Genomic DNA, 109,242 nt, shown 5'->3' with positions numbered 1-109,242 from the left:
ATTTACTACATGAAGTGTGCCTTTGATTAAGGAGAAGCCCAACAAATCAACAGAAAAATGGGCAAAGGACAAGAAGCAGCCCCAGGAAAATAATCAAAAATGGCTCATGGGGCCGGCGCTGTGGCGTAGCAGGTAAAGCCGTTGCTTGCACTGCCGTTACCCCATATGGGTACCGGTTCGAATCCCGACTGCTCCACTTCTGATCCAGCACTCTGCTATGGCCTGAGAAAGCAGTCTCCTTGCACCGGTGTGGGAGAACAAGAAGCAGCTCCTGGCTCCCGGCTTTGGATGGGTCCTGCTCAGGCCATTGCAAACACCTGAGGAGTGAACCAGCAGATGGAAGACCTCCTCTCTCTCTCTCTGCCTCTGCCTCTCTCTAACTCTACCCTTCAAGTAAATAAAGAAATCTTTTTAAAAAATCGCGCATGATGTCTACTAAAGAAAATAGCTTGTGAAGGCTTATGGAAAGGAAAGAAATCCCTATTCATTTTTCCATGTGTCAGAATGGCAGCAGGCGTGGGGAGAGAGATGATCACATTTTGACTTTCTGGACAAAGTGCTGACCTGGGGCTCCAGGACGGGACAGGAGGTCATCCTCGTGCCATTCTTCCCACTGAGAGAGCAGGGGAAGTTACAGTGGGGCAGAAGGAAGACAACTGCGATGCCTGATGAATGGAGGAGGCTTTGTGGCAGCAGGACTTAGAGGTGGGCCTGAGAAGGTGGAGAGCTTGCTGGGTAGCAGGGCTGGGGGACCCTGCAGTATGAAACAACATCCAACCTAACGTCTACATTTTCATCAACAGAGGCAAGCTTGGTGCTGAAAAGGCCTTCAACCAAACAGATTAGGAAAACAAGCCCAGAACATTCTGGAAATTCACCAGTCTTGGTTTTTGGATCTAAGTTGTACCAGTGGCCAAAAAGCAACTCTGCAGACTTACCCATTAGAAGTTCCAGGGCAATTCTCAGTGTGTTCAGTTCCACTGCGCTAGCCTTGGTTCCTCGGGCTGTGGTGGAAAAACTCATTAACCATCAGATCTGCTGCCATTTCGCCCAGGCTGTGCCAGCAGAGGCGCCGCAGGCACGTCACCAACTTCCTCTTGTGTAAACCGAGGGCACTGTAACATCTGAGTGCTGTCCCTCCCCACTGCAGCGTGACCCTGGTGGATCCTTGTCACCTATTGTCAGAGCAGTGAGTGTGGTCTACCTGAGGCGACAGCAGGGGGGAGTGGCCCCCGCCTGCGGTTAGTTCAGCACGGATTTCTCTCCTGCGTCCATCCAGGCCTTTCCCCTAACTTCCTGGACGTGGCACAATCACGTTGCCAGGTGTGCACCCGGAAACTCGCCTGGGCGCTAAGGAGCCATGCCTCTTTCATCTTCCCGAACAAGAGAGTCTGCAATTCTTGTAACCTGTGGCAATCTGCAAGGGTGTGTGCGTGGGTCACCACTCGGAAAGAATTGAGTGGGATTTTCTTGAATTTCCCTTGAGAATGCGAACTTACAGGGGTGGGCATCTGCCTCAGGGGCTTGGACGCCACTTGCGATGCCCACATCTCGGACCAGAGGGCCTAGGTTTGCCTTTGGCCTTGCTGCGCCGTCCAGCTTCCTGCCAGTGCGCACCTGTGACACAGCAGGCGAGGGCTTCAGCGGTTGGGTCTCTGCCACCCACATGGGAGACCAGAGAGTTGCAGGTTTCCCCCTGGCCTATCCACCACAGATAGAAGAGCTCACTTGCTCGCTCTCTTTCTCTCTCCCTCTCTTCTCTCTGTTCTCCTCTGTCTGCCTTCCAAATAAAATAAACACACACAAACTGCCAGTGACTACCCTTTGAGAAGTCTCTTGCATTCAAAGTGACCACAGTAGGCTTTCAACACCGATTCTGTCAAGGGCTTCATCTTTGCCGACTTAATTTCTCTCTCCAGACAAGAGGCTTGGAATCGAATCCGCAGCTGCCTCTCTGCGCTCCTTGACACCCCTGGGCCTCCGTCCAACAGCGGCCCTTGAAGGGTGGTCTGCTTTTTCCCATCTGTTGGCAGCGCGTGGAATCTCACGTCTGGGCTCCACCACCGAGACAGGGGCTGGGATGAAAAGCGCTCCCCGCCCCCTCCCGGGGGGCGCCGCAAGGGAGCCGGACAGCGGCTGGAGGCCCTCGGTCCCGTGAGGCAGAAATAAGGCTCTAAACAGTGCCACAGCCACACGCTGGTCCCAGCTGTCTTGAGGGTTCGCGTCACCCAACGTCAGCCCGCGGCTCTGAGGCGCTGAGGCGAACGCCAAAGCCACCTGACGTCAATGAAGACAAGCACTGCCGCTGTAAAGTTGTAACATTTCCCACACACGGACAAACACAAGCCGTTTTCTTTCGTTCATTTTTTAAAAGCGGTCCCTCTCGCAAGCAGTAGGCAGCAGGCGGGGAAGGCGCGCTGGCTTTCGCGCGCGTTTCTCCTGCTTCTGGGTTTGCGTCGCAGTGGCAAGCTGAGCGCCCTTGAACGAGGAATGTCGCAAGCAAGATTGCCGCCTAGCGGCAGAAATGATCATCGCACATAAACGCCGCAGGGGCGTTGAAGTGGCCGGAAGGAGAATGAGCAGCCAGGGAAGGCGTGGCGAACCCCTAAGTGTGTGAATGAGTGAACAAGTGCCTGCACCGAGGCGAGCTACGCCCGTGCCTTGAAGTGTTCTCCCATCCACCTCGCTTGCCCGGGGCTCTCATGGCCGCCACTCTGAAGGGTCCCTTTGGGAGCGGGACTTGGGTTCTTCCTACGGGCTTATTCCTGCAAACCTGAGCAGCCGGCAGGGAAAGGCAATTGCAGGCTCAGCGATGGCAATCACCTGGCGAGCTTCAACGCCTTGCCTCCCGGCAGCCTCTGAGTGGATTGTCCTGGGGAGCCCCCGGGGCCTGGCTCTTTCCCAAAGCCCCCACGTGGTTCCAAAGCAGCCCAGGACCTCAGCTGACCCTATGGGTCTCTGCACACAAACAGAAGTGGGCTTGGTGCAACCGTGGGGGACACCTTGCATTGCTCTGGGACAAGTGCTGGTGCCGTCAGGACCCGACAGCCCCGGGAGAGATGATTGCCCTCCCCATCTAGTGTCAGGAGGAGGCAGGGGGTGAGAGGCAGGGACTGGCAGCTACCCCCAGAGCGACAGCTCCTCTACCGTGTGGTGTAGAGTGTAGCCTCAGAGTGAGAAGTTTTCAGCGGGGAGGGTGCAGTGTGGAAGATGTCTGTGGTTTTCAGTCCCCCCTCTGCTTCCAATCCAGCCTCCTGCAGAAGAGAGCCCTGGGAGGCAGCAGGTGATGGTTCCAGTGCTTGGGACCCTGCAACCCACGTGGGAGACCCGGATGGAGTTCTTTGTTCTTGGCTTCAGCCTGGCCCAGCACTAGCTGTTGCAGGCATTTGGGGGAATGAACAATGGAAGGAAGATTTCTTCTCTCTCTCTCTCTCTCATGCTTTATATAAATAAAACTTTTAAAAAAGGGTCTGGCATTGTGGCACAGTGGCTTGAGCTGCCACCTGTGACTGCCGCATCCCATGGCAGAGCACTGGTTTGAGTCCCAGCTACTCCACTTCCCATCCAGCTCCCTGCTGATGAGGCTGGGATAGAAGCAAATGATGGCCCAGGTGCTTGAGCCCCTGCACCCACATGGGAGACCCAGATGGAGTTCCTGGCCCAGCCTGGGCTGTAACGGCCATTTGAAGGGTGCACCAGTGAATAAAAGATCTCTTTCTGTTACTCTGCTTTCAAATAAATAAAATAAGTCTTAAAAACAATTTTTGTAGGTATTTGAAAAAGCTGGCAGGTCATCTTTCTTTCCTAGTCTGTAAATAACCAGAGAGAGTGAGGGGAGGCCAAGAGCATAACCTGGTGTCCCCAGCCTACTCAGTTGCTCAGATAATAGCCTATTCAAGTACAACGATGCATTTCCTGTTCATAGTTGAGACAGTTTTAACTCCATATGTTTGTTTTGTTGAAACCATACCTTGCTGTTGAAGAAACATGATGCTGAATCTCCTTGTTTTGGCAAAATAAGCTTAAATGTTTACTGTTTAGGGGAATATTTTGCCTGTTATGTTTGTTGTTTCTTTTAAAATCTGCTTAAATATTCCTAATTCTTAAATTGCATATCGACCTGCCCAATGACTTCACAATTATGGGTTTCCCTTACTTTGGATTTTAAAATTGTTATGGTAAAATAGAATAATTTAGAATCAACGATGTTAATAATTTTATTTATATATTTTTTAAAGATTTATTTGAAAGGAAGAGTTACAGAGGAAAGAGAGAGAGATCTTTCATCCTCTGATTCACTCCCCAATAGTTTGCAATGGCCAGGGCTGTCTGGGTCAGGCCCAAGACAGAAGGTTGAAACTCCATCCTGGTCTCCCATATGGGAGGTGGCAGGGGCCCAAGTACTCTGACCAACTTTTGCTGCTTTCCCAGGCACATTAGCAGGGAGCTGGATTGGAAGCAGAGCAGCTGGGATTTGAACCAGTGCTCCAACATAGGCTGTCAGTGCTGCGTGTGGATTAATCTGCTGAATCACGATGCTTACCCCAGAGAGTGTTTTGTTTTGTTTTGTTTTAAGATTTATTTATCTGAAAGCAGAGTTACAGAGAGGCAAAGAGAAAGAGGTCTTGGATTCTCTGGTTCACTCAGCAATGGTCAGAGCTGGGCAGATTCAAAGGCAGGAACCAGGAGCTTCTTCCGGGTCTCCCATGCAGGTGCAGGGGCCCAAGGACTTGGGCCATCTTCTACTGCTTTCCCAGGCCATAGTAGAGAGCTGGATGGGAAGTGGAGCAGTTGGGACTTGAACTGGCTCCCAAATGGGATGCTGACACTGCAGGTGGCAGCTTTACCTGCTATTCCACTGTGCTGGTCCCCAGAGAGTGGTTTTTTAAAGTGGTATTAGAAATGCTCTAAAAATGATGATGGTGATAGGTGCATGAATCTGTGAATATAGTAGAAACTGCTGAACTGTACACCGCACGGATGTGAATCATGTAGTACATGAATTATAGCTCAATATATGTTTTTAAAGACACCAACAAAACAATGTCTAAGTGACTGAGCTCTGGCTAAGCCTCGGAATTGTCACATTTATTGTTTTGCAAGTGTTTTACCTAACTGAAGTGGTTGACTCTTGGGACTTAATAATCAGGAAGTCCCTAAAGGAAAGACAATATTCCTCATTCCTGCTTCTTGGACAAACTTGGAAGACGAGAACTGTTGGATCAGGTTGAAGCTGGGAGCCAGGAACTCAACCCAGGTCTCCCACGTGGACGGCAGGGCCCCAGCGTCTAAGCATCAGCTGCTGTCTTCCAGGGTGAGCATCAGCAGGGAGCTGCGATCAGGAGCAGAGCGGGCACCTGAGCCCTGGCCCTGAGATGTGAGCACAGACGACTTAAACTGGTGTCTACTGCACTACCAAACTCCTGCCCCTGGATCATCATATTTGTGATGAGAAAAGATGTTATTTATTTATTTATTTATTTATTTTGACAGGCAGAGTGGACAGTGAGAGAGAGAGACAGAGAGAAAGGTCTTCCTTTGCCATTGGTTCACCCTCCAATGGCCGCCGTGGCTGGCATGCTGCCGCCCGCGCACCGCGCTGATGCGATGGCAGGAGCCAGGTGCTTCTTCTGGTCTCCCATGGGGTGCAGGGCCCAAGGACTTGGGCCATCCTCCACTGCACTCCCGGGCCACAGCAGAGAGCTGGCCTGGAAGAGGGGCAACCGGGACAGAATCCGGCGCCCCGCCCGGGACTAGAACCCGGTGTGCCGGCGCCGCTAGGCGGAGGATTAGCCTAGTGAGCCGCGGCGCCGGCCAAAAGATGTTATTTTTTTAAAAGATCATTCAGATACCCAAGTAATCGCCTTATTTTGCTGCATTTGCCTTGCACCCTATGGATAAAAAGCAAAAGTGAAAAGCAACTGATTTGGGATCAGTCTTCCTCCCCCCAGGGCCCTCCATGGGGTGGGGCTGTCCCTGGCCTCATTAGCAGGCAGTCTCAGCAGCGGCTTCTGTTGCTCGTTTTCCCAGTAAATGCTGTGGTTTCCCTAAAGGATGTGTGATGTGTGCCTAATATGCCCTTGTATATTTGTTATGGCTCGTGCTGGGACGAACTCAACAGCTCTGGTTTCATGTTTAATCACAGCTCAAAAAGCCGGTTGCCAGGGGCCTGTGTTATGGCCCAGCAGGTTAAGCTGCCGCTTGGCATCTCATATCTGAGTGCCAGTGCAGCACCCAGCTGCTCCACTTCCTATCCAGCTCCCTGCTAATGTGCCTGGAAGAGCAGTGGGAGATGGACCAAGGACTTGGGCCCCTGCCACCCCAATGGGAGTCCTGGTTCCTGGCTTTACCATGGCCTAGCCTTGGCTGTTGCAGCTATGTGGGGGAGTGAACTGGCAGATGGAAGATATCTCTCTCACTCTCTCTCTCTCTCTTTCTCTTTCACTCTGTCTTTCAAATACATAAAATTAAATTAAAAAGAAATTCAGTTGATGGGGCCAGCGCTGTGGAGCAATGGGTTAAAGCCCTGGCCTGAAGAGCCGGCATCCCATATGGGCACCAGTTTGAGTCCCAGCTACTCCTCTTCCCATCCAGCTCTCTGCTATGGCCTGGGAAAGCAGTGGAGGATGGCCCAAGTCCTTGGGCCCCTGCACCCGCGTGGGAGACCTGGAAGAAGCTCCTGGCTCCTGACTTTGGATCAGCGTAGCTCCAACCGTTGCGGCCATCTGGGGAGTGAACCAACGGATGGAAGATCTCTCTCTCTGTCTCTACCTCTCTCTGTAACTCTGTCTTTCAAATAAATAAAATAAATCTTAAAAAAAAAAAAAGAAATTCAGTTGCCATAGATACAGAGGACTAGGATGATATTACTGTTCCCATTTGCCTCATGAGCTCGTCAGAAGTGACCTTTAAATGCAGACTTAATTATCTTTACTCCCCAAACAGGGCCGCAGGGACCAGGCTGATGACTTCGCACTTTGAGATTATTTCTTCCTTTCTCCATCATTAAAACTTATTTTTCTGGAGCTGCCTTTCTATGCACACTGCACATTTTCCAAATCCACCCAAGACACCAAATCATATTTGCACCCTGCCTTCTCCCAGGGGAGGAGGGAACAAAAGGCGCTTCCAGGAAGAGGGTGGCCTAATTCCTTCCCTCTGCCCGTCAATCGCTCTCTCCCTCCCTGGGCTCACGGGTCAGGGGCAGAAACCGTGCAGTTGGAGCACGGGTGGTAACGATCCTGGGCGCTTCCCGGTTCTTCTTCCTCTACACAGCAATCTCTTGGAGGAGCTCTGGCGAACAACCTATCATACCCTCTGCCGCAGTGGAAGATGCTGGGGAACCTCAGAGATCACGTGGGGTGCCAGCCACCCCTCCGCCCATTGCCGCCCGTCCCACAGTGTCGGCTGGTCCCCCGCGGTGGGGTGCTTGTCTTCACTCACCAGTCTCCAAACAAATGTCCGGGGAGCGAGGCGCGGAAGCACGGCTTCGTGGACCGACTGTTGAAGCAGGGTGGCTGAGCTGCCACAGGTACTCCCGGGAGGAACCCCACAACCCACCCTGGTGTTAGGAGCCATGAGGGACCAGGCAGGGCGCCAGAGGGGCCTGTGTCTGATCCAGGGAGAGAGGGACGGGGTGGGTGTCAGCAAAGTCTCCCCAGGGGAGGGCTATTTAAACTGAGACCTGAAACATAGCACTCCAGATTTTCTGTATGGAAATGATCTGGGAGCCACCAGGTTTGGAGAGAGGTGGGTGTGAGGCCGTATGTCTGTGAAAACAATTGTGCAGGGGGTTGGTGTTGTGGCGCAGTGGGTAAAGCTGCAGCCTGAAACGCTGACATCCCATAATGGGAACTGGATCGAGTTCTGGCTGCTCCACTTCCAATCCAGCTCCCTGCTAATGGCCTGGGTAAATCCTTGGAAGATGGCTCAAGGGTTTGGGTCCCTGTACTCACATGGGAGACCTGGATGAAGCTCCTGGCTCCTGGTGTCAGCCAGTCCCAGCCCTGGCCCTTGTGGCTGTCTGGAGGTGTGAACCAGTGGAGGAGATTCTCTCTATATCTCCCTCTCTCCCTGTAACTCTTTCAAATAAATAAATCTTCTTTTTTAAAGTCTGGGTTTGTAACTTTTTTTAAAGATTTATTTGTTTATTTGAAAGGCAAAGTTACAGAGGGGCAGAGGCAGAGAGAGAAAGAGGTCTTCCATCTGCTGGTTCACTCCCCAGATGGCTGCAACAGCCGGAGCTGCGCTGATCCGAAGCCAGTAGCCAGGTGCTTTCTCCTGGTCTCCCATGCAGGTGCAGGGGCCCAAGCACTTGGGCCATCCTCCACTGCCCTCCCGGGCCACAGCAGAGAGCTGGACTGGAAGAGGAGCAACCAGGACTAGAACCCAGCACCCATATGGATTAGCCAAGAGAGCCATGGCCCCACCTATCAGTCTTTCTGACCAGTGAGAATGATGTTCCTTGACAAAGAGGGCTGGAGGCACAGGCAACTCAATCACAAATACTTTCCACCCAAGAACCAGCAACTTTTGGCTTCCTTCCCATTTAATCACACCGAATATTTTTAAAAATCATATACAAGGACACCTTGCAGAAAATAAGATTTAGGGGCCAGTGCTTTGACACGGTGGGTTGATCCTCTGCCTGCGGCGCCAGCATCCCATATAGGCTCTGGTCCTGGCTGCTCCTCTTCTGATCCAGCTCTCTGCTGGAGGGCAGTGGGAGATGAATCAAGTGCGTGGGTCCCTGCACCGGTGTGGGGGACCTGGAGGAGGCTCCTGGATCCTGGCCTGATCAGCCCGGCTCTGGCTATTGCAGCCATTTGGGGAGTGAACCAGCAAATGGAAGACCTTTCTTTCTCTCCCTCTCACTGTTTGTAACTCTACTTCTCAAATAAATAATAAAATCTTAAAAAAAAAAAAAAGAATAGGATTAAAAGGGGCTGTGCTGTGGTACAGTGGGCTAAGCCTCAGCCTGCGGTGACAGCATCCCATATGGGTACCAGTTCTAGTCCCAGCTGCTCCACTTCTGATCCAGCTCTCTACTATGGCCAGGGAGAGCAGTGGAAGATGGCCCAAGTCCTTGGTCCCCTGCACCCGCATGGGAGACCTGGAGGAAGCTCCTTGATCTTGGCTTTGGATCAGTGCAGCTCTGGCCATTGAGGCCAATTGGGGAGTGAACCAGTGGATGGAAGACTTTTCTCTTTCTGTAACTCTGTCTTAAAAAAATAAATAAAATCTTTAAAAAAAAAAAAAGAAAGAAAATAGGATTAAAAGATAAGCTCGGTACAAAAACATTTTGAAATCCCTGCATAGTTTCATAATACATATTTTCCATGAACTTTTTGAACACTCTTTATACTCAAAAGTCAAGATTTTAATAGAATCCATAATTGGAATGGCTTCATCAAGGACATTGAGCAACAATGGCTTTCCCTTTCTGTGAGTGTAGAGTGATGAAGAACCAGCCAGTTCTGTCTTCAGATGCCTGTCTTGGTTATGTTCAAAATCTATCTCAAATTCAGTCACTTCCTACCAAGACCCACTGTATCTCACTGGTCTGAGCCTCTGCCATCCTCCAGGGCTTGCTGCAGAAGCTTCCAGTCTGTTCTCCCTACAGCTCCTACTTCCTAACCACTCTAGCCAAAAAGAACACACCGGCCCTGTCCCTGGCTTGCCTTTATTTTTTCTCCCTAGAACTTTTTGTGGACATTATATTCTGTCCCTGTCTCTGTCTCTGTCTCTCTCCCTGTATGTGTGCATTTGTATGAATGTGCATAAGTGTTTAGATTTTTTTAGAAAAAGATTTATTTATTTATTTGAAGTCAGAGTTACATAGAGAGAGGAGAGGCAGAGAGAGAGAGAGAGGTCTTCTATCCGATGGTTCACCCCCAAATTGGCCACAACTGCTGGAGCTGCACCGATCCAGGAACCAGGAGCCAGGAGCTTCCTCTGGGTCTCCCACATGGATGCAGGGCTCCAAGGACTTGGGTCATCTTCTACTGCTTTCCCAGGCCACAGCAGAGAGCTGGATCAGAAGTGGAGCACCCGGTTCTCGAATCGGCACCCATATGGGATGCCGGCACTTCAGGTCAGGGCATTAACCCGCTATGCCACAGCACTGGCCTCATGTGTTTAGTTTGTCTTTGCTATTGGATAAGCTCCCTGGCACAAGGACTGTTTTTGGTCCACACATCTTGAGCCATTTTATTGCATAACAGTTGCTTAATAAACATTTGTTGAATGAATAAATGAGTGAATGCTAAGGGGTGGCTGTGCTCAACTAAACTTTCCCTAAATTCAGAAAAGACTGCCCTCTGTTGCTCCCCCTTCCCACCTCTCTCCATCCCTTTTTTGTGCTGTGGTCAGGCCCTGGGCCTCACCTCGGGAACATCAAGGCTAATCAGACACACAGCCCTCCTGCGGGAACCTCCCATCTCAGTGCAGAGGCCAGGATGACTGGCAGCCAGCGGGAGGAGTTAGGGAGACCAGTGAGGGGCAGGACCCGCAGGACGTCCTGGGGGTGGAGCGAGGCAGAGGGAGGAGGATGCTGGGGAAGGAGCCCCCACGGGGGAGGAACTCAGGTGCCCTGCTGAGATCTGGGGCATCAAGGATGACGATGACACTCTTCTTGCTTTTCCCCTGGTTTTTGCAAATGTCAGTTGAGGTACTTTGTCTCCCGAATTTCCTGCCCCACCTATCTGAGTAAGGTGAGGGTAACCCAGGCTGCCTGTTTCTGCAGCGAGGCAGAGTGGGACAGCGAGCCAGCGGGACAGATGGGTCCTCGGTCTCTCACATCGCTTCATTCTGCCCCTAGTTAGGGGGCGGGTCTAGAAACATCACACTTCAGTCCAAAAAAAGATCTTCTCATTCTAACTCTTATCCAGTAAGTGCTTATTGGCTGATAAATGTTACAGATAGCGTGTATTTTCTGAAACACGATCATCTTTCTGACTAATTATTTATAGTAGAGTGTTCTTAAAATGCACTGTGCTCCTTTGAGCACTGGCAGAAAGTCTGGAGGGCCGGCAGCCTGCATCCGGCACACGTTCTCTCCTATATGAATGTAACACATGCTTGTTAAGGAAAAAGTGCAAGAGTGAATGAAGTCACAAGGAAGATTCCTATCTCTTCCCCGCCACCCCCACATTCCTCACCCACTCCTCGGAGCTGTGGATGTAGCCTGCCAGGCATTGCTGCATGTATCTTTTTATAGTGTGCTTTTTAAAAAATCAGAATTAAGCTCCCACACCACATGCTGTTTTGTGGCTTGCTTTCCTTTTCAGCGGATGGCCTCTTGAGGGTTCAGGCATTGAACCGTGTGTGCTGCTCCCTGTGGTTGGGCTGCAGAGTCCTGTCTACACAGCATTTGTTCTTGCCGGGATCCGTAGCTGTGAGTCTGGCCCTCTGTAGAACAAAAGGTAGACCTGGAAGCCACCCACCTAATTTGCAAAGGGGCTCCTTGGAAAAGGGACAGGTTTCATCCTTCGTCAAGCACAAGACTGAGGCTGGATGCTGTGTGCCTTGCATTCATGGAAACTCTAAGCTTCCCCAGGCAGCAACGGGGTCCCAGCCTGAACTGGGCTGTGGCCAGCCCTGGGGAGCAGGACCTGGGGGTTGGGGCTGGATCAGATGGTTGCTGTAGGGGAGCCCCAGGACCCCAGTGGAGCATGGTCCCACACATCTTCCATTTCCTTCAGAACTTTGGTCATGACATTGAGAAATATAATAGTTACTTGACTTAATTTAGGTCAAGGAAAGGTTCCCACCAGGAGAACTAATTGTAGCGTTCATTTAGCATGGTCTAACAATGATGGTTCTTTCGTGTAATGGGTTAGTTCCATGCAACACAAAGAAAATCTTTTATACTTTACTTGCATATAGAGACCTGGAAAAAAAAAAAAAAGATGTTGTCCTGCAGGACTATTTATTAATATTTTAAAATTGGGGACCAGCATTGTGGTACAGTGGGTTAAGCCACCAGCATCCCATATGAGTGATGGCTCAAGTCCCAGCTGCTCCACTTCCAATCCAGCTCCATGCTAAAGCACCCGACAAAGCAGCAGGAGATGGCCCAAGTACTTGGGCCCCTGTAGCCATGAGGGAGACCTGATGAAATTCCAGCTTCCTGGCTTCAGTCTGGCCCAGCCGTGGCTATTTAGGGAGTAAACCAGTGGATGGAAGAGATCTCTCTGTGTGTCTCTCCCTCTCTCTGTAACTGCCTTCCAACAAATAAATATTTTAAAAGCTGGTAACAATTCCAATGTCCATTGGCAGAGGAAGGAATAGGTAAATTGGAGTGTATTCACTTGACAACAGCTGTAACAAATGGGCTAGATCTTAACATGGAGCGAAGGAGCAAGTAGCAGAATGTCGTGTACAGTGTGAGACCATTTGGAAACCACACAGTGCTGCATAGGCATACATGAAAATGCTAGAGCCGTGGGAGGGAGGGGTATGACCTCGGTGAGGGGGAGGGGAAAACATTGTCCCTCTGGGCCACCCCGGGACTTCACCTTTACCTGTGCTGTTAATTTCTTTCTTCTTTGTCTTCTTTTTTTAATTTCAGAGGAATTTATGGGAGTCTTCCTTTTTTGGCTCTATTTTTCCCCCAGCTTTATTGATGCATAATTGACAAATAAAGATTGGATCTCCTCCTTACTTATGGCATACAACATGCTTTTGATAAATGTATAGGTTGTAAAATGATTTCTACAGTCAAGCTGGCTGACACATCTGTAGCCTCACATAGTTATCCTTTGTGTGTGTGTGTGTGATGAGAACTAAGATCTACCATCTCATAATACCCCAGTGTGGTGGAATGAGGTGAAAAGGTCATGCCAAGATGGCCGCTGACAACAGAAACTACCTGGCAACAGGCCGTGATTGGATGGCTTCGGAAACCACATGACAACAGAGGAAACCACATGACAACAAAGCATGACTGACGGCAGGCCGTAATTGGATGGTTTCAGAAACTGCCTGGCAACAGACTGTGATTGGTTGGGGCATAGACAGCCCCTTGACCGAATTGGCTGGTCTTGACTATATAAACTGTTGTACTAACTGAAATAAATGAGTCTGCCGGCTGCTTGCCTCAAGCCCGCTTTCACCTGACTCCGGGGGTCTGTGTGGTGACTCCAGGCCTCTTGCCCCTACCACACTCCTCCTTTCAGAAAGGAATCCACTGCAACATTGTTGAGAAATCAACTGCAACACCCCAGTATACAAGACTGGTAACTCCAGCCACTCTGCTCTCTGACAGATCTGAGAAGTGTATTCATCCCGCCAAGATGCTGTTCCCTTTGAGTCACATTTCTCCTCGATTCCATTTTCTGCTAATGTGCGTTCATTCTTTTAAGATTCCATATGTAACTGAGAGCATGCAATACTTGATTTGCTGTGCCTGGTTTAATTTACTTAGTATCATGTCCTAGAGGTTCCTCCATGTTGTCACAAATGACAGGATTTTCTTCCTTTTTTTTTTTTTTTTTAAAAAAAAGATGTATTTATTTATTCGAAAGTCAGAGTTACACAGAGAGAGGAGAGGCAGAAAGAGAGAGAGGTCTTCCATCTGCTGGTTCACTCCCCAGATGGCTGCAACAGCCAGAGCTGCACTGATCTGAAGCCAGGAGCCAGGAGCTTCTTCTGGGTCTCCCACAGGGTGCAGGGGCCCAAGGACTTGGGCCATCTTCTACTGCTTTTCCAGGCCATAGCAGAGAGCTGGATTGGAAGTGGAGCTGCTGGGTCTCGAACCGGCGCCCATATGGCATGCTGGCGCTTCAGGCCAGGGTGTTAGCCTGCTGCACCACAGCGCCGGCCCCAGGATTTTCTTCCTTTTTAAGGCGAAATTCCATAATTTCTTTAACAATTGACTGCTGGGTCCTCCCCGCCCCCAACCCTTGCACGTAACTCTCCAACCATCTTTTCCTTAACAACCAAGTTCTGTTTTGATTTGCTTTTACTGTGGAGGATGTAGTTTTCAGATTAGCAGAAACTCACAATATAAATTACTTACATTTTGTCTCAGAAAATCTCAAAGTATCCCTTTTACTAAAAATTCCAATCTAAATGAATAATAAATCAAGTTCCTCAACTTGATTAAGCATATCTATTTAGAAATCTATATCATACATTATTTTATTAAAAGTTTTTATTTAAAAAGCAGAGAGAGAGAGAGAGAGATAGAAGTTTCATTCGGTGGTTTACTCCCCAAATGTCTGCGACAGCTAAGGATGAAACCAAGAGCCCAGAACTCAGCCAGGCCTTCCTACATGGGCGGCAGGACCCAACTACTTGAGCTGTCATCTGCTGTCTCCCAGGGGGCCTGTTAACAGAAAGCTGCAATTGAGAGCAGAGCGGGGACTTGTACCTGGGCACTGTCATGGGACGCAAGGATCCTAAGTGGCATCTTAGCTGCTGTGCCAAATGCTTACTCCCCTTACATTATTTAAAATGAGGTAGCATTAGAAGCCTTTCCTTTGGCCAAGACTATGGCAAGGACACCCACTATTACTGATTCTATTCAGCCTCGTTCTAGAGGTCCTGCAGCAATAAGACAAGAAAAATAAATGGAACACATAATAATTAAAATCAACAAACAAAATCTTCATCATTTGCAGTGGTAACATTCTTTACATGAAAAACCCAAAAGGAGCTAAAGAAAAAAATTTTTAAATAATCTATTTTAGTGGCCGGCATTGTGGCGTAGAAGGTAAAAATCCCATATGGGTGCCGGTTCATGTCCCAGCTACTCTGCTTCCCATTCAGGCCCTTGCTAATGGCCCGAGAAGAGCAGTGGAAAATGGTCCAAGTGATTAAGTTCCTGCTAGTTAGATTGGAAACCTGGAAGAAGCGCCTGGCTCTTGGCTTCAGCCTGGCTCAATCCCAGCTGTTGTGGCCATCAGGGGAGTGAATGAGTGGATGGAAGATATCTCTCCCTCTGTCTCTGAAACTCTGACTTTCAAATAAATAAATAAATATTTGTAAAAATAATAAAATATTGTAGTATTAATTTGCTATAGGTTATTGTAGATTAATTATGATATAGATATTATGATATAGATATAGATATTAATTATTATATAGTAATTAAAGAATATGATGAGATGAAATCATTTAATTGCAACCATAAAGTAAAAGATACCTAGGAGTAAATTCTATTAAAGAATGTATGAGATCCTTACAGAAAATCATAAAATGTTATTTAAAAATCTTAAAGAAGCTTAATTAAATTGATAGTTATTTTGTGCTCATGGATAACAAGATTCAATATTATAAAGACATTAATTTATCCCAAATTGACCCATAGGTCCAATGTAATTCTAATCTAAATCTAAAAGCAGGTGTGTATGTGTGTGTATGAGAGAGAGAGATGCCAAGTTGTCTCTAAAATAAAAGAGAGAACAAAGAGCAAGAACAGTTAAGATACTCCTAAAGGAAAAGAATTAGGTCAATGAGGTAGGAGCACTTGCCTTAGTAGATATTAAGGCTTATGTATAGGTATAACACTTAAGATTGCATGGATTTGCTCATACACACGACCTCTGTAACAAAAGTCAGATCTCAGAGACAGTCCCAGGCACACAGGAACTTTGCTGTAAGCTGGAGTCACACTGCAGGCCTTGGACAAGGATGCTGGCACAACTGGGAATCCGTGTGGGGAAAAGTGGATTCATACCTTGCACAAAGAAAATGAATCCAGACAAGCTGAGGACTTGGTGTGCAGACCAAAACTTTACAGCTCTAGAAGACATAGTGGAACTGACCTCTGATGTGGAGCTACAGACATGTTTCTTAAGCGAGATGCAAAGAGCCCTAAGATGAACACATCTGACTTCATTAGAATTAAGACCTTGGGACAGTGATCTGGCATAGCAGCTAATCCACTGCTTAGGCTGCTCGCATCGTATAACAGATTGCCCGGGAGTCCTGGCTGTGCTTATTCCAACTTCCTGCTGACGCACACCCTGGGAGGCAGCTCAAGTCTCTGGGTCCCTGCTGCCCACGTGGGGACCTGAACTGAGTTCCAGGCTCCTGGTTCCAGCCTGACCCACCCCTGGCTATGGTGGATAGTCGGGAAGTAAATCAGCTAATGGGAGGTCTCTGTCTGTCTGTGTATCTCTGTCTCTCTCTGCCTTTCAAACAAATAGATAAATATTAAAAAAGTAAGACCACTTTATTCAAAACATCCACAAAGAAACTGGATCAGAAGTGTATAAAAAGCATATATTATATAAAAGTGGGCAGAAGATATTCACAGTACATATTGTGATCAATATTCAGGATGTATTAAGAATTCCTACACATCAATAAGAAAAAGCAACCCCATAGGGAGAAGGCCAAATGATACAAATACTAATTAGTATAGACAAGAAACTGCTGAGAAAATACAACCAACGTTATTAGTGATCAGGGAAAAGCAAATTGGCTATGGGATATCATTTCATACCCATCTGGCAGAAAATTAAGGCTGACAGAAGCAAGAAATGAATCAAAGAAACCCACATGCATTGCTGGCGTGCCTGTAAACTGGAACAACTGGCTTAAAAAACAATTTAGCAGGATCTCGTAAAGTTAGGCACAGCCTAATATTCTCTGACCTAGATATGCAACCCAGAGAAACTCTTGCAGTACTCTTGATGTACTCACAGCTTAGAAATACACCCATGTGGATAACCCTATGGAACAGCAAGGGACTGAGAGACACATTCCCTCCCTGGGAGCAGGAGGAGAGACAGGGAGAGAGGGAGGGTGGGGGAGACAGAGAGGGAGAAAGAGAGAATGGAATTTGTAGGCACCTATAAGACAATGGTAATGGTTTCTAGCACCATCACTGTGTGGTAAGTTCAGTGACACAGAAAAAATTAAATGTTCTTTTAGGGGCCAGCGCTGTGTTGTAGCGGGTAAAGCCGCCGGCTGCAGTGCCGGCATCACGGGTTTGAGTCCCAGCTGCTCCACTTTCAATTCAGCTCTCTGCTATGGCCTGGGAAAGCAGTACAAGATGGCCCAAGTCCTTGGGCCCCTGCACCCTTGTGGGAGACCCAGAAGAAGTTCCTGGCTCCTGGCTTCAGATCAGTGTAGCTCTGGCTGTTGTGGCCAGTTGGGGAGTGAACCAGCGGATGGAAGACCTCTCTCTCCCTCTCTCTCTCTCTCTCTCTCTCTCTCTCTTTCTCTCTCTCTCTCTCCTTCTCTCTCTGTCTGTCTCTCCTTCTCTCTCTGTGTAACTCTGACTTTCAAATAAATAAATCTTTTTTAAAAAATGTTGTTTTAAGGTCAAATAACAAAAGTCTAAAATTTCTGTCAGATTAAAATGTGGATTCACAGACATGGCTATATGTGAAAAAAAGTGTTCATTATTTGCCAGGGAACAGTGACTATCGAAACACATTTCCTTTTGATTAAAAAAAAAGTTGAAAAACTCTTGCACACAAGCTCTTCTATTAGGAGTTTAAAATATGGTATACATGACATTCCATATTAAACATTTTTAGGAAGTTAAAAACATTCTATGGATAATCTATTTGACTAAGTACTTGTAAATCCAAATCAGATCTCTGAAAATAAAATAAAATAAAACTTCCAAATGATGGCGCAAAAGCATTTTTTGTTGTTATTTCCAAACAAGCACAATGATCTCTATGGTAAATTACAGATTTTTTTTTCCACAATGAGAACATTGTAGTGATTCCCTCAAAATTCTTGATGAGTATTATTATTAATTTTTCAGTAAGCCAAGAAGATATCTAAGGCTAAAAACCAAAGTCAGAGATTCACAGTGCACATCACACCTTGGCTGGGAGCTTGCAGTGAGCATCAACATTAATTTACTCTTTCTCTGTGTCACTCTGCCTATCAAACAAACAAACAAATAAATTTATCTTAAAACAGAGCAAAGCTATTTTTTGAAACTACAGCAGAATATGATGAAGAACTCTCTTCCAGAAGGAAAAGCCACCAAGTGGACTAGACATCTGTCCATCACCGTTTCCCGGGGTGAAACACTCAGCTTCCCAGAAGACGTGTTTGCTCTCTGGCTGAAGCATGGCGGGCACGCCCATGAGCACCCCGGGCAGTCACTAGTGAGAAGTTCTCTCCATGATCTGGAATCCACGCTCAACGTGCACACCCAGAGCTGTCTGAGTGGGCGTCCAGGCGTCGCTGCGGTTTCCCTCGCATTTTCTAACTCAGTGAAAACAGGCAGCAAGGCTGGGGGGTGATGGGTTGAGAAACCACACACGTTTCGTGCTGTCCATCACGCTTGGGGCTCTAGAGCCCTGGATAACAGGCTGCACATGCATTTCCTCTCAAAGGTGCAAAACTATTCTTGTTGCTGTTATTGCTAACCTCAAAGAAGGGAATCAATATTTTACAAACTGTGGGGAATATTGTTTATTCCTATGTGAAGTCGGTGGTGTGTGGTAAGCAAGCACAGAGACTGAAAATGCAAACCCGCTCTGCGTAGCTCCCTGTAGAGTCTCCGCCTCCCTCCTTGTGGACTGTGTTGGATCACTTCTGTGAGGAGACAGAACTCTTTGCACAGCCTGCCTGGGGTTGCTTCACACGGGGGAATTTCAGGACGAGTCTGGAGGGAGTTGGGGTCTTGTGAGCTAACCTTGGCATCACCGCTCTTTAAGAGCAGCCCCTAGCGTTGCCCCAGTGGTCACCCGGGTCTCCATTCTCCATCAGGTGGCAGCATGTGGCCCAGGCTAAGAAAGGCAGACTTGGAGACCCCCCTGTGACTGTGAGGATCTGCTTGGACCCCGTCCCTGCCACTTTCTGGGTGCGTGACTCTAGGCAAGTGCCTTCCCCACTTGGAACCCCCTTCTCATCTGGAAAAAGGGCCTGCGGGGTGGTTGTGGATCATGAATGAGAAGATGGACATGAAAGCTCCCTGAGACCTGCAACGTGGAACATAACAGAAGGTTCCGCTCCCACTTCTGCCACCGCCCACAGTGGTTCCCGTTCTGTCCTCCCAGCAGCAGCCCGCCCCTGCCTGGGACAATCGGGAGACGTGGAGGGCCTCGGAAGCACCATGTGGGGAAGGAGACGGCGGCCCTTTTCTGGCCTGCCCTTCATCCACTCGTCCAGTACATGCTTCTGCAGCTCCTGGGCCAGCAGCCTGTGAGTCCTCTGTGACTCCACGGACGTACCTCCTACCATGATGATGTCCACCCTTTTTCTGGAGTCCTGGCATCTGGCCTCCGGTCTGGGCCTTGGACTCCCAAGCCAAGAGGTTCAATAAAACTGGGCTGAGTCTCAAAGTAACCACACTGGGAGTGTAATCGGCTGGCGGTGAGCAGAAAGCCCAAGCCCACGCTAACTGCGGGCTTCCAGAGTCAAGTCTGAGGAACTTGTGTAGACACAGGGCGGATGCTGGGTGGGTGGAGACTGACCGTGACCGCGACGAGAGAGGACTCTGTGATCTGGCGAAAGGGAGCTCATCTCAGCCAGACCTGGGGAGGGCTGCCAAGCTTAGGTAGCAAGCAGGCTTTTCATCCTGACTCCTCCTAAGTCCCCATGTCCAGATGTTTGCGTGGAGATGCCATGGCAACCACGATGCCACAATGGAACATTCTTCTCAAGGCGGCAGAAGCATTCCCTCTGTTGAGCTCTGCTGTGTAAGGCCCACGTAAGGTCGTTTCTCCTTTAGTAGAAGTTCATGGAAGAACTGTGAGGACCACCCTGGGGACGAGAAACATCCAGTGTCATGAACGGAGCACGGTGACTTGAAACGAGAGTTCCTTAGGCCAGGGTGCTTTTGGAGAGAATGGTGTCAGCCTGGTGGTACGGCGGGTGGGGAAGCGCCTGGGGGTTTTGGATTCAGGCAGACCTGAGCTCCAATGCCAGCTGCTCAACTTGGTAGCTGTGTGACCCTGCGCTGGCTCCTCCATGCCTCTGAGAGTCAGTTTCTGATCTATAAAATGGGGATAATGGGAGCGGGCTACCTCCCAGCATGGCTGTGTAGACGAACTGAGCTAAATGCTGGGGCTGTTAGTAGCGCAAAGAAAGCCCAGCAGCATTTAGGCCGTCAGTTTAACAGGTGGGGTAAAACATTAAGACATTAAGCCCAGGGTAGACTTCCATTTAAGCTCTGCCTTTCCTCTCAACAGCAGTTTATGGCCACAGAATTAAGGCAAGGGTTGAATTCCACGTGTCAAACACCAACCCTTTTCAGAAACCCAACTCTCTGGGACACCCAGGGACCCAGACTGGATTGAGAAGAAAACACAGTTGCAGGCTTCCTTCTCTCCCTGGGCTATCTGGGAAGTTGCTAACGGAGTATTGGTGCTGGACAGCTGCTTCCCTCCACTCCACTGCACGGAACCAAGCCCTAGGGATGTGACAGGTGGGCTCCCCGTGGCTTTCTCCTTGGAGAGCAGCAGGGCCTCCAATGTTGTGGGCAGCAGGATCGCCGCTTTGGGGGAGAGAGGGGAAATCCTGCGTGTGTGTGTGTAGAGGATGGAATCACTGGGTTTTCTGTCTTCACAGCTGCCCATGGTGTCTGCTGCGGCTCCCCTTGGGGATGGCGGAGTTGCGAGGGATGCTCTTGCTGCTGCTCTGTGTCTCCCACTCTTCTGCCAGTAAGCGCGCTGTTTCCCTCTGCGCAGCATTAGCTGACCGGGTAGCACAGCGGTGGGGGGGGGGGGTGTCAGCCAGAAAAGTGAAGTGGTCCCTGATGCCCAGAGAGGGACCCAAGAGGGGATGACTTGAGGCCCTCTGCCCTGGGCAGAATGGTTCAAATCCGTGAACCGCTGGGCGTACACATAGGAAACTGGCTTTGGAAGCCCAAGGTCAGGGCTAATCCCTAGGGCAGGAGTGTGGTTAGGGAAACAATCCAGAGGTGATGGAAAGGCCAGCTGGACAGAGGGGACAGCTCAAGGACAGACTCCCTCTGTCCCCAATCCCCACCTGCCCTTCCTGCGGTATGTGGCTCTTTGGCTAAGCACAAGCCTCCACCACAGAGCTGGTCCCTGGAGCAGCAGGGGCCTTGACTGCTGAGGGCGACTTGCAGGCTGCCAGAGCCTCAGAGGGCAGAATGGGCAGCGTCTCCCCTGAACTCTAAGTGGTTCAGAATGGTGAATTGCAGCCTAATAGCGGCCAGTGGGCTCTGCCCCGCCGCACTGTCATCCCTGCTGAATCTGGTGTCAGACGGGAGACATGGGACAACCCCCAACCCCCTGTAAAGGCCCTGCACGTTCCTCAGCCTCCTCCTCCTCCTCTGCTTCCTTGCAGCCCCAAAGAGGCCAGGGAACTACCAGAAAACACAGAAAGGGCCTCCACCCCTGCTCACCACCACTCCAGTTAGAAAGCTAGAATTAAGTGATCCTGGGCAAACAGTTTTTTTTCTGGGTCGTATTTCCCCATTAAATGCCGACCTTCCGCGGGTTTTCTAAGGTCAACCGAGCTAGCCAGCTAGAACTTTGCAAAAGTGAAGGTGATTGTCACACATGGGTGGGTTCTTGTTGGGTTAGGAAAAGATGGGTTAATGTCTTGTACCACAGATGGCCAAAGTCCCAAGAGAAAATCAGACCAGAGACAAGGAGTCTTGTCTCTGGTGGTTTGGAAGCACTTTAGTGACCTTACAAACATCGTGTTGATAACCACGTCTGTCATTGTTCCAGCAAAGTCTCCAGATGTCCATTAATGGAGATGTTGGGTCACACGATGCCCCACACTGTGGTCCTTTAATGATGGTTCTGTATGTTACAATCAGTGCTAGAGCCATGCTTTGGAAACTCACTGTTTTTGGTGCTCACCTTAAAGCCTCCCCAGACTTCATGCCTGGGGCAGAACCCACGCCTCTTCCTGTGAATACTCTGGGTGAGGCTCTCTTGTGCCCCATGCCTCCCTGTACGGCCATCACTCTGCAGCACGCCACTGAGACAGGCTCCTGAAATCCATCCCTGTAAGCCCAATCTCTGGCTGCACGGTGTGCTGAAAAAACAGTCACTCATCACCCGACACAAACAGTCTGCAGGTGGAACCCATCGTGTGACATCCATGGTTCATGGACACCGATTTGGAAGTGAGCAATGGGTACTCGTGGTTTGGGATGTGCAAACAGCCACCAGAGCGGTGACTTACATCCTTAGGAATGGAACTGTTAGTTCTGCCATTGGTTTAGCATTATTGGTTGTGGGGATACAGTAAGCAAAGTGCTTTCCCCAAACCTCAGCTCATGTCATCTCTGCACCCCAAGGGGAGTGTAGGTCCAGGACTACTACTCCACAATTCAAAAGAAGAAACTGAAGCCCTGGGAAGGAAAGTGGCTCAGGCCATACTAGGGGTCGACTTGACCTTGGATTCTGCACCCAGGCCCTCCCTGAATACACATTCAAATTGACCAGAAAATGCAACATGCAGTCAGGGCTGAGTCCCTGCTTAGGCGGGCAGAAGAGAGCCGCCCTGGGTCCTATAGGGAGGTCAGGGACAGAGCAGGGCATACGGACAGGGAAGGAGGACACGGGTCAGTGGAGCGAGGCAGCAGCTGGACGAGCAAAGTGGTGCACGTGGATGCCATCCTGTAATGGTGCCTGGAAAGGAGGAGGCTCCTCTTGGCCAGCCCAGGGCTCTGAAGCAGTCCCTTTAGGACCAGAAAAGTTTCCTGTTCTAAACTCCTAAACCTTGTAGAACATTTTTTTGTTTTGTTTTAATACAGGGCAGTATAGGCCTACTGGACCAACCTGGGGCTGGCAGGAGGCGCAAGCAGACCACTTAAAACAATCACCAACATTTAACTGTCATTGGAAACAAACTGTCCAGTTGGAGGTGGCCCTCTGAGGGCTCAGGAAGGCCAAAGCCAAGCAGGCCTGGGTGTGGCCAGAAATAGCCCCACCAGCCAGGACCTTTCAGCACCTTGACCACAGGGAGAGAGGGAGTGCTGGGTTGGTAGAGTCCCTCTGCCCATGCCCCAGGTCATTTACTGGGCAGTGATAGGTGCCAGGCACCATGCTAGCTCTTAGGGACACACTGGCAAGCCAGACAGACGTGGGGAGGAGAGCCAGGTGTGCCAACGGCCTGTGAGCAACAGTAGGGGCCAACTAAAGGCTATGAAATGTGGCTGGGATGTGGATGGTGAGGGGCTGAAAGAATAGAGTTTGGATCCATCTGCCGGCCCTATAGCCTACCAGCCATGTCACTTGGCCAAGTGCTCACTCGCTCTCACCTACAAACTGAGAATGGTGGTGCCCAGCACCCACCTGCAGTGTTGCTGGGGGAACTGTCTGAAGTAGTGGACATGAGGGCAGTTCCCCAGGGTTTCAGGACCTTTTCATACTTGTAAAAATTATTAGGAATTCTAGCCTGCGCCGCGGCTCACTAGGCTAATCCTCCACCTAGAGGCGCCGGCACACCGGGTTCTAGTCCCGGTCAGGGCGCCGCATTCTGTCCCGGTTGCCCCTCTTCCAGGCCAGCTCTCTGCTGTGGCCCAAGAGTGCAGTGGAGGATGGCCCAAGTACTTGGGCCCTGTACCCCATGGGAGACCAGGATAAGTACCTGGCTCCTGCCATTGGATCAGCGCGGTGCACCGGCCGCAGCGTGCCAGCCGTGGCGGCCATTGGAGGGTGAACCAAAGGCAAAAGGAAGACCTTTCTCTCTGTCTCTCTCTCTCACTGTCCACTCTGCCTGTCAAAAAAAAAAATTATTAGGAATTCTAAAAGGGTTCTTGGCTTATGGGGCTATATCTTTCTGTGTTTAGCCGTACTAGAAATTAAAACTTGGAAAAATGTAGGTTCACACATTCAGGAGCTCTCAGGGTCATGACATCACTTAGTCTCTGGGACACCCATGCCAGGACAAGAAGGCAAAGAGCAAGTAAAGGCTTAGTGTTCCTACGGGAACAGCGGCTACCTTACAGAGGCCTCGCGGAGGCCCCGGACGACGCTGTGAGAGCTGCCATGTATACAGAAGGGGTCAGTTTCTGCCTGCGGTGTGCTGCTAAGTGCTCAATGGCTAAGCTTTCATTTCAATAGTGTAACATGGTTCTCAGGTCCAGGTTCAAAGGTCAACAGTCTAATGTGGTTGTCAGGTTCAAAGATGCCACCATCCATCTTTCAGGTGACGACCGTGCAGAATAGTAAGAACCCTCCCCGCCCCAGGTCGAGTTATGACAAGCAAGCTGGGGGTCCTGAGGGCTAGTGGGGTGCTGGTGCTCACAGGCAACCACCGGAAGTGAGGCTCTGCACCCACTTCAGCAGACTGTGGCATCCAGAGATCCTCCAGTGTGGACGAGTCCGAGGAGAACGTGGTCAGCAGCACGGAGTTCCCGTGGGTGGTGTCGGTGCAGGACTCGCAGTACGTCCACCTGGCTTTCGGCTGCATCCTCAGCGAGTTCTGGATCCTCAGCATCGCATCCGCCTTTCAGAACAGGCCAGTGCCCGCAGGCAGGGCTGGGGTCCACCCTGTTGCCTGCTTGGGCTGAGAGGAGGGACAGAGAGGGAGAGAGGGAAGGAGGAAGGGAAGGAGGGAGGGGGGAGGGAGGAGAGGAGGAAGGGGGGAAGGAGGAGGGGGAGGGAGGGAGGGAGAGAGAGAGAGAGAGAGAGAGAGAGAGAGAATCTTCCATCTATTGGTTCAGTCCCCAAATGCCCGCAACAGCCGGGTCTGGGCCAGGCCAAAGCCAGGAGCCAGAAACTCCACTGTCTCCCACATACGGGTGACAAGGGCCCAGGCATTTGGGGCATCTTCCTTTGCCTTCAAAGGCCCATCAGCAGGGAGCTGTATTGGAAGTAGAGCAGCCAGGACTTGAACAAGCACTCACATGGGATGCTGGCTTCGCAGGTGGCACCACAATGCCAGCTCTTCACATTTGTCTTTCTCACAGCTCCAATGCAGTCTAGTTTTTTTTCCCTAGGCTGTGCCTCAAAACTCCTCCAGCCTCTACTCGTTATCCAGTTCCAAAGCCACTTCCACCGTCTTTTGGCATCTGATACAATAGCAACCCACTTTTCAGAGCCAAAATCTGTGTCAGTCTGCTAAGGGTGACAATAGAAATTATTTCTCCTAATTCTGAAGGGCAGAAGTCCAATCCATGGGCAGGGCTGGTGTCCCTGAGAATTCTTTCTTGGGCTTGCAGATGGCTGCCTTCTTGCTGTGTCCTCTCACGGCCTGGTCTCTCTGTGTGCTCATCCCTTGACCTCTTCCTCTTCTTATAAGGACAACAGCCCTGTTGTATCTTCATTCTGCTTTCCACTGTAGAGTTATACTTCAAGTAAACACCAAAATCCTCTGCTTCTTTCTGGAAAATTCTCTCTAGACTCTCTACTGTGGCCCACGGAAGAATTCCTACCTGTTCCCTTCTTTTCTTCTTTTAATTAAATATTTTGGCATTCACCTGAATTCATTTACATATTTGTACATCCCTATGACATCACATTAGCTGTAACCATGTTTCAACTCCTACAAAAGATGAGAAAATTGGTCTACACATCTGTCTCTTTCTTTCCAACTTCAGTTATATTATGCAGTTGTTGCCAGGGTTTACATTTTTACTCTATAACTTAAAAGCTGTCTTTTGTTTTTAGTCCACTATTATAATGAATTTTACACTTTCTGACAGTTCTGTTTGGATTTTCTCCATTCAACACTAGGTTTAGCTAAAATTTGTCTTCAAGTAATTTCTTTTTTTAGGATTTATTTTATTTATTTGATAGACAGTTACAGAGAGAGGCAGAGCCAGAGAGAGTGAGCGAGGTCTTCCATTCGCTGGTTCACTCCCCAAATGACCAATGGCGAAAGCTGGGCTGATCCGAAGCCAGGAGCCAGGAGCTTCTTTCGGGTCTCCCATATGGGTTCGGGGGCCCAAGAACTTGGGCCATCCTCCACTGCTTTCCCAGGCCATAGCAGAGACCTGGATCGGAAGTGGAGCATCCAGGACTCAAACCAATGACCATATGGGATGCCAGCACTGTAGGCTGCAGCTTTAACCCTCTGCACCACTGTGCTGCCCCTCAACTAGTTTCTTAAAAGGCTCCCAAGAACTGTTATTCCCTTGGCCTTTGCATATTCAGAAATGTTGTACTGCCCTTAAGCCTGAATGGCCTGACTTGGGTACAGAATTCATGGCCTACAACTTGGCTCTTTTTGAGGACTTTATTATCACCCCACCTCGCCAGCACCCTGGCTTCTGGTATCAGACCTTGCTGTGGGGAAGTCTGAGGCCACTCTGGTTTCTTCTCTGTAAGAAGGGTGATCTTGCATCCTATATGCCTGGGTGAAGCCTGGTTTACACCTGTTATCCCAGCATCCTGCTGTTAGCACCTTCTTTCATTTTCACAAGTTCCCAGGGTTAGACAATAAACTATATGGCTAATTTAAGATGACTTCATCTTCATTAGTCTAGATGCTCAAGGAGTCTTTCTTAATCATTCAAGTCTAGCAACCCTACTGGCAATGCCAGGTCTTTCCCATTTGCCCCTTCAGATCCACTTTCTACTCTTTTCCATCCTGCCTTAGCAGGATGGAAACCCTAACCCTAACCCTAACCCTGGGACCTTATCCCAGGAAACTGAACAGTGGGGGTCCCACTAATGGTCTCTCTTGCCTTTTGGGTTCTAGTTGGGTTTGAACAAGGAGATTGCAGACAAGAGTGGAGTGAGGAGAGTATGGTCCAGGTCCTTATTCCCTTGAGGGGTTCAAGCAGACTGGCTGCCTCCTCCACTAAGGGACCACTCCCTGTCATGCAGAGCCTCCAGGCGGCACCAGCCCCGTGTTGTGATCCCAGCCCATGCCGTAGTACCCAGAAGACTGCACCGTTCCTGTGCTTTCTCCACATCCTCCCCACATCTCTGTGACAAGTCCCTTTACTAAACTCTCTGCTCTGCACCTCATTGGAGTGTGCCAGGATACATCTCCACGCTCATTATTCTGCACCATCCTCCCCCCACCCTGCTTGGGACAGAATACTCTTCCAACTCTACATTCAAGTCTTATTTCTGGAAAACTTTCTTTCCTTCAAAGAGTTATCCATGTATGTGAAAGAGTTACAGAGGGCCACATACACAGAGATATCTTCCTGGTTCACTCCCCAGATGGCTCCAACAGCCAGGGCTGGGCCAGGCCGAATGCAAGAGCCAGGAACTCCATCCAGATCTCTCACATGGGTGGCAGGGGTCCAAACACTTGGGCTATCTCCCATTGCTTTTCCCAAGCAATTAACAGGGAGCTGGATCAGAAATGGAATACTCTAGACATCAACTAGCATCTATGTGGGATGCTGACATCACAGGTGGTGACTTAACCCATGGCACCACAAGACTGGGCCCTAGAAAAATTTTTTAAGTTATGTCTTCAACATTTTCTCTTCCATTGTTTTGGTTACCTTCATTGTGCTATGTTGGCTCTGCCTGAACTGCCGTATGTGTCATTTTCCTCTCTAGCCTTCAAAAGTTCTTCATTTCATTTCACCTTGGTTGCTTTTCTCAGCCTACCTACTTTGCCCCTCATCACATTTTCTGGGGTTCCTCTTCTCCTTTATGCGGTTTCCAATCTGGCCTTCATTTCGGCGGCAGTTTTCTTCCCATGTCTTTGCTGAGAACCTTCTGAACCCGGTATTTCTGAGCTGTCATCAGTAACTCACTGCACCCCCGCCATCCTTCACGGCTGCCAGCAGCCCTTCCTCTGACTCTAAGGTTTGGACTGTCCGGTGTCTCTTGGTTTCATGGTGTTTGCATTTATTTCTCATTCTTGTGGTCCTTGGGTGAATCCTGAGAGAAGAAAGGGCAACGTCCAGCTTAACTCCACTGCTGTTAAAACTGGAACTTCTTCCAAAGTGTATTTACAGAGCATGTAATGTAGCAAGATGCTTGTATTAAAATGCTAAGTGTTAAAGCATGAGTGCGAATTACCACCTTGGTATAACTACACCCACATTTAAACACAAACAAATAAAAAAGAAAACCTGTCTATGCACAGAAAAAAGTTAATCAGTGATACCATGCTAACAGATGAATTACCTGTGGGTGGTGAGATACATGCAGTTAAACTGGGCTCACAAGGGAGAGCACAAGCCTAGGGATTGAGAACAATTTCCTGGAGACTAAGTACAAAAGGAGGGTAATTGAATGAGCACGAAAAAACAAAAACCATGAAGCTCCCTTGGTTCCTTGACTTCTCGAGATTCTCTTGCTGTCTCTCCAGGAAGGACGCTATCATTGTGGTTGGCATAGCTAACATGGATCCCAGGAAGACTGCTCGCACAGAGTATCCGGTCAATACAATCATCATCCACGAGGACTTCGATAACCACTCAATGAACAACAACATAGCCCTGCTGAAGACAGACTCAGCAATATATTTCAACGAACTGGTCCAGTCCATCTGCTTCCTCGGCAGAAGGCTGCACATGCCACCAGCCTTGCGGAACTGCTGGGTGTCGGGATGGAACCCCACGTCTGCAGTTAATGCATTCCTTCTCCTAGAGCAGGCTGTGTGTGTGCTAGCAGTGACGGGGGTGGGAGAGACTTGGATGAACTGCTCTGGGGTTAGCTTAATAACTCAGGTTACTTGAGGTTCTAGAGTTGGGCTGGAACCTTTACCTAACCAATCAGTCGAAATTCCCAGCACTTGCCCTTTCTGTGACCATTCTTACATCATTCAAGGTCAAAGCAAAGTAGTTTGCATAAAGATTAGACACAGAAAAGGGAGTCAGAAGAACACCTTCTGCTCCCATTTGGAATGTGAATGGCAGGTATGTCGCTTAGGGACGACCTTCTTGTTCATTCTTGGGCTCTCTGTTGCATGGTCCAGACAGGAAATCAAATGACGATGAGCATCCTGAGGAAAATCTCCGTGACAGACATCAACCTGTGTTCCTCACACAAACTCAAGAAAACGGGATGTGGCCACCACCTAGAGCAGGAAACTGAGGCTGTCTGCTTGGTAAGAACATGACGGAGCAGAAACCAAATGCTGAGAGGACGTATTGGTCACATCAAGGGGGAGCCTCAGGACTGCCTCTTGCTGGAGGGGAGGGGCTATGACTTGGATTCCTGACTGTCTCTGGGGTGCGCAGCCCTTGGCAGATAGCAAGTGCTCAGTGAAAGCCTGCCGAGTGGACTAACCAGACACCACACTCGGTGGGACCTGAGTCAGCCCTGGGAGTCCCAGGCAGATATACCGCACGCAGCCCTCACAGCGGGGGCCATTCGTGTTCACCTTCTCGGGAGCCTCACTCCCCTCCGATGATATTGCTTATCAGATAACGGGTTTTCCTTCCGTAAGCCCTGCCCTGCGCCCACCCACACGAGGCCCTCCTACTGTCTCAGGAAACTCTGCAGACTTCACAAACACCTGGTTCAGGCCCCCCGCTGTGTCCAAACCCAGGAAAAGTGTGGCTCGCCAGGATCACCTAGTTACCAAGTGCTGGTGTAAAGACGGGAGCCTGGGTCTAGCAGATCTCCAGGCAGAGTTTCTCTCCTCTACTCTAAAATTGTCTTTGTAAGACGCTGATCCCCACTCTCTTCTAAATCAGGACTCTGGTCAGGAAATCTTTTTTTCCCAGAGGATCTATAAAGGTATTTTTAGAGTAAGGGAAAGAAATGCATATATACAGATAATTCTTTCTAAATTTCATTTCATTGTGAAAGCATGGGCCACCTCTCATTAAGCAGTGTGTCCTTGCAGAGTTGGTTCAACATTTATTGAGTGCCTACTTTGTACGAGTCTGTCTGCCAAGTGGAGGACCTCAGTGACTTTTTAACTAGATGGTATGTTAAAATACAGTAGAAGACCTAGCTAATTAATAAAATCCTGTCATTAACCAATTCATCAGTCCAGCACTATATTTCATTAGATTCAAGATGCCACCAATGGTAGAAAACACCACTGTTTTATATAATAACAAGAAAGAAAAAGATGCTGTCCGTTAAACACCAACATCACCTGATTCTAGGTGCAAAGTTGTTAACTCAATGGAACATGGTAAACTGTGCTCTAAGCGACTGCCATTTTACCTGCAAAGTTCAGATGGGTTTTTCACTGTGGCACACTTATAAACGGTCGTTTGTGTTTGAATAGAATCGTCCTTGCAAACTGTCTGGTAGTGACTTGTCAACCTAGAATCCTTCCTGTCTTAGTGTCCTGCGTTCTAGTGTCCAGAGGGCCACCAAGTCACACTGCTCATATGTAGAATAAACCATCAGGTTCAGTATCACCTAATGCAGTTCCCCCAGAAATCTAACAAAAGCAGAGTCACTCTGAATGCATCTCCCACTCCAAAACAAACCAGCCAATGCATGAACATTAGGCCTTTTGCTGAATGTCAAGGAAAGGGTTAGCAAATGGAGGTGGCCCTTGGAGCCTGGCTCCCCTGGGAGATGAGGTAGGGCTGCTCCAGAGGGGCACTTGGTATTTTTTTGTCTCAGCTCCTTTTGCTCCAGAAGTCAGAGCCCTGCAAGAGGATGGGGAAGAGAAAAAGCAGCATATTCTGCCCCCGGTAGAACAGCACCCTACAAAATCATGGCCTATGGCTGGGGACTTGGATCAAACTATTATTCATCAAACCACCCTCAGTTGAGTTCTATTCTTCCTCAAGTTAAAAAACCATAGTTAAGACAAACTGGAAATGAGACTGAAGGAAGGAGGGGAGACCACACCAGTCTTGGCCAGGGGGCCTCCACGTACCGGGTGGACTTCACAGGGTATAGACAAGGGATTGTTCTCCACACCCTTCCCGAGTCCCAGAGGACTGCTCCCTTGGGAACAGGGAAGGCTTCAGCATGGAGAGGGCTGGTAAGCAGGTGCAGTGATGGGCAACTGCCTTGTGGAAAAGCTGGGAAACTTGCTAGTTCCCTGGGAAGTTGGGACTGCAGGTGGGAGAGAGGAGCATAAACCAAGGATGGGAACGGGAATGAAAAGAGAAGGGAAAGTGTGAGCATTCCAGACAAGAAAGGAAGAAATACCAACCTGAGAGGGAGGAGAAGCCAAGAGAGGAGGATTTAGTCAAAGTCCTGGAAAGGGACAAGAAAATATGAACCAGGAAGTTCCAGGCCATCTGCAGAAGCCCACAGATAATTTGCATAATAAAAGGAAAAGTCATCTTGTTGGAATGTATCCTGGTAGCTTCCTAGATTTGAAATGATATCCTCTAGTTTGCCCCATTTCCAGGGAGAACTAATATAAAACATTTCTAGAACAAAGAGTAAATTGCCCAAGGATGTATTGAAAAAGAAAACACATTTTCCTGAGACCTGAAGCCTTTTGTCCTTTGTCACAGGGAGAACCAGGAAACCCGATTATGTGCCAGCTACAGCAGTCGGATCTGTGGGTCCTGAGGGGAGTCCTGACCGAAGGTGGCGAGCCGTGCCCTGGCCTGTTTCTATACACCAAGGTGGAAGACTACAGCGACTGGATCATGTCCAAGACGAGGAGGGCCAGTCCTCCCCTGTCTTCACTCCACCACTGGGAGGAGCTGATGTCTTTCCCCAAGGACGAGTCGCAGCGTCACGGTGTCGTGACACAGAGTGTGCGCATTCAGCTGGACTATGTCCCATGGTCCCAAAGAAAGACCACCATGCATCCATGGCCAGCAAACAGCTCTAGAGACAGTCTAGACTTCAGGGGAAAGAGCCTGGGGGAGTCGCGCAGCTCCTCTGAGCAGGCCATACAACCTGCGTACTATGACTATTACGGAGGGGAGGCTGGGCAGGGTGGGTCTATCGCAGGCCAGAACAGGTTGCATCAGCCCCAAGAAATTTTCTCTGTTTTCTTTGTGCTCGCTTTCTTTTGTAGCGGTGTCTAGTCTAGGTGCTAACTCACCACGCAGAAGAGTAAGCTCAGAATGTTGAGTGCCAGGCATTCACCATGCTGTTTGGGTGTCTGTTTTTGATAGTTGCACACCTGGGTGCCACAGATAGGCCCACAGCACACACGGGGCCGGCTCTCCCTCCTCTGTCCCACTCCCACCTGCGGGAAGGTCACTTTCAAAATTTGTGCTTGTGAACTAAATGTGGGCTTACAAGTGCCAAACTATTAGAGTGCCCTGTGGTTCTTTCAGTGTTAATGGTTCCAGGGGCCAGGCTGTGAAAACACTCCCTGTGGTCAGATGTGGCCCGGGACATGATGGTCAGCCTGGCTGGGGAGTCGGGGACACCAGCCAGCACAGGGAGCAGTGAGAAGACCCCGTGACTAGAAAAGAGCTGGTTGCTTTAATGGATCACTTCTTGGTCTGCCAGCCAGGACCTGCCTCTGGCTGCTTCCCAGAGGCCAAATTGCCTGCAATTACTCATTGGTTGTTTTCATTTTATTCCAAGATTTGCGGTAGCCTTTTAAGGACATCTGCAAAGAGGAAAAAGGGGGAGAGGGGAAAAGGTCACTTGGGAAAAACTGAATGTGGCTATTCAGAATGCAACCCTCCTCCAGCCCTGCTGATGGTCACAGACAACCCTGTGGGGACAGCGCCACCAAGGGGCAGGGCCCACTGGCAGCTTCCTGCTGCGACCCCCTGCTGCTTCTCAGCTCCAGACCTGATGGCCCAAGTGTGGATTGTCACTTACTCCAGGCCACCAAGTGGTCCCAGGAAAGGCGGGAGAAACTAGCATGGGAAATGCAGCCTGGGTCCAGAGGAGAAAGCATCGAGCTCCGGGTTTCCCAAGTGTCCTGCCTGGCTTTTCAAGGCACTCTCACCACGTCTGTCTAAGTGACCCCGGTTTGCAGCCACCATGGCAGCTGCAGTCCTCAGCATCCCAGTTCCGTGTCAACCACATTCCTCCAGCAGCTCACAAGGAGCAAGGATGCTTCCCATGAACACTGTACCATATCCAGAGGCATGGCAACTGTGTAAGAGCTTGGAATTGGGTTCTGAGTGATATTAAAAATCCGCTATCATTTTTTAAAAAATTGGTTTCTCCATGTATAAAACAGCAATCACTGAATTATCCATGGCGTGGAGGGGTTCATTAAGGAAACAAGCAGCTATAAAACACTATTCCCACAGGCTCCCTCCCTGACCCCTGAAAAGACCCCGTCCCTAACAATGAAAAGGGAGCTTTTCAAAAGCAATCGTTTGGGGTTAACACCCGAGGCAGTGGCTGAGGTCTGTTCACAGGTGCTGCCCGTGCAAATATCTGCATTCCTGAGCAAAAGTGTCGAGGGTATAAAGGCCCAATCCTCCATCCCATCGCCAGTGCCGTCAGCGAGACTGAACACCACCTGGGGCTCCCGGGACCCACCTCTGCGATCTCCACTTTCCTCTCCCACATCTTGATGCTCTTCTCCAGGTCCCCATTGAGGATCTTCTCCCGGACGTACACCATCACCCGGGGCGCTCGGAACTCCGCCAGCTGCCTCCGCAACTTCTTGTTCGCAGCCTCAGCTTTGGCCCGGTCCTGGGTGGAGAAAGATAGGTTATGCACAGGGAATCCTGGCGGCACCTGCCTTGTGGACTCCCCGGCTCTGACACCTCTCCTCAGAGTTTCAATGCAGTTCAAAAATAGTAGCTACATTTTCAAAGGGGTGGGGAATCAGAAGATTCCAATTTTTTATAGATCCTGATGTCTGAATCCAGTTCACAAACACCAGTCTAAACCAGTCCTTTCTTTTCCCACCCCTTGATAAAGGAACATTTTTCCTTATTTGGACTTCTTAAATTTTTTCTGTATGTGAAAATGGTATATTTAAGCTTTGATCAGTTTCAATTCACTTTTCTGTCTTCTTTTATTGTAAAATACAATTATAAGGAATGCTGCCATAAATATGGATGTTCAGAGTCCCTGGTTTTTGCTTTGTTTTGTTTTAGATTTATTTATTTATTTGAAAGGCAGAGTTACAGAGAGGCAGAGGCAGAAAGAGAGATTTCCATACACTGGTTTACTCCTCAAATGGCCACAATGGCTGAAGCTGGACTGCTCTGAAGCCAGGAGCCAGGAGTTTCTTCCTGGTCTCCCACATGGATACAGGAGTCCAAGGACCTGGACCATCTTTCGTTGCTTTCCCAGAAGTGGAACAGTTGGGTCTCGAACCAGTGCTCTTAATGGGATGCTGGCACTTCAGGCAGTGGCTTTACCTGCTACTCCACAGTTCTGTTCCCCCACCCCTTGTTTTAAATTCTTTTGGGTTTATACCTCAGAGTAGAATTGCTGGAACCTACAGGAATTTAATTTTTGAGGAAGCCCTATCTTAAATTTTTTTAAATTTACAGTACAATTAACCAGAACACTTCTTCTAATTGAGTGGACTTTTCTGAATTAACACAGTCTTAAATTTTACTTTACCAATTGTTTTGTGCAACCAACACATTCACTTCAAGTGGTCTAACAGTACACAGCGACAAGCTCGCATCACTTTGTTCCCCCATCATGAAGATCTCTTTCCCAGAAATGGAAACAACACCTCTTTTTAGGTATTATGCATTTGTCTAGAGATCTATGACTTTATAAATATTAAACATGCTTCCTTTTTTGACACAGACAATAGCATCTTCTATTCACTTTTACTTACCTGGCTTTTTTTTCACTCAATAAATCCTGAGGACCCTTTAATCAGCACATAAAGGATTTCATCATTCTTTTTGACAGCTGCCTATTTTTCCATATGGATGTACGGTAATTCAGTGAGTCTCCCATAAACAGTCACTTAGCTTTCAGTACTCTGCTATCATAACAAACAGTGGCATGAATACTAATCTTCTGGGTATATATCATATGGTAAATATGCAAGTATAAGTTTACAATTAGTGAACTAAATGTAGTTTATCCTAAATTTCACTAATTGTGAAATTGCTTGTTCTAAGGCTGTGGTTCTCACCTGGAGGCAATTTTGCCCCCCAGAACATTTGGCAACATCTGGACACATTTTTGTCACAGCTCGGGGAGGTGTGCTACTGGCACCTAACAGGTTGGCTAAGGTATTTTGGTCAAGAATGTTACTGAACATGCTACACTACACAGGACAACCTCCACAAGAAAGGATTATCCAGTCTAAAATATCAGAAGCACCAATCAATGGTGGGGAACCCTACCCTAAGCACGTATGCATCTTTTTTTTAAAGATTTATTTATTTGTTTGAAAGTCAAGAGTTACACAGAGAGAGGAAAGGCGGAGGTGGTGGTGGTTTCCATCCAATGGTTCACTCCCCAGATGGCCATAATGGCCGGAGTTGCACCGATCCAAAGCCAGGAGCCAGGAGCTTCTTCTGGGTCTCCCACTTGGGTGCAGAGGCCCAAGGACTTGGGCCATCTTCTACTGCTTTCCCAGGCCATAGCAGAGAGTCGGATTGGAAGCGGAGCAGCCAGGTTATGAACAGGCGCCCATATGGGATGCCGGTGCTTCAGGCCAGGGCATTAACCCCACTGTCCCTTCTATAGTTAGCTTTTTGTTGGCAGGAGAAAGTACCTGAAACTTACTCTTTTCACATTTTTTTCAGTATGTAAAATTATTAGCCATATTATAATTCCTTATATATTTAGACTTAATCATCCTACCTTACTGTAGAGTTGTACCCTTTAATCCACATCCCACCTTTCCTTGTTTTCTCTCCCTCCGTGACCTTGGTAATCCCCATTCTACCAACCTGGGGCAAGCATCTGGCAGAGCAGTTAAGACTTCACTTAGGGAGGCCAGTGCTGCGGCAAAGCAGGGTAAAAGCCCTGGTCTGCAGTGCTGGTGTTCGGTATGGGCGAGGTTTCGGGTACCAGGGGCTCCACTTCCAATCCAGCTCTCTGCTATAACCTGGGAAGCCAGTGGAGGATGGCCCAAGTCCTTGCACCCCTGCACCCACGTGGGAGACCTGGAGGAAGCTCCTGGCTCCTGGCTTCAGATTGGCACAGCTCTGGCCATTGCAGTCATCTGGGGAGTGAATCAGCAGATAGAAGACCTCTCTCTGTGTCTGCTTCTGCTTCTCTGTAACTCTGCCTTTCAAATAAATAAATAAATCTTTAAACAAAAACATACAAAAAAAAAAACCCACTTCACTTGGGCCTGCACCCCATGTAAGAGTGCTTCTCTGAGTCCTGCCTCTGCTTCTTTCCAGCTCCTGGCTAATCTGCACCCTGGAAGGCAGAGTGATGACTCAAGTACTGAGGCCACTGCTCCCCATGTGGGAGACCCAGGCTGAGTTCTTAGCTCCTGGCTTTGGCCTAGCCAAGCTCTGGCTATTGTGGGCATTTGGGGAGTGAACCAGAGGAGAAGAGATCGCTCTCTCTCTCTCTGTTCATCTGTTTTTTTCTTCCTTTGCCTCTCAATTTTTTTTTTTTTAAATCTAAACAAGATAAAACTCCATAGTGTTCTGTCGCTCCCCCTCTTCGTGGAGGAACGACACAGGACCCTGCGCTGTTCTTTCGTCTGCTCGGCCCTCCCCGGGTTTGCTGCTGGTTCTTCCCGGGTTGGCTACTATCCCTTCCACCTCCGTGGAAGGGCAGTTCCCCCTGGCCACATTCCCCACTTCCGCAGGGGAGCGGCACACCGCCGGCCGGCTCTCTCGGGGGCTGCACAGGTGTTCCTTCAGATAGATGTTCCCCTTAGATGTTCCTCGGTGCATGCCGTCTCTCTCCTCCTTTATAGTCCTCCTCTGCCAATCCCAACTCGGCTGCCCACACGCCGAGTACGCTGCTCTCCTCCAATCAGGAGCAAGTCCTACAGTTTATTGGTTGAACTGGAGGCAGCTGTGCAGAAGCTGTTTACTTCTCTCCCAGCGCCATATTGTGGGAGAGCAGATGCATAGAATAAGTCTTAATTCCAGTAACTCAGTCTAGTCCGGGTTGCTCCCCACAGTGTTCTAATTGGAATACCATCATTTCACAGATTAATTGAAGGAGAAGCAACATTTTTAAGATGTTGAATTATCCTAACATAGCTTTGCCTTTTGATTCCTTTGCTTCACAAAGTACAGTCTGGGAGAGAGATGGGACTTAGACTCCCAGCCCAGCCCAGACCGACCCAGAGTCTGCACTTTAACAAGGTGCCCAGGTAGTTGGTTTTCAGCTTCCAGTTTGAGAAGCACTGTTTTAGTTTACCAAGATGCAATCCAACAGAATTAACAGCTTTCAGAATGCAATAAAAACTTGTCATGTGTTCAGTTCTAGCACAGACAGCCAACTGTGGAGATGCCTAAAGATGCACTGAGAATCACCACTGTTATTCTTTTCAGGATGATCAGAGAATATCTAAGATGAAATAAAGTAGCAAGAACTAAGGCATTAAAACAAAAGTACTACAGCTGTACGGGGCAGGCAGCAAAGACCAGGGACTTCAATCCCATCCAGCGCCTCATCTCTGGGTAGAACAGAGGGATCACCGCCAGAAAGGCGGCCCACCGTTCCCACTCCCAGCTCCAGTGCAGGGGTGCACACATTACGTCCGGGGCAGAGGCTACCAGAGCACTCTGGAATGCTGCTAAAGGGGAGTGACTTTATTTGGAGTAGAGTGTGGGAATTCATACCCAAGAATTTTGTGGGAAACAATGGGTATATATTTGGGGTGAACAATTTGGGGGAAGTTAGTGGTTCCATGATATTAGTAGGAATACTCAAAACAGCAGACCAGCAAGATGTTTAACAGAACCAGAGAAAGACACTACTAAGAAGAGCCTAGGGGGCAGCGCTGTGGCACAGCGGGTAAAGCCGCTGCCTGCAGTGCCAGCATCCCATATGGGCGCCAATACGAGTCCTTGGCTGCTCCACTTCTGATCCAGCTCTCTGCTATGGCCTGAGAAAGCAGTAGAAGATGGCCCAAGGGCTTGGGCCCCTGCACCTGCATGGGAGACCCGGAGGAAGCTCCTGGCTCTGACTGGCACAGCTCCGGCCGTTGCGGTCATCTGGAGAGTGAACCAGCAGATGGAAGACCTCTCTCTCTCTCTCTCTCTCTCTCTCTGCCTCTCCTTCTCTTTCTGTGTAACTCTGACATTCAAATAAATTAAAAATCTTTAAAAACTAATAATAATAAAATAAAAAGGGCCTCAAAGACTGGAAACACCTTGCCCCTGCAAAGGGGTCTGACCATACGTGTATCAGAATGTGGAATAATTAATACTTCAGGGTGCTGTTGAAAGCAAAAGAACAATCAGTGAGCGATTAGTAGAGTCTAATAGCTAGGTGTGGTACTGGTAGAGAGAGACCAGCCAGAAACAGGAGGATGGAAAGTCAAAGAGAGCTCATCTGAAATGCCACCATCCAGAGCTGTTACAGAGTTTGTGTGCAAACCAAGGCTGCCCTTGCTGAGGAGCAACGCTGGAGCCTACCAACGACAGGGAAAGCCAACCTTACTGATCCAGTGCAGCCAAGTCACTAAACAAGCAACAAGCAAAAATAGCCAAAAAGGGGTTGGGGAGACATCAAAATCAAGAGTTATCATATGGGGGGGCGGGGGCTAGTGCTATGTCACAGCAGGTTAAAGCCCTGGCCTGCAGCGCTGGTATCCCATGTGGGCTCCAGTTTGAATCCTGGCTGCTCCACTTCCAGTCCAGCTCTCTGCTATGGCCTGAGAAAGCAGTAGAAGATGGACCAGGTGCTTGGGCCCCTGCACCCACGTGGGAGACCTGGAGGAAGCTCCTGGCTCCTGGATTCAGATTGGCCTGGCTCCAGCCATTGTGGACATTTGGGAAATGAACCAGCAGATGGAAGACCCCTTTCTCTCTCTCTGCCTCTGTGTAACTCTTTCAAATAAATAAATAAATCTTTAAAAAAATAATTTCTACCTCTTCATTGTATTCTCTACCTAATGAGACATTATCATCATGTATTCCTTTAATTCTTGTAAACATATCTTCCTTTGGTTCTTTGAAAATCTGGACCCCCTCAAAGGCAGTTTGTTTTGTTTTTCCCTAAGGTGCATTTTCCTGTTCGTTTCTTATCTCATAATTTTTGTTGAAAGCTGAATATTTTAGATAATATAGTAGCTCTTTTTGTTTTTAAAGACTTTATTGCTGTTGCTATGGCATAGCGGGTAAAGCTGGAGCATGTGGGCACTAGTTCCAGTCCCGGCTGCTCCACTTCCTATCCTGCCCTCTGCTGTGGCCTGGGAAAGCAGTGGAAGAGCCCCAAGTCCTTGGGCCCCTGTACCTGTGTGGAGACCCGGAAGAAGCTCCTGGCTTCTGGTTTTGGATCAGCCCACTCTGGCCATTGAGGCTACTTGAGGCATGAACCAGCAGGGGAAGACCTCTCTCTCTCTTTGCCTCTGCCTCTCTGTAACTCTGCCTTTCAAGTAAATAAATCAAATCTTTTTTTTGGAAAAAGAAAGAGAGAGAGAGAGAGAGAGAGAGAGACAGAGATATCTTCCCTCCGCTTGTCCACTCCCCAAATGGCTGCAACGGCCAGGGCTGGGCCAGGTTAAAGCCAGGATCTTCTTGCAGGTCTCCCACGTGTGTGTAGGGGCCCAAGCATTTGGGCCATTTTCCACATTAGCAAGGAGCTGGATCAGCAACAAAGTAGCTGGGATTCAAACTGGCGCCCATATGGGGTGTTTTAACTCACTGTGCCACAGTGCCAGCCTTAATATAGCAACTCTTGTGTTGTTTTTTAAAAAGATTCATTTGTATTTATTTGAAAGTTATGGAGAGAGGTAGAGGTACACCCACAAGAGGAAAGAGAAGAGAGAGATCTTCCATCTGCTGGTTCACTCCCCAAATGGTCACAATGATAGGAGCCTCTTCCTGGTCTCCTATGTGGGTGCAGGGGCCATACGAGTGGCCATATGAGATGCTGGCACCACAGGCGATGGATTTACCCACTATGTCACAGTGCTGGCCCCAAAATGTATTTTTTAAATAAAGAACCAAATGCGGGTCAGCGCTGTGGCACAGCGGGTTAAAACCCCAGCCTGAAGCACTGGCATCACATATGGGTGCCAGGTCAAGTCCTGCTTGCTCCACTTCTGATCTAGCTCCCTGCTAATGTGTCTGGGAAAGCAGTGGAGGATAGTCCAATTCTTTGGACCCCTGAACCCACAAAGGAGACCCAGAGCAAACTCCTGGCTCTTGGCTTCAAACTGGCCCAGCTCCAGCTGTTGTAGCCAGTTGGGGAGTGAATTAGTGGAGGGAAGATTTCTCTCTGTTTCTCCCTCTCTCTCTAACTCTGACTTTCAAATAAATCAATAAGGGGCTGGCACTGTGGCACAGATTAAGCCTCCACCTGCAGTGTCAGCATCCCATATGGGTGCCAGTTTGAGACTTGACTGCTCTATTTTCTATCCAGCTCCCTGCAAATGCGCCTGGAAAGCAGCAGAAGATGACCCAAGTGCTTGGGCCCCTGAACCCATGTTGGAGACCTGGATGAAGCTCTAGGCTCCTTGCTTCGGCCTGGCCTAGCCTGGGACTTTGTGACCATTTGAGAATGAACCAGCACGTAGAAGATCTTTCTCTGTCTCTCCTTCTCTCCCTGTATCTCTGCCTGTCAAATAAATAAATAAATCTTTAAACTAAATAATAAATCTTAAATAAAAAAAGAAAAATGAAGGTAATTATCTAGGTAATTCTAAAAGACAATAGAATTGCATATTTCTTCTCTTAACTGATTTTAAAAAGCAAGTGCATGAAACAACCAATACATATTAGGAATCTACAACATTTAAACATATATCTGACAGTTACAGTACAAAGGAGGCAGGTTAATATAGAATTGTGTTTGAATAATAAAGCAACCCCTGTTGGTAATTCAAATCCACAGGAAGAAATGGAATCACAAATGGTAAATAATAAGGCTGATAGAACAAACTGAAAGCATTCACACATACTCATCTCCTTTCTTCTTATAACTCTTGGCCCCCTTCCCCCACACCATTTTAAAAAAATTAACTTAAAATGGTTCATAAGCCTAAATGTAAGAGCTAAAAATATAAAACTCTTTAAAACGAGACAGGAGCAAATCTCCATGACATTGGGTTAGGCAATGGTTTCTCAAATATGACACCAAAAGCACAACCTCAAAAGATAAATCAGATTTCATCAAAAAACTTTTGTACTGCAAATAACACCATAAAGAAAGTAAAAGAAAATAAAGAATGGGAGAATGGAGGGTGAACCAACGGCAAAAGGAAGACCTTTCTGTCTCTCTCTCTCTCACTATCTACTCTGCCTGTCAAAAAAAAAAAAAAGAATGGGAGAAAATATTTTCAGTCATTTATCTGCTAAGAGATTGAATCAAGAATATATAAAGAATTATTGGGGCCATTGTTGAGGTGCAGTGGGTTAAGACACCACTTGCAATGCCAATATCCCAAATTAGAGTGCCAGTTTGAGTCCCAGATGCTCTGCTTCTGACCCAGCTCCCTGATAATGCATCTGGGAAAGCAGTGGAAGATGGTCCAAGTCCCTGGGCCCCTGCCATCCATGTTGGAGAATCAGATGGAGTTCTTGGCTCCTGGCTTTGGCTTGGCCCAACCCTGATTGTTGCGGGCATTTGGGGAGTAAACTAGTGGATAGAAGATATCTCTGTCTCTCTGTGTCCCTCTGTCTTTGTCTCTATCTCTCTCTCTCTCTGTGTATCTCTACTTTTCAAATAAATAAATCTTTCAAAAACAAAAAGAATTCTTACATTTCAATTATAAAAATATAAATAACTCAAGTAAAAGCTGAACAAAGCACCTGCATAGGCATTTCTCAAAAAAAAGGGGGGATGGGGGCTGGCGCTGTGGAACAAAGATTAAGCTTCCACGTGCTGTGCCAGCATCCCAAACGGGTGCTGGATCAAGTCCCAGTTGCTCTACTTCTGATACAGCTCTCTGCTATAGCCTGGGAAAGCAGTAGAAGATGGACCAGGTGCTTGGGCCCCTGCACCCATGTGGGAGACCTGGAGGAAGCTCCTGGTTCCTGGCTTCAGATCAGCGCAGCTCCTGACATTGTGGCCATTTGGGTAGATTTGGGTAGAAAAGCAGCAGATGAAGATCTCTCTCTGTCTCTCTGCCTCTCTATAACTCTGCCTTTCAAATAAATAAATAAATCTTTAAAACACACACACACACACACACACATACAAGTAGACAATAAGCACATGAAAAGCTGCTCAATAACATTAGTCATCAGGGAAATTCAAGTGCAGACCACAGAGATACCATTTCATACAACTAGGATGGTCATTGTCCTAAAAGCTGAAATAAGTGTTGGTGAAAATGCACAGAAAAGAGAACCCTCACACATTGCTGAATGAACTGGAAAACGGTGCAGACACTATGCAAAAACAGTTTGACAGTTTCTCTAAATGTCAAACATAGAGTTACACCATGTAACTCAGCAACCCACTTTTAAGTGCATGTCCAAAAGAAAACACATCTACATAACAGCTTCTGTAAGAGGAGAGGCGCTGTGGCACCACAACAGGTCAAGCCACTGCTCGGGATGCCCGCATTCCCTAACAAGTCCCAGCTAACCTGAGCTTCCCATCCAGCTTCCTGCAAATGCACCTGGGAGGCAGCAAACGATGGCCCAAGCACCTGGGTTCCTGCCACCCACATGGGAGACTTGGATGGAGTTCCTGCCTTCTGACTTTGGCTTGGCCTACCCTGGATGTTGCAGGCATCTGGGAAGTGAACCAACAGATGGAAGATATCTACCTCACCCTCTCTGTCACTCTGCTCATTTCAAACAAATAAATAAATCTTAAAAAAAAAAAACCTCAAACTTCTATAAGAATATTAGCATTACTCATAATAGCCAAAAAGTGAAAACCCAAACACCCATGAACTGATGAACAGATACATGAAATGTAGTCTATATATACAATGGGATATTATTCAGGCATAAAAAGAAACAAGGTATTGATAAATACTATAAAACAAACTCTGTATGGTATTCCAAGTTAAGGAAGCAAGTCATAAGATTAGGTGTTTAGTGGTTGAAATGCTCGTATCCCACTTTGGAGAGCCAGGGTTGAATTCCCAGCTCCTGACTCCAAGGTCCCACCAATTAAGAATAAAGAATTCTTGAGTGCTGTTGGACTCCATGAGAGTTTTATTTTGTATGCTGACTCTAGAATATAACCCAGAAGTAAAATGCAGCACTGCAGGTCTTAAGTCTTCAAGTGCCACTTTCTGCTTTGGTGGCCCAGAGCTATTTTGATTTTTATGATCTAGGCTTTCCTAGATAAACAACCAAGGTACGTTGGATCATTGTGGACATGGACTTGAGCCCTTGCAGACAGGAGACAAACATCAGAAATGGTACATTTTGCCCACTCCTACCTCCTCCACTTGTAGGGTTTCTTTTTGAATTTTGTCAAGTAGCTCACTTCTCAGCAAGATCTCTTTGTCCAAATTGACATATATTTCCATTGCTCGATGAAGCTTGCTCTGAAATACAACACGACAAGCGTTGAGCTAAGATGACCTCTCAGAATGGGGAGAAGGATGGCTAACCCTCTGTTAAGTAGGAGATATGCATGACCATTCTGGTCCTGGGGCCTGTCTAGAGTTTCAGAATCCTGGTGTCTGGGGAACTGGCAGGGCGGAGGACCTAGGGGTCTTGTCCTTAGCTGGAGAGGCCAACTGCTCAGTGCCCAAATCCTGCCCCAGTGTTTTCTAAGAGAAACGTTGGGCAAGTCCTGGAACCTCCCTAAATGTGGCCCGGTCCCCTTGCGGAGTTGTGGAGAGGCTTAAAGGAGACTCCCACAGGGGATGCTGAGCTCAGTGCTGAGTGCGTGCGGAACCTCAACAATCAGCTGCCCTGGCTACCTCACAGGGATGCAGAGGCAGGACCACCTCAGTTGCCAGTACCATGCTTGCTCTCAAGCGAGGAAACTGACCCTCAGGGAGATGAAGCAATTTGTCCATAGTCACAGACAGGATCTGAACCCAGGCAGCGTGATTCCATGGCCCACGGGCTCCACCACTGTCCCCATTAGTGAATATGGCTGGGCCTGCTGGTATGAGAGGCTTCCTGCAGGAGTTTCCTGGCAGACTTCCCTTGCATCACTATCCCTTCACCAGTGCCCCAAGGCCCTTGCTTCTTAGACGGGCCCCTTTTGGGGCACTCTCTCTCCCAGAGATGAAGCTAGCCAAAGGAGTTGGGATATGCTCCATTTCACTGAAGACTGGGCAAGGGAAGGAGCCAGTGGTTTCAGGGGGTTCACTCAACACACCCTAAGACCCAGCCGCCCTGTCCCAGGCACTGGTCAGTTAAACCACCTACCCCCTTCCCAGGAGGCTAGCTCACAGCTGGGACATAGGTAGGGAGCAAAATCTTTGCATGAAGAAATGTCAAACTCCAATGATGCCAGGCTGTAGGAATACCAGGACAGGGGCCAGGAAATGCAGGTTTTCCTGCAGAAGGATGCTGGGAAGAGAGCTGAAAAGTTGAGTCAGATATGTCTTGGGGAAGAGGGAAGAGAATGTTCCAAGCTAAGGAATGAGCCTAGGAGAGGAAAGTCTAAAAGGAGCTGAGAGAGCAGGCCCTCCAGTGTCACAATTAAATGGAGAAAAAGAGCCTGGAGCCACCTGGCTGGGTGTGGGAGCACCTGAGAGGACATTCTTCTTCCCATTCCTCCAGGTCCCCCCTTTTTAAAAGATTTATTTATTTGAAAGTCAGAGTTACAGAGAGAGGGAGAGACAGAAATATCTTCCATCTGCTGGTTCACTCCCTAGATGGCAACAACAGCTAGGGCTGAACCAGGCTGCAGCCAGGAACCAGGAGCTTCATCTGGGCCTCCCACAAGGGTGGCAGGGACCCAAACACATGGGCCATCTTCAGCTGCTTTCCCAAGTTGTTAGCAGGAAGCTGGATCAGAAGTGTGGCAGCTGGGATACAAATCGGCACCAGAGGCTACACAATACTGGCCCCACCCCTCACTTCTTTGAGGCACTATAATAATAATGAGAGCCAGCTCAGGGGGTTCAGCTGCCAGGTAGGGAGGCAGGGGCAGGACTCTGCTGCAAACCAGCTGTTCAAAGGGAAGGAAAGGAGGGTGGAGAGATGTTCGCCCAACAACTTGGAGAGGCAGGGTTATGGCAAAGCACTCAGGGGCTCTGCTGGGGCGGAGTCTTCCCGCAGCTGTGATGGGAGCTAAATCGGTGACGCCGAGTCAAGATGTCAGCCACTTAAGGAGGCTGCTTCTAAAAAGGCAAGCACTGGCTTTCCATGGCTTTGTCACAAGTGACCACAGGCTCAGTGCCCACAGCAACCCCTAGTCACTGTCTCACAGTTTCTGGCGGTCCCAGGCCCCAGCACAGTGTGGCTGCACTCCCTCTCCCCCTGGTCCTGCAGGGCTGAAATCAGGGCAATAGGTCCTCCTCTAGGGCTTGGTGCCACCTGGCTGCCGGAAGAATGCATTTCCCCGGAGCTGTGGGACTGAGGTCCCGTGTTCTTTCTATTGCTGGCAGGAGTTTGCTCTCAGCTCCTAGAGGCCACTCTGCACCCAGCAGCGGGGAATTATCTGACCTAGAGAACTGCCCTGTACTTCACACCTCTGACCACCTTTTCCACAGCAGTGCTGCTTGCAAGGGGCTCATGTGATTGGGTAAGGCCCACCTGGACGACCTCCCTGGCTTTCGTTCAACTGTGCCACAAAATAAAACCTAGTCACATAGCAGAAGAGGGCCTAATGAGAGAATCCACCCTATTCACAGTCCTGGCTGGGGATTACACAGGGTGGATACACCAGGGGGCGAGCCTGGGGGACACCCTGGAATTGTACCTACAAGGTATTTGGTCACTGGTTTACAGTCAGCCACGAGGGACTCCCCTCAGCTGTAAACGAGCCACACTTTAATTCTACCACACTCCAGCAGGCAGGGCCTGAGGGCACAAAGTCGGAGAAAACGGTGCCATCTCAACTCCAGCTCACTCAGGAAACTCACCGAGAAGAAAAGACCGTGTCTGTCTTGTGCTAGGTGCTGTTCCCTTAGCACGTAGCCCCGTGCCTGGCCTACTGCAGGGAAGCTGCTTTGGTAATAAAGTTATTCTGTACCTTTTTAACGAGGTCTCACACTTGGGGGTCTGATGGTTAAGTCTAAGTGGCCGCTGCTGTCACTGCAGCCAAACACACCTGAACTGCGAGCAGGTCACGCCACTCTGCTGGCAGGGCGCTGTGTCCAGTGCTGGGGGATAGGAGGACTTCACCCCGAGAGGTGAAGCGTTACCCCCAGGACAACCCCCATTCAAACCCACAATGCACAGCTGTTCTGCCTCCCTTTCCCCTGGGACACCTGAGGACTGAGACCCAGAGCTGAGGAAGCAAGGCTGCTTCTCCCTCCACCCCTTGTCTGTCCACCTCCGCACGCCTGTGGGGTGTCTGCTTAAACACTGCCATCTGTTTAGCATCGAATGCAACAGGCTTCTAGGCACGAGGGCCGCTGGGAGCAGGACTCCAGTGTCCTGCCCGCTGTGGCCTGTGTCACCGTTGTCCAGGTGCTGCCAGCAATCCACACCCCTGTGTTTAGAAGCATCCTGAAGAGCTCAGGCCCTGCGACTGGCAGTTTCATTGTATAAACTGGTATCTCCACCTCCCAAACCCCACAAGACCAGGCAGACAGATCTCATGCAGCATAAGCTCAAGGTCCAGGATGATCTAAGCATGGCTGCCCCAGCTCTCCAGGCAGTGAGGGACTAGGAGTCGGGGGTTAGCTTCTTCCTGAAACAACTGGTTGGGTAAACTGAAGACGGATGCAATGAGCTGAAAGCCGGTGATCCGCGGGATGTGTCTCATGCACAAATTGCAGAATGCCAGTCTGATTTTTCCGCTTATTTATGCCAGGGATGGCAGTTGGGTGGGACACACACTGGAACAGGAGCCCCAGCTCTGTCATTAACGTGTTGCTTCAATCTGGCAAATACCCTGCATCTTTGAGCCTCAGTTTTTTTCAATTTCTAAAAAAAGAAAGAAAGAAAAACACAAGCCTGCTCTAAATACATTCAAATTCACAATTTTTTTTTGACAGGCAGAGCTAGACAGTGAGAGAGAGAGAGAGAGAGAGGAGAGAGAGAGAAAGGTCTTCCTTCTGTTGGTTCACCCCCCAAATGGTTGCTACAGCCGGTGCGCTGCGCTGATCCAAAGCCAGGAGCCAGGTGCTTCCTCCTGGTCTCCCATGCTGGTGCAGGGCCCAAGCACTTGGGCCATCCTCTACTGCCTTCCCGGGCCACAGCAGAGAGCTGGCCTGGAAGAGCAGCAACCAGGACAGAATCTGGCGCCCCAACCGAGACTAGAACCCAGGGTACCAGTGCCACAGGTGGAGGATTAGCCAAATGAGCCGTGGCGCTGGCCCTCAAATTCACATTTTTAAAATGACACTGTACGGGATTAGCACTGTGGCCATATGGGTGCCGGTTCAAGTCCCAGCTGCTGCATTTCTGGCTAGTCCTCTGCTAATGGTCTAGGAGAGCAGTGGAAGATGGCTCAAGTGCTTGGTTCCCTGTACCCGTATGGGAGACCTGGAGAAGCTCTTAGCTCCCTCCTGGCTCCTGGTTTCAGATAGGCCCAGCTCCAGTTGTTGTGGCCATTTGGGGAATGAATCAGCAGATGGAAGATCTTTCTCTGTCTCTCCCTCTCTGTAACTCTGCCTCTCAAATAAATAAATAAAATATTTTTTAAATATTTAAAAATAGAATAAAATTACACTGTATGGGTCAAATAAGCCTACCTGTGAGCTACCTAAGCTCACAGCCACCACTACCACCTAGGCAGTAGGCCTGAGTGGGTAAACCTCTGTGAAGTAATATGTAGTAAACACTTTATGCTTTGCAGACTCAGAGACAAAATTGTAGATATTATGTAGTAACTTATGTTAATAAGAGGGAAAAAAAAACCTCCTTCAAAGGTTTTTATTGAATTTCAAATTATAATAACTGAGTATAATATTTTGGAGTTACAAGTCTACAATGAAAAGAATGGAATTTCAGGGGGAGAAATCAGTTTTGCTTAATTGGGTTTCAAAGTTGTTAGTCTTTCTCATCCAATTGGTTGCAAATGTTCTGTAAAAGCCAGTCTTAGCTGGTGCCACAGCTCACTAGGCTAATCCTCTGCCTGCGGCGCCGGCACCCTGGGTTCTAGTCCTGGTCGGGGCGCCGGATTCTGTCCTGGTTGCTCCTCTTCCTGTCCAGCTCTCTGCTGTGGCCCGGGAGTGCAGTGGAGGATGGCCCAAGTGCTTGGGCCCTGCACCAGCATGGGAGACCAGGATAAGCACCTGTGACAGAGTGGCACAGTGACAGACTCTAAGTGACTGGCTTTGGATTGGCACAGCACGCTGGCCATAGCGGCCATTTGGGGGGTGAACCAACGGAAAAAGGAAGACCTTTCTCTCTCTCTCTCACTGTCTAACTCTACCTGTCCAAAAAAAAAAAGAAGCCAGTCTTAGCTCAAAGTTACTACTGCAATCAGAGGGACACTACCACAGTGACCAGATGGCATGGGCTGCTGGGGACGGACTCCATTCATGCCCGTAGTCCCTGCTTAATTAATGGTGCCTGTTTTCCCTCCCCAAAGGGTTGTATTTGGTTGGTAAGTTTTTCAGTAGTTTTCTGATTTATAGCTAAACCTGTTTTCCTGTACAGGGTTTTAAGTGGTGAAGTGCTTACTACAAGCCTAAATGAAGCCCTAAATGTGGTTAGCTCTCAAAACACCCTGCATAAAAATCACCTGGGGAGTTAAAAACAAAACAGAGTGCACAACTCTCACTCCTTAATCCATTGAAGGTGGGACTACAGCATTGCTATTTTTTTTAAAGTAAAAGCTCCCAGGTGGCTCTCATGGGCATCAGGGTTGTGGAAGCATCCAGGGAATTTTAGGAGCTATGGCTTTGTTGAGTCAAGAGAAACCAAGGGGCAGCGGCACAGTGACAGACTCTAAGTGACTGTGGCGTGCCCAGCGCCCTCTCTGTGGATGGAACGCCGGGGCGGGAAGCCCCTGGGGCAGGTCTTACTTTGTACGTGTTGAGCATCTGCAGGGTGTTTCCAGAGGCCATCTTTAGCCGGATCAGTTCTTGATTCCTTGCTTCAACTGTCTCTAAAAACTGAGCATTCTCGATCTTCAGCTGCTGAAAATCAACATTGTGGAGGGCCTCGCCCACCTCTTCCTTCTACAGCTCAGAAAGAGGAAAAGATGGCACATTCAGTTGTGGCTTCCGAAGGCATGGCTCACATTTTGCACATTTTCGTGGTGAGATCTGGGAGCTCAGTCATGCTCAGTCATTCAACAAATGTATTGGCAGCTGCTTGGTGCCAGGAGTGATGCTGGGCACTGGGGATAGAGGTGTGAGTAAATATAGTGTCCTCACCCTCAAGGAGCACACACTGGGAGGGGAGGGAGGGGGATGCCTAAACAGGGCTGCAAAGGAAGAGTAGGAATGGGCCCTTTAAAGGTTTTTAAGCCTGAAGACCCCAGAAAAAGCAGCACAAAAATCCCCCTCCTTTGATTATGTGATATTTCTGCCCTGTGGGTAGGTCAGTGACCTTGCCTGGCCCCCGCTCCATTCATCTGCCTGCCAGGTCTATGCCATCTTTCATCTGTGGTAGGCCCTGCGTTCTACTCATGCTGCACTAGCTCCACGATGGATCTGCCTTCCCTTCCCCAAACAACACAGCAATTACTTTAAGCCCTGGTATGCCCGCCCTCCAGCTCCAGTGCTCTGCCTGTTGCCAAATCTGCAGGCCATCCCTCTCTGCTGAGCTTCTGGATGCTTTAGCTACAGGGTCCTGGTTCCTGCTGCCTCTGTATAGCAGTTCTGATCCTCGCCTTCTCTCACAACACCACTCCCTACCAGTCTATGAGCTCGTGAGGGCAGCCATGTCCCCGTCATCCCTGTGCAGCAGTGACTTTTGGTTAAAGGTCATCCATCCAGTCTCTATCTCAGCCTAAAGCCCCTCTTCCAGACCCCCAAGTTTGGGTAAACCCCTGAGGACCAGGAACCCATGATGTGTGGGTAGTTCCACAAGGGCAATGTTTTCTCTTACACTGAACTCAAATCTCCTTGTGGGGCATCTCCATCCCTACCTCCCCTCACCCCTCCTCTGCCCTCCACACCCTTCCAATCTGTGTGTTGTCTCTTCCCTCAGCAGCCTTGAGTGCTTGACAGTGGCCGTGAGCCTCCTGAGCCCATAGTCCTTGGTCCTCCAAGGCAGTTTCTAGTTTCCTTTCCAATGGGCTTGCTCTCCATGTGAGCTCCAGTTTACCGGCTCTTTCAAGGGTAGAGTTCACACTGGGCACAACACTGCAGATCAGGACTACCCAGAACAGAAGAGAGCAAGGCCAGCCCTTTCTTGGTCTGGGCACCGTGTTTTTTTGAGGGCAGCCTCAGCCACAGCACCACCTCCAGCTGAGCTGACTTTATCAGGTCCTCTGTGTCTAAGTCACCCTACACCTGTGGATATTTGGGGGGATCCAAGTGGAGAGTCCGATCTTTGCCCCTAGTCACTTCATGTCATTAAAGCATCCCTGCTTGTTGAGGCCTCTCTGGATTGCAAGTCAATCAAGCAACAGTCCCCTAACATGTCAGTTCTCCTAATGGATCTTGCATCGCTGTCAGTGGCCACGTCTGATATGCATGTCATCAGTGCTCATTTTTCAGTTTGTATCCATAACACAAACAATATTGAACTAGGAAAGGATAGAACCTCATCTCACATTCTAGTGACCTGGAGCCATCCTTGCATTACTGCCTTTCATCAGGATCCTGTTCAAAGGTGTAACTGTACTGCCCTGTCCAGCTCCTCAAAGGGGTCAACAAGTATGCCCTGAGGGCCTGTTAAGCTCATGCCAATGCTGTCCACAGATTTGCCTGCACACAACTGTATTAGTTTCTTATTGCTGCTGAGCAAACTAAACACAGTACTAAAACAATGCAAATTCATTATCCTATAGTTCTGGCAGTCAGAAGTTTGAAGTGGGTTTGAGGGCTAAAACAAGGATGTTGGCAGGAGTGCTTTCCTTCCAGAGGCACTAGGAGAGAATCTGGCCACTGGCTGTTTCCAGCTCCTAGAAGATGCCCATATTCCTTGGCTCATGGCCCTTCCTCCATTGTAAGGGCTTATCACTCTGATCTCTGCTTCCATTATCAAATCTTCTCTCACCCTCTTGCCTCTATCTCATAAGAAGAGCAAGTACATGGGGCCCACCTAATCCAGGATCCACCCTCCATCTGAAGATCATTAAATTAATCACACCTGCAATATCCTTCTGCCATGTAAAGTAGCCATATTCACAGATTCCAGGGATTATAACATGGACATCTTTGGGGACCCAGTATTCAGCCTACCACAGTAACCTTAAAAGAGTGAGAAAGAGGGGCTGGTGCTGTGGCATAGTGGGTAAAGCCACCACCTGCAGTGCCAGCATCCCATATGGGCACCAGTTCGAGTCCTGCCTGCTCCACTTCTGATCCAGCTCTCTGCTATGGCCTGGGAAAGCAGTAGAGGATGGCCCAACTTCTTGGGCCCCTACACCCACATGGGAGACCCGGAAGAAGCTCCTGGCTCCTGGCTTCAGATCAGTGCAGCTCCAGCCAGTTGGGGAGTGGGCCAGCGGATGGAAGACTTTTCTCTCTCTCTCTCTCTCTCTCTCTCTCTCTCTCTCTCTCTCTCCTTCTCTCTGTGTGTAACTCTAACTTTCCAATAAATAAATATTTTAAAAAAAAACAGAAAGAGAATCACGTACCTGCTTCAATTGCAAAAGCATTTTTTTCCTTTGAACTTTGAGAGAAACATTTTTCAAACGTAATTTATCCTTCATATTATCCTAAAAAAGAAAAACGTTATTTTAATCCATTTCTGTTCTTCTTCCCTGTAGGTTTGAAATGTTGTTGGCCTGGGGCTGCAGTCCAAACCTCGAGGCCTAACATACAGTCACTTATTTTCAGGTCCTTTTCCTTCTACCAAAGCTGGTGTTGCAATGGAGTTTCATTCATGACCAAGGAGCAGAAATCAGATCTACTCCATGAAAATCTTTTACTGCTTTTAAAGTCAAACAATTTGGGGTATAGGACTACTGTGGGAGCCTTTCCTGGCAAAGTGATCTAATAGTCCTTTGGTCTTTTATTCTCAAGGCAGTTTAAGGGTTAGTAACCCTATGTAATTACGTAAATTATGTAACCCTACATGAATATTTCTGGAATCCAAAGCTTGACGTTCCATAAAACCTCTGGAAATGAAGAAGCACCTTCCTCCTCCAAATTCTCCTCACTTCCTTTTGCCAGACAAAAGTCCATCTCCTTATAATAATGGAACTCAAAGGGCATGAGATTTTCCTGCCTTGCTCCTTGAACCAGCCTAGCCTCACACCTGTCTCAAGAAAATACTTCAGATCTTGAGACAACAGCAATAAAAAGAGGAAGTCCATCTGAGATATTATTACTATTCATCCTGTCGGGTTCATTTTAGCCATGATAAACATGCACTGAAAACACATGTACACATGCGCACACACCTTGGGGGATGTGAGGAACCTGCACCTCCAGGGGACCACGTGGAGTCAGCTTGCTTCACATGGATCACGTCTGTGCCGTCGCTGTAGGCATCTATTCTCTCTTTCTAAGCCCTCAGCACTGACCAACTTACCCTCCGGCGGTTCATGTCATCAAGGTACTTCATCACTTTCTGAGTGGCCAGAATACTCCCCTTCTTCTTGGATATGGTTTTTAGAATATCTTTTTCAAAGTCATGTATTGCTTTCTGGACTTCAGCCCCTCGAATTTCAGCTTCCTCGATGATAGCCTAGAGGAATCAACACAAAGGGAGAAAAGTTTCCAGAGTTTCTCAAGGACACATCCTCGAAGGATATATAAGTTCCCATGCTTCCTTGTGTCTTAAAATTTTTTAAAAAAGATTTATTTATTTACTTAATAGGAAGAGTTAGAAAGAGAGGGGGAGACAGAGAGAGAGAGATCTTTCATCTGCTGTTTCACTCCCAAATGGATGCAACAGCTGAGACTGCTCCATCCAGGTTTCCCATGCGGGTGCAAGGGCTTAAGTACTTGGGCCATCTTCCACTGTTTTGCCAGTTGCATCAGCAGGGAGCAGAATCAGAAGTGGAGCAGGTTGGACTGGAACTAGCTCCCATGTGGTATGCCAGCATCTCAGGCTACAGCTTAACCCACTGCACCACAACGCTGGCCTTGCCTCCTTGTGTCTTAACACATAACATAATGCTCCTTTTTAGTTTTAGAAAGATATCTCTGTCTCTACCTCTCTCTGTAACTCTGTCTTTCAAATAAATAAAACAAATCTTCAAAAAAAAAAGGAAGAGGAGCAGCTGGGACTAGAACCAGCACCCATATGGAATGTCAGCACTTCGGGCCAGGGCTTTTACCCGCTACACCATAGCACCAGCCCATGCTCTATTTCTAATCCAGCTCTCTGCTATGGCCTGGGAAAGCAGTAGAAGATGGTCCAAGTCCTTGGGCCCCTTCACCCATGTGGGAGACCCAGAGGAGATTCCTGGATCCTGGCTTCCGATTGGTGTAGCTCCAGCCATTGCAGCCAATTGGGGAGTGAACCAGCAGATGGAAGACCTCTCTCTCTTTCTCTCTGCCTCTCCTCTCTGTGTAATACTGACTAAAATCCTCAAAAAAGTTATAGTATTCATAAAAAGGGAGAAAAAACAAAAACAGGATCTTGGCTATCTCAATAATTATGTATTCCTATATCTGAAATATTTTATCCATTAAGAATTATTTTATATAAAAATGTGAAATGACATACATTAACAATGAATCATAGCTGTGCAGAAAAAAATTAATATGGGAGACAAAGCAGCATGCTTATATACTTCTAGAACTTGAAAAAGATGTCATAAATGAGTATGTACACTATATATTGATACAGAACGACATTGTTATACCAAAGAAAATAGTTTACAAAATAACAGACTTTTGAAATCTGAAATTCGGGGGAGAGCCTGGCATTGTGGCACTGTAAGCTAAGCTGCCACCAGTGATCCTGGCATCCCATATCAGAGCAATGGTTTGAGTCCCATCTACTCAGCTTCCAGTCCAGCTCCCTGCTAATGCCCCTGGGAAGGCAGAAGATGGCTCAAAAAAAAAAAAAAAAATACCATAATCCTTTGAGGTCATGCTAAGTCCCATGTAAAGCTCCAACTCTTCACAAATTCCTCTTTGACCACTATTGCCCATAATGACCTCTCTTTGCACTTGAAATTTACTTCACACAATGTATCAAGCCAGAACAAGGCTACCAACAGGAACAGACCATGGTGGTACATGCTATGTATGAAGGGTAACTTAAGGATTTTCCACCCAATTTACTGACTTAAATCTCAAACTTCTGGTGGTAATAAATAATTATTGTAAATGTGTAAGGGTATTTCTTGGGGCCGGCGCCATGGCATAGGAGGTTAATCCTCCGCCTGAGGCACCGGCATCCCATATGGACACCTGTTCTAGTCCCAGTTGCTCCTCTTCCAGTCCTGCTCTCTGCTATGGCCCGGGAGGGCAGTGGAGGATGGCTCAAATGCTTGGGCCCCTGCACCTGCATGGAAGACCAGGAAGAAGCACCTGGCTCCTGGCTTTGGATTGGCGCAGCTCCAGCTGTTGTGGCCATCTGGGGGGTGAACCAACGGAGGAGAGACCTTTCTCTCTGTCTCTCCCTCTCACTGTCTGTAACTCTACCTCTCAAATAAATAAATAAAGGGATATTTCTCATTATTGTGGTTACGTTTTTTTAAAAAAGCCATCTTAGAAACATACTGAAACATTTAGAGATAAGTGATATGTCCAGGACGCATTTCATAATAACTCAATGGGGTGAGGGGAAAACTGGTTGAGACATCGATGAAACAGGAGTGGCTACACATATCTTGGGGCTGAATACTCGGGTTTATTGAATTCATCTCTACATTTGTGTATTTTAGAAAATTTTCCATTAAAAAACAAGTTTGAAATCTGTTGTCTCCCCAAGCAGGTGGTAAGTTCCTTAAAGGCAGGCCCTCAATTTATCTAGTCCTGCTCATGTTTCTTCCGAAGTGTCAACAATGTCATGGCCATACTTCAGGCACTTCTTGATGAGGTGGCAGTGGTAGCCCAGGTGGTAGAGCCTACGTCGAGAGAAAGGAATACCTCATGATGTTGCAGGTCCCGTTCTGCGTTTGCCCTCATGTGACTTATTTCATCCTTTGTGTCTTCCAGTTCCTTTTGCACAAGCTCAAGTTTTTGGTCGACACTGAGGCCTACCACTCGGTCTATACCAGTGCGGGTCCTGGATCTTCGCCTGCCCCGTAACTGCAACCCCCAAGAAAAACAAAGCCATTGTCAAAGCAGAATCAGTAATAAAGCATTCCAGGCTAGGCTTCAGAATGATACCTTGGGCCTAGCAATTACCCCAATGACTGTCAGAGGGCATAAACTCATGACAAATGGGTACTGGGTATTAGGCCTGAGGTGACATGCATTTTACAAGTCATTGTCAGGCTCTGCAAGGGCCTGCGTTTGACAATGAACTGAAAATAAATAAGGGAAGCATGCCTCAAGGGAGGAATGACCATGAAGCCACTGTGGACAAGCATCCAAGTCAAAGTCAGTGGAAGCCCAGAGCTGGGTGCTTCCTGAGCTGAGCACAGAGGAGAAACTGCATCTAGGGGTACAGTGTTCAACAAAACAGACAGACAGGAATCTTGGATTTCCTATGTTTTTAAGGCAAAAGTGACCTGTGGGAGGTCCCGGGAATGTATGGGCCTCAAGGAGAATTTGTCTAATCCTCAGAGGATAGATCCACACAGCAAGGTCATTTGAGACAAACGCCCACACCAAGCCCACTTTTCCCCTTTACACGACTGGCTGGGTGTTGTGAACTGCTGAGTCTCCTAATTTAGGGGAGCTTTCAAATAAACCGAGATATTCAGGGGAGAATTTATGATGAACTGGACCCAATTCCCTTCACACTCACGTGAAAGAGAAACTTTGAAAGAGAAGGAAGAATCAAAAATAGATCAGGGAGAGAGTGCTGTGGCCACTGGGCCAACGAGGGTGCACCAATGGCAGATACACAAATAGCACTTGCATTTAAGGGCACAAACAATAAAATCACCATCTTCATTGTGTACCTGTGCAAATTCTGCTGCAGATAATTTAATATCTGATAAGCGTGGGGGGTGTTGATCCCTGGGCTCCAGTTTAGTGTAATATTTCTCAAACATCTCTGTCTCAGTTTTGAGAGCAGAGTTTCCATAGCTGCAAGACAGAGGGATACTTGGGTAAGTTCTCCGGGTAGGAGTTCAAATCTCAAATACCTCATATTCAACACTTATTAGCCACATATGATCTTCTGCAAGAGACATGATCTCTTGGTACTTTAGTGTCTTCATCCATAAAATGGGAAGAACAATAGCACCTACTTTTAGGATTGCAACAAGAGATGTAAAGCCTACTGGACCACACCTGGCACAGAGTAATTTTTACTTACATATTGACATTTTTCTTAAATATTTAATGAGCCACCTAGTTCAAATCACTGACATTATATTGAAAATTGTTGTTGGCCAGCGCCATGGTTCACTAGGCTAATCCTCCGCCTGCGGCGCCAGCACCCCGGGTTCTAGTCCCGGTTGGGGCGCCGGTCCTGTCCTGGCTGCTCCTTTCCAGTCCAGCTCTCTGCTTGGGCCCTGCACCCGCACAGGAGCCAGGAGGAAGCACCTGGCTCCTGGCTTCAGATCAGCGCAGCGCGCCGGCCGTAGCGGCCATTAGGGGGGTGAACCAACGGAAAGGAAGACCTTTCTCTCTCTCTCTCTCTCTCTCTCTCTCTCTCTCTCACTGTCTAACTCTGCCTGTCGAAAAAAAAAAAAAAAAGAAAAGAAAAGAAAAAGAAAATTGTTGTTACCAGTTTTATCTTCAAGCACCATCTAACCATCTGGAAATTCCTCCTGAATTGTCACATTCTTGAAGTGACGGACACACAATTTCCAGGTGTTTTCCTTAGTTTCCGTTTCTCACTCTTTGATTTCCGGCACCCCTTACATGAAAGTCTCCACAGGGAGTTTATCACAACCTGTGGAAAACTTTGCATGATGGTTTTTAAACTAGAGATGACCCACTAATTTATCCTACACACACCAACATGATGACCTCTTTAACTTCTCACATATATAACATACATGTTATGCATGCGTGTGTATATACACATGTGTATGTAAATGTGGACGTGTGTGACCAGCTTTGATGTTTTCATTTGGTACTGAGCTTACTCCTGTTGACTGACTTTTCAGATTAGTGGGAATGGCTCAACAGAAAGCACAGCACATGACAGTGGCTTGCTTTTTAACACTTACCATGCTCCCAGGCTAGTCTGGGGAGCTGCCCCTGAGCCTGAGGCCCAGCCCTATCACTGACTAGCTGTAGGAAGATAGAGAAATGACCTAACCTTCGTGTCTTTGTTTCTCACCCACCTCCTGGGGTTGCTGTATTATTACATAAGGTCACATATATGCAAAACTCATGGCATATAATAAGCATTCAAAAAACCAGTAGCGGGGCTGCCACTGTGGCATAGCAGGTAAAGCCACCGCCTGCAGTGCCGGCATCTCATACGGGTGCCAGTTCAAGACCTGGCTCCTCCACTTCCGATCTAGCTCTCTGCTATGGCCTGGGAAAGCAGTACAAGGTGGCCTAAGTGCTTGCACCCCTGCACCCATGTAGGAGACCTGGAGGAAGCTCCTGGCTCTGAATTGGCGCAGTTCTAGTCATTGCGGCCATTTGGAGAGTGAACCAGCAGATGGAAGACCTCTCTCTCTGCCTCTCTCTAACTCTTCCTTTCAAATAAATAAATAAATATTTTTCTTAAAAAATTTTAAAAATAAAACCAGTAGCTATCAGTAATAATATCTCAGTTCTGACCTAAACTGCTTATGGATGTAGAGATAACATCTCCTCAACTTTCATATCCAGGATATTTTGTGTGAGCCCAGTAAGTTGTACCTCAACGACATCAAGAGATCTTTTTTTAAAATTTTTTTTATTTGATAGGTAGAGTTACAGACAGTGAGAGAGACAGAGAGAAAGGTCTTCCTTCTGTTGGTTCACTCCCCAAATGGCCGCTATGGCTAGCGCTGCGCCGATCCAAAGCCAGGAGCCAGGTGCTTCTTCCTGGTCTCCCTTGCGGGTGCAGGGACCCAAGCACTTGGACCATCCTCCACTGCCTTCCCGGGCCACAGCAGAGAGCTGGACTGGAAGAGGAGCAACTGGGACTAGAACCCGGCGCCCGTATGGGATGCCGGTGCCGCAGGCGGAGGATTAACCAAGTGAGCCAGGGCGCCGGCCCCAAGAGATCTTACTAACTAATTAACTTGCTATAGTAGATACAACACACACTGCTAAAATAAAGAATATTGGGCCATTCTTCACTGACTCCATGCTTATACCTGGTTCACACCCACGTTCCCTCATATTAAAGCCATTTCAATAGCTTCCTTTCCAGCCTGTTGCCATATTAACTTCATCGTAGAATCTTAGCACTGGAAGGGGGTCCAACCTGCCGGGTCGGCAGCTAAGCAGTCTGCGCCAGACCCCCTTCTACACCCCCCGCCCAGACTCACACACCTGCCCCGTCCCCCCCCCCCCCCCCAGCCCTGGCCAGGCTCTCCGAGGCAGCCGAGATGAGATGAAGAGGCAAAGACGAGTCCCTTCCCCATTTGGGGGCTCTCAGTCGCCCCCTGACTGGGGCGGGGTGCTGCGGGCGGAGGGTCCACGGTGAGGAGGGGGGCCCCAGCAGCCGGCGGCCGGCCGGTACCTGAGCTCCTCCACCAGCCCGCAGAGCTGGATAACAGGCAGCTCGCTCTCCTCCCCTGCCTGGGCGTCAGGGAGGGCGCTCTCTGCGTCTTCCTCACTCGTCATCCCGTCAAAGCCGCCCCGACCGAGGAAGCGTGTGCCTAGGAGCGCCCGAGACCCGCCGTCCTGCGTCACTCAGCCTGCGACCACCGCCTCGCCGCGTCGCCCAGACGACGGGACGCTGCGGGAGGGGCGGGGCTTCAGTCAACCCCGCCCCAGCTCTCCCAGCCAATCCCGGCGCTGACAGAGAGCGCTAAGGCACGTTGAATTTAACATATTTATGTATTTATTTATTTTCATCTTATTTGAATGAGAGAGACAGAGTTCTTCCATCTGCTGGTTCACTCCCCAGATGCTCACAACAGCCAGGGCTGGCCCAGGCCAAGGCAGGAGCCAGGAGCTCCATCCGGGTCTCCCACGTGGGTGTCAGGGGCCCAAAGACTTGAGCCTTCACCTCTGCCTCCCAGGATACGTATTAGCAGGAAGCTGAAATCGGAAGCAGAGCAGGGACTTGAACATGGAGTGCAGTATTCCTAGCGGCTTCTTAAAGCTTGGGCCGCATGCCTGCCTCATATTTCTTAAGTTGACAGTAGTAATCACAACTACAGCCTGCTCAGCCAATGTCTTGGGCATCACATTTAGCATAGTTTACGTAAATTCTAACAAGAATCTTGAGATAGTACCTATCATTCTCTTTATTCCTCAAACAAGGAAACTGAGGCCCGGAAAGCTATAATATTTGTGAGGGAGGCTGATGCTGTAGCGTAGCAGGTAAAACCACCACCTGCAGTGCTGGCATCCTATATGGGCACCCATTCGAGTCTCGGCTGCTCCACTTCCTGTCCAGCTCTCAGGTATGGCCTGGGAATGCAATAGAAGATGGCCCAAGCCCTTGGGCCCCTGCACCCGTGTGGGAGACTTGGAGGAAGCTCCTGGATCCTGGCTTTGGATTGGTGCAGCTCCAGCCGTTGCAGCCAATTGGAGAGTGAACCAGCGGATGGAAGACCTTTCTCTCTGCCTCTGCCCCTCTGTAATTCTTTCTTTCAAATAAATAAATAAACCTTTTAAAAAAAGATTTTTGAGGGTGGCTTCTCTCCGTACCTCAGCTTAAGGCCGGTGCTCTCTCACTGCCTGCTGCTTCATATTTGCTAACTGTAATCTCTTTCAGATATCAACACCCTGCATTCCTGGTGGGAAAAAAAAAAACATGGTTGATTACAAAATGGGTAGAAATTCAGAGCCATTCCTAAACAGGCATGAAATATCTACTATGCCCTTAAGTACATAGAATGTTCAGAAAAGACCATTCTGGCACCCCAGGAACTTACCTTTAAATGAGGGAAACAGCCCCTAAACAAGGTATTGCAACCTGGGGTGACGTGTAGTCACGTCGGCCTCACACTGCTACATAGTCCTCATCTCACTCAATCTTCAGAGAAGTGTTTTGAAACTGATATTATCATTTCATCTTATAGATCAGGAAACCAAGAAATAGAGTAGCTTAGAAGGGTTGCCAGTGGCCGCACAGGAATGAAATCAAGCTCGAGTGCAGCCTACCAGCCACACTCTTGGCTTCCAAAGTGATGTGTGACATGCCAAGGGTCAGTAGGTAACCGGGGACCTCTCTGTCTGCTCCCCATTGGGACTGAAGAGAGCAGAGGGCAGGATGGGAAAACTCACTGGACGTGGTTAGAAAACACGCTGTGATGACCAGCCTGGGGTGGAGGTCAGTCACCTTCCCCTGCAAGAGACATGCATGAGCATCAGTGGGCTGGCACTGGACTCCAGGGGAGGGCTTTCATTTTGATGCTTCGGATGCACAAGGTGGGGGTCAGAGTAGAATTTCTGGAGATGTTAGCAGAGAGGCCTAGCCCTGTCAACCACGTTTTTTATCTCTCTGCTAGTAGTAGGCCTTTTTGGATTCTGAGAGTGATGCAGATCATATTTGGGAATAATTAATATGTCCGTTTACGCAGTGACACAGGTGGATGCCAGCCCCAAGGGGGAGGAGGAGAGGAAAGGGCTCTGCAGTAGTTCCAGACTCTGGCGTGCACGGCTCTGCCAGTTAGGCCATGTGACTCAGCAGACTATGGCACTGGAGCTGTCGGTGGTGGAAGAGGATGCAGAGGATTAAGGCGAGACCCAGTGGGAGACTCAGTGAAGGACCCAGGGTTCTGGAACAAGGTCATGCAGTCCACTGCAGAGAATTGATCACACATGACCACTTGCAGGTGAGAGGGTGATAACCACCTGTAAAAGGATCAAAGGCTTGCGCTTGGCTAACAGCCTGTTTTGGAATGTGAGTACAAGGAGAAAATGGACAGTGGCTGAATTGTAACCACCTTCATGGGAATGTGCTGGAAGACAGTGCAGAGGGAACGATCTTCCCAACGGACAAGATGTGAGTGGTGCACCTGCTCATCTATTTTATGTACAGAGAGCAGTTGCCCCAGGGGATGCATCTAATGGGCAACTGTGGCTCAAAGACTCCTCATCAGGCCAGCTGAAATTTTATTAGAACTGTGATCCCTTGTGAGATGCTTACTCCCCCATCCTCCCTCCTTCATTTCCCAAGGGTCAGACCTGTATCACAGTCTGAAAGTTCTCCTTATCTTCTCCTGTTTTCTCTCCTTGATCTGTTATAGACCTTTTCACCAATAAATAAATTTCTTCATGTCCAACTTCATGTTGTCTCGGAGGATGCAAACCGACAAAGGAATAAATTTCTTCCTTTATTTATTTGAAAGGCAGTTACAGAGAGGGAAAGACAGAAAGAAAAAGAGAGAGAGATAGAGAGATCTTCCATTTGCTGGTTTACTCCCCAAATGGCTGAAATAGCCAGAGCTGAGGCAGGCCGAAGCCAGGAGCCAGAACTCCATCCAGGTCTCCCACATGGGTGGCAGGAGCCCAAGCCCTTGGGGCATCTTCCATTGCCTTTCCAGGCACATTAGTAGGGAGTTGGATCATAAGTGGAGCAGCTGAAACTTGAACCGGGGCTCATATGGGATGCTGGCATCACAGGCAATGGCTTAACCTACTGCACCACAACACCAGCCCCAGTAAATTTCAATCTTAGGCTGGCGCTGCGGCTCACTTGGTTAATCCTCCGCCTGCGGCTCCAGCACCCCGGGTTCTAGTCCTGGTCGGGGCGCCAGATTCTGTCCCGGTTGCCCCTCTTCCAGTCCAGCTCTCTGCTGTGGCCTGGGAGTACAGTGGAGGATGACCCAAGTGCTTGGGCCCTGCACCTGCATGGGAGACCAGGAGGAAGCACCTGGCTCCTGGCTTTGGATGGACGCAGTGCTGGCCATAGTGGCCATTGGAGGGTGAACCAATGGCAAAAAGGAAGACCTTTCTCTCTGTCTCTCTCACTGTCTAAATCTGCCTGTCAAAAAAAAATTCAATCTTAAAGGTATTATTCAGGGGCTGGCATTGTGGCATAACAGGTTAAGCCTCTGCCTACAATGCCAGCGTATGATATGGCTGCTCACTTCAGATCCAACTCCCTGCTTATGGGCCTGGGAAAGCAGCTTGGGCCCCTGCAGCCATGTAGGAGACCTAGAAGATGCTCCAGGCTCCTGACTTTAGCCTGGCCCAGGCCTGGCCATTTGGGGAGTAAAATAGAAAACAGAAGACCCCTCTCTCCCTCTCCCTCTCTCTGGAACTGTCTTACAAATAAATAAAATAAATCTTTAAGAGAGAGAGTGAGAGAGAGAGCGAGCAAGCAAGATAGTGTAGTACTAGGGTCAAATAGAGAAATAGGTCAACAAAACAAAAGAGTCCAGAAACAGAACTACATATATATGAGTCAAGTGATTTTTTTCCATTAAAGATTTATTTATTTATTTGAAAGGTAGAGTAACAGGAGAGAAAGCAGGAGAGAGACAGAGAGATCTTCATCTGCTGATTCCCTTCCCAAATGACTGCAAAGGTCTGGTCTGGGCCAGGCTAAAGATAGGAGCTTCATCCAGGTCTCCCACATGCATGCAGGGGCCCAAAGACTTGGACCATCCTCCACTGCTTTCCCAGGAGCATTTGCAGGGAGGAGGATGGGAAGTGTAGCAGCCAAGACTCAGTCTGAAGCTCATATGGGATACAGAGATCACAGGTGCAGTTTGATTGGTTGAGCCACAATGTCAGCCCCAGTCAAGTGATTTTTGACAAAAGTGGAAAAGTAATCAGTAGAGAAAAGATAATGGTGCTGGAACAGTTGGATATCTATATGCAAAAAATTCAGTTAATATATACACCTCATAAAAAATTAACCCAAAATGGATTGCAGATTAAATGTAAAACCTAAAACTGAATCTTCTGGAAGAAAAACTAAGAGAAAAACCTTTCTTACATTATGTGAGGCAAAGATATCTTAGGTAGAACACCATAAAAAAACCACATCCATAAAAGAGAAAAAATATCAATAGAACTTTTGTTCATCAAAAGACATTAAGAGGATGAAGAAACAAGTTTCAGGCTAGAAAAAAATATTTGCCCACTACATATCTGAAAAATGACTTGTATCTAGAACAAGGAAAGAACTCTCAAAACTCAATTAGAAGAACAAGAGAAACACAATTTTTAAAATGGGTAAGAATATGAGCAAACACTCAATCAAAGATACATAGGTAGCAAATAAGCACACAAAAAGATGCTTCATTTCACTGGTCCTTAGGGAAATGAGCATTAAGAGCACAGCAGGTTACCTCTACACACCTGTAAGAGTGTACAAAAAATATAAAGACCACACCAGGTGTTAGCAGAAGATGCTCACTGTTGGTTGCATACAAAAAGGATGGAAGGGTAGGAGGGAGGGAGGCAATGACAGCTCTCTAAGGCCCAAGCCTCTCGTCCCACCTCCATCTCTAGTGTGTTCTCTGTGTCACAGCTGATGGGTCCCGCCTCCCCAGCACTGAGTCTCTCAATGGTTTCCCATTTCCCTCTGAGTGAGATACAGTGGCCCACCCTGTCCACGTCTCCTCCCTGACCGCATCTCGGACCCGACCCCGTCACATTCTCCTTCCCAGCCACGCTGGCCTCCTGGCTGTTTCTCAAACCCGCCAGGCACACTCCTGCCTCTGGGCCTTCATTCCAGTAGTTCCCTCTTCCTGGACACCCTCCGCCCAGATCAACACCGGCTATTCCTTTCACCTCCTTCAGACTCAATAATCTTTCAAGAATATCTCCTCCCGACCGCCCCGTTCTCAGTGCTGCCAACTTACCCAGTAGAATTGGTTGCTTTTGAAACAAGCACCAAGAACCCAGGGGCCAAATCAGTGCATTTTCAGGCCACAATTAATGGCAGAGTTCACGCCAAGAGAGCCCAGCACACTACTGTGCTATTGCTTCTCCCTTTGCCCCGTGAAATCACCACCCCATCCCTCTTTCCGCAGTGATGCTCCCTCAACCTCCTCCCCCTTAAAACCCTTTCCCTGCATGCGCTAAGACCTCGGAGGCCGGTCTCCGTGGACTACATTTCCCATGACCCTTTGCGGTTGACTTCCGGACGGGTTCAGCCAATGACAGGAGACAGGGGCGGGTAGGCGGAAGGGAGCGTTCATAGGATATTTCTTTGCCCACTTCCGTGTGTAGAACCGCCATCCTGGCAGTCGCTGGCCCTCTATCACCACACCCCCTTCTGGCGGTCCCTCACTGGCACGGCCAGCCTCACTGGACGCTGGTTTCATTCTCCCTCTCCTACGCCTTCACACCTCAAATGCCGCGGGTCCCTTCGTGCCGCATCACCCTTATTGGTTCTCTTAGCCTTCCCTTCGCTAACTTCTCTTGAGTAGAACCGAGTGGAATTCTCCCTCAGAAACGCGTGGGAACCCACCTACCTGAGGACTTCTCAGCTGCGAGGGGGTTACTGTGCAGATGACTCCGAGGGAGAGAGCTGTTGAATATAAAGTCACTCCAAACCGCAGCCCATCAGCCGCTGTTCTCAGGGTCAGACTTTCCTAGGGGAGCAGGGCCAGGTGTGAAAGAGGTGGGGAAAGGGAGCAGCAGATTGTGTTCCGGTGGCACGCTGGCTCGGGTACTGGCTGCTTAGACCTGGGTAAGTCATTCAGTGCTTTTTGTCCCTCAGTTTCCACCTCTGTGAAATGGTAACGGACACATTTTGAGAAGCGACTCTATGCACCTTACACGGTTACCATCAGGCTCAAGTTGGATGGAGTAAGAGAAAATGGTAGCTTGGGAAGTATGACACCGAGATGGGCACTCCAGCACCTCCGTCTGGGAGGAGCCACCGCTCTGGTTTGGCAGTAGTCCACAGTAGATTACTACATGAAAAAGTGACTCAGCTTGCAGGCTTTAAATAATGCTAATGATAATTACCATAGTTATTTCCTAATATATTTATTACAAATTAGGTAATTTTGTTGTTGCTTAATAAAAACACATGGCGATTATTGTTTCAGTTACCATTTACTGACTCCTAGCTGTGTGTCTGACGCTGTAGTAAGCACGTCCTATGCATTATCTCAGTTCATCAGCAGGATGATTCTGTGAGATACAGGTACCTTTGTAAGCCCCCGTTTTACTCACGAGGAGACTGGGTTCAGAGAAGTTAAGCAACGTGCCCAAGGTCACGTAGCTATTCCAGGGTGAGGCTGAAATTCAAAGCCAGGTTCATCTCTCCTCTGCTCTGCCTTTTCATCCTGTTGGGCCAAGTGCAAAATGGCCCAAATATTTGGGCCCCTGCCACCCACATGGGAGACCCAGATGGAATTCCAGGCTCCTGATATCAGTCTGGCTCAGCCCAGGCTGTTGCAGCCATTTGGGAAATGAACCAGTAGGTGGAAAATCGATGTGTGTGAGTGTGTCTTTCAAATAAATAAATAATTTTTTTTTTGACAGGAAGAGTTAGACAGTGAGAGAGAGAGAGTGAAAGGTCTTCCTTCCGTTGGTTCACTCCCCAAATGGCCACTACGGCCGGCGCACTGCTCCAGTCTGAAGCCAGGAGCCAGGTGCTTCTTCCTGGTCTCCCATGGGGTGCAGGGCCCAAGCACTTGGGCCATCCTCCACTGCCCTCCCGGGCCACAGCAGAGAGCTGGCCTGGAAGAGGGGCAACCGGGACAGAATCCGGCGCCCCAACTGGGACTAGAACCCGGGGTGCCAGTCCCACAGGCGGAGGATTAGCCAAGTGAGCCACGGCACCGGCCTAAATAAATAATTTTTTTTTAAAAGTTCAAAAATCAGCCGGCGCCGCGGCTCACTAGGCTAATCCTCCGCCTAGCGGCGTTGGCACACCGGGTTCTAGTCCTGGTCAGGGCGCCGGATTCTGTCCCGGTTGTCCCTCTTCCAGGCCAGCTCTCTGCTGTGGCCAGGGAGTGCAGTGGAGGATGGCCCAGGTGCTTGGGCCCTGCACCACATGGGAGACCAGGAAAAGCACCTGGCTCCTGCCATCGGATCAGCGCGGTGCGGCGGCCATTGGAGGGTGAACCAACGGCAAAGGAAGACCTTTCTCTCTGTCTCTCTCTCTCACTGTCCGCTCTGCCTGTCAAAAAAAAAAAAAAAAAAAAAAAAGTTCAAAAATCAGAAAGGAACTGAGACTCACAGGCAAGTGACTAACTACAAGTGATGAAAAAGGACCAGCTGCGGGAGGTAGCCCACTGTCTGACAGTGGGCTTATCCTTTCAACACAGATTTATTAAGCACCTACTATGTGCTTGACCCTGGCCATGCTGCACTGAGCATTTCTGGTCTGACAGAAACACTTACAACTCAGGGCAATCAATTCTGTAAGAGGAGAAGTGCCAGATGCTCCAAGATTGCAAGGCTTCAGGGAAAGTGTTCTGGAGCAGGCGAGGTCTTGGTTGAGAGGTGAAGACTGAGTAGGATTCAGATCCTGGTGAGCCAGGCTCTTATGCCCAAACTCAACCACAGTCTTTGTTCCCAAGTAGAAGCCAAGGGAAGAGTGGTGTCTGGAGATTGAAGGGCTAGTGCACAGGCCCGGAAGGGAAGAGTGTGCATTTGGGGAACTGAAGAAGGTCCTCTGTGTCTCACCTCTGCAGAAGAACAAAGCAGAGGGCCGGCGCCGCGGCTCACTAGGCTAATCCTCCGCCTAGCGGCGCCGGCACACCGGGTTCTAGTCCCGGTTGGGGCGCCGGATTCTGTCCCGGTTGCCCCTCTTCCAGGCCAGCCCTCTGCTGTGGCCCGGGAGTGCAGTGGAGGATGGCCCAGGTGCTTGGGCCCTGCACCCCATGGGAGACCAGGAAAAGCACCTGGCTCCTGGCTCCTGCCATCGGATCAGCGCGGTGCGCCGGCCGCAGCGCGCCAGCCGCGGCGGCCATTGGAGGGTGAACCAACGGCAAAGGAAGACCTTTCTCTCTGTCTCTCTCTCTCTCACTGTCCACTCTGCCTGTAAAAAAAAAAAAAAAAAAAAAAAAAATTAAAAAAAAAAAAAAAAAAAAGAACAAAGCAGAGGTCATTTGGGACTGCCTTTGGGACTTCCTGCCTGTCCTCTAGGGCTCCCTTCCACCCTCCTTTCTAGTGTGAGCAGTTCTAGTACTTTCCCTGTGTGTCCCTGTTGACCATGATTCCTCTCCTCTCAGAGTTATAGGGACCCTTGCCTAGGCTTGCTCTCCAGGCCAGGCCAAGGTCTTTTGACCTCATTCAGAAGCAGAGAGTGACTTCAGGCATGACCCAACATCTTTGGTGTCCAGAAATTTCTTTGTCCCAGCTGAGGGTGAGACAGAAACAGAAAGTCCCCAGAAAGTGTCATTGTCAGGGCCTGTTTACTGACAAGGTTGCTCTCATCTGGAAAATCAAGATTGGAAGCACATAACTAAGAGTGAGAGGCCATAGTCACCATGACCTGTGTTTCCTGCTCCCTCTGGACCATAAAGGAACTAAGGAGGCCAGCGCCGCGGCTCACTTGGCTAATTCTCCACCTGCGGCGCTGGCACCCCGGGTTCTAGTCCTGGTCGGGGCGCCGGATTCTGTCCCGGTTGCTCCTCTTCCAGTCCAGCTCTCTGCTGTGGCCCAGGAAGGCAATGGAGGATGGCCCAAGTGCTTGGACCCTGCACCTGCATGGGAGACCAGGAGGAAGCACCTGGCTCCTGGCTTCGGATCAGCACGGTGCACCGGCCGCAGCGGCCATTGGGGGGTGAACCAACGGAAAAAGGAAGACCTTTCTCTCTGTCTCTCTCTCTCACTCTCCACTCTGCCTGTAAAAAAAAAAAAAAAAAAAGAACAAAGGAGTTAAGAGCCTGGGTTCTGGAGTCGGTGAGACTGGGTTCAAATTCTACCCCAGTCCCTGTGAGGGAGAAGCAAGTCACCTCACCTCACCGAGCCTTATTCCTTAAAATCATAGTGCTACCTCCTTGGGGACAGTATGCATGTGTCCAACAAAGGGACCAGAGACCATTCCCATGGATTGGCACCCAAAAAAGGCTTAGTCTTTTGGTACTGTTTTTTTTCTCAACCTTAGCCATGAACCAGGCCCAGCCTTCTCCTTTATCCAGTTTCCAGGGAAGTGCTTTAAGGTGGGATGGGGGGAAGCAGGAAATGGGGGGGGGGGGCAATGCTTCCATTACAACATTGACTTCTGATTAAAGAATTGCATACCAAAAAATGCACAAATCATAATATGCAGCTTGACATAATTTCAAAAGATGGAACACACTTATTAACCAGTACATAGCTGAAGAAGGAACATGACCAGCCCTAGGTGTGGTGGGTAATACTGACAGTGGTGGCAGGAAAGGGCTCTTTGGTGGTTGAGGGGTGGGGTTCTCAGGGTCTCAAAGAGTCACAGTGTCAACAAAGGACACCGTGACCCCCCACCCCACAAGTCCCTTCCTTTCACCACTACCTCCAAGAGTACTCACTACCCTGACTTCTGAAGCCAGACATCTGTGGAGCCTGCTTTTCTATTTATGTTAAGTGGAATCATGCTGCACATAGTCCTCTGTGTCTGGCTTCTTTCACTCAGCACCAGGCTGATGAGAGTCACCCACACTGAGGGAGATAATTATAGATCATTCACTCGTGTTGCTATATGGTGTTCCATTGTGGTCACCCATTCCACTGTTGATGAGTGTTCAGGGAGTGTCCGGTTTGGGGCTATTGTGGGAAGGGCTGTGATGAATATTCTAGGGTATGTCTTTTTTAAAGATTTATTTATTTATTTGAAAGGCAGAGAGAGAGAGAGAGATGAAGATAGAGACAGAGGCAGAGGCAGACACAGACAGATCTTCCATCCACTGGTTTTTTTCTCCAAATAGCCCCAACAACTGGGACTGGGCCAGGCCAAACCTAGGAGCTTGAAGCTTCTCCTGGGTCTCCCATGTGGGTGCACAGGCCCAAGCACTTGGACCATCTTTACTGCTTCCCCTGGCACATTAGCAGAGAAATGGATCAGAAGTGGAGCAGCTGGGACTTGAACCAGCACCTATATGGGATGCCGGTACTGCAGGCAGAGGCTCAGCCTCTTTCGCCACAGAACCAGCCCCCAGAGTAATTTTTTTATATACCTGATCCATGACATGGGGCACAGGAGCCTGCTTCCTCAATGGCCAATCATTTGTTCACACACATCTATGAAGCTCAGATCTGACCAGGCACGGCAATGAGCCACCAGAATGCCAAGATAGAAAGGCCATGGGCTGATGCTGGCCCGTGCACACTGAGATCTGTTCCTCACCCCTCCCCTCGTGTGTGGGCACGTGGCAGGACTGGGTGCTGTGGGATCGTACTGAGCTCTTCAGGCTGTATTTCCTCTGCGCTGGGTCAACTGGAAGACACTGGCTGATCTCGGTGGACAGGAGAAGGAAAGAAGCTTGGGTGGGGGGGCTCCTCCCTCTCTGACTTGGGCGGTGCCTCTGGCTATGGCTGCATCTCTTCTGTGGCTCCAGCTCCCAGACGATAAGCCTGGCATGGCTCCAGCTTCTGCAGCTGACCTTGGTCCCTGGGCTCCAGTAGCATCTCCTGATCTCTCGCCCCTCCAGCTGAGGGATGGAAGTGGCTTCCTGCTGCTTTGCCTCTCCACCTTTCTTGCTCTTCTGTCACCTGCTTATCCAGTTCCTCACAATCGTTCTCTCTTTAGATGTTTCATGGTGGTTTCTATTTTCCCACTGGACCAGCATTGGTTCTGGCAGGGACCTCCAAGGCTGGTTGGGAGTTCTCTAGCAAAAGGACATCTCATCCAAGGAGACCATTGCACTGGTGGTGCCAGATGAGATGGGTTGGGAACTGTGGGACTGTTACATGCTCTGGGTTGCCTGGATAGTTGCCAGGAGACCTGATGCCAACTGGGGAGCAGTAGTTCCTCTAGGACTGAGGGCAGTGAGGGGTGGTCATGGCAGTGTCCTGCTAGCCAAGACTGTTCCCTCCAAGACATGTTTCTGTCTGGGTCTACGGGCCAGGGGTCTGCAGACCAGCCTTCAGCATGAGATGCTTTGATGGCCGTTTACCTCTGTGGAAACAACCCAGGAGTGAAGAATGGCATCTCAGACCTCATGGTATTCCCAGACTCATGCATAGTAGGTACTAAGAGGGTACTTCAAATATGAAACGGGGGTTGGCATTGTGGCACATTGGGTTAAGCTGCCGCTTGTGATACCAGTATCCCATACCAGAGCAGTGGATCGAGTTCTGGCTGCTCTGCCTCCAATCCAGCTCCCTGCTAATATACCTGGGAAAGCAGTAGAAGATGCTCCAAGTACTTGAGTCCCTGCTGTCCATTTGGGAGAACCTGATGGAGTTTCAGACTCCTGGCTCTATCCTGGCCCAGTCCCAGCCACGGCAGCCATTTGGGAAATGAACCAGCAGATGGAAGACCTCTTTCTCTCTCTCTCTCACTTTGCTTTTCAAATAAAATAAATAAACCTTTTTAAGAAATGAAATGGGTAGGGCTGGTGTTGTGATTTAGCAGGTTAAGCCACTGCCTGTGGAAAATCTCTCTGTCTCTCTTTCTCTTTGTCTGTAACTCTGCTTCTCAAAAAAAAAAAAAAAATCAGAAAGGAAGAAAGGAAGGAAGGAAGCAAGGAAGGAAGGAAAACTGAGATGGTGAAACACCACTAACAAAGAAGGGTGAAATTCAGATTCAAATCATGGTCTCTTGAAGTCACTGGGCATCAATTTGACACCCAGTTGCTTCACTTGTGATTCAGCTCCCTGCTAATGTGCCTGGGAAAGCAGTGTAAGATGCCCCAAGTATATGGGCCCCTGCACTCACGTGGGAGACCTAGAAGAAGCTCCAGGCTCCTGGCTTCGGCGTGGCAAAGCCCCAGCCATTGTGGCCATTTGGGGAGTGAACCAGCAGATGAAAGATATCTCTCTCTCTTTCTGTCTTTCCCACTATATAACTCTGGCTTTCAAATAAATAAAAATAAGTTTTTTTTAAAAAATTGATCTAAAAGTCAAGTTTATATTGGTGCAAACAAATTTTGAAATCTATGCATAGTTTTTTTCATAATATACATTTTTTTCATGAATTCCTTAAGACCCTTCATCATAACAACTCACACATGAGTGTTGGCTATATGCACTGTTCTAAGCATTTGATGTCTTAACTTAGCATCTTTCAGTGTGATCCCACTTTATGGATGAGCATACTGAGGCACCAAGAGGTAAAGTCACTAGTACCCAATCAGTCTTTGCTGATGGCAATAGCATCAATAAGTTGTATGGTACAATGCAAAAATACACTGGCTTTGGAATTCAAGAGATGATGGTTTGAATCTGAATTTCACCCTTTGTTAGAGTTGCAGTATCTCAGTTTCTTTTTTTTTTTTTAAGATTTATTTATTTATTTATTTGAGAAGCAGAGTTACAAAGAGAGGGAGAGTCAGATTTTCCATCTGCTGTTCATTCCCCAAATGGCCTCAATGGCTGAAGCTGGGCTGATCTGAAGTGAGGAGCCAGGAGTCTCTTCCAGGTCTCCCACATGGGTGCAGGGGCCCAAGGACTTGGGCCATCTTCTACTGCTTCCCCAGGCCATTAGCAGGGAGCTGGATTGGAAGTGAAGCAGCCAAGACTCAAACCGGTGACCATATGGGATGCTGGCACCACAGACGGAGGCTAAACCTACTACACCATACCACTGGCTCCACCGTCTCAATTTCCTTTCCTGTGAAATGAAGATAGTAATGGCCACCTGATCAGCTTCCTAGGGATTGAATGAACAACATTACTGAGAGAATAGAGCCTGTACACACACACACACATGCATACATATACACACCAATGTGTAACAGAAAATTGTTTTTCACTGCATGTGTGTTATACTTCAATTTTTTTCAGTCATATACTTATTTATGTATGATTTATAATGGCCTAAAAATGAGTCATAACCTTCAGATTTAACAAGCCAGCAATTAACTTACTTTATCTGATAAAATACTACGTGTGATAAATGTGTCTGTGTCACTCTAGACACTGGCCTTAGGGTAGAAGTTTCCTTTTTTGGGGATCACATTAATAATTCCAATATATGAGTATACTTTTTCTTTAAAAAGATTTATTTATTTATTTATTTGAAAGAGTTAGAAGGAGAGACAGCCTGGAGCTCAGAGCTTCTTCTAGCTTCCTATGTGGGCATAGGAGCCCAAGTACTTGGACTGTTTTCTGCTGTGTTCGCAGACCATTAGCAGGAACTGGCCTGGAAGTGGAGCAGCTGGGAATTGAACTGACACCCACATGGGATACCAGTGTCAGGAGAAGGGGCTTAACCTACTACGCCACAACACTGGTCCTCATGAGGTATACTCTTAAGACTGCAGTATTTTAATTTTTCATTTTAAAATATTTCAGCTGCAAAACAGAATAAGGAATTGCTGTATAATGTTAACATTTTACTACCTTTGCTTTATCCTCCTCTGTGTGTGTGTGTGTGTGTGTGTGTGTGTGTGAGAGAGAGAGAGAGAGAGAGAGAGAGAGAGAGAGAGGGAGAGAGAAACATTTGAGAGTAACTTGCAAAACTGATGCTGCTTTATCCCTAACTGTTTCTGTGTGTATCCTGGAAACCAGATGTTTTCTTACAAGATTATGAAAAACAAGAGATTTAATTCATTATATAATTTGTGTCTTCTATAGTAAAATAAATAAGTGAACTTTTCTGGTCCAGGATTTCATTTAGTGGTCGTGTCTCTCCAGGTTCCTTTTATCTGAAAAAGTTGTTTTGTCTTTGATGACCATGAGTTTTTGAAAAAGATTTTTCTTTATTTTTTATTTGCAAGGCAGAGTGACATGGTGGTGGGGTTGGGAGGGCAGATCTTCCATTCACTGGTTCACTCCCCAAGTGGCTGCAGTGGCTGGGGTTGGCTCAGGCTGAAGCCAGGAGCCTGGAACTCCATCCTGGTCTCCCATGTGGGGTGGCAGGACCCAAGCACTTGGGCGGTTTGCCACTGCTTTCCTAGGTGCATTAGCAAGGAGCTGGATTGGAAGTGGAGCAGCTGGGACTTGAACTGAACCAGTGGTTGTATGGAATGCTGGCATCGTAGGTGGCAGCTTAACCCACTGTGCCACAATGCCAACACCGGTGACCTTGACAATTTCTAGAGAGTAAAAGCCAGTTATTTTTTAACAGTGCTGCTCAGTTGGGCTTTTCTGATGTCTTCTCATGGTCTGTTTAGGTTCTCCATCATGGGCAGGAATATCAGAAAAATGTGGTTCTTGGGATGGTGCATCAGAATACACTTGTTATCTACATGGTGATTTTGGCTTTGACCACTTGATTAAGATGGTGCCTGCCAGCTTCCTCTGCAGTGCAGTTACTGTTTTTCCTTTTGTAATTATAAGTATCTTTGGGGGAGATACTTTGAGTCTATGTAAATATGTTGTTTCTCATCCTACTTTCACACACCAGTTTTAGTATTCATTGGTGTTGCTTGCCTGAATAAATTGTTACTGTGACAGCTGCCAAATGGTGATTTTTCTAATTCTATCATTCCTTTTGCATTTCTTAGTCAGGATGGGAGACCTCTTTCTCTGTCTCTACCTCTCTCTGTAACTCTGTCTTTCAAACAAATAAAATAAATCTTAAAAAAATAAAGCAAACATATATATGATGCAAATACATTGTGTTTCATATAAGATAGTTACACTGAAAGTCTACAGTTGAGATTCTTCTTAAATGTGGATCCAAAAACAAATGTGGATCCAAATAATCCCATTTCCTCCCCACTACACCCCATAATGATGCCTATACTATAGGCTGAGCATCCTCATCTGAAAATCTGAAACCCCAGATGCTCCTGAATCTGAAATCTTTTTATTAAAGATTTACTTACTTTACTTGAAAGTCAGAGTTACACAGAGAGAGAAGGAGAGGCAGAGGGAGAGAGATAGAGGTCTTCCATCTGGTGGTTCATTCCCCAGGTGGCCACAATGGCTGGAGCTGTGCCGGCCTGAAGCCAGGAGCCAGGAGTCTCTTCCAGGTCTCCCACGTGGGTGCAGGGGCCCAAGGACTTGGACCATCTTCTACTGCTTTCTCAGGCCATAGCAGAGAGCTGGATTGGAAGTGGAGCAGCCAGGTCTCGAACCAGCGCCCATATGGGATGCCAGCACTACAGGTGGCAGCTTTACCTGCTCTGCCACAGCGCTGGCCCCCTGAAATCTTTAGAGTGCTGACATGATGCCACAGCTGGAGAATTCTACAACCAAAAATAAATTTTAAAATATATCTAGATAGATAGATGATAGATAGATAGATAGATTGATTGATAGATTAGAAAGAGAGAAGCAGAGCAATATCTACTAGTTCACTCCCCAAATACCTGCAAAGGCCAGAACTGGGCCACCCTAAAGCCAGAAGTCACATCTCTGGTGGGTGGCAGGAATCCAATTACCTGAGCTGTCATCACTGCCTCCCAAATTGAGCTATCATATCTGCCTCCCAAGGTCTGCATTAGCAGGAAGCTGGAATCAGGAGCCAGAGCCAGGCATCAAACCCAGGAACTTTCTTGTGGGATGCAAGCCAAATGTCCTACCTGGAAAAATTCCTCACTTGGCCTCATGTGATCAGTCACAGTCAAAACATAAGTTCTAGATAAACCTTGTATAAAATTACCTCCAGGGAGTCTGGCGCTGTGGCATAGTGGGTTAGGTTTCCGCCTGATACACTGGTATCCCATATGGGTACCAGTTTGAGTCCTAGCTGCTCCATTTCCAATCCAGCATCCCTGCTGATGGCCTGAGAGAGCAGTGGAGGATGGCCCGAGTGCTTCGGCCCCTGCACCCACATGGGAGACCTGGAAGAAGCTCCTGGCTCCTGGCTTTGGATTGGCCCAGCTCCGGCCATTGCAGACATTTGGGGAGTGAACCAGTGGATGGAAGATTTCTCTCTCTCTGTCTTTCCCTCTTTCCCTGTAACTCTGCCTTTCAAATAAATAAATCTTTTTTTTTAAATTACCTGTAGGCTATGTGTATAAAGGTGTACATGAAACATAAATGAATTTTGTCTTTAGGCTTAGGTCCCATGCTGAGATATTGTATTATGTATATTCAAATAACTCAAAATCTGAAAAAAATTCAGAACCCAAACCCTTCTGGTCCTAGGCATTTTGGATAAAGGATACTCCATCTGCATGAACCAGTGGATGGGAGATCTCTGACTCTCTGCTTTTCAAATACAAAATAAATAAAATTTAAAAACAAAATGAAGAGAAGCAAGAATAAATAGGTAAATTGCCCAAATGGCCAACTCCTCATAGGTGACAGGAATGTCACCTGCACTGGAGGCTGCTTGTAACACTGAAATGAGGGCCGGGATGTGAGGCACTCAGCACAGACCCAGCTGAGAGCAGGTGCTTTGGCAGCCTTGGGTGGATTCACAAGGGATGAATCACTTGGAGAGACCAGCACTTGGCTGAGATACCCATGTGGGCTGAGGGCCCCTCTGCTCCTGCCGATCTGGCACCAAATGCGGAGCTAATATTGGATCTCCAGGAGGGAGACTGTTGTCTTGGGGACAGTGATGTTGTCGCTCCCCCTCTTCATGGAGGAACGACACTAAACCCTGCCTAGGCTTCATATCCGAGTCACGGCACCATTATGTCGCTCCCCGTCTTCGTGGAGGAACGACACAGGACCCTGCGCTGTTCTTTTGTCTGCTCAGCCCTCCCCGGGTTTGCTGCTGGTTCTTCCCGGGTTGGCTACCGTCCCTTCCACCTCCGTGGAAGGGCGGTTCCCCCTGCCACTTTCCCCACTTCCGCGGGGGAGTGGCACACCGCCGGCCGGCTCTCTCGGGGGCTGCACAGGTGTTCCTTCAGATAGATGTTCCTGGTGCATGGTGTCTCTCTCCTCCTTTATAGTCCTCTTCCACCAATCCCAACTCTGCTACCCACACGCCGAGTACGCTGCTCTCCTCCAATCAGGAGCAGGTCCGCAGTTTATTGGTTGAACTGGAGGCAGCTGTGTAGAAGCTGTTTCCTCCTCTCCCAGCGCCATATTGTGGGAGAGCAGATGCATAGAATAAGTCTTAATTCCAGTAACTTAGTCTAGTCCGAGTTGCTCCCAGTTGCTCCCCACAGATGTCTTTCTGATCCTCTCTCCAGGAGGGAGTCAGGTCTGATGAAAAGGCAGAGACTGTGGGCTGGGCCGTGAGGTCAGTGTACTCAGTTATTAACTTGCCCCCCAGATAAATGGTGTATACTCCCTGGGCCTCATTCTCTTCATCCAGAAAATGGAGATATTTGCAACAGGTCCAAATACTTCCCAAGTGGTCCTGAGGCCTCTGTGGCACAGTGGGTTGAACCTGGGGAGCCTGCAAGCCGTATTGGAATGCCTGGGATCAAATCTTGTCTCCACATACAATCTAGCTTCCTGATGGCCCAAGTACTTGTGTACACGCCACACACATGGGAGACCTGAATGGAGTTCAGGCTCCTGGCTTTGGCCTGGCCCAGCCCCAATGGTTACAGACAATTGGGGAGTGAATTAGTGGACAGAAGATGTCTCTGTCTCTGTCACTCTGCTTTTCAAATAAATAAATAAATAAAGCTTTAAAAATGGAAGAAAATAGCTAGAACTAGAATTAGGAGCTCTATGAATATAAAAGGTCACTAAGGAAGCCTCTGGAGTGATTAGAGCCTTTCGCTCAACCACCTCCTCATGCATGAGCCCAGGAGTCACTCTCAAGACTTCCCAGCTCTCCTCCATCCCTTCCTTGCCTCCTTTACCTTTTACCTTTTTTTTTCTTTTTTTCTGAAAATCAGAGTTACACACAGAGAGAAGGAGAGGCAGAGAGAGAGAGAGAGAGAGAGAGAGAGAGAGAGAGGTCCTCCATCTGCTGGTTCACTCCCTCCCCAAATGGCCACAATGGGCAGAGCTGGGCTGATCCAAAGCCAGGAGACAAGAGCCTCCTCCAGGTCTCCCATGCAGGTGTAGGGGCCCAAGGACTTGGGCCATCTTCTACTGCTTTGCCAGGCCATAGCAGAGAGCTGGATCGGCAGTGGAGCAGCTGGAATTCGAAACGGCGCCCACATGGGATGTCAGTACTAAAGGTAGCTGCTTTATCCACTATGCCACAGCACCAGCCCCCACCTTTTACCTTAATCAATCAGCCTTGCACAACTTCCCCAGGATGGCTCCAAGAGAACCCTGTGCAAAGCCTGGTTGAAAGGGTCCTTTGTTTCCATGGGTTGGGAAAGGACTCCTTTAGGATTGCTAAAATGCAGCTGTCTATGGGATCCAGAGCCACAGGTGGCTGATGGGAAAGGAGAGGAGGGAGGAACCATCTCCACCCCTCCCCAAAGTGAGTCACCTTGTCAACATGCCCTGTGACATCACAGCAAGTTCTACCAGGTCCCCCAAGATCTGGGGCCCGCCCTTGCAAGGCAGAGCCTTGCCCTTCCTCTCCTTCAGAGTCAAAATCAGGAGATGTGAGCCAGGCTAGAGCCACCAGAACCCCAGAACCCCATCCTACTCAACCTCTTCCCCACCATCACAGTCTTGGTAAAACAGAAACAGTTTTCCTCCCTGTCCTCCACCCCAGTCCACCCCCAAAGGAAACCTGTTTACAACTTGATGTGGAATATTCCAGATGTTGTGTAAATTTATTTGACTTTTTTAAGGTTAAAATTTATGTTCCGTGGAGGGAAAATGAAACAGGATACAATCTGCCTTGGAGGAGAGAGAAATGGAGAGAGAATGGTTAGGGTAATAGCCTTGTAGTTGGACAGGAGGAATAGCTTTAAAAAAAGATTTATGGCCGGTGCCGCGGCTCACTAGGCTAATCCTCCGCCTTGCGGCGCCGGCACACAGGGTTCTAGTCCTGGTCGGGGCACCGGATTCTGTCCCGGTTGCCCCTCTTCCAGGCCAGTTCTCTGCTGTGGCCTGGGAGTGCAGAGGAGGATGGCCCAAGTCCTTGGGCCCTGCACCTGCATGGGAGACCAGGAGAAGCACCTGGCTCCTGGCTTTGGATCAGTGCGGTGCGCCAGCTGCAGCGCGCCGGCTACGGCGGCCATTGGAGGGTGAACCAATGGCAAAAGAAGACCTTTGTCTCTGTCTCTCTCTCTCACTGTCCACTCTGCCTGTCAAAATAAATAAATAAATAAAATAAAAAAATAAAAAAAAAGATTTTTTTATTTCGGTGGCAGAGTTAGAGAGAGAGAGAGAGAGAGACAGAGAGAGATCTTCCATCTGTTGGTTTACTCCAAGTGGCTGCAACAGTCAGGTCTGGCCCAGGCCAAAGCCAGGAGCTGAGAACCCTATATGGGTCTCCCATGTGGGTGGCAAGTATCCAAACACTTGGGCCATCTTCCACTGCTTTCCCAGGGACATTTGCAGGGAGCTGGATCAGAAGCAGAGCAACCAAAACTTAAATTGACACTCACATGGGATGCTGGTGTCACAGGGGATGACACTGCTCCACTATGCTAGCCCCTAACTTCTGATGTTCTATGTAACACAGCAGAATAGCTATGGCTGGCAACAATTAGTTGAATATTTTAAAATGGCTGATAGAGAGGATGTTGTATGTTCTCAACACAAAGAAACAGTGTATCTAAAGTGGTAGATTGGGGCCGGCACCGTGGCACAGTAGGTTAATCCTCCACCTTCGGTGCTGGCATCCCATATGGGCGCTGGTTCTAGTCCCAGTTGCTCCTCTTCCAGTCCTGCTCTCTGCTGTGGCCTGAGAAAGCAGTAGAAGATAGCCCCAGTGCTTGGGCCCCTGCACCCGCATGGGAGACCAGGAAGAAGCACCTGGCCCCTGGCTTCAGATCGGCGCAGCTCCAGCCATTGTGGCCATTTGGGGAGTGAACCAACAGAAGGAAGACCTTTCTCTCTGTCTCTCTCTCTCACTGTCTGTAACTCTACCTGTCAAATAAATAAATAAAATCTTTAAAAAAAAATTGGTATATATACCAGTCATTCCAAACTACATCACACATTGTGTACATGTATTGAAATGTCATAGTTTACTCTGTAAATATGTACAATTACTGTGTGTCAATAAAAATTTTAATTAAAAAAATCTACCTTGACTTTTATCTCATATCCATATCCACCCTCTACAAGTTTATGCACCTTTTCCATCTTTCTCTATGTGTTTTTAATTGTACCTATATCTATTTGCATGGGAAATGTGTCGCTTTATTTTGTGTGCATGTGTTTTCTATAAACACTGACTTTTCACACCTATTATTTCCAGCCACCATCCTATGGAATCTTGAAGATTCCTCCATGTTGGACATACAAGGCTACCTGTTTTAAGCATAATGTGGTATTCTATTAGTTGGCTATATCAATTTATTTATCCTTTTCCTATTTATGTTGTTTCTAATTTTTTCTTTTATCCTTTATAAAAATTATTTCTTTAACTTTGATCAAATTCATGCATGTCATGGTGTAAATATGTCAAATAATATTACAAAGTTTGAACTGGCATTGTGGTGCAGCGAGTTAAGTCACTGCTTACTACACCAGCATCCCATATCAGAGTGCTGGTTTGAGTCCTGGCTGCTCCACTTCCAATCCAGCTCCCTGCTAATGCACTTGGGAAGGCAGCGGGAGATGGCCCAAATGCTTGGGCCACTGTATCCCATGTAGGAGACTCAGATGGAGTTCCTGGCTCTTGGCTTCAGCATATCCCAGACCTGGCTATTGTGGCCATTTGAGAAGTGTACCAGCAAAAAAAGAACTCTGTGTGTGTGTGTGTGTGTGTCCTTCTGCTTTTCGAATAAATAAATCTTTAAAAATATCACAAGGCTTACAGAAAAAAATCAGTGCCACTTCCTCCATACACATATATTCCATCTCTGAGTCCTGCTCATGTAAGAAAATGCCTCGTTACTCTTTCAGCTGTTTCTTCTGGTATTCATGTCCATATGTGTGAATAAGATGCTGAGATGTGATATCTTGGCTTAGCAGCCCTGGTCAACTACCTTCCTATTGTAGAAGCAGGTTTAATGCTTCACACCCACCCACCTGCCTCTCCTCTCTCCATTCTTGCCATAGAGTTACATGATAAATTAGTATTCCCTGTTTACATTTACTGTGGTCATGGAAGTATTTTTTCCTGCCAAGCAGTGGGTCTCAACTGTAACTGGACATTAAATCATGCAGGGAACTTTAAATAACCCTAAAGCTTGCCTGCTCCCCAGATCCATTAATTCTAGGCTCTCCTGGGTTGAGGCCCAGGCATCAGTACTTCTTGCTGCTCCCCAGATGTTTACAATTTTCAGTCAAGAGTAAGAACCATTGTTGAGAAACCAAGTACTGTTACCTTGGTTTCCTTGTTTAATATTTGACTCTGGAATATTTTTTTATACTCAAGCCTAAAGAAGCAGGGTATTTTTTTAAGATTTATTTATTTATTTGAAAGCAGAGTTATAGAGAAGCAGAGGCAGAGAGAGAGAGAGAGAGAGAGAGAGAGAGAGACAGAAAGAGGTCTTCCATCTGCTGGTTCATTCCCCAAATGGCCGTAACAGCCAGAGCTGGGCCATTCTGAGTTAGGAATTTATTCCAGATCTCCCACATGGGTACAGGGGCCCAGGCACTTGAACCATCTTCTACTGCTTTTTCAGGCCATAGCAGAGCGCTGGATCAGAAGTGGAGCAGCCAGGACTTGAACCAGCACCCATATGAGCCGGCACTGCAGGTGGCGGCTTTACCCAATAAGCCACAGTGCCGGCCCCACTTTTTTTTTTTTTTTTTTAATATCTGCTTAGTTTTCTATATCTCAGTAATTCTTCTCAAGCCCCTCTGAGTGCTGTCGTCTACACTGTCAAATACAGCAGGTCATTTGCAAATTCCATTTCCTACAGAGACCTTTGAAAAGGTCCTCCACTACAGAAAGGTTGCACTTCCTATGTGGCCTGCCACACAGCTCTCTATCCTTCTCTGTTTCATCCCTGAGCATACTCTGAGTCTGCTGTCTTTCTCTTCCTTGACACGCTCTTTTCATTTTGGTGAAGATCCCTTAGTAGCTTTCTGAGAGATGCTGCATAGGAGTGTATTTGGGGGCTGTTGTATGCCCAAAAATGTTTTGATTTTACACCCAAATTTAGGGGCCGACACTGTGATGTAGTAGGTAAAGCCACTGTCTACAGTGCCAACATCCCATATGGGTGCCAGTTCAAGTCCTGGCTGCTCTTCTTGCAATCCAGCTCTCTGCTATGGCCTGGGAAAGCAGAAGAAGGTGGCCCAAGTGCTTGGTTCCCTGCACCCCTGTGGGAGACGCAGACAACATCCCATATGGGCCCCAGTTCAAGTCCTGGCTGCTCCTCTTGCAATCCAGCTCTCTGCTATGGCCTGGGAAAGCAGAAGAAGGTGGCCCAAGTGCTTGGTTCCCTGCACCCCTGTGGGAGACGCAGAGGAATCTCCCAGCTACTGGCTTCAGATTGGGCCAGCTCCAGCCATTGTGGCCATTTGGGGAGTGAACAAGCAGATGGAAGACCTCTCTCTCTGCCTCTGTCTCTCTGTAACTCTACCTTTCAAATAAATATTAAAAAAAAAATTGATGGAATGAAACTTTGGCTCAGTTTAGAATTCTGGAGTTGGAAATTACTTTTCCTAAGAATTTTGAAGCCATTATATCCTAGCACCCAGTGTTGTTTCTGAAAAATGCAATTCTTGTCCTAATCTTTGATTTAGGAACTTGATTGTCTTTATGGTAGGTTTTTGGCTGTTCTCTTTAACTCCAGTAGTCTGAAATTTTCTGTTGATGTGTTCTGCTGTGGCTCTTTTTTGTTTCATTGGCTGGGCATTTGATAGTCCCTTTAAATCTGTAAAGTCATGCTCTTGAATTGTTTTATAACAATTTCCTATACTCCATTTTCATTTCAGAAATCCCTATTAGTTGTATGTTGGACCTCTTGGATTTTTTCTTCTTTTCTTATCTTTCTTATTATTGTACTTTGTGAAGAATTTCTGTAAGTTTCCCTTCTCATCCTCTCATTGAATGTTTTATTTCTGCTTTTACTTTTTTATTTACAAAAGTCTCATATTTTCTGATTGCCTCTGTAGCTGACACTTTTGGTGCTCTAGCCATAATCCTTGGCATTTGCCCCTGCATGTTTGCTGTGAATATTTATGACTGCCCAAGGTCTATTTTCTTCCAGGTGGCAGCCTCAGCCTGAGTGCAGGAAAAGCTGGAAGAAACAAAGGTCAGTTCCCTTGGAAGAAGCTGGAAACTCTGCGCCCACTGGTTGGAATACCTCGGAGGCAAATCCTGCACCATCATCCAGAGTGCCCGGGTGAGATCAAGCTCCATTTGCCAGCGATGGTAACAGATTTGACAGCACACATTTTGTTGTCTTCCTACTCTTCCCTGACTCACTTCTCCAACCCAGTATTTTCTGAAATTTTCTTTTTTTTTTAAGGACTTATTTATTTGAAAGTTAGAGTTACGCCAAGGCAGAGGCAGAAAGGGAGAGGTCCTCCATCCTCTGGTTCACTCCCCAAGTGGACTCAACAGCCAGAGCTGGGCCAATCTGAAGTCAGGAGCCAGGAGCTTCTTCTGGGTCTCCCATGCAGGTGCAGGGGCCCAAGCACTTGGCCATCTTCTGCTGCTTTCCCAGGCCACAGCAGAGAGCTGGATCAGAAGTGGAGCAGCTGGGATTCAAATCTGGGATGCCAGCATTGCAAGTGGCAGCTTTACCTGCTACGCCACAGCGCCAGCCCCCTGAAATTTTCTTCCAAAAATTACTTGTACTGGAATCACTGTCTCAGAGTCTGCTTCTGGAGAAACCCAAACCAAAACAGTCCCTTCCCTTTTTTAAACAGGAACATTTGCTTCTCTTGTGGATGCAATTTATTGATACTAATTATAGTGAGATATAACATTTATTTTTAAAGAATAGCTCCTTTATTTTAAAATTTATTTGAAATAAATTAGTTATTAATATAATAGAATATTAATATAAATTATTTATTGAAAGATAGAATGACAGAGACAGAGATCTTCCATTAGCTGATTCACACACACATACACACACACACACACACCGATGCCTGTAACAGCTAGGCCCAGGCTAGGCCAAAGTCAGGAGCCAGGAACTCAATCCAGGTCTTCCACACAGGTGGCAAGGACCCAAGTATGTGAGCCATCACTTGCTGCCTCCCAGGATGCGCATTAACAGGAAGCTGGAATCAGAAACAAAGTCTGGACTCGAGCCCATGCACTCTGGTATGGGATGCAAGAGCCCCCAGTGGCGTCTTGCCTGCTGTACCAAATGCTCACCCACTAACATATATTTCAAAAGGCTCATTCTTGCTGATGTAAGGAGACTTAACTTGGCTTGTGAGTTTCTGAGATTCCTCCCGTTTCCTCCTGAGAGCAAATGTGCCCGGCTGGCAGCATCTTTGGAGCCAAGTGATAGGCGGGGCCAAGATCCATGCACACTTACAAGTCGTCCTCATTTTTAGTACTGTGCTTCCTCCTGCCCTTTGTCGTGATTGGTGTTTTTGGGTCACGAACCTCCCTGGTTCCATTTTTCTCAACTTCTGCCAAGGTGTGGAAAGTATAGCTGCCTGGCCACACCAAATCTGAAAGGTACGCCAACTGGTTATTCCTGTTATAAATGCTATATAAAATTTCACCTCAATCTAATTAAAATGACATCACTCATTTTATTATCTCCCATAGTTTTTGTGGTTGAAGAACTTGGGACGGGCTCAGCTGGGTGGCTGTAGCTTGGGATCCTTCATGCAGCTGCAGCTGGACACTGATTGATGTTGGACCAGTAGGGAACTGGACAGGAGTCCTCTCTTATCTGTGTAGTCTTAGGGCCTCTCCGTATGGTGTCTGCATATCGGCTACTTTGGGCTTCCTCGCAGCGTGGCAGACCCAGAAGTTTCTGATTCCGGCATGAGAGTCCCAGTCTCGAGAATTTTGCAGCATCACTTCCATTGCATTCTTTGGTCACTCCAATTGAGCCTGCCTCAATTCAGTGGGAAGGAGCATAGACTCCAGCTCTCAAGAGGAGGAAGGGCACAGTCACATAGTGGAGTAGCATATGGAATAAAATTTATTATAGTGGCCATCTTGGGAAAATAATCTCCACACTGCTCTCACTACCTCTTATACAGAGGTCCTACTCATGCTTCTGTTTTAATCCCACTCTACCTCCATCCCACCATTCTGGATCAACTCCTAACATTTTGTGGTTTAAGTTCATGAATTTCCTTGATACTTGTGAGGGCCACTATATACAGGTGTGCAAACTGGACAGCACACACGTGCCGTTCACCTGGCAAACACTGTACTTCGTCTATTTTTTGTGATATTTCCCAGCAGATGGAGGTAAAGTGGGAGGGAGAGAACAACAGTGGAGGAGGAGCAGGGGTACACCAAGGTCAGGGAACAGGGTTGGGAATACATAGTTTTAACCATATTCTGGACTTAAAATTGCATAATTTTTTTTCCCTCTTGGCTTTATTCCTATTAACGAGGGTTTCTCAACTTTTGGCACTACTGACTTTAGACTGGTCATTCTTGGGAAAGGGAGCATTGGCACTGTATGTTGTAGGATGTTTAGCAGCCTCCCTGACCTCCATAGGATACAAAGGCACTTTCCCACCCAGTTGTGACAAAAATGTCTCCAGACATTGTTTAGTGTCTCCTGAGGCTGGGAGGGGCAAAATCATACACACACACACACACCACACTGAAAACCACTACTGGGGCCAGTGCTGTGGCATAGCGCACTAAGCCCTGGCCTGCAGCGCTGGCATCTCATATGAGCACTAGTTCAAGTCCTGGCTGCTCCACTTCTGTTCCATCTCCCTGGTAATGTGCCTGGGAAAGCAGCAGAGGATGGCCCAAACCCTTGGGCCCCTGCACCCATGTGGGAGACTTGGAAGAAGCTCCTGGCTCCTGGTTTTGGATCAGTGCAGATCCAGCCGTTTTGGCCATCTGGGGAGTGAACCAGTGTATGAAAGACCCCCCCACACACACACACACTCTGTTTTGGTCTCTGCCTCTCTCTGTAACTCTTTCAAATAAGTAAAATAAATTTTTAAAAAAGGGATAAAAGGAGCTGGTGCTGTGGTGTAGCGGGTTAAGCTGCCGCCTGCAGTGCCGGCATCCCAGCTACTCCACATCTGATCCAGCTCTCTGCTGTGGCCTGAGAAAGCAGTGGGAGATGGCCCAAGTCCTTGGACCCCTGCACCCATGTGGAAGACCCAGAAGAAGCTCCTGGCTCCTGGTTTCGGATTGGTGCAGTTCTGGCTGTTGCAGCCAATTGGGGAATGAACTAGTAGATGGAAGACCTCTCTTTCTCTCTCTGCCTCTCCTCCTCTTTCTGTATAACTCTGACTTTCAAATAAATAAATAAATCTTTAAAAAAAGAGGGAAAAAAAAGCAAATAAAATACCAAGAAACTAGATGGAAGTAAATAATAAAGATAGAGCAAAAAGCAATGAAAAAGAACACAAATATTCAATAAAGAAAAACAAAACAAAAATAGCTTATTGAAATATGCTAATAAAAACCATAATTCTTATTAAAAAAAAAAAACACTACTCTCAACTGACCTGAAGACTTCTTAGCAATTGTAACCCAGTCAGCTGTCTTCCTTTTTTCTGTAACAAATAATTATTTATGATTTTCTATTTTTTCAACATTCTATTCTGTAGGCATTTATAGGAGGTTAATTCTTCTTAATTTACTCTTAGGTCTTTCTTATCAAGTTTATTTACTGGCTTTCTTTTAAAGAATTTTGAGGGCCAGCACTGTGGCTCACTTGGCTAATCCTCCGCCTGTGGCGCCGGCATCCCATGTGGGCGCCGGGTTCTAGTTCCAGTTGCTCTTCTTCCAGTCCAGCTCTCTGCTGTGGCCCAGGAAGGCAGTGGAGGATGGCCCAAGTGCTTGGGCTCTGCACCCGCATGGGAGACGAGGAGAAGCACCTGGCTCCTGGCTTTGGATCAGCACAGCGCCAGCCATAGTGGCCATTTGGGGGGTGAACCAACAGAAGGAAGACCTTTCTCTATGTCTCTTTCTCTCATTGTCTAACTCTATCTGTCAAATAAATTTAAAAGAAAAGAATTTTGAAAATCTTTAAAATGTGATACATTTTTTAAACTTAAACTTTAATTAAATTATCTTTTGTTCAAAAGACAAGAGACAGAGAGAGGTCTTTCATCCACTGGTTCACTTTCCAAATCCTCACAGCAGCCAGGGCTAAGCCAGTCCAAAGCCAGAAGCCTAGAACTCAATCCAGAGGGCTAGCGTTGTGGCATAGCCACAACACTAGCATCCTATATGGGTGCCAGTTCCAGTCCCAGCTGCACCACTTCCAATCCAGCACCCTGCTAATGCACCTGGGAAAGCAGTGGGAGATTGCCCAAGTTATTGGGCCCCTGCTCCCACAAGGGGAACCCAGAAGAATCTCCTGGCTCTTGGCTTTGATCTGTCCCAGCCCCCGCTGTTGTGGCCATTTGAGGCATGAACCAGCAGATGGAAGATCTCTGTCTCTCTCTCTTTCTTTCTGTAACTCTGTCTTTCATATAAATAAAATCTTTCAAAAAAAAAAAAAAAAAGAACTTAATTCAGATCTATCTGCATGGCAAGGGCCCAAGTACTTGAGCCATAATCTGCTTCCTCCCCGGGTGTACATTAATGGAAAGCTGGAATGGGAAATGGAGCCAAGAGTCAAACCCAAGTATTCCAATATAGAATGCAGACATCCCAAGTAGCATCTTGGTGTCTTTTCTTTTTTTTTTTTTTTTTTAATGTGTGTATTTATTTTCCGAATGCAGAGTGATGGAGGAAGGGGGGAAGAGACGGATCTTCCATCTGCTGGTTCACTTTCTGAATAGCTGGGTCTGGTCAAGGTCAAAGCCGGGAGCCAGGAACTCCATCTTGATCTCTCACAGGGGTCTCAGAGGTCCAGATGCTTGGCTCAGCTGGGTATTCCCAGGTACATGAGCAGGGAGCTAGATTGGAAGCAGAACAGTTGGGACTTGCTCTGACGCTCCAATACAGAATGCTGCTGTCACAAGAGGCACCTTAACCAGCTGTGCCACAACACCAAGTCCCCCAAGCAGTATCTTAACCACTGCGCCAAACATCCACTCCTCAAATGTCATACATATTTATTGCTAAGAATTGGGGGATATAAGAAAGCACAGGGAAAGAAATTAAAAATTTCCCTTAAGCTCTCCTTCAGATAACCATGATAATGTTATTTTGTTGATTATTCTTTTACTTTCCAGTCTTTTTCTCTCTCTTTCTCTGTATGGAAGGTATGTATGTATATTGCGATATTGTGAAATATACTGTCTTAGTCCATTTTCCGTTGCTGTAACTGAATAACTGAGACTGGGTATTTCATAAAGAAAAGAAATTTATTTCTTACAGTTCTGGAGGCCGCCAAGTCCACACGGACGGGCCTCATCTAGTGAGGGTTTTCTTGCTGCTGGCAGTGGGGAGGAGGACATTCTGAGTCCCCAGAAGTACACCTGAGAGAACCTAACAGACTTATTCTCGAGATAACCAATTAACCCATGACCTAATCACCTCTTAAATGTCCCACCTGGTCCCACCTCCTACTACGTCACAGTGGGGATTGAATGTCAATATGAATTTTGGGGGTGACGTTCAAACCACACCACCTACATTTGGTCTTCATCTCTGTTTCCTGATGGACAGTTCCTTAAATTCTTGTAACCTCCAGAGTGACAATGGGGGTGGGAGGTGGTGGAAGAAACAGGCTCAAGTTTGAGTCGATAAACCAATGGCCAATGGCTTCATCAACCATGCCCACATAAGGAAGGTTCCCTAGCGACCCAAAAGGATGGGTTCTGAGAGCTTCTGGACATGTGGGTTCCTGGGAGGTTGTGCACCCAGAGAGGGCATGGAAGCTTTGCCCCTTCTCCCTTTCCTCACCTTGCCCTGTACATCTCTTCATCTGTAGCCTTCATAACATCCTTCATCATAAGTAGGTACATGTAAGCAGAGGATTTCCCTGAGTTCTGTGAGCTGCTCTAGCAGTTTCATCAACTTTAATGAGGTGGGTGTGGAGACCTCAACGTATAGCCAGTTGGTCAGAAGTGCAGGCCACAACTGATGCTTTGATTGCCTGCTGAAGTGGGCAGTCTCGTGGGACGAAGCCCATGACCTTGAGCTCTGACACTCTCTGCCCCTAGACAACATCATAACTGAATTAAATTAGAGGGCATCCAGCAGGTGTTTGCTGGAGAATCTACCAGAGAATTGTTTGGTGGGTGGAGCATCCCTCTACCCAAAAATGGGGTCAAAAGTCTTGAGTGATTCTGTGAGAGTAGAGAATAGGAAAAAGCACTTGGCTTTTTCTCTTTTCCCATTTCCTTCACATATATGTACACATGTGTGTATAACGTTTTAAATAAAACCTCTTTTCATGTGGTACCATTATAATATGTCTCCCTGCTGTAAGCACCTTTTGCAATCACTCCGTATTTGCACATTGGGCAGTTCACCCTACAGCTCAAGTTCTGATGTCTGGGTTGACAAAGGCCATCACTGGCCACTATCTTGTGTGAAATACAGAGAACAACCGCTGTTCCCTCTCAAAGCATAACTTGAAGAATATTAAAAACTTAAGTCCCATGTACTGAGCATGTACCCAAGATGGAGTTAACTTGTTAATAGGCAAACAGCAAGTGATAAACATGATGCAAAGGAGAATTAGAGGGAAAGGGATTATATGGTCCCTCAGGAAAGGCAGCTTCAAATCAGTCTGCTAAGTTAGAGACAAACTGATTAATATCCTAGGCTGGCGCCGCGGCTCAGTAGGCTAATCCTCCGCCTTGCAGCGCCGGCACACCGGGTTCTAGTCCTGGTCGGGGCACTGGATTCTGTCCCGGTTGCCCCTCTTCCAGGCCAGCTCTCTGCTGTGGCCAGGGAGTGCAGTGGAGGATGGCCCAAGTACTTGGGCCCTGCACCCCATGGGAGACCAGGAGAAGCACCTGGCTCCTGCCTTCGGATAGGCGCGGTGCACCGGCCGCAGCGCGCCGGCCGCGGCGGCCATTGGAGGGTGAACCAACGGCAAAGGAAGACCTTTCTCTCTGTCTCTCTCTCTCACTATCCACTCTGCCTGTCAAAAAAAAAAAAAATCCTATAGATATTACATAGATGTGGACATCTGGCACAGTGGTTAAGATGCTGCTTGGGATGCCCTTATTCCATCTCAGAGTGCCTGGTTTTGAGTCTCAGCTACCCCACTTCTCGTCCAGCTTCCTGCAGATGCTCACCCTGAGAGGCAGAAGGTAATGACTCAAGTACCTGGGTCTCTGCCACCCACGTAGGAGACTCAGATTGAGGTCCAGGCTGGCTTTAGCCTGGCCCAAGCCTGGCTATCGCAGGTGTTTGGGGAGTGAACTAGTGGATGGAAGATCTCTTTCCATTTGTGTCTCTGCATTTCAAATAAAATGAAAACAAATAAATAAGCATAAAGTATATTATACAGGGCAGTACAACTATAACCTTTAGGATTATCTTTTCTACCAGACAAAAATCATTTGCATCTCTATGAAATGAAGTTCTACAAGTAAGCATGTAACTCTACAGATTCTAGGTCCCAGTCAACAGAAAAACTCAAGTCCAGCAAAGGAACACTTTTTTATAGTGGAACAATCAGGAGTGATCTGTGAGACCACACTATGGCTTGCCGCCCACTTTCTGCCTTATTTCCAAGTTTTCAGTAATTTTTCTTTTTTTGTTAAGATTTATTTATTTATCTGAAAGTCAGAGTTACACAGAGAGAGGAAGAGACAGAGAATGTGTGAGAGAGATCTTCCATCCATTGGTTCACTCCCTAAAATGGCTGCAATGGCCAGGGCTGTGCCAAGTCGAAGCCAGTGGCCAGAAGCTTTTTCCGGGTCTCCCATGTGGTTGCAGGAGGTGCAGGGACTTGGGCCATCTTCCCTGCTTTCCCAGACATGTTAGCAGGGAGCTGGATTGGAAGTGGAGCAGCTGGGTCTCAAATCCCATATGGGATGCCAACATTGCAGGCGGCGGCTTTACCCACTATGCCACAATGCCAGCCCCTTCAGTAATTTTTCTTAATAGCCCCTTTCTTTCCTCTAGTTCCCCAAGCAAATTCAGCACAGTGTTCCCTAAGGGGAAGTGGACAAGTTTCCTTTCATTTCCCATTTTCTTCCCCTTGAACCTACACTCCGGGAAAGCAGGGACAGTCCTCAGGGACCTGGATATTTCCAATTAGTGGCTCTTGGCCAGTTTTCCTCATCCATGGGGCTCTGCTCCTTTCTTTTCTTCTTCCTTTGTTACCTGCTTTCAGTTTTAAAAATATGTAACTTTCATTGAGATATAATTGACATGCCATACACCCAGGTAAAGCATACAATTCCATGGCTTTTAGTATATTCATAGAGCTGTGCAATCAGTTTTAGAACATTTTTCATCACCCTAAAAAGAAATCCTATACCTATTAGCAATCATCCCTGTTTCTACCCAGCCCCTGGCAACAATTCTGTCTCCATGGATTTGCCTGTTTGGGATATTTCCTGTCATTTGAATCATGCCATCTGTGGATCCTTTATGATGGTCTCCTCTAATGATTGTTTAAAATTTATTTTATTTATATGACAGAATTAAAGAAGAGGGAGATTCACAGAGAAATCTTCCATTCTCTGGTTCACTCCCCAAATGGCTAAAACAGCCAGAGCTGGGCCAGAAAGAAGCCGGAGCCAGAAATTTCATTCATGTCTTCATGTGGGTGCAGGGGCCCAAGGACTTGGGCCATCCTCCTCTGCTTACCTAGGTACATTAGCAGGGAGCTGCATCAGAAGTGGGGCAGCCAGGACTCAAACCGGCACCTACATAGGATGCCAGCATTGCAGGCAGTGGCTTTACCTGCTATGCCACAATGCCAGCTCTTTCTCTAATGTTTTTAAGATCCAACCATCTTGCAACATGCATCAACACTTCATTCCTTTTCATTTGACAAACACCATTCCATCGGAGAGATATGCCACATTTTATTTATCTGCTCAATCAGTTGACGAACCCATGAGTTGTTTTCACCTTGGGGCTATAATGAAACATGCTGCTGTAAATACTTGCTACAAGTTTGTTTGTTTTGGTGGACATGTGTTTTAATTTCTCTTGGATAAATACCTAGGAGTGGAATTTCTGGGTCCTATGGTAATGCTAAGTCAAACCTTTCTAGCCAGAGTGCAGCCAAGATGTTTTTCAAAGTAGCTGCACCATGTTACATTCCCAGCAGCAGTGTAGGCTATTTTCATCTTCATTCATTGATGGATGGTGGTAACTACATGGTTTACTATGTGCCAGTGTGCAAAGTGTATGAGGATTCTCATTTCTCTGTATCCTTATTAATACTTGTTCTTAGATGTTTTATTGTTGATGTTATTATAGCCATCTTAGTGGACAGGAAATGGTACCTCATTGTGATTCTCATTTCTCTGTATCCTTATTAATACTTGTTATTAGCTGTTTTATTGTTGATGTTATTATAGCCATCTTAGTGGACAGGAAATGGTACCTCATTGTGATTTTGTGGTCTTGCTTCTTAGACCAGTCTCATTCAGAAATCAATTTCTCGGGCCCAGTATTGTGGCATAGGTGGTTAAGCCACCACTGGCATCCCATATGGATGCCAGTTTGAGACCCACCTGCTCCACTTCTTAGCCAGCTCCCTGCTAATGCACCTGGGAAAGCAGCAGAAGATGGCCCAAGTCCCTGGGCCCCTGTAGCCATGTGGGAGACCTGGAAGAAGATCCTGGTTCCTGGCTTCAGCCTGGTCCAGCCCTGGTCATTGTGGCCATTTGGAGAGTGAACCAGTGGATGGAAGACCCCTCTCTCTGTCTCTCTTCTCTCTAACTCTGCCTTTCAAATAAATAAAAAGAAATCAATTTCTCACTCAATTGGAGGCACCTAGTGCTGTGCCCTCCAGTTAGCCTTGTTTCTGTTTGTGCATTGAGTCTGGTTGATGAGTGAAGAAAGACTGCCATGCTGAGCCATCCCACAAATGGGTGCCCCCAACAGGGCAGGACCTGGGAACCAGATACCCGTGGAAAATAGAGGTGATGAAAGCCCAGAGTTGTTGTTTGAGGCAGAGGAAGGCGGAATGGAGCCTGGCCCTGGGCTGGGCCCCTTCAAGGAGGTCCTAGACAACTGTAAGGTGTCAGCTGAGGGCTGCAGGAAACAAAATGACCTTTTCCACCCCCCTGCTGTGCTGTCAGAGATTCCACTGCACTCCCAGAAGTAAGTGAATGAGTTGCCGCCTTTTAAAAAATGTGGATCCTTCTGGGAGGGGCAGGCATCCTGCAAGAAGTCAATACCTTATTGTGAATTTGTTTATCAGATGCCAGCCCACGGCCTGTGGGGGACAGGGCTCAGAGGAAGTGGGAGTTTGGGCTCACTGAGCAGGGAGGGAGGGGCGCGCTGGTTGTAAAGGACTGGCTCTGCTCAAGGGTCCCTTCCAGCGTGTTGAGACAGGGCCAAAATTGGGTCAATGAGGGTAAACGTTCAGCTCCATTCATCAACGGACACTCCGTGGGCGGTGAATGTAGTTTATGACATGCTGCACAGGGCGCTGGGTGCTTTGCAAAGAGTTTTTCTATTGTATGTATCTATTAATTTATTTTACATACACTTACAGCACAGTCTGCCACCGCCTGTCTCACACTCCACCTGTCACATCTTGTTAGCTCCCCTGAAAAGTGATCCCCAAGTACGAACATTCTTTAGGACCTTCCTGGCTGTCCTCCTCACTTACCTGGTGTACTGCACGTCTTGCTGATTTCTCAATTTTGTATTCAATCCTTTATAAAGCAGTGTCTTCCTCTGTTCCGAATGTCCCAATGGCTTCCTGTCGTGGTCACTATCAAAGCAGAATCCTTCTAAGACTCTATAAAGCACTCCCTGGACCATGCCCCCTTTACCAGCAGCCACCAGCTGCTCCTTGCTTAGCCACAGGACATCTGCTGTTCCTCCAACATACCAGCACGCTTCTGCATAGAACACACTTCTTCAGGGATCCACATGGCTGATGTCCTCCCCTGCTTTAAATCACAGCTGACAGTCGGCACCGTGGCTCACTAGGCTAATCCTCCGCCTAGCGGCGCCAGCATACCAGGTTCTAGTCTGGGTCGGGGCGCCGGATTCTGTCCCGGTTGCCCTTCTTCCAGTCCAGCTCTCTGCTGTGGCCCAGGAGTGCAGTGGAGGATGGCCCAAGTGCTTGGGCCCTGCACCCACATGGGAGACCAGGATAAGTACCTGGCTCCTGCCATCGGATCAGCAGCGCAGCGTGCTAGCCGCGACGGCCATTGGAGGGTGAACCAACAGCAAAGGAAGACCTTTCTGTCTGTCTCTCTCTCACTGTCCACTCTGCCTGTCAAAAATAAATAAATAAATAAATAAATCACAGCTGAAAATCACCCCCTCAGAGAGGTCTTTCTTAACATTCCCTCACATGGGCTGGCGCTGTGGCGTGGCCAGTAAAGCTGCTGCCTGCTGTGCCGGCATTCCATCTGGGCACCAGTTCCAGTCCTGGCTGCTTCACTTCTGATCCAGCTCTCTGCTATGGCCTGGGAAAGCAGTGGAAGATGGCCCAAGTGCTTGGGCCCCTGCACCCACGTAGGAGACCCAGAAGAAGGTCCTGGCTCCTGGCTTCAGATTGGCACAGCTCCAGCTGTTGCAGCCAATGGGGGAGTGAACCAGTGGATGGAAAACCTCTCTCTCTCTCTCTCTCTGTAACTCTGACTTTCAAATAAATAAATAAATCTTTAAGAATTTTTTTTCTTCTGCACCTAAAAGAGGCCTATATTGCTGGCTTACTCACTGTCAGAAAAGAGGGTTACAAATACAGAAAGTGAGAACGAGAATGAATTCTGTGGTGGTGTTGGAATTTTAGAGTATTACCTCATGCTTTTCAATATGTGTGAATGGAAGTAGAAATAAAGGTGCAAATGGTGTGTGTGTGCTGGTGCACACACATGTGAGTGTGTGGACACACTTGTGTTCTCTATCTCAGTCCACGCGCGAAGCCCTGGGAGCAGCAGTGGTCTCCTGAGAATGGCTGATTCCAGGGCTGGAGCAGGAAAAGTACAAGATTAGCCTGGAGCATCTTTTTTTTTTTTTAAGATGTATTTATTTACTTGAAGTCAGAGTTACAGAGAGGTAGAGATCCAAAGTGGAGCTGCCAGGACTCGAACCGGTGTCTATACAGGATACCGGCATGTCAGGCAGCAGCTTTCCATGCTATGCCACAATGCCAGCCCCTGGAGCATCTTGTGTCAAAAAAAAAAAAAAAAAAAAAAAAAAAAAAAAAAAAAGTGCTCAAGGGACAAGGGGATGCTTCAAAAAGAAAAAGGAACCAGCTGGAAGGGGCTCCCACCAGCCAGATATGGCTCAGGTGGAGCACCAAAATTGTTCATGATAATTGAGTGTAATTCATTCACAGAATGAAATAAACATCCATAAGTCCATAAGATATAAGTGGAAAATTTGAAAGGATCAAGATAATTATATGGTTTCCAAAATCCTCCCTTCCAAAATATGTTTTCATTAAAAAGGTAAAAAGAGTAACTTCACAGTGGAGAAACCTGGCAGCCACCACCTGGGTAATTAACCAGCTGAAGTTACTATCTGCAGTAATGGGACAATTGCATGCCACCTGGTAGGTTGCAGGGAGCGCACAGCTCTATCCGTGTGATGTTTTTGCCAAAGGCACAAGTACATAATCTGAATCAAATCGTGAAGACGCATCAGATAACCCCGAACTGATTCCACAAAATAACTGGCCTCTAGTTTTCAAAAAGACATTAAGGAACTGTTCTAAACTGGAAGAGAGGAAAAAACACAGCTACATAATCCATGTAGTTCTAGAGGGGATCGCGTAGCTCTGAAGGACATTATTGGGGCAAATGGCAATGTTGAAAAGGGATCTAAAAAGATTTAGGTGGTCATAATGTATTGGTGTTAGCAGAATGATGCAATTTTTTTGGTAATTTGGGTGAATCTCTGCTGGACTCATTGACAGTTCCAGCAACGGCCAGATGCCTAGTGTGGTTGCAACTGGTGCCGTCGACTCCCAACCAACCTTTCTCCACTGTCCTCTGTGTCTCCTCCACTTTCTCAGTGGACAGGTTGGTCATCACCCCAGGCATGTGGAGTTTTGGTTTTCTTCTTGGGCTTGGATTGTGCTTCCTGGAACTGGCGTATTATCCACTGTGGGCAGCCGAGCTGGCAGATCCTGTCACGTAGGGTCCACTACTAGTATCTGGGCTTTCATTCCACCTTCCAGTCAAACGTGAGACTTGAGCAAGTATGCATAGTGGTGCGCTTCCTCCAACAAAAAGTAAAGCTTGCATATGCAGCATCTTTCAGTTTAGTTTTTCTTGGGGTAGCTAGCAACGATGGTGAAAATAAAAAGCTGTCGAATCTCACACTCGAGTCTTTTGAACAGATGCCCCAAGGTGAGGAAGAGAAGGGGCTGGTGTGCAAGAAGATAAGCCCGACTCAAAGGAGTGCCTCTCTGTTCTTTTGCCCACAATAATCAAAGCAGCTGGCCTTTCTGGAGAGTAAGTTTTCCTGCTTCAAAATAACACCAACTGTAAAATGACAGACAAGTATCTGATTTCTGCCGGTGACAAAGTGACAGGGACTGCTGGTGCTGTCAAGTTTTATTTTATTTTGACTACGTCTGTAACAGAAGAAATGCTAAATTTTATTTAGAGGTCAGTGAAGAACAATGTGATTTTTTTTTCGTCCAAGCTTATGAACCTGCTAAGTTCCAGCCACTGGCCCCAATTAAGGACATCTGAATTAATACATGATGTGTCTTGGGGCCGGCGCTGTGGCGGAGCGGGTAAGGCTGCTGCCTGCAGTGCTGGCATTCCATATAGGCACCGATTCAAGTCCTGGCAGCTCCACTTCTGATCCAGATCTCTGCTGTGGCCTGAGAAAGCAGTATAGGATGGCCCAAGTGCGTGGGCCCCTTCACCTGCCTGGGAGACACGGAAGAAGCTCCTGGCTCCTGGCTTCAGATCAGTGTAGCTCCAGCCATTGCAGCCAACTGGGGAGTAAACCAGCAGATGGAAGACCTCTCTCTCTCTCTGCCTCTGCCTCTCTGTAACTCTGCCTTTCAAATAAATAAATAAATCTTTGAAAAAAAAACAAAATATATGATGTGTCTGAAAGTCTGGATAGCAATGTGAAAAAAGTCACTGTAGAAAGCTCAGAGAGATGATTTGGGTTTTGACTGGGGTGAAAACTGTGGGCAGCGACAACAGAATGGAGGTGAGTAGCCATCTGGAGAGAAAGCCAGCTGGACTTGGTGATGGATGGGACGTGGGAGCTGGTGGAAATTCTTGGCAGTTTGGTTGCACTAAGAGATACTGCAGAAGAGCAGTGCAGCTTCTGAGGCATCATGGCTTTGCCAGATGCTATGGGTGCCTGCTACTGTAAAGTTTCCCCCTCTCGCCCCAGCCATGTGGAGTGTGTTCCCCAGGACACCTTCCACGATACTCCCTTCTATCTGCCCTCCTGTCTACCCTCCAGAATCCCCCCTCCACCTTTGCATTTCTGAAACTCCAGGAGTAAGGATGCATCTGCTAGACTTTGTAGTCCTGACCTTGTAAAGTGCAAACACCTTGGAGATAGTTGACTATTCCTGGTCCAAAGAGCTTGAAACCTGATGTGGCTTGGACTTTGGATTTTTTTGAACCATGGAGTTTTGCATACGTGCGATGAGATCTCTTGGGAATGGGACCCAAATCTGAACACAACTTCACTTATGTTTCATATATATCTTATACACATAACCTGAAGGTAATTTTACACGATATTTTTAGTGTTTCTGCATTTTGATTGTGACCTGTCACATGAGGTGAGGGGTGGCATTTTCCACTTGTGGTATCCTGTCAGTGCTCAGAATGTTTTGAATTTTGGAACATTTTGGATTTTTGGGTTATGATGCTCAGCCTGTACTTACATCTTATTCTGAATGGATTTAGCCATCCTTCTCACAGAGTGTTAGGTGAGTTAAAGCTCACTGGAAACAGGTGAGTGCCGGACAGGCTACAAATGTGTCCATTTCCCTGCCAGATAGGCTGAATGAAAGGAGCTCTCATGGGAGCACCAACAGGAAATCCCCATTCCGGTGACTCTCACATGGGCCATGCTGTGCCACATCCCCACCTCTTCCCTCAGCAGCACGCTCGGGACAGAGGACGGAGGACAGGATGGGTTGCACTGTAAGGATGATGGCAACAGAAAGAATAAAAAATGATATCGCTTAGGAATTTGTATGCAATGTACCCAGGTGGAATTTATCCAGTTGGGCCCTAATTAACACATTTTATTCACCCACCTGGATCCTCAAAGACACGCAAAGGTGAGAGTACAGCATTCCTCAGGGCTATGGAGAATTCAGAACCCTACTTTTCCCCTCTACCTTTTCCCAACAGGTGGAAAGCCCCTATTGACCCATAGTTATTAGAGGGAGGATTAGGATAGTCAATAGCCTGGAGACCTTGAGTTTTTTCCTTGCTGATTAAAAAAGTCAAATCTTATAATTCCAGGACCCAAAAGGATCTAATTTCCTTCTAGTTCTTTTCCTTTGCATTCTTACATATTTGAGAACTTAACCATGTACACTTTGAAACAAAAGAAAGCCAAACAGAAGAACATAGATTGTACCATACATACTTACGTGGTAAAAATAGGCTGGAAAGATGCACACCGAACGTGGGAATGTAAAAGGCAACAAAGGTAAGTTTCACTTTTTGCTTTACTGATTTATGAGTTTCTAGAAAAATGTTTATTAATGTTAAAATATTCATGACACTTGGTAAAGATGGTAAGACAGACTTCATTCAAAGGGGAACATGGAACTGTGTATAGGGACCGTTGTAACAGGGTCTTGCAATTTGGGAGAATATTGGGGCTCAACTCCATCAAAGACGAGTGGAGATTTATAACCAAAGAAGCAAGTGGTCAGCAGTTGGACAATCATTAAGAGGAGATATCGGGGGTCTCCCTCTCTTGGAGCCCCCTCCTGACTGCTGCAGCGGGAGGTTTCTGACATCAATAAATCTTGCTTTGCTTGCTGAGTTGTCCGTGTGGACATTTTTTTACGTGAGACAAGAACCAAGATCTCTTTTCTTTGCCAACATTTTACCCATAACAGCGTGGTGCCGTGACTTGGATCCAGTTTGAATTCGCCTCGCCAGACTGGTGAGCAAGCAGATTGCTCTTGCTTCCGTTTCTTGAGAGCCTCATTCTCCTCTGTAGTAACTCTCTCTTCGCAAGAACGCTGGGTCCCTGTCAGCCAGTTCTAAGCACTTAGCCTGGCTGCTGGTCAGGCTTACTGAGTAGGCTGGAGCGGTCCTCTGGACCTGAGGCTCTGTACTCCCCCTCTCAGCTCTGGGAATGTTGGGTTTCCTATTGTGGGGCTCAGTCCATCACACAAGACTGGAGAAAGTCTTAGAGCAGCTGTGAAAGCAGGCCAGGGCCACACTCTGGTGTTTTTCAAAGGCTCCTTGCCTGGACACTAGACTCTGACAGCCCGTTAGGGTGTCGAGCTGAAAACCGCATTCTGTTCTTCTTTCTTCGGAGATCAATTTGTCAGTGAGGCTGGGCGTGCTTTGGAATGAGGCCATGGGTTCCGTGCCCCTGCCCCAATGGATCCTTTCTTCACCCCGGACCCTAAGACGATCTGTATCTCTCTTTCTGCTGGTCTCACTCTGGATGCTCTCCTCACCTCGCCAAATCTCCTCAGTTCCTACAAACTTGAATTCCAGGTCCCATTAGCCGCTATTTCCTTAGACATCTGGTTGGTTCTGGGTCAGAGTTTACATAGCCCTTTCACAGATAGGCAGCTGACTCCTCATTAGCTGTAGATCCCCAGGTGACCGGGACTTGTGGGGACAAATCTTCCAGCATGTTCTCTGATATTCCCTTTCTTCCCTCTTTTTGGGCCACCTCTGTCAGGTCCTTCCTATACCTCAGAGGAAGGTCACTGGAGAGACTTTATTCCCCACCATGCTCTTTTATCCCTTCACCTGCCTGGTTACCAACCTAGGTGATGGCCAACTCTGGTACCCTGCCTCCAAACTCTAGCTTAAGACACCTTTGTCGTGAAGACTCATTGTCAAAATCAGGCCCATAAGATAGGACTCATGGGTAAGAGGTGTAGAATAACTATTTCTCTTCATGTAGAGGAACAAAATGATGGTGTGTATTTGACCAGGCAGGGGCCCAGGTCTGGCCAGCCACTGGTAAAGAGAACTGATTACTCCCTACACATGCTGTTCTGACAAATACATACCCTAGTTAGAGGCATGGAAGGCTGAACAAGCATGGTTATATGTGCTGGTCCCACCTCCACCTTCCTCCCATCCCTGTGGGCTTCAGTGCACATCTGGACACCACAGGCCACAAGAGAGTTTTGAGAGATGTCTCAAACTTAGGAGAGATAAGAGCTGAAAGACACTTCTGTTTCTTATCCTCTCATTCCTGATGGGAAACAAACTGTCTACAATAGTCATTCTCTAGGGTTGGATTCTTAGACCTTGGGATTCCTTTGACACCCCCAGAGTTTAATGGAAAAAAAGTCTGATCTTTTTCTGTTCCACCACACGGCGCAGTTACAAGCTAGAGGATGGAGAAGGTTAGCCTACGTGGTTTGAGGTTCCGTATATCCAGAATTTCTTTGTGCTGAACTATCCCTGATAGATCTGGGGCCACAGGAAGTTCCCTCCACCTTCTTAGAAGACTTGAGGGAGACCTTAAAGAAATATATTCCATTAGATTCTTGACTCTGTAGAGGGACAGGTGGTTTTAAAAAGACAGAATCCTAATCCAGTCTGCCCAGACATTAGGAGAAAGCTCCAGAGAATTACAGTAAGACCTGATAGTACCCTAGACAACCTCTTAAAGGTGGCCACCATGGTCTTTTAAAACATCGGTGGGGGTGGGGGGATGGGGTTGGGGGGCTGGCACTGTGGCATAGCGGGTAAAGCCACCTGCAGTGCCGGCATCCCATATGGAAGCTGGTTTGAGACCCGGCTGCTCCACTTCTGATCCAGCTCTCTGCTATGACCTGGAAAGCATTAGAAGATGGCCCAAGTGCTTGGGCCCCTGCACCCATGTGGGAGACCTGGAAGAATCTCCTGGTTCCTGGCTTTGGATCAGTGCAGCTCCAGCTGTTGCAGCCATTTAGGGAGTGAACAAGCAGATGGAAGACTCATTCATTCTCTCTCTCTCTCTTTCTGCCTCTGCCTCTCTGTAACTCTGACTTTCAAATTAATAAGTAAATCTTAAAAAAAATCAGGAGGAGACTCAATAACAGAGCAAAAGGATAAGAGAAGGGGAGAGCTCCAGTGAGACCCCGAGGAAGCTCCCAAGTGCTTTTGTTGCAAAAGCAGTTGACACTTCACCAAGGGTTATCAAAAAGGACCCCTAGGGTCATGTCCTATTTGCAGAGATCATTGGAGATTTGACTGCCCCGAAGGCCAAGAACTCCAGGGTCAAGCATTTCCAACTGGCCGGCGCCGCCGCTCACTAGGCTAATCCTCCACCTAGCAGCGCCAGCACACCGGGTTCTAGTCCCGGTCAGGGCGCCGGATTCTGTCCCGGTTACCCCTCTTCCAGGCCAGCTCTCTGCTGTGGCCTGGGAAGGCAGTGGAGGATGGCCCAAGTACTTGGGCCCTGCACCCCATGGGAGACCAGGATAAGTACCTGGCTCCTGCCATTGGATCAGCGCGGTGCGCGCCAGCCGCAGAGGCCACTGGAGGGTGAACCAACGGCAAAGGAGGCAAAGGAAGACCTTTCTCTCTGTCTGTCTCTCTCTCTCTCTCACTGTCCACTCTGCCTGTCAAAAAAAAAAAAAAAAAAAAAAAAAGCATTTCCAATAGATTTCCCATTCTGGACTGAAGGGGCCCAGGGCTCTCCTTACAGGCTCCAGTGACCCATCAGGTCAGCACTCAGGAGCCCCAGGTGGTTCTCGTGGTGAAAGGAAAGCCTATACATTGTCTTCTGGATGCAGAGAACAACTTTCTCTGTTACTTGCTCTAGCTTTGGCCGCCTCTCAAACAGCAACTATAAAAGGTGTCTCAGGAGCCTGCCAAGGTAGATAGCTCACCCAGTCTTGAGCTATGTCTGGAATGATCTAATGTTTACTCACTGCTTTTTTTTTTTTTTTTTTTTGGACAGGCAGAGTTAGTGAGACAGAGAGACAGAGAGAAAGGTCTTCCTTTCATTGGTTCACCCCCCAAATGGCCGCTACAACCGGTAGGCGCTGTGCCGATCTGAAGCCAGGGGCCAGGTGCTTCTTCCTGGTCTCCCATGGAGGTGCAGGGCCCAAACACTTAGGCCATCGTCCACTGCCCTCTCGGGCCACAGCAGAGAGCTGGACTGGAAGAGGAGCAACCAGGACAGAACTGGTGCCCCAACCGGGACTAGAACCTGGTGTGCCGGCGCCACAGGCGGAGGATTAGCCTATTGAGCCACAGCGCCAGCCTACTCACTGCTTTCTGATCATACCAGAGAGCTCAGCTCCTTTACTAGGCCGAGATCTCCTGGCCCAGATGAAGACCACAGTTCTGAAAGGAGCAGGGGAGACTTTGCCTCCCTCTGACAGAGTTAACATCAATCCCTAAGTAAGAGTGCCCAGGGAGGGCCGGCGCTGTGGTGCGGTGGGTTAACACCTTGGCCTGAAGCTCCAGCATCCCATATGGGCACGGTTTGAGACACAGCTTCCACTTCCAATCCAGCTCTCTGCTGTGGCCTGGGAAAGCAGTAGAAGATGGCCCAAGTCCTTGGGCCCCTGCACCCGCTTGGGAGACCAGGAAGAAGCTCCTGGCTCCTGGCTTCAGATCCGCGCAGCTCCAGCTGCTGTGGCCAAGTGGGGAGTGAAGAGTGAACCATCAGATGGAGGACCTCTCTCTTTCTCTCTGCCTCTCCTCTCTCTGTAGCTCTGACTTTCAAATAAATAAATCCTAAAAAAAAAAAAAAAAAAAAAAAAAGAGAGAGAGAGTCCAGGGAAAAGTTGGTTGGGCTATCACTGCTCAGCCTGTCCAGGTTCATTTTAAAGACCCATCCTCCTTTCCCCATCAGAGAAAACATCCACGAAAGCCTGAGACTCAGAAAAGACCAAGAATCATCATAGATAATCTCAGGATGCAGGGGATTTTAAATCCATGCAACAGTCCCTGCAACACTCCAGGTCTAGGGGTTCAAAGGCCAGGTGGAGACTAGACTAGCACAGGATCCCTGCCTCATTAATGGGGCAGCCGTGCCCATACATCTTGGGTTCCTAATCCCATACCTTGCTACCTTGCTACTGCTACCCTCAGTCTCACATCTAAATTCTTGTGCGAAGACAAAACCTCTTTTCCAGCCAAAGTCTCTTGGCCACACTCATGCAGGAGGAGTATCTTAAAAGAGGCCTAGGCCTGGCCGGCGCCGTGGCTCACTAGGCTAATCCTCCGCCTTGCGGCGCCAGCACCCCGGGGTTCTAGTCCTGGTTGGGGCACCGGATTCTGTCCCAGTTGCCCCTCTTCCAGGCCAGCTCTCTGCTGTGGCCAGGGAGTGCAGTGGAGGATGGCCCACGTACTTGGGCCCTGCACCCCATGGGAGACCAGGATAAGTACCTGGCTCCTGCCTTCGGATCAGCGTGGTGCACCGGCCACAGCGCACCTGCCGTGGCGGCCATTGGAGGGTGAACCAACGGCAAAAGGAAGACCTTTCTCTCTGTCTCTCTCTCTCTCTCACTGTCCACTCTGCCTGTCAAAAAAAAAAAAAAAAAAACACAAAACAAACAAACAAACAAACAAAAAAACAAAAAACACAAAAGCTTACAAAAAAAAAGAGGCCTAGGCCAACTCAGCTCTCTCTCAAACTCTCTACCTAGGCCCTCCTGACTTTGTTGTGCCTGGTCTGCCCAGGGGCTGTTCACCACCCCTCTCCTTCATCTCATCTGTCAGGAAGTGTGTATGCAGGGGGAACGTTGCCTCTGTTCAGCAGCCAAGGCCCAGCACCTGGTCTCCGTCGGCCCTTTCTACTAAAGGATGCCACATTTCATTTTCCCTACTCCCTTATTCACCATTTTGAAGAGACATGAGGAAGAACTCATTATAACAGGTTCATTTAATGCGGCTGTGTTTTTACCATCGACCAGACTCTCTGCAGGGCCATGTTTTCCAATCTCCCTCTTAAGGTTTTTTTTTCCTAAACTGACAAAGGTGGGCACCCTGGATATTCTGACTCAAAGAGTTCACATTTTCTTGCTTGCTAAATCATAGAAGCTTCTCTGCCCTCCTTTTAAGATTCTTCTATCCTCTAATCAATATGCCTTGTTAAACTAGAGCTCTCCAATTGAGTGCCACTGCTCTAAAAAGTACAAAGGTCTGTGAAACTCTGTTATACTAAGATGCTATAAGCTATTGTTGTCGTTGTTACTGTATATAGTTTAAATATATCTAGTTTAAATCTTTGCCATCTACAATGTGATTCTCAAAAATATTTATGTATGTCTGTTAACAAAATATTGTTGTACTATACTTAAGTGTCTTATCTTCTAGGTTAAACATTTTCCTAAGACTCCTAAGGTCTGCAACACTTTGGTAAAGCATAAATGTGTAAAAAATCACTTACCTATTTCTTACCTGGATTCAAAAGCTGCTTTAATGTCTTCAAAATTCGAAAACTGCTTTAAAGAAACTATGGGTTAAAGTTCTGTATGTTCTTTTAAAGGATTTTTTTCTTAATTTAGAGGTATTGAGGATTGTTTTATTTTAAAGTTAGCTCTTCTTAAAAGACAGGTAGTAGGCTTAACTGATTCTCTACCTCTTTGTAAGTGATGTATTCAACCATGCTGAGTGATGGACTCCTATGCTGATACCACATGTTACTCCTTTTTCAATCAAGGATTTTCTGTGCTTTGTAACTTACCTAGGTAACACAGTTTTATGTATCTCAGAGAAGTTTCATGTCTTTTCTGTTGCCTTTATTAAATTTAATTGCTTTAAAATTTTGGGTCTTAAAGGAATTAACTTTATAACTGTAATTTGATCTAGTCCATAGCTATGGTTAAGATGTTCAGGTTTAACTTACTTTGACCAAATGGTTTAAACTTTTGAAAACTCTTTTACATCTAAAGCTCTAAAACTGAGTCTTTGACATTGAGGCTTCTAGCTGGATCCCTGGAAGTGTCAAAAGATGAGGCTCTCAATTGGGAGATATAGTAACTGCCTTATGCTTTGTGTTATCCAGGACTAAACAACTGAAGCCATCAATCTCCAGGCGTTACTCCAGACACCCCCAAGGAAATCTGCATTCTACCAGGGACGCTTAGATCAGCCCTCAGAGGAATGCTCTACTGCTGTCCCTCAATGACACCCCCTTCCAGCCAGAGTTGTTGTCACCCCCATATCCCTAACAGCAGTTAGGGTTCATTCTTCTGTGGGGGGAACATGAGGAGATAGATGAACTAATAGGCAGTTAGGTCAGGTCCCTGTGGGAATGAGAAAAGGGGGAAGTCTCTTTAAGAGGGTACAAAATGCATACTTCTCCCCAGAAAGCCACCTTTAGCAAGACAAAAGGGTCAATCCCACCCTTCCGAGGGTCTAGTTTTATCATGGGAATAGAAGGACTCACACCTTGTAATCATACCAATCATACCTTCTGAGGGTTTTTTTGTTTTATCTTGAGCAGGCTAGATAGCATTACAGTTCTGGCTCTCTGATGGGTTTTTGTCCCCTCATTTTGATTGATTGTTTCCTGAATTATCCTTAAAACACTCCACTTTGACCAATTTCTCAGGTCTTCCTCACTTGGAGCCTCCCCCCTCCCTGCTGCAGCAGGGGGGTTCTTGCTTTGCTAAAAAAAAAAAAAAAAAAAAAAAAAAAGAGGCAATAGGAAGAGGAGTTCTGGCTAAACTCACTTGATAGAATTAATTATTGCTGGGGGCTGGCGCCTTGGCTCACTTGGTTAATCCTCCACCTGCGGCAGCGCCGGCATCCCATATGAGCGCCGGGTTTTAGTCTTGGCTGCTCCTCTTCCAGTCCAGCTCTCTGCTGTGGCCCGGAAGGGCAGTGGAGGATGGTCCAGGTCTCCCTGCACCCGCATGGAGACCAGGAGGAAGCACCTGGCTCCTGGCTTTGGATTGGCATAGTTCCAGACGTAGCGGCCATTTGGGGGGTGAACCAACAGAAGGAAGACCTTTCTCTCTGTCTCTCTCACTGTCTGTAACTCTACCTGTCAAATAAATAAATAAAATATTTAAAAAATAAAAAAATTGGTAGATATACCAATCATTCCAAACTAATTATCATACATTGTGTACATGTATTGAAATTTCATAGTTCACTCTGTAAATATGTACAATTACTGTGTGTCTCTCAGGACTCAGTGATGTAGAGCACACAAATTGTGTTCACTCTTAATAGTTATTTGTTCATAACTTTCATAGACTAGCTTCTTTTTTATATAAAAATTTATTTATTTATTTGGAAGTCAGAGTTACACAGAGAGAGGAAAGGCAGAGAGAGAGAAAGAGGTCTTCCACCCGCTGGTTCACTCCTCAATTGGCCACATTGGCCAGAGCTGTGCTGATCTGAAGCCAGGAGCCAGGAGCTTCTTCCAGGTCTCCCACATGGGTGCAGGGGCCCAAGGACCTGGGCCATCTTCCACTGCCTTTCCAGGCCATAGCAGAGAGCTGGATCAGAAGTGAAACAGCCAGGACTTGAACAGGTGCCCATATGGGTGCTGGCACTGCAGGAGGCAGCTTTACCCACTACATCATAGCGCCAGCCCCTAGACTGGCTTCTTAAAACCTGTAAACCTCTCAAGTGTCTTGGAAATAGATCTTACAAAGATAGAAGGTGGTCTTCCTGGGGTTTTAAAATGTATTTGTGTTGGGTGACTGTTTTGGTATTTAGGTAGAATTTGGGGCACTGGGGAGGTTGGGCTATTTAACTCAAGATGCCCTTGTTGATTCTCCCTTGTGTAACCATGAATTATACTCACCCCAAAATCGCACTCCCACAGTCATTAGGGGAAATCAATGCTGGTTCACTGAATCCCCCTGCCTGGTCACCCACCCCTGCAGAGTCACCGGCCTGCCCCTTGTCACGTCCAAAGGCGACTCCTTCAGCAAGGGTTGCATTGATACCATCTCACATCGCCCTTGTTAACTCACGCCCAGCCTGCTGCATGTTGGGAAGGCAGGAAGGAGAGGCAGTGGGTCTCCGCCAGTTCCGTGGGGTGCCCAGCCTACCTCCCGACAAACCATAAAAACATATTGCATTTGGCTGGGGGAGCACTGACTGCAGATTTCAGGGCTGGCTGAGTTAGTGAGGTGTCAGCCAAATCCAAGAGTGTGTTGCACCAGAGTGTGTGTGGGTGAGTGACTCCTCAGACACACCACAGGTGTGGGAGCAGGTTACATGAGATGGGTGTGGGTTAGGTGGTGAGGAATGAGAGGAAGGTGCAGGGAGGGAGGGTGGGGTCAGAGGTGGGTGAGGGTGGAGATGAGGAGTGGGGCCCCAGCTAGAGGTGGACATAGTAGTCACATCAGTGGTTTGGAATTCTTTTTGGGTCATGGCCTCCTTTGAGAATTTGATGTATGCTAAGAACACACACACACACACACACACACACTGATTCACACATTTTGTACACAATATCGGGGTTCAAGGAACCCAGGAAGCTCAACCAAGGGCTTAGGATTAAGAATATCTGCGCTGGGCTAGTTCACAGGGACGTGTCAGAAGGAAGCTGTAATGCTCCATTATGAGCTTGAGAAGAGCTGTATCTTCTGGTGCGAGACTTTTTGGGAGGTTCGCAGGCACGGGAACTAAATCCTAAAGCCCACTTTTTCCATAAATGCCTCACTGATTTTCTCCCAGTTTGTATTTAGAAGATTTCCCAATCTACTCAAAACTCACATACTCCTCAACCACATTCATCACTGAGCGCCCGCTTCTCCCCTCCATGGCTTCCCTCCCACCTTGTGTACTTAGGCTCTCAAGGACCCGTGTCTTTCTGGAGAACCATTCGAGAATAAGTTGCAGATATAATGCTTCCTAAATACTTCCTCACTAGGCTCTGAAAATCCAGTTGTTCTCCAGAATAATCACTGTTAGGAAAGAAGTGCCGGACAAAGAGGAGGCAAGATACGAACTCACAGCCAGAGCAAGTTTACTCAAGGGAATAAACCTGAGAGGGGCCCTCTACCAGTGTGCACACAGGACACACACATGGTCGAAGGTCTGAACTCTTTCACAGGCTACGTTCACACAGCATAAGGCAACTGAGGGCCATGAGGGGGAAGGCGTTAGGCAGGGCTGAGCTGGTTTGCGTGGGTTTTTTGAGGGCTAAATGACTGAAGTGGGGGTCAAACTCATTTGAGGAAGAATTTGGAGGTCTAGGAAGTCCCTGGAGGATTGGATCTACTTTCAGTCACATGGACAAGGCTCCAAGGCTCATGTCCTTGCTGTGTCAACCACAGTACATGGCTCGCACTCACAGAACTTAACATTTATCCAATGCTATCACAGAGCGGACATCCTAGATGCAAGTCTTCCCAGCAGTGTCCTTTGTTAACTATATTCTTTCTTCCTCCTTCCTCTCCTTTCCACCTTTCTTTCTGAACCCACAATCTGGTCCAGAATTGTTCACTTCACTTAGGTCTCTCCGTCTCCTTTATTTATTATTTTTTTGAAGATTTTTTTATTTTACTTGAAAGTCGAAGTTTTATACAGAGTGAGAAGGAGAGGCAGAGAGAGAGAGAGAGAGGTCTTCCATCCTCTGGTTCACTCCCCAGTTGGCCGCAATGGCTGGAGCTGCGCCGATCCATAGCCAAGTCAGTCTCCTGTAGTCAAGAGCATGACTACAGGGTTCGGTTTTGTTTCTCTTGTGACACCGGCATTTTTGAAGAGTCCAGGCTAGCCACATTGCAGGATATTCTGCAGTTTGCATTGGTCTGATTGTGTCACGATTAAATTCAGGTTCCGCATTTTTGGCAGGAGGAACCATTGGTGATATGTCCCCCGTTAGCGTGTCACTTTGAAGGCTCAGCTGGTTCCTTGTGGATGATAAGTCTGGGCCGCAGTTAAGGCAGTGACGCCTAGGTTCTCCATGGGTTAACCCGTAAGTCCTCTGTGAGTTAGCACCACTGGAGGCCTCTGACTGTGGCAACTGCTGGGTGAGCCGGTGAGGGGCTGCCAGAGCCACTCCTTGCTTTCACACTGTTTTCACAGTGGGGAGAGGACAGACAATAAACCAGGAAATAACCCGTGCCAAGATGTGCAGTTTTGTGATGCATGCGGCTGGGGTGTTGAGATACAGAAACATCACTTTAGACAGAGTGACTTAAAGGTGAGACTTGAAGAGGAAAAAGGAGTCAGCCATAGGAAAGTGGGGGTGGAGGTGTCCCTTGGTCACCTGGAAGGGTGGGAGGAACTGCAAGGCACGTGGGCTCGTCTCCTGGAGGGAAACATGACAGGAATAAGGCCCTGGTCTGGTACTGGTCGTGCAGTGCACTGAGTATTCTAATACTGAGCACCGCTCCGAGCGTTTTACAAGGTTTGCCCAGTCTGGGTTCTTTGCACAACCCTGGGAAGTGAGCGCCATCAGCAGTTTCATGCTGTGAAATCTGCAGCCAAGAGAGGTTAAGTAATTGGTTCAAGGACACAGCTTGTAAGCAGCAGAGCTGGGACTCACGTTTGGATAGCTCTGACTCCATAATCTGTGCTTTTAGCTGTATCAAGGGTCTTTTTTTTTTTCTCCTTTAAAAAGAATTTATGTGAAAGGCAGAGTTAGAGAGGGAGAGACAGAGAGAAATCTTCCATCTACTGGTTCACTCCCCAAATGGCCATAAAGGTCAGGGCTGGCCTAGGCGAAGCCAGGTCTCCCATGTGCATTCCAGGGGCCCAGTGACTTGGGGGCCACCTTCTGCTGCTTTCCCAGGCTCATTAGCAAGGAACTGGATTGGAAGTGGAGTAGCTGGGACTCAAACTGGTGCCCAAACGAGAAGCCAGTGTTACAGGTGGTGGCTTAACCTTCCACACTGCAATGCTTGCCCTGGGTCTTTTTTTCTTAAAGATTTAGTTTATCTGAAAGGCAGAGTCACAGACAGGAGGAGATGGAGGGAAGGAGGGGGAGAGAGAGAGAGAGAGAGAGAGAGAGAGAGAGAGAGAGGCAGCCAGGACCCCAACCAGAGTTCATGCGGGATGCCCAGGCGGCAGGGTAATCTACAATGCTGAACTCCATCAAGG

At 47.9% G+C, this 109,242-nt stretch overlaps 2 protein-coding genes and 1 long non-coding RNA gene across 13 annotated transcripts; 2 read left to right on the top strand and 1 right to left on the bottom strand.

The window, feature by feature from the left end:
* Positions 1-19,540: 19,540 nt before the first annotated feature.
* PRSS54 (serine protease 54) lies at positions 19,541-31,968 on the top strand. Of its 9 annotated transcripts, none has more exons than XM_051846829.2 (7): positions 19,541-19,633; positions 20,115-20,350; positions 20,494-20,585; positions 24,198-24,372; positions 28,138-28,396; positions 28,747-28,878; positions 31,214-31,968. In XM_051846829.2, the coding sequence occupies exons 3-7, from the start codon at positions 20,528-20,530 to the stop codon at positions 31,736-31,738; spliced, it is 1,149 nt and encodes a 382-aa protein (XP_051702789.1). In that variant the 5' UTR covers positions 19,541-19,633; positions 20,115-20,350; positions 20,494-20,527; the 3' UTR covers positions 31,739-31,968. The 9 variants fall into 9 exon arrangements, with proteins under 9 accessions (XP_051702789.1, XP_017197749.1, XP_051702791.1 ...); XM_051846831.2 differs by having other exon boundaries at positions 19,574-19,725; positions 24,201-24,372; XM_051846825.2 differs by having other exon boundaries at positions 19,574-19,725.
* Positions 31,969-32,125: 157 nt separating this feature from the next.
* Positions 32,126-58,789, bottom strand: CFAP263 (cilia and flagella associated protein 263). Of its 3 annotated transcripts, XM_008257353.3 has the most exons (9): positions 58,574-58,789; positions 55,896-56,022; positions 54,913-55,074; positions 52,397-52,552; positions 51,498-51,578; positions 48,769-48,924; positions 43,102-43,209; positions 33,168-33,323; positions 32,126-32,274 (listed from the first exon to the last, which is right to left on the bottom strand). In XM_008257353.3, exons 1-9 carry the CDS (start codon positions 58,675-58,677, stop codon positions 32,218-32,220), a joined length of 1,107 nt encoding a protein of 368 aa, XP_008255575.1. In that variant the 5' UTR covers positions 58,678-58,789; the 3' UTR covers positions 32,126-32,217. The 3 variants fall into 3 exon arrangements, 2 of the variants coding, with proteins under 2 accessions (XP_008255575.1, XP_008255576.1); XM_008257354.3 differs by lacking the exon at positions 48,769-48,924; XR_007919919.2 differs by lacking the exons at positions 32,126-32,274; positions 33,168-33,323 and adding an exon at positions 44,048-46,720.
* Positions 58,790-64,157: 5,368 nt separating this feature from the next.
* Positions 64,158-93,390, top strand: LOC127491307 (uncharacterized). The gene is made up of 3 exons (XR_007919920.2): positions 64,158-64,657; positions 72,190-72,309; positions 82,113-93,390. It is a non-coding gene; the product is annotated as an uncharacterized lncRNA (long non-coding RNA).
* The last annotated feature ends 15,852 nt before the right edge of the window (positions 93,391-109,242 follow it).

This window comes from Oryctolagus cuniculus, chromosome 18 (genome assembly GCF_964237555.1).
Source record: "Oryctolagus cuniculus chromosome 18, mOryCun1.1, whole genome shotgun sequence".
Classification (NCBI taxonomy): domain Eukaryota; kingdom Metazoa; phylum Chordata; class Mammalia; order Lagomorpha; family Leporidae; genus Oryctolagus; species Oryctolagus cuniculus.
This window is presented reverse-complemented; position numbering and strand designations above follow the sequence as displayed.

Bases quoted from the DNA above. Each gene is read 5' to 3' on its own strand.
- PRSS54 (XM_051846829.2), top strand. From the start codon at position 20,528: ATGGCGGAGTTGCGAGGGATGCTCTTGCTGCTGCTCTGTGTCTCCCAC. The intron at 28,397-28,746 runs GTTAATGCATTC...TGCATGGTCCAG, and splicing joins GATGGAACCCCACGTCTGCA to ACAGGAAATCAAATGACGAT. The intron at 28,879-31,213 runs GTAAGAACATGA...CCTTTGTCACAG, and splicing joins AAACTGAGGCTGTCTGCTTG to GGAGAACCAGGAAACCCGAT.
- CFAP263 (XM_008257353.3), bottom strand. From the start codon at position 58,677: ATGACGAGTGAGGAAGACGCAGAGAGCGCCCTCCCTGACGCCCAGGCA. The intron at 33,324-43,101 runs GTAGGAGTGGGC...TTCTCCACCCAG, and splicing joins AAACCCTACAAGTGGAGGAG to GACCGGGCCAAAGCTGAGGC. The intron at 32,275-33,167 runs GTGGGTCCCGGG...TCCTCTTTGCAG, and splicing joins GGAAAGTGGAGATCGCAGAG to ATGTCCTTAAAAGGCTACCG.